The following is a 144,179-nucleotide window of genomic DNA, read 5'->3' on the forward strand; positions in this document are numbered from 1 at the left end:
TGTGTGGAGTTACAGGGATAGTGTGACTGGGAGAAGGTCTGGGTGAGATACTTTGTTAGAGACTCATTGGGTCGAATGGCCCCTTCTGCAATGTTGGGATTCTATGGGTGGGATTTTCCATGATGTGGAGATGCTGGCGTTGGACTGGGGTGAACACAGTAAGAAGTCTCACAACACCAGGTTAAAGTCCAACAGGTTTATTTGGTAGCAAATACCATAAGCTTTCGGAGCGCTGCTCCTTCCTCAGATGGAGTGGAAATGTGCTCTCAAACAGTGCACAGAGACACAAAATCAAGTTACAGAATACTGATTAGAATGCGAATCCCTACAGCCAACCAGGTCTTAAAGGTACAGACAATATGGGTGGAGGGAGCATTAAGCACAGGTTAAAGAGATGTGTATTGTCTCCAGACAGAACATTTTCCAGCCATGGGATTTTCCAGCCATGCTCACCCCGAAACTGGAAAATCCCACCCGAGGTCAACGGAGCTTTCCATCCTTTCATCCCACAATCCAAAGATGTGCAGGTTACATGATTTGGTCATGCTAAATTGCCCCTTAGTGTCCAAAGATGTGCAGGTTAGGTGGATTGGCCATGCTAAATTGCCCCTTAGTGTCCAAAGATGTGCAGGTTAGGTGGATTGGTTATGCTAAATTGCCCCTTAGTGTCCAAAGATCTGCAGGTTAGGTGGATTGACAATGCTAAATTGCCCCTTAGTGTCCAAGGATGTGCAGGTTAGGAGGATTGGCCATGTTAAATTGGCCCTTAGTGTCCAAGGATGTGTAGGATTGGGGGATTAGCTTTGATAAATGTTTTGGATTACAGGGATAGGGTAGGGAGAGGGCCTGGGTAAGATACTCTGTCAGAGAGTCGGTGCAGACTCGATGGGCCAAACAGCTTCTTCTGTACTGTAGAGATTCTATGATAAGTAGAATATTAATAAACCAATCCTGTCCCATGGAACTCAGTTAATTAAATCAATAAACTAACCCTCTCTTCGTATCTCAATTAAATCAATAAATCAATCCCCATTTATTGCAACCTAATAAATCCAACAGATCAAGCACCTTTCTATTTGCCTCAACAGAACACTGATAGACCAATTCCTTCCATTTCACCCCAATTTAATCAAATACCAATAAACCTACACCCTTCCAATTCAGATTAATTAAATGGTGTATTCTAAATCAATTCATCCTGATGCACCCCAATTATTCTAAACATTAATAAGCGATTCCCTTCCCATTCATCATAATTTAATAGACTAATTCCCCTCCTGGTTCACTTCAATGGAATAGACTTAAGCTTGGAGGTTTTCCCGCATCTAATGACACATGAGACAGACAAAGCACACATACCTATGTCTGTAGCTAGTTAATGAAACAGCCCAGAACTAGACCTTTCCATTCACTCCAAAAGAACAGGATGCCAGTGTACCAATTTTCTTCCTGTTCACCCCAATTAAACAGATTTCCAATGGAACAGCGCGCCACCAATTCAGCTCAATAAAGTCGAATCTGAATAGGTGGCTCCCTTCCCATTAACCTCAACTAAATAGAATATCAAAGGTCAACTCCTTCCCACTAACCCTAATACAATAGCCTATCAAGAAACTAACCCACTCCAATTCATCTCGGTTGAATGGAATACGATTAGATCAATCTCTCTCCCTTGACCCCAGTTTAGTACAGGAGCAAAACCCCTTCCATTACAATTCACCTCAATTCAACAGAAAGGCAATAGACTAATTGCTTGATTTATTCCAATGAAATATAATATCAGTAAACCAAGCTGTTCCCACTTAACTCAATAGAATGGTAAACCAGAAAGATCCAACCATTCACTTTCTTGATCTGGCATCCCAATGGACCAAATCTCACCCTTGTTATTCTCATAATTTAGAAGTCTTCACCCCAGAATTATGCCCAGTTATAGAAAAAGAGTTGAACTCCAAAGAGAACAAAGATGTGTGGGTTAGGTGCATTGGCCATGATAAATTGCCTCTTATTGTTCCAGGATGTATAGGTTAGAAGGATTATTGGGTACATAAGTTAAAGTTAAAGTTTATTTATTAGTCACAGGTAGGCTTACATAACACTGAAATGAAGTTACTGTGAAAATCCCCTAGTCGGCACACTCTGGCGCCTGTTCGGGTACACTGAGGGAGAATTTAACATGGCCAATGCACCTAACCAGCACGTCTTTCGGATTGTGGGAGGAAACTGGAGCACCCGAAAAGTACGCAGACACGGGGAGAACCTGCAGACTCCACACAGACAGTGACCCAAACTGGGATTTGAACCTGGGTCTCGGTCGCTGTGAGGCAGCAGTGCTAACCACTGTGCCACTCTGCCACCCATGTGTCACCGTGCCACCGATATGTGGGATTATGGGGATAGGACCTGGTTGGGATTGTGGTCGGTGCACACTCGATGGGCTGAATGGCCTCCTTCTGCACTGTAGGGTTTCTATGATTCTAATATTCTATGATACTGAGCAGCATGCTACATGTTGTTAGAAATAAGGATTATCTACAATTAAGGAAAGGGTTTGAATCTGTGTATATGTATGTATGCATATATATATTGTATATATAATGAATGTTTTAAGATTTTTTCATTGGAAATTACATAAGGTTTCACGTTTGTGCGGGCTCAGGAGATAATTTTTCTTCAATAAGGTTGGTTAGTTTGAATAGAATGCCATTGCTGGAAGAGATACCAAGTGGTCTGTGAGTTTGTTAGACTTTTAATTCAGTCTTGCTTGCTGAGTATATTGACTGGAATTTTACTGTCCCGTCCGCCATGGGAATCGGAGCAGGCAAGGGGTGAACCATGAAAAGGTCCGTTGACCTCGGGCAGGATTTTCCAGTTTCAGGGCGAGTGAGGCTGGAAAAGCCCGCCCACCGGTCATATGTGGGAACATTAGACACAACTGCAGTGAGTAATTGGCCAGTCACCAGCCTGATCGGCCTTTTGGCAAAGATCAAGGCCGGAATTCTCCCGTCGTGCCCGCCACGGGAATTGTAGCGGGCGAGGGTCGCACCATGCAAAGGTCCATTGACCTCGGACAGAATGCTCTGGTTTTGAGGCGAGCGCGGTCGGAGAGTCCCATCCCAAGTGTCAAATCAGGCCCAAGATCAGGTTCAATGCCTTTTCTTGTCAGCTTGGATCTTGTTTGTCTCCCTTGGGGGACCATGAATTGGATGCAATTTGAATTTTGAATTGGTTTTGGGAGCAAGCAGGAGATGGATTAAGGGCTCGCCCCGTCTGCTCTGAGCGTTGGGTTAAAGAATGGACTAAAATTTTTTAAAAACAACAGCACTGAATGGCCATTGTGACTGCTTATTAGCAGGCCTCATGGCAGGTGGTAGTGAATTTCACACATTCACCACTCTCTGGGTGAAAAAATTTCTCCTCACCTCAGTCCTAAAAGTGGAAGCCAAGATGTGGAGATGCCGGCATTGGACTGAGGTGGGCACGGTAAGAAATTTCTTAACACCAGGTTAAGGTCCAACAGGGGGTTTATTTGGTATCACGAGCTTTTGGAGCACTGCTCCTTCATCAGGTGAGTCGCTGAGGAAGGAGCAGCATTTCGAAAGCTCGTGATACCAAATAAACCTGTTGGACTTTGACCTGGTGTTGTGAGACTTTTTACTTACCCCTTATCTTAGCTTCAATTTCACTTACCTGTCTTACCTGCGTTTTGAACGGTGGCTGCAGGGGCCACAAAGGGGTAGCTTCGTGGGCCTCAACTGGCCTGTAGGCCGTGGGGTTTGGACAAGCCTGTAATGTCATGACCTTTGTGGGTCAGGGGTCAGTGGCAGCGGCTTAGTTGCACTTACTCTTGTCTGTGTATCAGGTGGCTGTGTATCAGAGCTACACCAGAACACCTAACCCTGACTAACACTCCAGTGCAACACTTCCCTGCTCAGGTCACTGAAGTGGGGATGGAACATGTAAGTTTCTGAACCTGAGGTGAGAATCTTACCCACGACTGCCACCTACAGTACGCTACCACCGATTAGATAGGTGGCAGAGAGCTCAACATAGCTTGAACTGAGTTTGCGAAAGGAGTGGACTTAATGAGCTAATCGACTTTTTCTCCTTTCGTTTGAGTTCTTAGCCTCAGATGGTCATTTTAGCTTTCACCAGGTGTAAGATGTCTGGTACACCACAGTTTTAAGCTGGGCTTGCACCTTTGCTTTGGTCTGTGGATTATAAATACAATAATTCCCAGTTTTGAAATGTTCAGAGTGAAAATGAACCTCTGGAAAAATATGCTGCGGCCTTAACATTAGGAGCCTTTCATGAGTAACTTTCAATCTGCCGGGTGGCCAAAAAAAACAGGACATTTTCCTCAGAAAAAAAGCAGCACATTTATTTTTAGCAACTTTCGGAACCCTGAGTTTAAAGGCATAGGCCACATTAGCTCAAATTAAAGGTGTAGTCCTTTTTAGTTTCACGCACCATGCACTCGTAAGCACTGTCCACTTTAATTTGGTACACATTAAATTTAAAAGCAAAGTTCTCTTCGGATTTGAGTACACAGAGCTTAAAGACAAGGTCAATTTTACTTTTGGGTGAACTTAATCTGAGGATATGGTCTTCTTTAGATTTGTGCAAATTTGAATTTTAAATTGGAGGGCAAATCTCACTAGTTACCATACGTTAGCAATGTATCACAAGCATCAAGAAAGGAAGATTTCTGTCGCTATATAAAGTGCCTATATAAAGTGTGCTTTTTTGGGACCATTTCTGCTTGCACATATCCAGACTTGCTTCCCAGAGGATCACCAGATGTAGGGATTCCTGACCCTTTGCCCAGAGGCAGTGGGAATATAGGAGTTTAGCCACAGGGATGTTTTACTGCAATTGTGATGTGGAGATGCCGGCGTTGGACTGGGGTGAACACAGTAAGAGTTTGAACAACACCAGGTTAAAGTCCAACAGGTTTATTTGGTAGCAAATACCATTAGCTTTCGGAGCGCTGCTCCTTCGTCAGATGGAGTGGAAATGTGCTCTCAAACAGCGCACAGAGACACAAAATCAAGTTACAGAATACTGATTAGAATGCGAATCCCTACAGCCAGCCAAGTCTTAAAGATACAGACAATGTGGATGGAGGGAGCATTAAGCACAGGTTAAAGAGATGTGTATTGTCTCCAGACAGGACAGCCTGCAAGTCCAGGAGGCAAGCTGTGGGGGTTACTAATAATGTGACATAAATCCAACATCCCGGTTTAGGCCGTCCTCATGTGTGTGGAACTTGGCTATCAGTTTCTGCTTAGCGACCCACCACCCACATTGTCTGTATCTTTAAGACTTGGCTGGCTGTAGGGATTCACATTCTAATCAGTATTCTGTAACTTGATTTTGTGTCTCTGTGCACTGTTTGAGAGCACATTTCCACACCATCTGACGAAGGAGCAGCGCTCCGAAAGCTTATGGTATTTGCTACCAAATAAACCTGTTGGACTTTAACCTGGTGTTGTTAAAACTCTTACTGCAATTGTACAGGGCATTGGTGAGGCCTCACCTGGAGCATTGTGTGTAGTTTTGGTGTCCTTATTGAGGAAGGATGTCCTTGCTATAGAGGGAGTACAGCAAAGGTTTACCAGGCTGATTCCTGGGACGGCAGGTCTGTCATATGAGGAGAGACTAAGTCGATTAGGATTATATTCAGTGGAGTTTAGAAGAGTGAGAGGAGATCTCATAGAAACTTATAATAGCGTTAGACAGGGTAGATTCAGAAAGAATGCTCCCACTGGTGGGGGAGTCCAGAACTAGGGGTCATAGTTTGAGAATAAGGGGTAAACCTTTTAGGACTGAGGTGAGGAGAAATTTCTTCACCCAGAGGGTGATGAATGTGTGGAATTCACTATTACAGAAAGTAGTTGAGGCCAAAACATCTGATTTCAAGAAGAAATTAGATATAGCTGAAGGGATCAAGGGAAATGGGGAGTGGGGGGATCAGAATATTGAATTTGATGTTCAGCCATGATCAAAATGAATGGTGGAGCAAGCTCGAAGGGCCGAATGGCCTACTACTGCTATGTTCCTATGTTTTCTATGAATAGTCTTGGAAGCCATTATGTTGGAGAAGGAGGAACACCACGGGATGGAGGGTCATAAGACAATAAGATATAGGAGCAGACATAGGCCATTCAGCCCATCGAATCTACTCTGCCATTCAATCATGGCTGATATGTTTCTCAATTCCATTCTCCCGCCTCTTCCCCATAGTCCTTGATTCCTTTACCAGTCAAGAACCTATCTACCTCTGTCTTAAATACACTCAAAAACCAGTCCTCCACTGCAGCAAGGAGTCATCACCTTCAGAGCGAAGGGAGAAAGTAATACTCCCTCATCAGCTCCAATCAGGAACCTGAGGTTCCAATTCCCTCCCCTTTTGTTTCCCCCTGTCTGTCTCTAAAGGCAATCTTCTCCTTGAAGTTTCACTCCCAACATTTGAAATTGTTCTTTGTATCGGATCAGGATTGTTGTGTGTATGGAGGGTGATGGGTAGCTAGCTGGTCGCTTCACGCCAGGATTCCGAAGCTCTCTGGAGCTCAGTGAGTTTTCTGTGCTCTGACAGTGCCCAACCTCTCCAGAGGTTTCAGCTTCTCTCCAGCGTAGTCAACCTCTCCCCCATCAAAAAATGAATGGACGGCCTTCTCTTTTAAAGTATTGGGATTCTGTTTGCTACTAAGTTTCAGGTGCTGAACCTGAATTCCTGAGAGCTGGAATTAACATAGAAACTAGAAGCAGGTGGAGACCATTTGGCCCTTCGAGCCTGCTCCGCCATTCATTATGATCATGGCTGATCATCAAATTCAATATCCTGATCCCCCCCTTACTCCCATATCCTTTGATCCCTTTAGCGCCAAGAGCTATGTTTAATTTCTTCTTGCAATGAGACAATGTTTTGGCCTCAACGACATTCGATGGTCGTGAATTCCACACATTCACCTCCCTCTGGGTGAAGAAATATCTCCTCACCTCAGTTTTAAAAGGTTTATCCCTTATCCTTAAACTATGACCCCTAGTTCTGGACTCCCCCATCATCGAAAACATTCTTTCTGAATCTTTGACAAACGTCTGCTCTTTTCTCTCTTTACAGATGCTGCCAGACCTGCTGAGATTTTCCAGCATTTTCTCTTTTGCTTTCTGAATCTACCCTGTCTGACCCTGTTAGAATTTTATAGGTTTCTATGAGATACCCTCTTCTAAACTCCAATGAATATTAAAATGATTACATATCGTAGGGATATGGGGGTAGGGCCTGGGTGGGATTGTGGTCGGTGCAGACGCGATGGGCCGAATGGCCTCTTTCTGTACTGTAGGGATTCTATCATTCTATCATATTAAAATTAAAATGATTCTTGACATATTGGTTGACAGCAAAGCTTCATTCATTGGAGGTGGAGAATTAAAGCATAGTTGTTACGATCCTGTTACAAACCATTAGCGTTTATAGGAGAAATCAACAAAGCTCTGCCACAAGATTTCACATTTTTAAACAAAAACAAACATTATTGACTGTATAAAAAATACTAAACAAAGCAAGGGCTACTAACCTAATACTATAGATTAGAAAGACGCATGCTACAAACTCAGTTTTATTTTTTACTTCCCCCACTCCATCAAATAATTCCCAAATGTAACAATATCTTGAAGGTTCATTGACGAAATCTTGAAGGTTTGTTCATTTTCCATGAGACCAACCCAAAAGGTATGCCACAGCCCCCTGTAATTTACTTTCGTTCTTCTCAGTGCTCTAGCTACTCCTCAAGGTGCAATTGTGGGGATCCTCCTGTTAAATTTTTTGTGAAGTGATTAGCACTGCTGCCTCATAGCTCCAGGGACCCGGGCTCTGGCTTTAGGTGACTGTGTGCAGTTTGCACATTCTCCTCGTGTCTGCGTGGGTTTCCTCCGGGTGCTCCGGTTTCCTCCCATGGTCCAAAAATGTGCAGGTTAGATGGATTGGCCATGAGAAGGGCTATGGGGATTGGGCGATGGAGAGGGCCTGGGTAAGATACACCATCAGGGAGTTTGTGCAGACTTGATGGGCTGAATGGCCTCTTCTGTACTGTACGAATTCTATGATTGTTTGATTCTCCATTTTTTCTTTGCAGACATCATGACGACGGACTCTTCAGGTCCTTGTCCTGACTTTGGATGTACATTGACTGATTTTTTTCCAGTCCATTCCCACAGCTTTGCTATGACTCCTGGCAAGCTAAATATTTGAGCTGGCCACTTTCTGCCACAAGGCTCTGTGAGGACCACTGTAGTTGTCTTCCCTTGGCTTTAAACTAGGCAAATTTCCCAGTTGTTTTTCCCCTCAAAAAATCCTCTGCTGTTGAACCCCCGTCTGCATTCTGTGTGACGAGGGATAAAGATAGTATTTTGCCTGACCAACATTTCCTTCGCCTCTCCCCCCCTAGTGTGTTTCAGTCCACACTTTGACCAAAGCTCCAAATGGCCTTTGCCTGTTTCCAAACTGAACCGCATGCTTCTGTCAACAAACACACACTGATAAATTAACAAAAGCATGTTCTAACCAAAGCTCCACCCTGAATTATTCATTTTTGTCATGTGACCACACAGCCTGTTCCCAAGCAGAAATACAAATTAACTACCTTTTGAATTCCAATGTTTTTGTGGTTCTGAGAAGTTATATGTATAATTTATAATCCTGAAAACAGTACAATGCATCCTGGGATTACTGGCACCATTATAAAGCCAAGATCAAGCTCCCTGCTGTTCATTATCTTACCTTTTTAGCTCTGATCTCTTCAGTCAACAAGGCCCCCAAACTTTTGACTGTTAAACACCCATAGAATCCCCACGGGCCATTTGGCCCATCGAGTGCACTGACTGTCTGAAAGAGAATCTTATCGAGGCAAACCCTCCTGCCCTATCCCCGTAACCCCCATACATTTACTATGGCCAATCCACCTAACCTGCACATCTTGGTTCACTAAGGGGCAATTTATCACGGCCAATCCCCCGAAACCTGCACTTCTTTGGAGTGTGGAAGAAAACCAGAGGAAATCCACGCTGACACGGGGAGAACGTGCAGACTCCACACAGACAGATACCCGAGGCCGGAATCAAACCCAGGTCCTGGCGCTGTGAGGCAGCAGTGCTAACCACTGTGCCACCATGCCGCCCCAGGTTTGTTTACCATTTAATTTACATTGATAGGGGCTCGAACCTCTGACTCCCTCCCTCAACTTAACTTGACTAATGGGATTAGTCAAGTTATTTATTAGTGTCACAAGTAGGCTTACATTAACACTGCAATGAAGTTACTGTGAAAATCCCCAAGTCGCCACACTCCAGCGCCTGTTCAGGCACACTGAGGAAGAATTTAGCATGGCCAATGCACCTAACCAGCACGTCTTTCGGACTGTGGGAGGAAACCGGAGCACCCGGAGGAAACCATGCAGAGACGGGGAGAACATACAAACTCCGCATAGACAGTGATCCAAGCCGGGAATCAAACCCAGGTCCCTGGTGCTGTGAGGCAGCAGTGCGAACCACTGTGCCACCGTGCCGAGTGAACCAGGTGGGTTCTTCCGACAATCGACAATGGTTTCATGGTCATCAGTAGATTCTTAATTCCAGATATTTTTCATTGAATTCAAATTCCACTATCTGCCGTGGTGGGATTTGAACCCGGGTCCCCAAAACATTAGTTGAGTTTCTGGATTAATATTGCCACCAGAACTGAAAGCAAGTTATCAGCATAACTGAACAGCCGGGGAGCTTTTCCTCTAGCATAGAGAACCCAGAGAGGTGACTGGATAGAGTTCTTTAAAATTACAAAGGTGTTTGGTAGGGCATCCATTAGAGAGAAGGCATTCTAGAACAAAGAACAAAGAAAATTACAGCACAGGAACAGGCCCTTCGGCCCTCCAAGCCTGCACCAACCATGCAGCCCATCTGAACTAAAACCCCCTACCCTTCCGGGGACCATATCCCTCTACTCCCATCCTATTCATGTATTTGTCAAGACCCCCCTTCCACTTGTAGGGAAATCCAAAATGTGGGTGGTTTTTAATCGAAACAGCTGAAGAGCTGGCGAAAGCCTTGGGTCAACTCATTTAAAATAGGCCCGATAAATTAAGTGCCACTTTCCTGGAATGGAGGGTCTTGGGGCAGACATGACCCATGTCTGTGAGTCAATTAGACTTGTGACTGTGCCTTTAAGAAATGTATTCAGTCATGTTTCTCCGCAGGATGCTTCAAGCAGGTCCGAGCATTTATTTGTGCCAATAATAATTATCATCATGTTTATTTTTAATCTGGACTAATGCAGTGTTCTGTGGTTTTTAGTGTCCTCTGGGATTGCTGAGTGGAGCTTGATGGAGGATGATTGATAGGTCAGATGATATGCCGGGGGACACAGAGCATTCCTAGTTTTTAGATTTGCTTCAGTTGCTGCTAGAAGCTGGTGGAAGCAGGCCATGCCTCTGTCTCTTTCTCCCTCTCTCTTTCCAATTGAATGGAACTTGACTTAGAAAAAACAAGCACTTAAACAACGGAAGTGACGCACCAACCTCTTACCGGCCGTGATGCCAACAAGGGTGCGCATATCAAGAGATGCCCTCCTCGCTCAGTCCTCTGGGCAATGTTGTGCAGCCGAGGAGGATTCTGCCAAGATCCCTGCCATCTTTAGCGCAGGCAGACACCCACGACATCTACGGCTTTGGCACCACAGATCCTGCATCCGCACGTGTGCGAGGGCGGCACGGTGGCACAGCGGCACGGTGGCACAGTGGTTAGCGCTGCTGCCTCACAGTCGGGTTTGATTCCCGGCTTGGGTCACTGTCGGTGTGGAGTTTGCACATTCTCCCCGTGTCTGCGTGGGTTTGCTCCGGGTGCTCCGGTTTCCCCTCACAAACCAAAGATGTGCGGATTTGGTTGATTGGCCATGATAAATTGTCCCTTAGTGTCAGGGGGATTAGCAAGGTAAATATGTGGGTTGTTAGGAATGGGTTAAGAGACCTTCCAAATAAGTCCTAATTTGATGTCAATTATTCAATAGAAGTCACTGATATATAAAGAGGGCCACAGGTGGCACTGTCTGTTGGTGGAGAATTGTGTGTGGAGTTGGATCAACGAAATAAAGATATTTTATGAAGAAGCAGAACTCGTGTCTCCTTTACAGCAACCGAGAGGCTCAAACATGGGGTTACATGGATAGGGCTTGGGTGGGATCGTTGTCAGTGCAGGCTCGCTGGGCCGAATGGCCTCCTTCTGCACTGTAGGGATTCTATGATTCTAAGTGAGCCCTCCTTGATAATGGCATTGTCAAACACAGCCAGTTCCAGATGGGTATCGATCTAACCAGAGCTTTGCACAGCAGGGGCAGAAGGACAAGGTGCAGGGCCGAAGAACCAAACTGGGCAAGAAGGGGTTAAAAGTGGTGGCAATGTTCAGTCCTTTTGTCCTGAAAGGAGAGGACTTGGCTGCATTCCTGCATCATGTGACCTCTTGGATTCTGTCAAAAGCCTCATTAACCAAGCTCCTATTGTAGATTTTCAGACATAAACCCTCGGCTTGTTGAGCCATGAGGCACTGAGGTTATGCTCATACCTGCTGGTTCCAGGCACAGTGTTGACGAACTCCAGGGAAGTGCAGTCAAGCTAAGAACAAGCCTTTCAGTGGGGTAAGGTGGGGGGAGAAATGGCTCTGACTGAACTCAATTCCAGTTTCCCCATACCCCACATTGTACACATTCGCGAAACACAAGGACCTTTCTACTTTGTAGTTGTATCTGAACTGTTCCTTTGATTCATGTGTACTGGAAAAGATATACTGATCCAGTCAGTCAACATATCACTAGCAATTCAATAGGATTAGTCATCCGGCTAGTGAACAAGCATGTTTGGTCATGGGGCGGCACAGTGGTTAGCACTGCTACCTCACATTCGATTCCCAGCTTGGGTCATGTCTGGAGTTTGCACATTCTCCCCATGTCTGCATGGGTTTCCTTTGGGTGCTCCTGTTACCTCCCACAGTCCAAAAGATGTGCTGGTTAGGTGCATTGTCCGTGCTAAATTCTCCCTCAATGCACCCTAACAAGCGCCGGACTGTGACCACTAAAGAATTTTCACAGTAACTTCATTGCAGTGTTAATGTAAGCCTACTTGTTTGATTTGATTTATTATTGTCACATGTATTGGGATACAATGAAAAGTATTGTTTTTTGCGCACTATACAGACAAAGCATGCCATTCATAGAGAAGGAAAGGAGAGAATGCAGAATATAGTTTTACAGTCATAGCTCGGGTGTAGAGAAAGATCAACTTAATGTGAGGTGGGTCCATTCAGAAGTCTGACAGCAGCAGGGAAGAAGCTGTTCTTGAGTCGGTTGGTACGTGATCTCAGATTTGTGTATCTTTACCTCGATGGAAGAAGGTGGAAGAGAGAATGTCCGGGGTGCGTGGGGTCCTTAATTATGCTGAAGGGCTGTAAGAAAAGGGATAACCAGCCGTGGATAACGAAGGAAACTAAGGAGAGTATTAAATTAAAGACCGATGCGTACACAGTGGCCAAAAATAGTGGAGAATCGGAAGATTGGGAAAACTTTAAGAAACAACAAAGAACGACTAAGAAGGCGATAGAGAAAGGAAAGATAGGTTATGAAGCTATGCTAGCTCTAAATATAAAAAATGATAGTAAAAGTTTTTACAAATATATAAAAAGGAATAGAGTGGCAAGAGTGAATGTTGGACCCTTGGAGGATGAGAGGGGGGATTTAATAGTGGGAAATGAAGAAATGGCTGAAACTTTAAATAAATTTTTTGTGTCGGTCTTCACGGTGGAAGACACAAATAGTTTACCGAATATTAACGATAGAGGGTTGGTAGGAGGAGAGGTACTCAATACAATTAATGTTACCAGGGAGGCAGTGCTTGGACTGAAGGTGGACAAGTCCCCGGGCCTGGATGGAATGCATCCCAGGGTACTGAAAGAAATGTCAGAGGTAATAGCGGATGCGTTAGTGGTTATTTATCAAAATTCGTTGGATTCTGGGGTAGTGCCGGCGGATTGGAAAACGGCTAATGTTACGCCGCTGTTTAAAAAAGGAAATAGACAAAAGGCGGGTAACTACAGGCCGGTTAACTTAACGTCTGTAGTTGGGAAAATGCTGGAATCCATCATTAAAGAAGAAATAGCAGGCCATCTGGATAAGAATGGTTCGATTAAGCAGACGCAGCATGGATTCATGAGGGGAAAGTCGTGCTTGACGAACTTGTTGGATTTTTATGAAGATGTGACTAGTGCAGTTGACGGAGGGGAACCGGTGGATGCGGTGTTTTTGGATTTCCAAAAGACGTTTGATAAGGTGCCTCACAAAAGGTTGCTGAAGAAGATTGGATCACACGGAGTTGGGGGTAGGGTGTTAGCGTGGATTGGGGATTGGCTATCCGACAGGAAGAGAGAGTCGGAATAAATGGGTGCTTTTCTGGTTGGCAGATGGTAATTAGTGGCGTGCCGCAGGGATCGGTACTGGGGCCTCAACTATTTACAATTTATATACACGATCTGGAGGAGGGGACTGAGTGCACGGTAACAAAGTTTGCAGACGACACAAAGATAAGTGGAAAAGTGAATCGTGTGGAGGGCGTAGAAGGTCTGCAGAGAGATTTGGACAAGATGAGTGAGTGGGCGAGGATATGGCAGATGGAGTATAACGTTAACAAATGCGAGGTTATTCACTTTGGAAGAAATAATAGCAAATTGGATTATTATCTAAATGGAAAGAAATGACAACATGCTGCTGTGCAGAGGGACCTGGGGGTCCTTGTGCATGAGACGCAAAAACCCAGTCTGCAGGTGCAACAGGTGATCAAGAAGGCAAATGGGATGTTGGCCTATATCGTAAGGGGGATGGAATATAAAAGCAGAGATGTCTTGCTGCATCTGTACAGGGCATTGGTGAGGCCGCAGCTGGAATATCGTGTGCAGTATTGGTCCCCTTATTTGCGGAAGGATATATTGGCCTTGGAGGGAGTGCAGAGAAGGTTCACCAGGTTGATACCAGAGATGAGGGGTGTTGATTATGAGGAGAGACTGAGCAGATTGGGTTTGTATTCATTGGAATTTAGAAGGCTGAGGGGGGACCTTATAGAGACCTGTAAGATAATGAAGGGGCTGGATAGGGTAGAGATGGAGAGATTCTTTCCACTTAGAAAGGAAACTAGAACTAGAGGGCACAGCCTCAAAATAAAGGGGGGTCAGTTTAGGACAGAGTTGAGGAGGAACTTCTTCTCTCAGAGGGTGGTGAATCTCTGGAATTCTCTGCCCACTGAAGTGGTGGAGGCTACCTCGTTGAATATGTTTAAATCACGGATAGATGGATTCCTGATCGGTAAGGGAATTAGGGGTTATGGGGATCAGGCGGGTAAGTGGAACTGATCCACTTCAGATCATCCATGATCTGATTGAATGGCGGGGCAGGCTCGAGGGGCTAGATGGCCTACTCCTGCTCCTATTTCTTATGTTCTTATGTTCTTATGCTGGCTGCTTTTCCGAGGCAGCGGGAAGTGTAGACAGAGTCAATGGATGGGAGGCTGGTTTGCGTGATGGATTGGGCTTCATTCACGACCCTTTGTAGTTTCTTGCGGTCTTAGTCAGAGCAGGAGCCCATACCAAGCTGTGATACATCTGGAAAGGATGCTCTCTTAGGTGCATCTGTTAAAATTGGTGAGAGTTGTAGCGGACATGCCAAATTTTCTTCTCCTCCTGGGAAAGTAGAGACGTTCGTGGGCTTTCTTAACTACATTGTCAGTGTGGAGGGACCAGGACAGATTGCTGGTGATGTGTAGACAGCTAGAAACATGAAGTTCTCAACAATTTCCACTTCATCTCCATTGATGTAGACAGGGGCATGTCCTCCACAACACTTCAGTTCAAAGTTTATTTATTAGTGTCACAAGCAGGCTTGCATTAACACTGCAATGGAAATACTGGGAAAATCCCCCAGTCGCCACACTCCGGTGCCTATTTGGGTACACTGAGGGAGAATTTAGCATGGCCAATGCACCTAACCAGCACATTGTTCGGACTGTGAGAGGGGACTGGAGCACCCGGAGGAAACTCACGCAGACACAAGGAGAACATGCAGACTCTGTACAGACAGTGACTTAAGTGGGAATCGAACCCGGGTCCCTGGCGCTGTGAGGCAGCCAATGACTACCTCCTTTGTTTTACTGACATTCTGAATGCTCCAGTTCAGACTAAACCAGTGTGTTACACAAGTCTAACATAACATAGAAACATAGAAACCCTACAGTACAGAAAGAGGCCATTCGGCCCATCGAGTCTGCACCGACCACAATCCCACCCAGGCCCTACCCCCATATCTACCCACTAATCCCTCCAATCTACACATCTCAGGACACTAAGGGCAATTTTTAGCATGGCCAATCAACCTAACCCGCACATCTTTGGACTGTGGGAGGAATCCGGAGCACCCGGAGGAAACCCATGCAGACACGAGGAGAATGTGCAAACTCCACACAGACAGTGACCCAAGCCGGGAATCGAACCCAGGTCCCTGGAGCTGTGAAGCAGCAGTGCTAACCACTGTGCTACCGTGCCGCCCTTTGCTCTTGTTCTCTATGCCACTATTAATAGAGCCGAGGATATTATATGCTTTGACAAAGGGATTAGAAACGTTAGCTCTTTTCTCTCCTTACAGATGCTGCCAGACCTGCTGAGGTTTTCCAGCATTTTCTCTTTTGGTTTTATATACTTTGTTCGCTGTTCTCTCAATCTCTCCTGCCATCCTCAATGCCATAGCTTTGGTGGATAGCCATAGATATGGTTGAAGAAGACCATTTATGCTGCTTATGTGGAGTTGCTGCCTTGGTTACTAGAAGGAAAATTCTGCGGACTTTCAACCTCCAGCTGCACAAATGTACGTACCTGAAAAGTGCCTCCTCAGCAGAAGCATATGTCATGGATGTGCTCATTAACCCCTTGCTCTCCCTCCTCTTCTGCTGAAAACTTGGAGGTACTACCTCGAAAGGCACTGAAAACCCACGCAACGAACTTTTCACAAATCATGGTTAGACCCGGTGTATCGTGTCCCCAGTTCTGGGCATCACACCACAGGAAGCATATCAAAAGAGTGGCAGAGGAGTTTCAGGAGAGCCAGGGACCTCTGCTTTGGAGGGTCGGAGAACCTGGGGTTGCTCACCTGAGAGCGGAGAAGGTCAGGGGAGATTCAACTGAGGTGCTCAAAGTTATGAGGGGCTTTTGATATCGTGAACAAGATGAGGCTCCCACCACTGGCCGGAGGGTTGGTAACTGGAGGTCACATGTTCAAGATTAATGGCAAAAGCGCCAGAGGAACGATGAGGAGGAGCAATTGGGGCGGCACGGTGGCACAGTGGTTGGCACTGCTGCCTCACAGCACCCGGGATTCAGGTTCTATTCCCGGCTTGGGTCACTGTCTGTGCGGAGTCTGCACATTCTCCCCGTGTCTGCGTGGGTTTCCTCCAGGTGCTCTGGTTTCCTCCAAAGATGTGCGGGTTAGGTTGATTGGCCATGCTAAATTGCTCCTTAGCATCAGGGAGATTAGCAGGGTAAATATGTGGGGTTACGGGGATAGGGCCTGGGTGGGATTGTTTTCGGTGCAGACTCAATGGGCTGAATGGCCTCCTTCCGCACTGTAGGTATTCTAAATTCTTTTCTGTACCGGGTTGTTCTGATCTGGGATGCACTGCCTGAAAAGCTGGTGTAAGCTTTTTCCATTATAACTTTCAGATAAATATCCGAAAAGGAGAAACATAGAAAATAGAATCAGGAGTAGGCCATTCGAGCTTTCGAGCCTGCTCCACCATTCATTATTCTCATGGCTGATCATCCAACCAAGTTCTGCTTTCCCCCATATCCTTTGATCCTTTTAACCCCAAGAGCTATGTCAATTTTCTCCTTGGGAAACATATGTTTTGGCCTCCACTGCTTTCTGTGGTAAATTCCACAGGCTCACCACTCCCTGGGTGAAGAAATTTCTCCTCATCTCTGTTCTAAATTATCTATCCTGTATCATTTTACTGTGACCCCTCATTCTGGATGCCCCCGTCATTGGGAACACCCTTCCTGCATCTACCCTGACTAGTCCTGTTAGAATTTTATAGGTTTCTGTGAGATCCCCCCTAATGCATCTAAACTCCAGTGAATATAACCCTAATTGACTCAATCTCTCCTCGTACATCAGTCCCGCCATCCCAGGAATCATCCTGGTAAAGCTTCGCTGCACTCCCTCTATAGCAAGGACATCCTTCCTCAGATAAGGACACCAAAATACACACAATACTCCAGGTGTGGCCTCACCAACACCTTATACAATTGCAGTAAAACATCCCTATTCTGATACTTAAATCCTCTCACCATGAAGGCCAATGTACCATTTGCTTTCTTTACCACCTGCTGCACCTCACTTTCAGAGACTGGTGTACAAGGACACCCAGGTCCCGTTGGCACACTCCCCTCTCCCAATCGATACCCATTCAGATAATAATCTGCCTTCCCGATTTTGCTACCAAAGTGGATAACCTCATATTTATCCACATTATACTGCACCTGCCATGCACATGCCCACTCACTCAACTTGTTCAACTCACACCGAAGCATCTCTGTATCTTCCTCACAGTGTGGAGATGCCGGCGTTGGACTGGGGTGAACACAGTAAGAAGTTTAACAACACCAGGTTAACCTCACAGCTCATAGGACCATGGACATTCAGATGGCACTTTCAAAGAGCTGGCAAATTCATGATGGGCCAAATGGCCTCTTTCCGTCTGTAACAAGCTTTGATTCAAGCTTTCATCCAGATATGGGAGAACAATTCAATATAAGACCATAAGACATAGGAGCAGAATTAGGTCATTCGGCCCATTGAGTCTGCTCCGCCATTCAATCATGGATGATATTTTTCTCATCCCCATTCTCCTGCCTTTTCCCCATAACCCCTGATCCCCTTATCAATCAAGAACCTATCTACTTCTGTCTTAAAGATACCCAATGACCCGGCCTCCACAGCCTTCTGCGGCAAAGTATTCCACAGATTCACCACTCACTGGCTGAAGAAATTCCTCCTCATCTCTGTTTTAAAGGATCGTCCCTTTAGCCTGAGGTTGTGCCCTCTGGTTCTAGTTTTTCCTATTAGTGGAAACATCCTCTCCACGTCCACTCTATCCAGGCCTCGCAATATCCTGTAAGTTTCAATAAAATCCTCCCTCATCCTTCTAAACTCCAACGAGTACAGACCCAGAGTCCTCAACCGTTCCTCATACGACAAGCTCTTTATTCCAGGGATCATTCTTGTGAACCTCCTCTGGACCCTTTCCAAGACAGCACATCCTTCCTTAGATACAGGGCCCAAAACTGCTCACAATACTCCAAATGGGTGTGTGTTATGCATGTGTTAAGAGTTCTGACTATAATGTCAACAACTGTAATCCCTGTCCGACAGAAAGGTAGAGTCGCAGTAATGGACTGGTGCAGCCTAGTCCTTTCCAATCTCTCTGACAGAAATCACAAGAGGGATTACACTCTCTAATGAGTAGCTTTCACTGGGAGAGGTGGACCTGCAGAAATCCCAGATGAAAGTGAGCCAAGCAAAATGGGATTAGGTTTCAATTCGTACACTTCACTATTCTTGTACCAGGTGCTCCCTCAATCCTATCATGTAAAGCCAATTCACGGATCCGCTGATTTGAAAATAAAAGGGTGTAATAGAGAGTAGTTTGATATGGCTGTGTTAACCATTTGTTCAATAATAGCTGCACAAAGTAATCCCCAAGCCTCGGTGCGTCATTTTGTCTCTTTGTGCCGTGTTTTCTCTCTCTCTGGGTACACCTGTGTGCCATTCTTTCCACATGTCTGAACACAAACCACTCATTGAGCCCCTCCACTGTCTTTGGTTTGTTGTGTTGCTGGACTGACATCCAGGAGTGAAGGAGTGGAAATTTTCTCCAACTAGATATTTGGGCGGCACAGCGGAACATAGGAATTAGGAGCAAAAGTAGGCAATTCAGCTCTGCTCCGCCATTCAATCAGATCATGGCTGATCTCTCCCTGGTCTTTCTGCAGTTCTAGAGGGCCTTGGTGAGGCCACACCTTGAGTACAGTTTTGGTCTCCGAGTTTGAGGAAGGACATTCCTTGTTATTGAGTGAGTCCAGCGAAGGTACACCAGACTGATTCCTGGAATGGCAGGACTGACGTATGAAGAGAGACTGGATCGACTGGGCTTGTATTCACTGGAATTTAGAAGAATGAGAGGGGATCTCATAGAAACATATAAATTCCTGATGGGACTGGACAGGCTAGATGCAGGAAGAATGTTGCTGATGTTGGGGAAGTCCAGAACTAGGGGTCACAGTCTCAGAATAAGGGGTAAGCCATTCAGGACTGAGATGAGGAAGAACTTCTTCACTCAGAGAGTTGTGAACCTGTGGAATTCTCTACCACAGAAAGCTGTTGGGGCCAGTTTGGTAGATATGTTCAAGAGGGAGCTGGACGTGGCCCTTGCAACTAAAGGGATCAAGGGGTATGGAGAGAAAGTGGGAGTGGGATACTGAAAGTGCATGATCAGCCATGAACATATTGAATGGTGCAGGCTTGAAGGGCTGAATGGCCTACTCCTGCACCTATTTTCTATGATGCTATGTTTCAAATGCACCCCCCCCCCCCACCTGTTCCCCATATTCCCCTCATCCCTTTTTTAATTAGAAATGTGTCCATCTCCCTCTTGAAACTATTCAATGATTCAGACTCCACCACGCGATGGGGCAGCGAGTTCCACAAATTCACCACCCTCTGCGAGAAGAAGTTCCTCCTCATTTCAGTTTTAAATCTACCGCCTCACAACCTATACCTGTGACTGCTTGTTCGAGATTGCCCCGCACGAGGAAACATACATTTACTTTATCAATCCCTTTTAAAATTTTATAAACCTCGATCAGATCCCCTCTCATCCTCCTAAACTCCAGCGAGTACAAGTCCAAACTGTTTAATCTCTCCTCATACGTCAACGCCTTCATCCCCGGAATCAGTCTGAGGAACCTGCATTCGATGAAGTCATTCGCCAAACTTTTTGTCACCTCCCCTAACGTTCCCATAAATGACTTGGCACCAAATTAAATTTATTGAGATTCCTGCAAGGAGCCTTGGGACATTTTGGGCAGGATGTTACGGCCTCACTTGACCCGCATCCGGAAAATCCCACCCGAGGTGAATGGAGCTTCCCATTGTCCGCACCTCACCCGCTCCAATTCCCCTGGTGAGCGGGGCGGTAGAAATCCGGCGTTTGATACATTAAAGGCATAAATGTGGATATATGTAAATGTATGTAAATGCATGTAAATAAAGGTTCCTGCTACTGATGTTACCATGGTTGCATTATCTCACGACCACCGTGTTATATGCTTAGTTACCATGATGATCCTCCGAATTCCCAATCCCATTCCCGGTCTAATAGTTATCCAGCTCCGAACAATGCAGCATTAAATAGTTACAGCGGAAATCTATTCGATATCCACCATCCAGTATTACCCTACATTATAACAGTGGCTACAGTTCAAAATTACTCCTTTGGTTGTAAAAATGTGAAAGGCGATAAGCAAATGCTTTCTTTCTTTCTGTAGGGAAACAATTTGTTCCAGTCACAAGGCTTTTGGAAGCTAATGAGTTTTGTTTCTGTTCCGTTGTTTTATTTTCAGTCTCTGCGCTGAATTCTCCAACCTCACTCGTGGCTGGGATTCTCTGCAGTGAATGGTGATAGGGAGGCGGTGGCCTAGTGGTATTATCGCCAGACAATTAATCCAGAAACTCAGCTAATGTTCTGGGGACCTCGGTTCGAATCTTTGCCATGGCAGGTGGTGGAATTTGAATTCCATTTTTAAAAAATCTGGAATTAAGAATCTACTGATGACCATGAATCGATTGTTGGAAAAACCCATCTGGTTCACTAATGTCCTTCAGGGAAGGAAATCTGCCATCCTTACCTGGTCTGGCCTACATGTGACTCCAGAGCCACAGCAATGTGGTTGACTCTCAACTGCCCTCGGGCAACTAGAGAGGGGCAATAAATGTTGGCCCAACCAGCGATGCCCATGTCCCACAAATGAATAAGAAGATTTGGTTGAGTGCCAAATTCTCCATTCTCGCTGTCAGTGGCAGCGGGATGTGAACAGCCAGAGAATTCCAACCTTTGCATTTGCGTTATCCATTTCATAGAATCATAGAATCCCTACTATGCAGAAGGAGGTTATTTGGTCCATCAAGTCTGCACCGACCACAATCCCACCCAGGCCCTATTCCTGTAACCCATCATATTTATCCTGCTAATCCCCTGACACTAGGATCAATTTAGCATGGCTAATCAGCCTAACCCGCACATCTTTTGGACTGTGGGAGGAAACCGGAGCACCCAGAGGAAATCCATGCAGACATGGGAAGAATGTGCAAACTCCACACAGACAGTGACCCGAGGCTGGAATCGAACCTGGGTCCCTGGCTCTGTGAGGCAGCAGTGCTAACCGCTGTGCCACTGTGCCGCTAAGTTTCTCTTACTTATATAAAATCGTGTATCATTTTTTTACTTGATTTGATTTATTTTTGTTAAGTGTTAGTATATACTGAAAAGTATTGTTTCTTGCGCGCTACACAGACAAAGCATACTGTTCATAGAGAATGAAAGGAGAGAGTGCAGAATTTAGTGTTACAGTCATAGCTAGGGTACAGAGAAAGATCAAATTAATGCAAAAGTCAAAAGTCTGACAGCAGCAGGGAAGAAGCTGTTCTTGAGTCAGTTCGTACGTGACCTCAGACTTTTGTATCTTTTTCCCGACGGAAGAAGATGGAAGAGAGAATGTCCGGGGTGTGTGGGGTCCTTGATCATGCTGGCTGTTTTGCTGAGGCAGTGGGAAGTGTAGACAGAGTCACTGGATGTGAGGCTGGTTTGCATGATGGACTGGGCTTCATTCTCGACGTTTTGTAGCTTCTTGCAGTCTTGGGCAGAGCAGGAGCCATACCAAGCTGTGATACAACCAGAAATGCTTTCTATGGTGCATCTGTAAAAGTTGGTGAGAGTCGTAGCTGACATGCCAAATTTCCTTTGTCTTTTGAGAAAGTAGAAGCTTTGGTGGGCTTTCATAACTATAGTGTCAGCATGGGGGACCAGGACAGGTTGTTTCAACAATGTGGGTACAGTTCCCTGAGTCTCTCTGTATTATTTGGCACCCCATACCCAAAAATGAGACCATAAGACCATCAGACATAGGAGCAGAATTAGGCCACTCGGCCCATCGAGTCTGCTCTGCCATTCAATCATGGCTGATATTTTTCTCATTCCCATTCTCCTGCCTTTTCCCCATAACCCCCGATCTCCTTATTAATCAAGAACCTATCTATCTCTGTCTTAAAGACACTCAATGACCTGGCCTCCACAGCCTTCTGTGGCAATGAGTTCCACAGATTCACCACTCTCTGGCTGAAGAAATTCCTCTCGTCTCTGTTTTAAAGGATTGTCCCTTTAGCCTGAGGTTGTGCCCTCTGGTTCTAGATTTTCCAACTAATGGAAACATCCTCTCCACATCCACTCTATCCAGGCCTCGCTGTATCCTGTAAGTTTCAATAAGATCCCCCCTCATCCTTCTAAACTCCAACAAGTACAGACCCAGAGTCCTCAACCGTTCCTCATACGACAAGCTCTTCATTGATCAAATGACCCTTAACCCTACTGCGGATTGTCTCAATGCTCTCATTTTTCAAATAATAATTTCAGCCTGTGTTCTTGTGTTTATCACTCTGTCTTGACTTCCCACTTGCTGGTTAGATTGAATCCTATCTCAATTCCAGCACACACTTCAGCACATGGTATGTTTGATAACTCCTGAGTTTACACGTTGGGCAGGGACTGAATGTTGAAGGATGCAGATTTCAGATTGCAGCAGGAACATTGACTTTCATCAGCCGATTGGCAAATGAAATAGGGTGGGGGTGATGAAGATTAAGCAGTGAATTGATATAATCTTGAACGCACTGGCTGAAAGGGCAGCGGGAGCAGATTCAACAGTAACTTTCAAAGGAAAGTTGGTTATTCACTTGAAAGGAGACATTTGCAAGGCTATGATCTATTGGCTCACGCTTTCAAAGAGCTGGCACATGCTGGATGGGCCGAATGACCTTGCTCTGTCTTGTAAGGGTTTATGATTCATTGATTTGTGACAGCTAACTAAATCTCTGACTTTTCCACCTTTGGACAATCTCTTCAATTGGGACAGGACACACCCATTTTTTTCCCGTGGCGGAGAATTCTAGAACCAGGGGATGTAGATTCAAGATAAGTGGCAGTAGGTGCAGAGGGGACATGAGGAAGAACATTTTGCGCAGAGGGTGGTGGGTGCCTGGAATTCGCTGACGTGTTTGTGATGGAGGCAGAGACTCTAAACTCTGTTTAAAAGATAATTGGAGCTGCACCTCAGGTGCTGTAAGCTACAGGGCTATGGGTTGGATGAAGGAAGGCGGGGTTAGAAAGGACACCTGGGTGTCATTGGGCTAGCATGGACAGAATGGGCCGAATGGTCTCCTTCTGTGTTGTAACTTTTCTATGGTGGTGATGGAGTGTGGGACAGTAGATAGAAGACATGATTCTGTGAGTGTGATTATGTTGGGCTGTTGCTCGCCTGGAATGTGGGACAGTTTTCTCAGTTTTGTGATAATATCCCAGGCGTTAGTGAGGGGGATGTGATCGATTATAGTTTTCTGCATTAGAATCAATCCTTCCTTGATCTGGCTTTGGTTGAATGCATCGATTCTTCCTTACATTATCTCTTAGTTACGTAGTGTAACACTAGAACGGGTGCTTCCTTCGTCGTATGACTAAAAAAAGAACTTGCATGCACATAATGCCTTTCACACCCTGAGGACATCCCAAAGCACTTTACAGCCAATGAATTGCTTTTTGAGTGTAGTTATTGTAGGGAGTCGGTTAGCTCAGTTGGCTGGACGGCTGGTTAGTGATGCAGAGCGGCACCAACAGCATGGGTTCCTGTACCGGCTGAGGTTATTGATGAAGGCCCTGACTTCTCAACATCTCCCCCACTTCCAGCCCCCCCCCCCCGACACCTGGGGTATATTCAGAGCAGTTTTGAGAAAGGACACATCACTCAGAGGGTGGTGGGAATCTGGAATGCACCGCCTGGGAAGCAACACACATCTCTTTAACCTGTGCTTAATGCTCCCTCCACCCACATTGTCTGTATCTTTAAGACCTAGTTGGCTGTAGGGATTCGCATTCTAATCAGTATTCTGTAACTTGATTTTGTGTCTCTGTGCCCTGTTTGAGAGCACATTTCCACTCCATCTGACGAAGGAGCAGCGCTCCGAAAGCTAATGGTATTTGCTACCAAATAAACCTGTTGGACTTTAACCTGGTGTTGTTAAAACTCTTACAAGGTAGGGGAGGCCAGAAACCTCACAACCTTTAAAGGATCTGGATGAGCACTTGAAACATCGTAACATTCAAGGATATGGGGGCGGCACGGTGGTACACTGGTTAGCGCTGCTGCCTCACAGCGCCAGGGACCTGGGTTTGATTCCCAGCTTGAGTCACTGTCTGTGTGGAGTCTGCATGTTCTCCCCGTGTCTGCGTGGGTTTCCTCCACACTCCGAAAGACGTGCTGGTTAGGTGCATTGGCCGTACTAAATTCTCCCTCAGTGAACCCGAACAGGTGCCGGAGTGTGGCGACTGGGGGATTTTCACAGTCACTTCATTGCCGTGTTAATGTCAGCCTATTTGTGACATGAATAAAATAATAAACTTTAAGTGCTGGAAGAAAAGGTTAGTGCAACTTTAGTGGTAGTTATTGTCGGTGAAAACACGATGGGCTGAAGGGTCTTGTTTGAGCCATGTGGCTGTAAGGGTGTGATCTCACCTGCTGTTCACGCCACACTCTCGCAGCAGTGAGATCAGAGAATTTGGCGGTCAGCCAAATCTCCGTTCCCTACAGCAGGATGGGAATATCCGCCAGTGTGAACGGTGGTAAGATTCTGGCCTATGACTCTATTGGGAATGGACAACAAATGCTGGCTTACAGAACAGGACATTCTCTCTTCCACCTTCCTCCGGCAGGAAAAAGATACAAAAGTCTGAGGGTACCAACCGACTCAAGAACAGCTTCTTCCCTGCTGTGGTCAGACTTTTGAATGGACTTACTTGCATTAAGTTGATCTTTCTCTGCACCCTAGCAATGACTGTCACACTACATTCTGTACTCTCTCGTTTCCTTCTCTATGAACGGTATGTTTTGTCTGTATAGCGCAAGAAACAATACTTTTCACTGTATGTTAATACATGTGACAATAATAAATCAAATCAAAGCAAAAGGCAGACCTCCATCTCAACTTGCTCAGAATCGGAGATCAAGCCTGAATTGGTAGAAGCGGTGATAGAGACAAGCCAGTGAGGTGTGTGGAGTGTAAAACCACACCCCTGAGAGGGTTGGCACTGAGAGCTGACACAAGTGGCACTGGCACTATACTAGCATGAAGTGACACTTTGCATGTTGCACGCAGTTCAGTGCGGGGTGCAGTGGGAACCACAGTTACTGCAGTGAGACACTCATGTGCTGAATGGGGCAGTGCATGTAACTGTCCCTGGACGCAGTGTGCAGCAGTCGGAATTGAATTCTCTGTTCCCCTGACTGCTTGTTTCTCTCTCTCTCTGGGTTGCATTCTCTGCTCCCCTCTCTGCTTGTTTCTCTCTCTCTCTCTCTCTGTCTCTCCAACCCCCCTTGCTGCAGTAGGACACACTGGTATCAGAAGGCGAGAAGGGAGTCCCGAAGTTTTCCCTCCTGCATCAACGCTCCCACTACCCAGCCCAGATGAAAGGAACGGCAGTGCTAGCGGTCCTGTTGACCAGCCTGGCACTGACACCTCCCGCCACGGGAGAAGCAGACACAGCGCCCGGAAAAGGGACCCTCAACTGGGATCTGAAAGGTAAGGGAAGTTCTGAAGTTCTGTGCTGAGGGAGGGGATTTGCATTTGATTGAAACTCGCCCCAGTTATTCACGAGGCGCTCCTATTCTGAGAAGCTTGTAGCAAATAGCAGGACTAGTTTTCTTCTAATCAAAACTTCAGATAAAAGTTTGCAGGTGGCAAAAAAAAACTTTCATCTGACCTCCTTATCAGCAGAATGCCTTCAATCTTTGTTGACCATCTTGTGCACAATGTTGACTAACTTTAGAAGCTGATCTTGTAAAGGGGTCAAGTTGTATCCAGAAGTTGCCGAAGATTTGTCTTTTATTAAACGTTGTTTGCCACGGAGAAGTTAAATATTTCTGCTGGTGCCCCAGTGTCAGAGTTGGACCTTTGAGACACATTCAATTGTTGCCATGGAGATGGCCAGCCCGGGCCCCAGCATTTGCATTTTTACACTTTTATCATTTTCTCTTTGCAGAGTTGGCACCAAAAGAGGCTTTCGCCATCCTGGCCCACCATAACCGTGTCAGGAGCAAAGTTCAGCCCCCAGCGGCTAACATGCAGAAAATGGTGAGTGAGCCTTATTGTGTTCTGAGAGATTGGCAAACTCTCAGCTTAACCCCGACTTGTCGATCAATGGTATTTGCTGGGGTGCCTCAGGGCAGTGCCACCACCCAGCTCATCACAGCCCGGCACGGGAGGGGGAATGGCTACAAATAGTAGGGCATAACACTGAGGTGCGCAGAGTATTATAGAGGGGAGTGAGTGAGGTATACAGGGGCATTGGAGGGCAACCGGTGAGATACAGAGAATAATATATGGCTCAATGAGATATAGGGTATCAGGGACAGGCAGTGAGATATACAGTGTCAGGGACAGGCAGTGAGATATACAGTGTCAGGGACAGGCAGTGAGATATACAGTGTCAGGGACAGGCAGTGAGATATACAGTGTCAGGGACAGGCAGTGAGATATACAGTGTCAGGGACAGGCAGTGAGATATACAGGGTAACAGTGACGGGCAGTGAGATATACAATGTAATGGAGACAGACAGTGTGATATATAATGTAACAGGGACAGGCAGTGAGATATACAATGTAATGAGAACAGACAGTGAGATATACACTAATAAAACAGAAAAAGGCAGTGAGATATACACTGTAACAGGAATAGGCAATGAGATATGCAGCGAAAAAGAGACAGGCAGTGAGATTATACACTGTATCTGGGGCAGGCAGTGAGATATACATTGTAACAGGGACAGGCAGTGAGATATACAGTGTATCTAGGACAGGCAGTAAGATATACATTGTAACAGGGACAGGCAGTGAGATATACAGGGTAACAGTGACAGGCAGATGGATATACACTGTAACAGGGACAGGCAATGAGATATACAGGGTAACAGTGACAGGCAGTGAGATATACAGTGTATCTAGGACAGGCAGTAAGATATACATTGTAACAGGGACAGGCAGTGAGATATACAGGTTAGCAGGGACAGGCAGTGAGATATACAATGTAATGGGGACAGTGAGATATACAATGTAGTGGGAACAGGTAGTGAGATATACACTGTATCTGAGACAGGCAGTGAGTTATACAGTGTATCAGGGACAGGCAGTGAGTTATACAGTGTATCAGGGACAGGCAGAGAGATATACAGTGTAACAGGGACAGGCAGTGAGATAGTACAATGTAAGATAAACTGCCAGTGAATTTCATTGAGTGTTACAGGGTCACAGTTGAATAGGACAAACAGTCATTCTTTACCTGAACCTCTGAGATTTTGAATTGAATTCAATTAGTCATGGTAAGGGCGATGGTAGGCAAAGTGCAGCAACATCTTCCTGGGGGATTGGGCAGAGGAGTAATGCCTGATCATTGTTTATCCTGCATGCAGCATAAGCGAGAGTGAACTCTGTTATTCGTATAGCAATTGTTCATCATTTGGATGGTGGAAGGATTGATGGAGTTCAGTTCTTGTGACAGTAAAGACCCATTAAAGTCTATCCCCAGAATAATGGGGTCTCGCTCTAATTTACCTCTGAAACTCTGAATCTGACTGTAAGATTTGGTATGATACAGTGTTGGCAGGATCATTCTGTGGTCTGTTATCTGATTGGTTTAGTTTGCATTAGCTTCTTGAGGCTGTGATATTATTACATAATCATTTTCACCACAAGAGGCAGTAAACATGGGTCACCATCAAGATAATGGCGAGACTAATGGGTATTTACCTGCAAATTGTACAGCAACTTCAGGACATGTGCCATTCTGCTTTAGCTTCCTGGGAATGGGGTGGCACAGTAGTTAGCATTGCTGCCGTGGGCACAGTGGGCACGGTACCGTGGGCACGGTAGCACAGTGGTTAGCACTGCTGCTTCACAGCTCCAGGGTCCCGGGTTCGATTCCCGGCTCGGGTCACTGTCTGTGTGGAGTTTGCACATTCTCCTCGTGTCTGCGTGGGTTTCCTCCGGGTGCTCCGGTTTCCTCCCACAGTCCAAAGATGTGCAGGTTAGGTTGATTGGCCAGGTTAAAAATTGCCCCTTCGAGTCCTGAGATGCGTAGGTTAGAGGGATTAGTGGGTAAAATATGTGGGGGTAGGGCCTGGGTGGGATTGTGGTCGGTGCAGACTCAATGGGCCGAATGGCCTCCTTCTGCACTGTAGGGTTTCTATGTTTCTATGCCTCACAGTGCTAGGGACCCGTGTTCGATTCCAGCTTGGGTCACTGTCTGTGCGGAGTCTGCACGTTCTCTCCGTGTCTGTGTGGGTTTCCTCCAGTTGCTCCGGTTTCCTCCCACAGTCCAAAAGACATGCAAGTTAGGTGCATTCGCCATGCTAAAATTTTCCCTCAGTGTACCCGAATAGGCACCAGAGTGTGGCGACTCGGGGATTGCAGTGTTAATGTAAGCCTACTTGTGACACTAATAAATAATATTTTAAACAGCATCACACCATCTTGTTCCCCAATCAAATACATTGAATGGTGTGAACTCATACTGGGGTGATAGGCTAGATTCGCCACAGCAACTTAAACATTTCAATCCAGGTGTCCTTTTTTAGGGTTTGATAATTACTATCAAAGCAACCTCTCTGGCATTGAAAAATAACGATTCCATTCCTTTAGCTTTTAATTGTAATTTATTTAAAACTACTTTCTGTCTCTTTCATATCTCTCTCTCTCAATCCAATCTTTCTTCCCTCTCTATGTTTTGCTTTGTGTACCAGATTGGACATTAAAATCATTAGTCCAAATCATGCTTCCTGGTTCTGTGTCCCCCGTGCTGGTTGTGAGGGGGTCTCAGTTGCTTGCTCTGTCCACGGGGTCCCAGATGCTAAATAAAGGGTCTTTCCCTGTTTCTGACTCTCTTTTACTGCTATGTGAGCAAAAGTCTTTGATAGTAACATTTCCATTCACCTAAATACAGAAAAAATACCAAGCTGGCCTTATTGTTTCACCTGTTTTTAGTGTAACGAATCGCTCACTTAAAAATTGTCCTGAGCTCAATCCGTTCATCATCATCTTCAGAACATGATATTGCACCAAGAATTCACCTTCAGCTTTGAGACTTTTTTTTGGTGATGTTAAGTTTTTTTTAACCATAGAATCACTACAGTACAGAAGGAGACCATTTGGGCCATTGGGCCTGCACTGACAACAATCCCACCCAGGCCCTAATCCCCGTGAGCCCCCATATTTATCCCGCTAATCTCCCTGACATTAAGGGTTAGTTTACTCATGTCCAATCCACCTAATCCGCACATCTTTGGACTGTGGGAGGAAACCCACGCAGACACAGATAGAATGTGCAGACTCGAACAGTCAGCTGAGGCTGGAATTGAACCCCGGCCCCTGGCGCTGTGAGGCAGCAATGCTCACCACTGTGCCACTGTGCTGCCCACAACATTTAATGTTAGTAGAACCTGCCTCAAATAGATGCGACTTAGGGCCTGATTTTACCATTTTCATTCTAAGCGCTGAATCTGGGCGCAATTCAGATCTGACTTGGAAATCTGTTCTCAGGTGCCCCCATTAGCACTTAGCCTGAAAAAAAAATCATGTGGGCGGGGCTTAGCGCGCCCGGAATGATTGGAGCTCTGAACTGCACATGCGCAGTTCGAAAAACAACTTGAAAAAGTGCGCCTGTGTCAGGTCGCTCATGGCTGCAGAAAGCGAAAAAAGCAGCCCAGGAGCGAAAAGCGGGAGCGATGGTCCCCACACACATCACTGTCCCCCTTATCCACCCACCCCTCCCCGCTACCCAGATCAATTGCGACCACCTGCCCCCTTCCCCCCCCACCGATCACCCGCAGAGTGGCAGCAGACCCCCCGTGTCCCCATCCCTCCCCCCCCACCAGAGATACATCTTACCCGCCTCCCTCCCCCCTCCACCCCCCAGAGAACGATCTGGCCTCACTCCCCCCCCCCACCCCCAGAGAACGATCTGGCCTCACTCTCCCGCCCCCCCCCCTCTCCCCCCGCCCCCCCCCCCCAGAGAATCATCTGGCCTCACTCTCCCCCCCAGAGAATGATCTGGCCTCACTCTCCCCCCCCCCGAGGTACATCTGACTCTCCTCCCTCCCCCCCAACCAGACAATGATTGGGCCTCCCTCCTCCCCCCCACCACCAGAGAATGATCTGACCAGTCTCCTGCCTCCCCACCCCCCCCCCACCACCCCCCCTCCCCACCCCGCCCCCCACCACCCCCCCTCCCCACCCCGCCCCCCCACCCCCACCACCGATCTGAGTCAGAGAGCCATTGGAACCTCTGAACTCGCCTCTTCAGCAGCTGGAGTGCCCGATTCGGGCTTTTGTTCAGCATGTCCGTTTCGGCGTGATTCCGGATCGGCGAATGCGGTGGTAAAGGGGGAAGTGCTGATATAGTTGGGCGGGCAGTTCATTCATTCAATTGAATGAACTGGGCATGAATCAGATTGCGGCCATTCCCGGGCATTGGTAAAGTGGCAATCTGCGCGGATGCGGGCGTGGATCGCATTAATGGCCTCACACCTGACTTTACCATGTTTTCGTGCCTGAAAACGGGCGTGACGCAATGGTAAAATTGGGCCCTTAAATTCCTGAAGACTTGGGATCATTATTTTTAACCCTTTGGGTCTTCAGAGTTACCCAGTTGTTCCCAGATGCTCATCATCCTGTTGGAATTCTATTTCAAATCACATCCTTGCCATTTATTTTCTGTTGCTGTCTTCCTGCCTCATCCCTGCATCCCTGTCCACATGTTAGCCGATTGTGTGAAGGGCAGTGGTTCCCAATCTTTTATATGTCACGGCACACTTCTATACGAGAAACAGATTTTGGAGCACATCTCTTATTCTCTGTCTTCTTAAGGTTAAGTTTTATGTTTCTTTATTAGTGTCACAAGTTGGCTTACATTAACACTGCAATGAAGTTACTGTGAAAATCCCCGAGTCGCCACACTCCGGCGCCTGTTCGGGTACACTGAGGGAGAATTTAGCACGGCCAATGCACCTAACTGGCACGCCTTTCGGACTGTGGCAGGAAAGCGGAGCATCCAGAGGAAACCCACGCAGACACGGGGAGAACGTGCAGACTCCGCACAGACAGTGACCCAAGCCAGGAATCGAACCCAGGTCCCTGTGAGGCAGCGATGCTAACCACTGTGCCACCGTGCTGCCCACATGGGGAACTTACTGGAAACTTCATTTTTAACTTCTCCCTGACTTCTCTCCTGTTTTTTTTTAACTTCTTGCTGCCTTTCACGCTTCCCCCAAGATTTTTGCAACCTTTTTGAGTTTTCACATGGCGGCCTTTGTCTTCAGCTCCAAGTCCCCTTGGTCGTGTGCATGGGGTCTGACCAACATAAAAAAACCTAAACCGTGAATGGGTGGCTCGTTCCCCCTCTTTGTTGGGGAGGCCCAAGATTCGGCGGGTCTTGGAGACACTGACCACGAGCTGAAGATGAAGATTGGTTTTAGTTTCATTACATGAATGAGGAGTGATGTTGAGTCTTTTCTCATGGCACACTTGGAGGATCTTTGAGGCATGCCGATGTGCCATGGCACACTGGTTGGGCACCACTGGTGTAGGATAAGGGCTTCTTCCTTGGATTAGGTCTACCTGGGCCTCGGTCGTGGCCTGTCCGAGTCAAAGATTATTCACCCCCGAGGGAGGTCCTATTTAGAATGAACCCTCCTTTAGCCAGATGGCCAATGGGCAGTGCCCTCCACATGCTTGCTAATGTACCAGCAAATGGTAACTGATACGACTGAGTCAGCTGTGATTCAGTGAAAGCAACCTTATTTTTGCAAAAAATATATTTTATTCATACAATACCTGAGAGAAACATTTCAAATCGCCAGAAAAGAAAAGTGCAATGATATTCCCATTTTCCACAGAATCAAGATGCACTCTGAGGTGTTTCAGTTTGAAAATGAGAACATTACAACCCTTCCAATATTTTTATAACAGGGAGTATAGTGCTGTTCAAATTATATGCATCAGTCGTATTGCATACTGCGTTGCTTCAACCTACTTACATTTACTATAGTCAGGATTAAGCTTACAGTCCAAAGGCTTTGACCCGGTTACTCGCCCCTCTGTCTACTTTGGCAGAAAGGCCTTACACCGTGACCTTGCCCCATTGTGCCTTGGCACCGGCTGCCCCAGGCTTGAGTGCATCCCTCAGCACATAGTCCTGGACCTTGGAATGTGCCAGTCTGCAACACTCGGTCAAGGTCAATTCTTCCCACTGGAAGATCAATAAGTTTCAGGCAGGCCAAAGAGCATCTTTCACTGAGTTAATGATCCTCCAGTTTGTCTTGATGCGCATCCCAGAGAACAGCCCAACTAGCCACAGAGCCCTGCGCCACGGACCTTCTCGGGATGAATCTCAACAAATACCAGTGCATCGCTCTCCAGATCATCTCCTGGGGTGACATGGTGGCACAGTGGTTAGCACTGCTGCCTCATAGCACCAATGACCTGGGCCCAATTCCAGCTTGGGTCACTGTCTGTGTGGAGTTTGCACATTCTCCCCGTGTCTGCGTGGGTTTCCTCCGGGTGCTCCGGTTTACCCCCATGGTCTAAAGATGTGCTAGTTAGATGGATTGGCCATGCTAAACTGCCCCTTAGTGACAGGGGGATTAATACCAGGAGTGGAGTATCCAGGGGTCGATGTAATGAAAGGAGAAACCAAACCAGCACCAAATCTGTGAGGTTACGGGGATAGGGTCTGGGTGGGATTATTGTCGGTGCAGGCTCGATGGGCCAAATGGTCTCCTTCTGCACTGTGGGGATTCTATGATTCTATGATTCTTTGCATGGACACATTCCACAAGGAGATGTGCGCTCTCCCCCCCGCCCCGGCCATTAGCCACTTTCAAGGCAGCCTGCAGTGGAAAGAAGACATCCCAGATACAAGCTGACAAGAACAGACATTACATCTGATCCTGAGCTGGATCCTACACTTGATCTTAGCCAAAAGGCAGACAAGACTCACGCCAATAAGTCATGGGTTCAAATCCCACTCTACAGACTTGAGTGCATGGTCCAAGCTGGCACTGAGGGTGCACTGTATGGAATCATAGAAACCTACAGTGCAGGAGATCATTTGGCCCATCGAGTCGACACTGACCACAATCCCACCCAGCCCCTATCCCCATAACCCCATGCACTTACCCTAGCTAGTCCCCCTGACACTGAGGGACGATTTAGCATGGCCAATCCACCTAACCTGCACATCTTTGGACTCAGGTGAGGTATAGTCTGAGGTATTGCCTTTCAGATGAGGGTTAGACATGAGGTGGATATAAAAGTGTCCACACTGCTACTTCAAAGATGGGCAGGACGTTTTGTCAGGATCCTGGCAACTTTACATCCCTCAACCAACAGATCATTTATTGGCCATTACCCACCTGTGTGCGGGATCTTGCTGTGCACATATTGACTGCTGTTTTCTCTCCCTTGCTACAGTGACTGCTTTTACGAAACCCAGTCATGAAGTGTAAAGTGCTTTAGGACATCCTGAGGTTGTGAGAGGTGCTGTATAAATGTCGAGACTTTATTCTAAGGTTTAAGGTTTATTTATTAGTGTCACAAGTAGGCTTACATTAACACTGCAATGAAGTTATCATAGAATTCCTACAGTGCAGAAGGAGGCCGTTTGGCCCATCGAGCCTGCACCGACAACAATCCCACCCAGGCCCTATCCCCGTAACACTCCATATTCACCCTGCTAATCTGCCTGACAATAAGGGGCAATTTATTATGGCCAATAAACCTAACCCACGCATCTTTGGAGTGTGGGAGGAAACCGGAGCACCCGGGGGAAACCCACGCAGACATGGGAAGACTGTGCAAACTCCACACAGACAGTGACCCAAGCCGGGAATTGAACCCGGGTCCCTGGCGCTGTGAGGCAGCAGTGCTAACCACTGTGCCACCGTAACATCCAGGATTCTGCTTTGGTTCTGATCTGATTTCTCCTTTCATTCCCACGACCCCTGCATACTCCCCTCCCACTCCTGGTGCCGTGGTGGTCTGACTGACCCCAAAATGGCAAAGATGTGTGGTAACGGGGCAATAAATAATTGTGCAGGAATAAGGAAAGGGCTTTGACCTTGGCTGGGTGGGAGGGAGATTGGGGGGGGGGGAGGGGAGGGATGCTGGGGGGATGGTGGGAGAGGAATTCCAATAGATAAGAATGATTTTATTCAGCATGTTGGTCTGTGATTAGTGGGGGGAGAGGGGGAGGGAATCACCGTGGTAACCAGTGTTCCAAAACATGCAGACTATAAATGAGCAAACCCTCAGCTATAACCTAGATCATGATTCAGAAAAATTCTCTCCACCAAAAAGAGAAGCGGAGGATTAATTGGCCTTGTATTCAGTAACACGATCTCCAACAGGAACCTGCTACTAATAAAGGGCCTACAAATATCTGAAGACGTTTACTTCACATCCTTTGTTGCTCGCTGCTGTGGTGACCCGGTAACAAAAAAAACACAAAAGAACACCCTTTCTCACCCCAAAGAGATCCTCGTCTGAAAAATATGTACGACTCGAGGGAGCCCCTGAGAATGGGGAAAGGTGTTCAGTATTGGATCAGGAGCATTAAAGAGAAAAAAGGAATCAGCCAGACTAATGATACCCAGTCAAAGAGCACTAATCTCTCAAATCTGGCACTCCCTGCTGACGCTCGGAGATTGTGTCCTAGTTCCCACCAAGATATATTTTCAACGACAGATTCACTGAAATGCAAACAGTGATAAACCATATTGAAGACAGATAAAAGTCGCAGGTCGGCACCCAGACTTCGGTAGGCTTGTTACTCATAGTCGACCATGATTATATACAGCGGGGCTTCAGTTATTGGACTAAAGGTTGTTTAAGTATAAGCTATTAGTGTCGCAAGTTGCTTGCATTAACACTGCAATGAAGTTACTATGAAAATCCCCTAGTCGCCACACTGCGGTGCCTGTTCGGATACACTGAGGGAGAATTTAGCATGGCCAATGCATCTAACCAGCACGTCTTTCGGAATGTGGGAGGAAACCGGAGCACCCGGAGGAAACCCACGCAGAGAACGTGCAAACACTGCACAGACAGTGACCCAAGCTGGGAATCGAATCCGGGTCCCTGGTGCTGTGAGGCAGCAGTGTTAACCACTGTGTCACCGTGCAGACTGCCAGCGGCAACAACAACTGCATTTAAATAGCACCAATAATGTTGTTTCGCAGCAGCATTGTGCGTTCACAAAACGGCACTGAACCAAACGAGGACATGTTGGGACAGGTGACCAAGACAATTGTCAGAGAACAGAGCAGTGTCTTGCGATCTCAGAGGCTTATCGGGCTGAAGGGGGTGACAGACATAAAGAGAATACATTGGTGACACCAACAAATGATTGGATCCGATATTTACTCAGGGCCGAGAGGGGTGTGGAGGTGTTTGGGTCTGCCCCACGTCCTGCCAGAACTAACAGGCAAATGGCTCTAAACACCCGACAGCCACACACAGATTGACAGACAGTCGGCTGGGAAATCAGCAAGGGAGCAGATGTTGGGTGGTTTGAGATTTGAATGGTGCAGGGGGAGGAGGGAGGTGGGGAGGGCATGGGAGTTTGGGACACCGTGGGTGGAACTTCACAGGGAGGGGTCAAAGGTTACAGGGGTGGTGTTCACACATGGGGGTAGGATATCACAAGCAATGGGACAGTTTGTGGAACGGGGCATCATGGGGTGGTCAGGCTTTGGGAGGGCTGTGAGATTACAGGATTTAGGACGTCAGAGGGCTTTGGAAAATCACTTTGCTTTTATTTATTAGTCACAAGTAGGCTTACATTAACACTGCATACAGTGTCATAACACGCAATAAAAACCCCTTCAGCCCATCAAGCCTGCACCGGCAATAACTACTATTAAAGTTGTGCTAATCCCATCTTCCAGCACTTAAAGTTTATTCATTAGTGCCACAGGTAGGCTTACATTAACACTCAATGAAGTTACTGTGAAAACCCCCTAGTCGCCACACTCCAGCGCCTATTCGGGTACACTGAGGGAGAATTTAGCATGGCCAATGCACCTAACTAGCACATCTTTCAGACTGTGGGAGGAAACCGGAGCACCCGGCGGAAACCCACGCAGACATGGGGAGAACGTGCAAACTCCACACAGACAGTGACCCAAGCCGGGAATCGAACTGAGACAGCAGTGCTAACCACTGTGCCATGGTGGGGAACAAGGCAGGAGGTTTGGTACACTGTGCAGGTTTGGACATCTCGGGAGAGTGGGACATCCGGGGACCGGGACCTTGTGGCCAATGGGACAACGTGGGATTGGTGTTGGATATCAGGGGTGAAATATGGACATTGTGGGGTGTGTTTTAGACATTGTAAGGGTGGGGAATGGCAGATCACGAGGTCCAAATGCCTGCATGTTAGTGGGCTCCTGGTCCACAAGCAGTGCTGTAAAGGCACTTCCCTCATTGATCAGGACTTCTCGCTTCCTTTTACCTGCCGAGATTCCCAAACCCCATGAAACATGCCACCCATGGATTAGTATAAACAAACACTGCTAAAATAGAGGCATGTCTCCTTAAGAATTTTCGCCAGCAACTCGTAGTGCTTGCCTCTCCCCACCGCTTCTGCGGCTCCGTCACAAAGGGAGAATTTTAACATTTTTATTTCCCCATCCATGTCCACCCCACCAATCTTGAAGAGGCTAAAATTTCCCCTGTGGTCTCTGTCATTGGAATGTTCTGACGCAAAGGGGTTGTGAAACTAAGAGGGGTGAAGCGAAGTGAATGAGAGAGCGAATATTCACCACTGCTGGAAGGATGATGTGTGGAGGTGGTTACTATCAATGAGCTGTTGTGATATGGGGAGAGAAAGGCAGGGTACAGGATAGTAAGATATGGGGTTGAGAAAGCCAGGGAGCTGGTGATCTGGTTTTCAAATATCCACCCATTTTGAACGCCATCTAAATTTCCAGTTGCACGTGTCAAAATCTACTATCGTATTAAATAAGACACTGGCGACCTAACTTAGAAATCTCTGCGATTTGTTTGTGTAATGTCTCCAGTCATCTATCTGTCCATATAGGATGGACACTCAGGGCAGGACTTTATGGCCTTGTTCGGGCGAGATCGGGCGCCCAAGGCCAATGGAGATTTCTGTTCTGCAAACCTTGCCCGCCCCGGAATCAGGGTGGGCGAGGCAGTAAAATTCTGGCCTCAGTATTATTGGGGGTGTATCATTTAGAGAGCTTTATAGTAGAATCTTTGCTCATTCATTTATGGGATGTGGGCGTCGCTGGCAAGATCATTATTTATCTCCAATCCCTAATTGCCCTTGAAAAGATAATGGTGAGACACCTTCATGAACCTCTGCTGTCCAGTCCATCGTTTTAGGTGCACCCACTGTGCTGTAAGGAAGGGTGTTCCAAGACTTTTATTGGCAGCGACAGAGAAGGAACTATATAATTCCAAGTCAAGGTGGTGTGTGGCTTGAAGGGGAACCTTGCAGGTGGTGTTCCCGTGTATCTTCTGCCTTTGTCATTGCAGGTGGTAGAAGTTGGGGGTTTGGAAGGTGCTGTCGAAGGAACCTTGGTGAGTTGCTGCAGTGCATCTAACAGATGGTACACACTGCTGCCACTGTGCATCGGTGGTGGAGAGAGCGATTGTTTAAGGTAGTGGATATGGTGCCAGTCAAGTGAGCTGCTTTGCCCTGGATGGTGTGGAACCTCTTGAGTGTTGTTGGAGCTGCACTGGTCTGGGGTGATGGGTTGAAATCCCACCTCAGCAACTGATTAATTTACGCATTTGGGATTGTTAAAATTATTTATAGAGTGTGGGCTTCACTGGCTGGACAGCTTTTATTGCCCATCCCTAGTTGTCCTTGAACTGAGTGGCTTGCTGGGCATTTTCAGGGGACAGTTAAGTGTCAACCACATTGCTTTGGGTTTGGAGTCACATGTAGGTCAGACCAGGTAAGGACGGCAGATTTCCTTCCCTAAAGGACATCAGTAAACCAGATGGGTTTTTCCGACAATCAACAATGGTTTCATGGTCATCAGTAGATTCTTAATTCCAGATTTTTTTTTATTGAATTCAGATTCCACCCTCTGCTGTGGCGGGATTCGAACCCAGATCCACAGAACATTGGTTGAATGATTATAGTGTGGCGATAATACCACTAGGCCATCACCTCCCCTAATTGTGATGATGTGCATGCCTGCATTCCGTATGTGCTGAGTGGACCTCTGTAAGGGCTAAGGACTTCTCTTGAGAGAAATCTTTGTATCCTCACTGGCTACAGGGGAGGTCCCAAAGGATTGGAGAATAGCCAATGTTGTTCCTTTGTTTAAGAAGGGTCGCAAGAATAATCCAGGTAATTACAAGTCAGTGAGCCTGACTTCAGTAGTAGGGAAATTATTGGAGAGGATTCTTCGAGACAGGATTTACTCCCACTTGGAAATAAGTGGACGTATTAGTGAGAGGCAACATGGTTTTGTGAAGGGGAGGTTGTGTCTCACGAACTTAATCGAGTTTTTCAAGGAAGTGACGAAGATGATTGATGAGGGTAGGGCAGTGGATGTTGTCTACATGGACTTCAGTAAGGATTTGACAAGGTCCCTCATGGCAGACTAGTGCAGAAGGTGAAGTCGCATGAGATCAGAGGTGAGCTGGCAAGGTGGATGCAAAACTGGCTCAGTCATAGAAGACAGAGGGTAGCAGTGGAAGGATGCATTTCTGAATGGAGGGCTATGACAAGTGGCGTTCCTCAGGCATCAGTGCTGGAACCTTTGCTGTTTGTAATATATATAAATGATTTGGAGGAAAATGTAACTGGTTTGATTAGTAAGTTTGCGGATGACACAAAGGTTGGTGGATTTGCGGATGGCGATGCGGACCATCAGAGGATACAGCAGGATATAGACCGGTTGGAGACTTGGGCGGAGAGATGGCAGATGGAATTTAATCTGGACAAATATGAGGTAATGCATTTTGGAAGGTCTAATACAGATAGGAAATATACAGTAAATGGCAGAACCCTTAAGAGTATTGATAGACAGAGGGATCTGGGTGAACAGGTTCACAGGTCACTGAAAGTGGCAATGCAGGTGGAGAAGGTAGTCAAGAAGGCATACGGCATGCTTGCCTTCATCGGCTGGGGCATTGAGTTTAAAAATTGGCAAGTCATGTTGCAGCTTTATAGAGCCTTAGTTCGGCCACACTTGGAATATAGTGTTCAATTCTGGTCGCCACACTACCAGAAGGTTGTGGAGGCTTTGGAGAGGGTACAGAAAAGATTTACCAGGATGTTGCCTGGTATGGAGGGCATTAGCTATGAGGAGAGGTTGGGAAACTTGGTTTGTTCTCACTGGAACGATGGAGGTTGAGGGGCGACCTGATAGAAGTCTACAAGATTATGAGAGGCAGGGACAGAATGGATAGTCAGAAGTTTTTTCCCAGAGCGGAAGAGTCAATTATTAGGGGGCACAGGTTTAAGGTGCGAGGGGCAAGGTTTAAAGGAGATGTACCAGGCAGATTTTTTACAAGAGGGTGGTGGGTGCCTGGAACTCATTGCCGGGGGAGGTAGTGGAAGCGGATATGGTAGTGACTTTTAAGGGACGCCTTGACAAATATATGAATAGGATGAGAATAGAGGGATATGGTCCCCAGAAGGGTAGGGGGTTTAGTTAAGTCGGGCAGCATGCTCGGTGCAGGCTTGGAGGGCCGAAGGGCCTGTTCCTGTGCTGTAATTTTCTTTGTTCTTTGTTAAATGCTGGCCAGCCTGTGATGCCCATGTCCCATGAATGAATAATAAGAAAAAAGAAATGAGGAGAATGACCAGGTAATTCATTGCAATGATGTTTCTCAGGGGATAAATATTGGCCAGAATACAGCCCACAGGGTATTGCCCCTTTACAAAGGGGAAAGGTTAACTTCCTATTGTTTCCAAGCAACGGTTGGGGCTTCTATAGTTTCACCAAACACCAATGAAGTCAGTGGGTCACACCCACCTCTGCTATCAGCCTCATAGGCAATCCTTGCTGAGCAGTAGATAATAACGCTGCTGCTTTCGGGTAAACTGAGTCAAATGTTAATGGCCGCTCAGGGAAGAGAGAGGGAGAAGGCCGCTGGAGCTGTTCTACTTTCCTGCCTGAAACATGGGAAAGGGTAAAAGGCATTTTGAGACTTGGGATGAGAACACCAGCAGAGGGACACTAGCTTTACTTAGGCACTCACTCATGACGCGGTGGCACAGTGGTTCGCACTGCTGCCTCATAGCGCCAGAGAGCCGGGTTCAATTCCGGCCTTGGGTCACTCTCTGTGTGGAGTCTGCATGTTCTCCCCGTGTCTGCGTGGGTTTCCTCCAGGTGCACTAGTTTCCTCCCACTCCAAACGAGCACGGGTTAGATTGATTGTCCATGCTAAACTGACCCTTAATGTTAGGGGGACTAGCAAGGTAGATATGTGGGGTTATGGGGATAGGGCCTGGGTGGGATTGTGGTCGGTGCAGACTCGATGGGCCAAGTGGCCTCCTTCTGCACCGTAGGGATTCTATGATCCTGTAGGTAGCAATCTCACCTCAGAAGGTTGTAGCTTCAAGTCCCACTCCACATCCTTAAGCACCTAATACAGGCCACATGCTTCCATGCAGCTCTGAGGGAGTGCTGCACTGTCAAAATTGCCATCTTGTGAGTGAGATGTTAAACTGGTGCCACCACCTGTCCTCTGAGATCCACAGTAAAGATCGCACTGCACAACACTGGGGAGATCACCCTGGTGTCCTGGCCAATATTTATCCCCTGGACAACATCATTGCAATGAATTACCTGGTCATTCTCCTCATTGCTTTTTAATTATTATTCATTCATGGGACATGGGTGTCGCTGGCTGGCCAGCATTTATTGCCCATCCCTAGTTGCCCGAGGGCATTTGAGAGTCAACTACATTGCTGTGGCTCTGGAGTCACATGTAAGCCAGACCGGGTAAGGACGACAGATTTCCTTCCCTAAAGGACATGAGTGAACCAGATGGGTTTTTCCAACAATCGACAATAGTTTCACAGTCATCAGTAGATTCTTAATTCCAGACATTTTTTATTGAATTCAAATTCCACCACCTGCCGTGACGGGATTCGAACCCGGGTCCCCCGAACATTAGCTGTGTTTCTGGATTAATAGTCTAGCAATAAAACCACTAGACCATTGCCCTCCTTGCCTGAACTTGCCGTGTCAAAAACAAGGGCAGAAATTTTAATGCTCCAGTGATTTCTCTCTCTTTATTGTCTTCAGGAATGGCTAATGAATGAAAAACCTTCACTCTGATCCAGGGCTTTGTTGTATGACCTTAGGTGCTGTTATTCGCTGTCGATTATACACGCTGGGGCTTGTAACGTGCATTTTGCTCGGGGCATAGTTCCAGTTCCCTGATGTTACTGTTTGAAGTGCCTCACCCAGACTGAGCTTTACTCGGGCATCTGACCTTGAATCTTTGTCTTATGTTTACAGTGTTTTATATTGTTGCTGCCAGGCTTAGAACTACCAGTCATTGTTTGTGAATAAGAAGGGGGGCGAGGGCTGAACCTCGTAAGCAGCGACTGGAAGGCAGTGGGTACTGCAACCAGGGCTATTTGGGTGAGTGTGATTATCCAAGGAATGACATGTTGTTGAAGCATTTTTGGCTTCAATTTGCTTTTGGGAAGTGGGAAAAACTGGCAAGGCTGGGATTTGTTTCATGGAGTCATAGGCCGGAATTTTACCGCCTCGCCCAGAATCGGGGCAGGCAAGGCTCGCAGAATGGAACTCTCTGTTGGCCTCGAGTAAGATTTTACGAGCCTCGCCCGAATGAGGTCGTAAAATCCAGCTCATAGAGTCATAGAGGTTTACAGCATGGAAACAGGCCCTTCGGCCCAACTTGTCCATGCCGCCCTTTTTTTTAACCACTAAGCTAGTCCCAATTGCCCGCATTTGGCCCATATCCCTCTATACCCATCTTACTCATGTAACTGTCTAGATGCTTTTTAAAAGACAAAATTGTACCCGCCTCTACTACTACCTCTGGCAGCTCCTTCCAGACACTCACCACTCTCTGTGTGAAGGAAATTGCCCCTCTGGACCCTTTTGTATCTCTCCCCTCTCACCTTAAACCGATGCTCTCTAATTTTAGACTCCGCTACCTTTGGGAAAAGATATTGACTATCTAGGTGATCTATGCCCCTCCTTATTTTATAGACCTCTATAAGATCACCCCTAAGTCTCCTACACTCCAGGGAAAAGAGTCTAGTCTATCCAGCCTCTCCTTATAACTCAAACCGTCAAATCTCGGTAGCATCCTAGTAAATCTTTTCTGCACTCTTATCTAGTTTAATAATATCCTTTCTATAATAGGATGACCGGAACTGTACACATTATTCCAAGTGTGGCCTTATTAATGTCTTGTACAACTTCAACAAGATGTCCCAACTCTGTGTCTGACCAATGAAACCAAGCATGCCAAATGCCTTCTTCACCACGTTATCCATTTATGTGACATGGGCGTCGCTGGCTGGCCAGCATTTATTGCCCATCCCTAGTTGCCCTTGTTCAGAGGGCAGTTGAGAGTCAACCACATTGCTGTTCCTCTGGAGTCACATGTAGGCCAGACCGGGGAAGGATGGTAGATTTCCTTCCCTAAAGGACATTAGTGAACCAGATGGGTTTTTCTGACAATCGACAATGGTTTCATGGTCATTAGTAGATTCTTAATTCCAGATCTTTTTTTTATTGAATTCAAATTCCACCATCTGCCGTGGCGCGATTCGAACCAGAACATTAGCTGAGTTTCTGGATTAAGACTCAAGCGACAATAATACCATTAGGCGTCGCCTCCCCTCCCCTCCCCTCAGCCCCCTGGAACTGCTCTATTACTCACTTGGATCACGGTCTATCTGTACCTCCATTCCATTTACCCATTTTTGCTTCATATCCCTGATACACTTACCCAACATTAGTCTAACAACTCAGGAAGCCAACTGTAAATGAATGACATTTATTCATCAAGGCAAAAGTTAAGCCACAACCCTGTGGTACATGTACATGAGTCCCATCCGGGACGATAGATCACCGGTCCTGCTCTGGGGTCCGCCTTATCAAGGACTCAGGATACAAGTTGCACCTAGTTGAGTGGCACAGTTCTGCTGCCTCACAGCGCCAGGGATCCGGGTTCGATTCCCAGCTTGGGTCACTGTCTGTGCGGAGTCTGTACGTTCTCCCCGTGTCTGCGTGGATTTCATCTGGATGCTCCAGTTTCCTCCCACAATCTGAAAGACATTCTGGTTAGGTGGATTGGCCATAATAAATTCTCCCTCAGTGTACCCAAACAGATGCCAGAGTGTGGAGACTGGGGGATTTTCACTGTGACTTCATTGCAGTGTTAATGTAAGCCTACTTGTGACATTAATAAATAAACTTTAAACATTAGGCAATTGCCTATTACCAGGGAGCCTCGTATTCCACGAGTCCCACAGAGAGGTCAATTGGAGAGGTCAGTGGGCGGCACAGTGGTGAGCACTGCTCTCACAGTGCCAGGGACCCAGGTTCACTTCTGTCCTTGGGTGACTGTCAGTGTGGAGTTTGCACATTCTCCCCGTGTCTGCGTGGGTTTCCTCCAGATGCTCCGGTTTCCTCCCACACTCCAAAGATGTGCAGGTTAGGTTGATTGGTCATGCTAAATTGCCCCTTAGTGTCGGGGGACTATCTAGGGTAAATGCACGAGGTTACGGCGATAGGGTCTGGATGGGACTGTTGCCGGTGAAGGCTTGATGGGCCGAATGGCCTCCTTCTGCATTGTAGGGATTTTATCATTCTATGATTAAGGATTCCCATATGAGTACTGGGGACTATCACAATTACATCCATTATAATTAATCAGATGGCGTGCGCTCAGAGAAAGACGTGAGGTTACTTCTCTGAAAGGCATTGGGAACCTTTTGGTTTTTCACAACAATCTGGAATTTTGTTTTAATGGTCAATTTTCTCCCCACGCTGTCAGCTCAGCAAGTACCAGACTTAGATAATTCAATGTCACAATTCACCATGGTGCGACTGCAGCTCATGACCTGAGAGTTGCTCGCTGGTCAGGTACATTGGCCATGCTAAATTCTCCCTCAGTATATCCGAACAGGCGCCGGAGTGTGGCGACTAGGGGATTTTCACAGTAACTTCATTGCAGTGTTAATGTAAGCCTACTTGTGACACTAATAAATAAACTTTAAAACTTTACGTATCACAGCTGATAGTATTGCTGTAAAAATATATTTTGTCAAAGCTTTTCAACTTGCACTCATCAGGACAACCCCAAGAATACCAATGTTAGGAGAAACAGCAACTTTATACTCCATGAGGAGAAAGTGCTGATTGGTTGGCACATGGTCTCTAATTGCTGAAGGTGTTGCCATGGAGAATGTACCAGTTGATGGTGACTGAGAATTAACTGCCGGGAATTGCTTGAAATTTAAACCAAGCAGCTTGACTCTGATTGGTCAAAGCATTGCCTTTTGGAATGCATCAGCCAATAGCTATCACCTATTTTGTTAATAGAAAGGACATGTACACATGCTGCATCTCTTTCAGCAAAACAAAATAAGTGATAGTAATTCGCTGGTTCATTCCACGGGGCAATGCCTTGAGGACATTTTAATGTACTAAAGGTGCTACGTCAATGCAAGTTTTTCTTGTGCTGGGATTGGATATAATTTCCGCAAATGGGATGGTTCGTTGGGGGGAGGGGGTTTCAATGAGCTGATTCGAGGCACAGCCAATAGGAATGCGTTTTGGGTGCTGTTACAACTGCTTCCATGAGCGATGGGGTTGGAGGTGAATGTGACCACTGTGTGGACAATACTGGTTAGGTACATTGGCCATGCTAAATTCTCTCTCTGTGTACCGAACAGGCGCAGGAGTGGGCAACTAGGGGATTTTCACAATAACTTCATTGCAGTGTTAATGTAAGCCTACTTGTAACTCTAACGAATAAACTTTAAAATATAAACACTGCCCTGGGCGATGGGGTTTGCAGGTGATTATAACCAGTCCTTAGGAGTTACTTTCTTTAATAATGTTAAGTCTTTCAGACACTTTGTCCTTTGATACCCTTTAAACGAGCCTCGAAGTCTAGCCAGCTTTTGAACTGGCATCTTGAGGCAGCCTGTAAATATTTTATTTTAAAAAACCCTCTTTGTTTTTGTGATAGCAACTCGCAGGGAGGACAAGGGTAAAAGCTTCCTTCTCCAATCTGACCGATCATTTTTTTTGAGACCTTGATGTAAAAGGTACTTCAGGATTCAGGGTCTGACTCCGCGACACTGTTACTGTGATAGGGTAACACCTATGTTGTTTTAGGCCGAGATGTAAGCGAAGGAACACAGCTCCCTTCGCAGCTTGCCAGCAAGGTCAAATAGTGAGGGAAAGTAGCACTAAACAGCAGTGACACTGAACTTGCAGTGTGAGAGCCTGTACATTGCAAGAGGGCCGAGAGAGGGAGAGTGAGCTGATGGAGGGAGAACCGAGGGAGGAAGAGCCAAGGGAGGGAGAGACGAGGGAGGGAGAGGTGAGGGAGGGAGAGGCGAGGGAGGGAGAGGCGCGGGAGGGAGAGACGAGGGAGGGAGAGACGAGGGAGGGAGAGGTGAGGGAGGGAGAGGCGAGGGAGGGAGAGGCGAGGGAGGGAGAGGTGAGGGAGGGACAGACGAGGGAGGGAGAGGCGAGGGAGGGACAGACGAGGGAGGGAGAGGTGAGGGAGGGAGAGGCGAGGGAGGGAGAGGCGAGGGAGGGAGAGGCGAGGGAGGGAGAGGCGCGGGAGGGAGAGGTGAGGGAGGGAGAGGCGAGGGAGGGAGAGGCGAGGGAGGGAGAGGTGAGGGAGGGACAGACGAGGGAGGGAGAGGCGAGGGAGGGAGAGGTGAGGGAGGGAGAGGCGAGGGAGGGAGAGGCGAGGGAGGGAGAGGTGAGGGAGGGACAGACGAGGGAGGGAGAGGCGAGGGAGGGACAGACGAGGGAGGGAGAGGTGAGGGAGGGAGAGGCGAGGGAGGGAGAGGCGAGGGAGGGAGAGGCGAGGGAGGGAGAGGCGAGGGAGGGAGAGGCGAGGGAGGGAGAGGTGAGGGAGGGAGAGGCGAGGGAGGGAGAGGCGAGGTAGCAAGAACCGAGGGAGGGAGAGGCGAGGGAGGGAGAGGCGAGGGAGCAAGAACTGAGGGAGGGAGAGACGAGCAAGGGAGAGACAAGGGAGGGAGAGCCGAGGTAGGGAGAGGCGAGCAAGGGAGAGGCGAGGGAGGGAGAGGCGAGGGAGAGAAAACAGCCGAATGAGGTAGGCAGAGCTGAGGGAGGGAGAGCTGGGTGGTGGGAGGGTGGCAGGGTGAGCTGATTTGATTTATTGTTGTCACGTGTATTAGTATACAGTGAAAAGTATTGTTTCTTGCGCTATAAAGACAAAGGATACCATTCATAGAGTACATAGAGGAGAAGGAAAGGAGAGAGTGCAGAATGTAGTGTTACAGTCATTGCTAGGGTGCAGAGAAAGATCAACTTAATGCAAGGTAGGTCCATTCAAAAGTCTGACAGCAGCAGGGAAGAAGCTGTTCTTGTGTACAGTTCTGGTCGCCGTATTATAGGAAAGATGTGGAAGTGTTGGAAAGGGTGCAGAGGAGATTTACCAGGATGTTGCCTGGTATGGTGGGAAAATCGTTTGAGGAAAGGCTGAGGGGCTTGAGGTTGTTTTCGTTAGAGAGAAGAAGGTTAAGAGGTGACTTAACAGAGGCATACAAGATGATCAGAGGATTAGATAGGGTGGATAGTGAGAGCCTTTTTCCTCGGATGGTGTTGGCTAGCACGAGGGGACATAGCTTTAAATTGAGGGGTGAGAGATATAGGACAGATGTTAGAGGTAGGTTCTTTACTCAGAGAGTAGTAAGGGCGTGGAATGCCCTGCCTGCAACAGTGGTGGACTCGTCAACGTTGAGAGCGTTCAAGTGGTTATTGGATAAACATATGGATGATATTGGAATAGTGTAGATTAGAGGGGCTTTAGATTGGTACCACTGGTCGGCGCAACATCGAGGGCCGAAGGGCCTGTACTGCGCTGTAATGTTCTATGTTCTATGTTCTTGAGTCGGTTGGTACGTGACCTCAGACTTTTGTAACTTTTTACTGACGGAAGAAGGTGGGAGAGAGAATGTCTGGGGTGCGTGGGGTCCTTAATTATGCTGACTGCTTTTCCGAGACAGCGGGAAGTGTAGACAGAGTCAATAGATGGGAGGCTGGTTTGCGTGATGGATTGGACTACATTCGTGACCTTTTGTAGTTCCTTGCAGTCTTGGGCAGAGCAGGAGCCATACCAAGCTGTGATACATCCGGAAAGAATGCTTTCTATGTTGCATCTGTAAAAGGTGAGGGTGGAGGGAGAGCTTAGTGAGGGAGGCAGAACCGAGGCAGAGCTGGGGATGGGAGATTGTGCTGAGGGAGGGACTTAGTGTCAAGGGAGGGGGATAGTGTTGAGGGAGGGAGATAGTGTTGAGGGAGATAGTGTCGAGGGGGATAGTGTCGAGGGAGGGGGATAATGTCGAGGGAGGGGGATAGTGTCGAGGGAGGGGGATAGTGTTGAGGGAGGGGGATAGTGTCGAGGGAGGGGGATAGTGTCGAGGGAGGGAGATAGTGTCGAGGGAGGGGGATAATGTCGAGGGAGGGGGATAATGTCGAGGGAGGGAGGAGCAACCAGTGGGATTGTCCTCAGTGACAGTGGGTTGGATTGTGAGCGGTTGAATGGGGGCTTGATTGTAACACAGAGATATTCGATGGAGGCTGGGGTGTTTGGACGTGGGAGGAACCACAAGGTTAATGTGGGGAGTCAGGGCAGCACAAGTTGTGTTTTCTCACGTTGGACCAGTCTTGGATTGGAAGTTCCAGTACATCAGGCAGCAGCAGAGAAAGAGCTCCATCCCTCACTGAGCGTACACCGGAAAGGAAGAGTTGTGTTTATATTTGTCTTTCACAAAGTCAGGAGCTCCCAAATTGCTTTACAATCAATTAAATACTTTTCATGTGTAGCCACTCTTATAATATTAGGTACGCAGCAGCCAATTCGAGAACAGCAAGATCCCACAAATGGCAGTGTGATCACGGCCAGGTATAATGTTGGTGGATGGATAAATATGGCGCAGAAGGAGACATTGTACAGAAGGGTGGCACGGTGGCACAGTGGTTAGCACTGCTTCCTCACAGTGCCAGGGACCTGGTTTCGATTCTGGCCTCGGGTCACTCTCTGTGTGGAGTCTGCACGTTCTCCCCTTGTCTGTGTGGGTTTCCTCCGGGTGCTCTGGTTTCCTCCTACAGTCCAAAGATGTGCTGGGGGTGTTGCCCGGGATTGGGTGTCAGACCTGAACCAGATGGTGAAAAGAACCGCACAGCCCGACAATGTCAAACCTTCGCATGAATCGGGGAATACCTCACATCAGAGTTTCATTCTGCCTCACGTGCTTGTGGGAGATGGGGAGCTGTGTGTTTGTACTGCACCCTTACACCAGCTGTCCCTGTCACTGTAACTCTGAGCTTTTAATATCCGTATGGTACTATATCCGTAATCCCTCTGATCACATGGAGGGACATTCCCTTGGAACACCAGTGAAAAATGTTGTTTTAATTTTGTTTCTCCTCAAGCTCGGAAACTTTGGCCCAATGAATGACATTTACTGGGAATATTTGTAGTGATTTTTATCACCAGACAGTTTAATTGGGTGAACAGATTCCTTTTCTATTCACTGTTTTGCGATGTCCTTTCAGCTGCCAGGTAACCAAAACTACAGGCCTCCCCGTGTATTTATAACCTGGCTGGATTGCTTCTGCAACAGCCTTGAACCAGCTGTTGTCTCCTCTCATATCAGAAGATGTTGGCAGGAGGAGTTAGGAAATGATATATTAACCCCCTCTGCTAATCTGCCTGACCGCGGTCCTCAAAGGGTTAAGAGTTTGGGACTGGGTTATGGTCCTCAGTGCTTTTTATTTTGTGGATCGCGTCTATCTTCAAACAGGTGGTTTTCTCGGCCTACAAAAACAGTTCCACAGTTCAACACTATCCAGATAAACAATGAACATCTGTCTCCCTCCCAGCTGTTATCTTCTCACACACCAACCGTGGGAACTCCTCCCAACAATCCCACTCTTTGGCAGCCTGTGATCGGGATCTGTGACTCTGAGCTTGGTCCACCATAACGCTAACAAACTATCCTTGTTCCCTTTCTACACTGAGTGTAACAGTGGCCCGCTGGCACAGTGGTTAGCACTGCTGCCTCACAGCGCCAGGGACCCGGGTTCGATTCCCGACTGTCTGTGTGGAGTTTGCACATTCACCCCGTGTCTGTGTGGGTTTCCTCCGGGTGCTCCAGTTTTCTCCCACACTCCAAAAATGTGCAGGTTAGGGTGGATTGGCCATGCTAAATTGCCCTTTAGTGTTTAATGATGTGCAGGTTAGGTGGATTGGCCATGCTAAATTGTCCCTTAGTGTCCCAAGATATGTGGGTTAGAGGGATTGGCCATGGGAAATGTGCTGGATTACAGGGATAGGGCGGGGATTTGGGCCTGGGTAAGTTGCTGTTGCGGAGAGTCAGTGCAGACCCGATCGGCTGAATGGCCTCCCTCTGCACTGTAGGGATTCTACGGGTTTCTCCTATCTCTATCATTGTAACCCTGTTGTTCTTCCTTGGGCGGCACGGTAGCACAGTGGTTAGCACTGCTGCTTCACAGCTCCAGGGACCTGGGTTCGATTCCCGGCTTGGGTCACTGTCTGTGTGGAGTTTGCACATTCTCCTCGTGTCTGCGTGGGTTTCCTCCGGGAGCTCCAGTTTCCTCCCACAATCCAAAGATGTGCGGGTTAGGTTGATTGGCTATGCTAAAATTGCCCCTTAGTGTCCTGGGATGCATAGATTAGAGGGATTAGTGGGTAAAATATATGGGGGTAGGGCCTGGGTGGGATTGTGGTCGGTGGAGACTCGATGGGCCGAATGGCCTCTTTCTGTACAGTAGGGTTTCTATGATTTCAATGCTTTTCCACTTTCCCCTTAAATGCATTGGCACCCATAGTATCGTAGAATCCCTACAGTGCAATAAGAGGCCATTTGGCCCATCGAGCCTGAACTGACAACAATCCCAACCAGGCCCTATCCCCGTAACCCCACATATTTACTCTTGTCCTCCTGACACTAAGGGGCAATTTAGCATGACCAATCCACCTAACCCGCACATCTTTGGAGTGTGGGAGGAAACCGGAGCACCTGGAGGAAACCCACGCAGACACGGGGAGAACATGCAAACTTCACCCAGACAGTGAGCCGAGGCTGGAATTGAACCCAGCTGCCCAGCTCTGTGAGGCAGCAGTGCTAACCACCTGGCCACCTATTCACTTCAACCCCTCGCTGTGGGAGTGAGTTCCACATTCTCATCACACTTTGGCTAAAGGGGTTCCTTCTGAATTCACAATCTGATTTCTTGGTGACCATCTTAAATTGACAGGCCCGAGTTATGCTCTTCCCCACCAGAGAAAACATTGTCTCTCTATCCACTCGATCAAAACCTTTTAGAATTTTAATGACCTCTGTTAGCTCACTCTCATTATTCAGATGGTGTATCACTTTGCAGGTTGAAAACCGATGCTGGATAATTCACTTTTCCAACAGAGATGATTTCCATGAAGAGATAGGCACACAGAGGCTAATCAGCTTGTGGTATCGAAGTTCAACACGTCCAATAAAAACTGTTCTAGATACCAACTGTTTTGTCAGTTCAGCTTTTCACCTGAATCTCCGCACTCTGTGCATTGCAGAGGTAAGAAGTCTTACAACACCAGGTTAAACCTTCTTTAACCTGGTGTTGTTAGACTTCTTACTGTGTTTACCCCAGTCCAATGCCGGCATCTCCACATCATTGCAGAGGTCCCAGTCGTGAATCTCACTAAAAGCCCAGGGGAGGCGGGGCCTATTTGCACCGGAGTCTGACAGTTCCGGAACTCTGCGCATGCGCAGTGATCCTGATCTATCAGTCTCCCCATTTGCTGGCCAGCCCGAGACCCCGGGAGGCAGGCCTCCCCCACCCCCGGCAGACCCCCCCCCCCCGCCCCCCCCACCTCCCGCCCGCCGGCCCGCTCTAATCATTGCCCTTCCTCCATCCCAGACCGATCCCAATGCAGATTGGCAGCAGGCCCCCCACCCCCACTGATCACCCCTTGGCCCCGTCCACAATAGGCCCCGCCCCCTTGGCCCAGCCTGATGCCCGGGGGGCAGTGCCAAGATGCCCCCCAGGCATGGGCACTTTGCCCCCTGGGCAGTACCAGGGGGCACAGGCTGGCACTGCCAGGGTGCCCATGCCCAGGGGGCACTCCCCCCCACCGCCCGACCCCCTGGGGCGCCCCGATTGCTGACTCTGCACAGACAGTGACCCAAGCCAGGAATCGAACCCGGGTCCCTGGCACTAACCATTGTGCCACCCTGTGTAAAGTGGCAAGATTAGGTGTAAGGTGTAATGGAGTCAGGACTAATTGTGACTGCCAGGGCGGCACAGTGGCACAGTGGTTAGCACTGCTGCCTCACAACGCCAGGGATCCGGGTTCAATTCCCGGCTTGGGTCACTGTGTGGAGTTTGCACGTTCTCCCGGTGTCTGCGTGGGTTTCCTCCGGGTGCTCCCGTTTCCTCCCACAGTCCAAAGATGTGCGGGTTGGGTGGATTCGCCATGTTAAATTGCCCCTGAATGTCAGGGGGACTAGCTAGGGTAACTGCATGGGGTTATGGGGATGGGACGTGGGCGGAATTGTGGTCGGTGGAGACTTGATGGGCCGAATGGCCTCCTTCTGTCGGATTCCATGATTCTTAGTTGTTATGCATGGACTAGTACTGGATCTCCCCTGGCACCTACAGCGATCCGTGCAAATCCATCCAGCAACCTGGCAAGCAACGCAGAGACCAAAAGGGAACACAAGGTTCCGGTCATCACATGTTGTGTTGGCACCAGTTCTGTTGTACTTGTAGGGCCTGAGGAATGCAAAAGTTCTTTAGGCCAAGTGACTCCTTCTTTGCAAGAGAGAAGCCCTGCAGAAAGGTCTAATAGGAAGATAAGCGTAGAGATGTCCCTTCTCACAAAGTCTGGCCGTAATCTAGTAACGAACCCCATTGGCGGGCACTGATCACTTGGGGAAGGGATGGAAATAATATCAGTCAATGATGCAGGATCAAGGAAAGATATATGTAAAGAGGAAAGGCCTTTGAGACAATCAAGCCTGCTTGTCTTCCCATCTTCCTTGAGATAGGCAACAACTGGAGACAAGCTTTGGAGAAATGTCAACAGCTGCTCCAGAAAAAGGTACAGGAAGGACCGGTGTGTGTTAAGTTTTGCTTTATTTAACAAAGACATGGGACATGAACCTTTGTTGCAATAGCCCCAGAAATGCAACAGAAATCCTGGCTCGAGTAGAGGGGGCGACCGCAGTGTGGGAACAAAACCAAGGAAATACTCGGGGATGCTGTTCAATTATAATTCTTTGGCTGCGTGGTGTCTCTCGCAGCTGCCTTGGGATTGAGAGACACTGAGAAGCGGGAGCCAAGAGTATAATTAAAAAGACCAACATTGAAGATAAGAGGGAAGGACCTCAACAAATTGCAAGGGCTTTGCTCAGAAGCAACTCAGTTGAGGGTGGGGCGGCACGGTGGTCCAGTGGTTAGCACTGCTGCCTCACAGCCCCAGGGACCCGGGTTTGATTCTCGGCTTGGGTCACTGTCTGTGTGGAGTTTGCATGTTCTGCCCGTATCTGTGTGGGTTTCCTCCAGATGCTCTCCCACAGTCCGGAAGACGTGCTGGTTAGGTGCATTGGCCGTGCTAAATTCTCCCTCAGTGTACCCGAACAGGCACCGGAGTGTGGCGACTAGGAGATTTTCATAGTAACTTCATTACAGTGTTAATGTAAGCCTACTTGTGACACTAATAAATTAACTTTAAACTTAAACAGACGGGGTCAGTGATCTCATCCACCACCCATTAACGCCCCACTGAGCATTAAGTATTTGCGGGGCTGCTGGGATTGGTGGAACTGCAGGTCCCATTGACTCTTCAGGTGACGTTGGTCCAAAGCCACATGTTCTCCCAAGCAATCGATACTCGCCACAAATCATGGGCGGAATTCTCCCCAAAAAATGTCGACTTGGCGGGAAAACTGGAGTAATTCACGCTGGTTTTTTCAGTGGGAGTTCAGAGAAGAATCTCCCACACTCCGTGCAGAGGTCACCAGCGCGAATATCGTTAAAAACCAGGGAGCGGGACCTATCCCCGCTGGAGAGGCTGGAATCAGCGTGCTGAGTGGGCGACTGTGCATGTGCCGATCTGTCAGTGCTGAGATTGGTGCATGTGCAGTGGCCCCACACTGATGGCCTCCCGTGACGCCAGCTCTCCCCCCCACCCCCCAAGCCCGATCGTCGGCCCCCCGACCATCCCCGGGCCCAGTCCCGACCACCCCGACCCAACCTCCAGCCCTCCCCACACCGATTCCCTCCCCCGACAGTAACCCCCCCCCCACACAGTCCCTCCCCCCACCCCCCCTGCAATGCTGATCCCCTTCCCCCACTGTGCCAACCCCACCCCACCAGCAGGCTGACCCACCCAACTGAGCGCCCACACCCAGCCCGCCCCGATCGCTGGCCTCCCTTCTTCCCCCACTGATCCCTGTGCAGACTGGCAGCAGGACCCCCCCCCCCCCACCCTCACTGATTGCCCCCTAGGCCCTGCCCCATCAGGCCCCTCCCAACATGGCCCACCCCCAATTGGCGTCACCCCCTTGGCACTGCCCAATGCTGGTTGGGCAGTGCCAAGCTGCCCCCTGGGCATGGGCACTTTGTCCCTTGGGCAGTACGAGGGGGCACAGGCTGGCACTGCCAGGGTGCCAAAGGCCAGGGGGCACCAACTCTCCCCGCCACCCGACCCTCTGGAGGGGCCCCAATTGCCCCCCCCCTTCACTGCAGCGGGATTGGAACGTTAGTTCCCCGAAAGTGGGGAGCTATAGTCATCCCTCCTGGAGTGAACCACTCTGGTGGGGAGGGAGATACCAGCGGGCCCGGAAAATTCAGTCCCGGGGCTGCTAATTTAATTTAAGATGTGGAGTTGCCGGCGTTGGACTGGGGTAGACACAGTAAGAACTGTAAGACTCACCTGATAAAGGAGCAGCGCTCCGAAAGCTCATGCTACCAAATTTAACCTGGTGTTGTGAGACTACTTACTGAATTTAATTTAAATGAGATTAAAATGACCATGTTAATGGTCTTTGCGCCTCCCACTGATTTCCAGCACGGGGAACCCCGCGGATTTGCCAATGCGACAGTCTCCCAGTCCAATGCGCTAATTTATTTTAGCAGGAGGGGGAGGGGGTCGGCACAGCCGGATGGGAGAATCGCAGCCCGTGTCTCAAATTACATACATGCTGCATCCCTTCATATTATTTTCTGAATTAAATCTATCCAATTTGCATTTGAATGAACTTGTACCACAAGTCAGCTTACATTAACACTGCAATGAAGTTACTGTAAAAATCCCCTAGTCGCCACACTCCTGTTCGGGTACACTGAGAGAGAATTGAGCATGGCCAATGCACCTAACCAGCACGTCTTTGGACTGTGGGAAGAAACCGGAGCACCCGGAGGAAACCCACGCAGACACGTGGAGAAAGTGCAAACTCCGCACAGACAGTGACCCGAGCCGGGAATCGAGCCCGGGACCCTGGCGCTGTGAGGCAGCAGTGCCAAACACTGTGCCACCGTGCAATCTGTTTTGAATTTATCTTCATCTCTTGAAGAGCAGGTTGCATCATGGTCTATATCAGTGGCTTCCGACAGTGTGTTGTGGTGCGCCAGTGTGCCGTGAAGAACCCCCACCACCCCGCCCCCCTCCCCCCCCCTCTCCGCCCCACCCAGTGTGCAGTGAGAAAAGATTCCAGATGATTCACAATTCAGATAACTAAACAAAAACTGAACTTCATCTTCAGCTCTCCGATTGTCATCTCCAAGACCTGCCGAACCTTGGGCCTCCCGCACATGCGCCAGCTGGGAAAGAGCCACCCGTGCGCGGTTTAGATTTTTTACGCTGGTCAGGCCCATGCACGTGACCAACGGGACTGGGAGCTAAAGGCAAAAGCCCCATGCGTCCCCACACAAAAAGCAACAACTTCAAAAGGGTGCAAAAATCCTGGGAGGAGCGAGAGAGACAGGGAGAATCACAGAATCACAGAATACTACAGTGCAGAACAGACCCTTCGGCCCATTGAGTTCGCACCGTTACCTGAAAGGCCCTGACCTGTCCAACTGATCCCACTTGCCAGCACGTGGCCCATAGCCCTGTATGTTATGGTGCGCCAAGCGCTCATCCACCACCCTCCCAGGCAGCGCATTCCAGACCATCACCATCCTCTGAGCAAAAACGTTGTTCCCCACATCCCCCTTATGTTAAAGAAAAAACAGGAGAGAGGGTAGGGAGAAATTAGAAACAAAAGTACCGCTATGGGAAGTAGACAGAATATAAGAGGGCTGTCTCAAAATATTTTTCAAGTATAGAAACATAAAAAGTTGGGAGCCACTGGTCCACAAAATCTAGTCTCTTTAGGGCTCATTAAGAAAGCAGGCAGGAAGTTGATCCGAAGCGTAAATACTGACAGGAGTGAAACTCAGGATAAGCAGAATATAAGAGGTGGCACGGTGGCACAGTGGTTAGCATTGCTGCCTCACAGCGCCAGGGACCCGGATACGCTTCCTGGCTTGAGTCACTGTCTGTGTGGAGTTTGCACATTCTTCCCGTGTCTGCGTGGGTTTCCTCTGTGTGCTCCGGTTTCCTCCCACAGTCCAAAGATATGCAGGCTAGTTGGATTGGCCATGCTAAATTGACCCTTAGTGTTGGGAGCTTAGCAGGGTAAATATGTGGTGTTACGGAAGTAGGGCCTGGGTGGGATTGTGATCGGTGCAGATGGGCCGAATGGCCTCCTTCTGTACTGTAGGATTCTATGATTCAAACCGCTTCCCGGATCATTCAGTTTGTAACAGCCAGGGAAGGTTCTGGAATCTTATCTGACATGAAGGTGTTTGATGATTGCTCTGTAACCACAGATGTGCAGGAGAAAGACTTGCTGGTGACTCGTGACTAATCGAATGATGTTTGCTCAGTCAAAGGCAAGTGTTTACTCTGGATGAAAGGGGGAACAAATCAATCTGACAGAGAATTTGCTTTCATCAAGTCCATGTTGTGTGTAGGATCGTACACGGACTGGAGTGTGTTGCGTGTAGGATAACAAAAGTGCTGAATGTGTTTTCCATGGGGTAACACACACATTGTACATGGGATAACACATGGACAGTACAGTGCACAGAATGTACAGTATGTAGCTGTGGTGAACCATCGTTGGTTCCCACTGGATAGTGCTGAGCCAGGGGCTGGCCAGTACTACAAGGATGTACATATGTTACTGTTGAGTTGTGCTATTGTTGCTGTTGGGGTTAGGGTGGGGTTGTTACACCTTTGTACTGTAGTGTTGTGGCACATCCCAGTCGGGCTCCGCCTCCTGGGAGAGGTATAAGAGTCCCTGCTCTGGCCGGGACCCCTTCAGTCTGGGATAGTGTACATAATTACTGGCTGCTTCATTACAGTAAATAAAAGCCTTTCATTTACCGAGCATCAGGCCTCGTGTTTGAGTAGCGCATCAATTTTATTTACTGTCGTTAAACTCTCGTGGAAGAAAAGAAAAAGGAGAGGGTATGGAGCAAATCCTGAAGCCGGAACGCCTTACACTAGATCCACGTGCGGTGGGCGCTTCTAACACCTTCGACCACTGGCTGAAGTGTTTCGAAGACTACCTAGCAGCCTCCGCAGCGATCACCACAGATGATGACAGACTCCGGGTCCTCCATGCGAGGGTAAGCGACACTGTCTACCTCGCGATCCGTGCAGCCACTAATTATCCTAAGGCCCTCGAGCTTCTAAAGAAGCGCTATACCAAACCACCTAACAAGATACACGCTCGTTACCTCCTAGCCACTCGACGACGGCAGTCTGGCGAAACGATGGAGGACTATGCCAATGAGCTCCTACAGCTAGCCAGGGGCTGTGACTGCAAAGCTGTGTCGGCTGAGCAGAGCATGTACGACCTCGCCCGAGATGCGTTTGTGGCATTCGACCTAAACTGTTGGAGAAGGGTAACCTTAATCTTACCCAGGCCATCGAGTTAGCAGAGATGCTCGAGTCGGCTTCCAAGAGCTTAGTTTTATATCCGGAGGACCACGTGGAGACAACGTGGCAGGAGCAAATCCCTCCTCGTCCCTCGGGTTCGAAATGCTGTGTAATGGCGTGCTCCCATTCGGGCCAGACGACGGCTGCAGCCCCGGGCGGCCCGCGGTGCTACTTCTGTGGAGGAGCGAAGCATACCCGGCAAAAGTGTCCCGCTAAAGCTGTATTGTGCACCGCATGCGGTAAAAAAGGGCATTATTCAAAAGTGTGCCGATCCAAACCCAGGAACGGCAGTGCGGCCTGCGATTCTTCAGAGCTTGGGTCTTCATCGTCGAAGTCGTCGCGGGGTTCGTCCACGTGCGAGACCAGGACGACGCCATTACGGTCGACGGAGTCGGAGGAGTATGACCACCAGGGGTCGCTGAGTTTGGCGCCCTCACCCACGTGCGATTCATGGGGGCAGCCATGTTGGTCGACACTGACCACGAACGACCAGCAGGGGTCCTCCTCATCGATTTCGGCTGCCTGCAGTGGCGCTCATGAACCAACGGTGGCGTCGATCATCCTGGATCAGGCCAAGCCTCATAGACTCGACAGATCTATGATGAATATCCAGGTAAATAACCACGCGATTTATTGTCTGTTTGACAGCGGGAGCACTGAGAGCTTTATCCACCCAGACACTGTGAAGCGGTGTGGACTCCAGATTCAACCTGCCAAACAGACAATCTCTATGGCATCAAGGTCCCGGTCTGTTGCCGTGCTAGGGAGTTGCGTGGTAACCTTGAAAGTACAAGGCACAGTTTACGAGCGCTTCAAGCTCCTTGTGTTGCTGTATCTTTGCGCGCCAATACTTCTCGGACTAAACTTCATGGTCCACTTGAGGAGTGTAATCCTACAGTACGGTGGGCCACTCCCTTCATTGGCGGTGGGAAAACAGCAGCAGCCTCCAAATTGCCCAATGTGCCCCGCCTGCAGCCTCTCGATGCTGAAGATCACCACACCCTCCTTGTTCCAGAATCTTGTGCCAGGCTGCAAGCCCATCGCGACTAAAAGTAGGCGTTACAGCACTGAGGATCGGATCTTCATAGAATCATAGAATCATAGAATCCCTACAGTGCAGAAGGAGGCCATTCGGCCCATCGAGTCTGCACCGACCACAATCCCACCCAGGCCCTACCCCCACATATTTTACCCGCTAATCCCTCTAACCTACGCATTTTAGGATTCGAAGGGGCAATTTTTTTTAACCTGGCCAATCAACCTAACCGCACATCTTTGGACTGTGGGAGGAAACCGGAGCACCCGGAGGAAACCCACGCAGACACGGGGAGAACGTGCAAACTCCACACAGACAGTGACCCGAGCTGGGAATCGAACCCGGGACCCTGGAGCTGTGAAGCAGCAGTGCTAACCACTGTGCCACCGTGCCGCCGTCCAAAGATGTGCGGGTTAGGTTGATTGGCCAGGTTAAAAATTGCCCCTTAGAGTCCTGAGATGCGTAGGTTGGAGGGATTAGCGGGTAAATATGTGGGGGTAGGGCCTGGGTGGGATTGTGGTCGGTGCAGACTCGATGGGCCGAATGGCCTCCTTCTGCACTGTAGGGTTTCTATGATTCTATGATTCTATGTATCATTTTCTCAGGGTTCCCTTTGGTGTCACCAATGGGGTCTCGGTCTTCCAGCGTGCTATGGACCGAATGGTGGACCAGAACGGGCTGCGGGCTACCTTCCCGTACCTGGATAACGTCACCATCTGCGGCCATGACCAGCAGGACCACGACACAAACCTCCTGAACTTCTTACGCACTGCATCTCGCCTGAACTTGACCTACAACAGGGAGAAGTGTGTGTTTCGTACGCGCCGTTTAGCCATCCTAGGATACGTGGTGGAAAACGGGGTCATTGGCCCTGATCCAGACCGTATGCGCCCCCTTTCTGAACTTCACTTACCTACTAGTGCAAAAGCACTGAGAAGATGCTTAGGCTTCTTCTCTTATTATGCGCAGTGGGTTCCCAACTACGCGGACAAAGCCCGTCCGCTCATTAAGTCCACGACTTTTACCTTAACGCCAGAGGCCCGATTGGCCTTCGATAAATTGAAAGCCGACATCGCGAAAGCTACGATGCACGCTGTAGACGAGTCCATCCCCTTTCAGGTGGAAAGCGATGCATCTGATTTCGTCCTGGCCGCCACACTTAACCAGGCGGGCAGGCCCGTCGCATTTTTTTCCCGCACCCTCCAAGGCCCCGAAATTCGGCATTCAGCGGTGGAAAAGGAGGCCCAGGCCATTGTGGAGGCCGTCAGGCACTGGCGCCATTACTTGGCGGGAAAACGGTTAACCCTGATCACGGACCAGCGGTCCGTGGCGTTCATGTTTAACAACACGCAGAGGGGCAAGATCAAGAATGACAAGATCTTGCGGTGGAGAATTGAACTCTCCACCTATAACTACGATATCATGTATCGTCCAGGGAAGCTCAATGAGCCCTCGGATGCCCTCTCGCGTGGAACATGCGCTAGTATACAGGAGGACCGTTTGCACGCCCTCCATAATGACCTGTGCCATCCTGGGGTCACTCGGCTCTACCACTTTGTAAAAGCCCGCAACCTGCCTTATTCGGTGGAGGACGTCAGGTCGGTAACAAGGAGCTGCCGGGTTTGCGCGGAATGCAAACCGCACTTTTACCGACCTGACCGGGCACATTTAGTCAAGGCCACTCGTCCCTTCGAGAGACTGAGTGTTGATTTTAAGGGCCCCCTTCCCTCAACAGATCGGAATGTGTACTTCCTCAATATCATTGATGAGTACTCTCGGTTCCCTTTTGTTGTTCCCTGCTCTGATACATCCGCTGCCACGGTGATCAAGGCATTCCGTGATCTTTTTACCCTGTTCGGGTACCCCAGCTACATTCATAGCGACAGGGGCTCGTCGTTCATGAGCGATGACTTGAGGCAATTCCTGCTCTCATACGGGATTGCCTCTAGTAGGACCACGAGTTACAACCCTAGGGGTAATGGACAGGTGGAATGCGAGAATGCTACAGTCTGGAAGGCTGTCTTACTGGCGTTGAAGTCAAAAGGTCTTCCAGTCTCCCGTTGGCAAGAGGTGCTCCCTGATGCGCTCCATTCTATTCGCTCCCTCCTGTGTACGGCAACCATTGCTACTCCCCACGAGAGGATGTTCTCATTCCCTCGGAAGTCTTCCTCGGGGACCTCATTACCGTCTTGGTTGACGTATTCAGGACCCGTCCTCCTGCGGCGACATGTAAGGGCCCGCAAGTCCGACCCGTTGGTCGAACAGGTCCATCTCCTCCACGCCAACCCTCAGTATGCCTATGTGGCATACCCTGACGGGCGAGAGGACACGGTCTCGATCCAAGACCTGGCGCCAGCAGGGGACGTAGCAACCCCTGTCGCTCCCATACCCCCAGTAACAAACCCTTTATCTCTTATTTCTTCCCCGGACACGGCGCGGGCAGCATCGGGACCATTGCTTAACCATGTTACTCCCATGTACAGCTTGCCTGAGCCCAGAAGATGGTCGCCACCGCAGGGCGTGTCAGGATCCCCTGGACTACCGTCACCTCAGGGTCAACCGGCCTGTGAGTCCGTGGAAGAACAGCTGGATGCCGTTTTGGGGAGAACGCCACCGCAAGTGCCTACTCCGGTGTCACCGCCGGTATTGAGGAGGTCACAACGACGGTGCGGTCCCCCTGACCGTCTGAACTTATAGAATGCTGACACTGTATTCTGTCTTTTTGTACCCCGCCGGCCTTTGTTTTCAAAGGAGGGGTGAATGTGGTGAACCATCGTTGGTTCCCACTGGATAGTGCTGAGCCAGGGGCTGGCCAGGACTACAAGGATGTACATATGTTACTGTTGGATTGTGCTATTGTTGCTGTTGGGTTAGGGTGGGGTTGTTACACCTTTGTACTGTAGTGTTGTGGCACATCCCAGTCGGGCTCCACCTCCTGGGAGAGGTATAAGAGTCCCTGCTCTGGCCGGGACCCCTTCAGTCTGGGATAGTGTATATAAGTTCTGGTAGCTTCGTTAACAGTAAATAAAAGCCTTTCATTTACTGAGCTTCAAGCCTCGTGTCTGAATAGCGCATCAGTAACGCAGGCAATGATACATAGGTAGAAATGTACAAGGGATTGAAGGGATGTACACGCATAACACATGGGCTATGAGGTGTTGTAAATTAAACAAAACACGAGCTCTGAGTGTCATGCATGTAGCGTAAAATAAGCTTAGAATCTTTGACTGTGTACAGTTAGTGAGTAAATCCCACCCTGAATAAACAGTGACTATACAGTTACACGGTGAGAAACCATTACGCTGTTCATAAAACAGAAAATCTATACGATTGTGCACACATATCGGCCCAGATTTTCAGAATACCATTTACAGGAAGACCAGAGGGTTAACAGGGGCGTAATGACTTCAGCCAGGCCATTGAGGTTGGCCTATTGGAGTATGAACTCCAATTATGAACTCCCTTATTAAGGATCTAATTGATGGGCCAATCAGGGAGTCTTTGCCTTGTACTTGTGATCCTCTGGCACCCCCAGAGATAGACGGCTGACTGATAGCACTCTGTGTACTGCTGTTAGAGTTTGTAAATAAAGGGAATTGGTGAAGGAACTTCTGCCTCCGCAGACTTATTACAGGGGGACACGGAAGCTGAATGTGAGTTTGTTAATCCCAGGAAATGATAAGAACTCAAAGGGGAACAAAGCTTGGAGAGCCATGAGTCTTTCATTCACTGGTGGGAACCAATCAAGGTGAACATCAAGAGGCTCTTCATCCTCAAAGATGTTGGAGAAGGCGAGAGAGGAACAAAAGGCAATGTCCCGACTCCAGAAAGATGCGCAGAATCTGCTCGGGCTGCTGTCAATGTCAAAGAGGATCTCCAACAGGTGAAGATTTGCCAACAGGTCTCGCTCTTTGCTGTTTAAGAGAAGGTGGGGGAGGGGGGACGGGGGGGGGGGGGGGGGGGGGGAGGGGAGAGGAGAGGGGTGGGGTGGGGTGGGGGATTGGTTTCCAGAATCATTTTCTGGTCCAGAATCCTCGGTTTGGAACAGGATGCGACATGTTCACATTTCCTCTTCCAAAGGTTACAAAGATGTGGAGATGCCGGCGTTGGACTGGGGTGGGCACTGCAAGAAGTCTCATAACACCAGGTTAAAATTCAACAGGTTTATTTGGAATCACGAGCTTTCGGAGCGCTGCTCCTTTATCAGGCGAGTGGAGAGGTAGGTTTCACGGCATATATAGACACAGACACAATTGCAAGATAATTGTGTCTCTATCTATATATGCCCTGTTTGTGAAACCTACCTCTCCACTCACCTGATGAAGCAGCAGCGCTCCGAAAGATCCTGATTCCAAATAAAACTGTTGGACTTTAACCTGATGTTGTGGGAAAGGTCACAAAGAGAGAGCTCTGCAATCAGCTATCTGAAGAGAGAGGCTGGCTCAGAAACAACACCATGGTCTGACATATAGAGAGAGGGTCAGCAAATCCTTTGATACCAGATTAAATTGCCTAAAGCACTGTCGCTCCGTCCCTCCTGTCCTCCATCACGGAGGTTTTAGAATCATAGAATCCCCACAGTACAGAAGGAGGCCATTCGGCCTGTCAAGTCTGCACCGACCACGATCCCACCCAGGCCCTATTCCCATAATCCCACACATTCACCCTGCTAATCCCCCTGACACTAGGGTCAATTTAACACGGCCAATCAACCTAACCCACACATCTTTGGACTGTGGGAGGAAACTGGAGCACCCGGAGGAAACCCACGCAGACACGGGGAGAATGTGCAAACTCCACGCAGACAGTCATCCAAGGCCAGAATTGAACCCGGGTCCCTGGCGCTGTGGGGCACAGTGCTAACCACTGTGACACCGTGCCACCCAAACAGAGTAGGCAGGGAGAAACTGGTGCTAACCACGATGCCACCATGCCAGTACGCAGGAGAGTCTGGTCAAACCATTAACTCTGGACTGAGCTACGGCTGCCAAGTCCTTCGATGAGAGTAAACCTCCCGGAAGCGACGGTTTACTGGCTGAGTTTTATTTGGCTCTTTGGAATTGGATCCAGACCTGCTGGAAGTGTGCGAGAGTGTGCTTCCGACTGGGAGCATGTCAGAATCCACCAGGAAAGGCCTCATCTACAAATGGAAGGGGGAAAGGGAGGAAATTAAAAGTTGGCGACCCATCTCGAAGTTGATGGTGGACTATAAAATTCTGTCAATGTTTGAGAGAAAAAATTCCGACTCATCTCCATCTTAAATGTTAAACTGTGCCCCTCAGTCCCAGATTTCCCCACAAGGGGAAACAAGGGAGGGAGTGGAATTCCCCTTGGGGAAGTGAAGGTTGAGAGGGGATTGGATAGAGACGTCCAAAATCGAGAGAGAAGGAGAATCATAGAATCCCGACAGAGCAGAAGGAGGTTATTCGGCCCATCGAGACTGCACTGACCACAATCCCACCCAGGCCCTATCCCCATAACCCCACATATTTACCCCGCTAATCCCCCTGACACTAAGAGATAATTGAACATGGCCAATCAACTTGACCTGCACATCTTTAGGGATGTGAGAGGAAACTGGACCACCTGGAGGAAACCCACGCAAACACGGGGAGAACGTGCCAACTCCACATAGACAGTGACCTGAGGCTGGAGTTGAACCCGGGTCCCTGGCGCTGTGAGGCAGCAGTGCTAACCGCTGTAACACCGTGCCGCCCAGACAGAGTAGGCAGGGGGAAACTGGTCTCATTGATCGAAGAGGACACTGATATAAGGAGATTGGCAAAGGGAAAGGGAGAGAACATGAGGAGTATCTTCTTTCTGCAGTGAGAAAGTATGGTTTTCAACGGGGAATTGAATAGTTTTCTGATTGGAAAGAAAGAGGAGTGCGACTAGTTGAGTGGCTCCTACAGAGAGTCAGCAAAGCCATGATTGGCCAGAGAGCCGTCTCTGTGGTTACCATGCTATGATTCTAGGCCCTGCCTACAAATTGGTTTATGGGAGGTGGATCAGGCCTGAGTCTGTGCCCAGGAGCTTGATTGGGCATTTAAACATTACATTGAGGGTTGGGATCTGACTAATAGCTTTATCCAGGATGGTTGGGTTTCTCAGACCTCGGGAAACCTGACTGCTGAGGACAGGAGGGGACAGTGTTAGGAAAAGGGTAAGTGTCTTTACAGCACTGCTTGTGGGCCTGGAGAAGCAGGAGTGCTTTCCCCTGGTCTCCCAAGCGGCCATCTTCTGTCTTCGGGGAGTGCGTGACTCAGTCAGGATTCTTCAGTCTGACTGGTTGAAGAGCTGCGCTGTTGCTTACCCTGCGAGGCAAGGAGGATAAGAGAGCGTTTACACTGTTCAGTCAACTCACCGTGGCTTCCACCTCACCCCCCTCCCCCACAATCCCTACCCCCCCCCCCTGCCCCCGCAGAGGTCACCACCTTGAGAAAGATCCCTAAATACCACAAGTTGCGACTCAAATGTCCTTAAGGAGTCGATGCAATTAAGGTGAGCACTGAGCTACCAAATCCAGGCCAAGAATTCAGGAACTAACAGAGCGACTGGGAATGATTTAAAAGCGGTTTTCACACAACAATATTGAAACTCAGCAACTTAACAGGAATACGGCATGCTTGCCTTCATTGGTCGGGGCATTGAGTATAAAAATTAGCAGCTCATGTTGCAGCTGTACAGAAGCTTAGTTAGGCCTCATTTGGAATATTATGTACAATTCTGGTCGCCACATTGTCAGAAGGATGTGGAGGCTTTGGAGAGGGTACAGAAGAGGTTTACCAGGATGTTGCCTGGTCTGGAGGGTATTTGCTATGAAAAGAGGTTGAATAAACTCGGTTTGTTCTCACTGCAACGATGGAGGTTGAGGGGTGGCCTGATAGAGATTTACAAGATTATGAGTGGCCTGGACAGAGTGGATAGTCAGATGCTGTTTCCTTGGGTAGAAAAGTCAAGTACTAGGGGACATGGGTTTAAGGTGCGTGGGGAAAGGTTTAGAGGAGATATGCGAGATAAGTTTTTTACACAGAGGGTGGTGAATGTCTGGAATGCGCTGCCCGGGGAGGTGGTGGGAGCAGGTACAATAGCGGCATTTAAGGGGCAACTAGACAAATACATGAATAGGACGGGAATGGAAGGATACGGACTCTGTAAGTGCATACGGTTTTAGTTCAGTCGGGCATCATGGTCGGCGCAGGCTTGAAGGGCCGAAGGGCCTGTTCCTGTGCTGTACTGTTCTTTGATCTTTGAAGGTCTTAAGCACTCACAGCCCAACTTCCCTGAGGCACTGGTATTACCATACTCTGACAGGAGAGGAAAAGCTTGCATTTATATAGCACCTTTCCCAACCTTGGGATGTCCCGAAGCTCTTCATGTTCATTGAAATACTTTTGAAGTGTAGTCAATATTGTAATGCAGGAAGCATGGGAGCCAATTTACGCACAGCAAGATCCCACAAACAGTAATGTGATAATGAACAGAGAATCTGTTTCAGTGATGTTGGTTGCGGGATAATTATTGGCCCAGGACAACAGGACAGAACTCTACTGACCTTTGACACTGTGCAGTTCAGTGCGATTATCTGACAAGACAGAGCAGTCCTCAATCTCGTCTGGAAGGGGGAAGCCATGGTGAGTTTACTGAACAGTGTAAACGTTCTCTTATCCTCCTTGCCTGTTGTCACCCCCCCTCCCCCACACCCCCTGCAGGAATGGAGTGAGAAGCTCGCCCGACTGGCAGAGCTGAGGGCCGGAGGCTGCCACACGAAACACTGGGACCACTGGGCTCGGAGAGAAGAGGAGGAGGAGATCGGCTGGAATTACCACTCCTCACCAGCCAGGACGATGTCCCTCTCTGACATCATTGACCTATGGTTCCGGGAGGCTCAGAACTATCACTACCACACTGGTCAGTGCAAATACAACGCTTCCTGCCACCATTATACTCAGGTTGGTGCCCACAGACTGAGCGAAGCACCTCATCTTACAGCAGAATACAAGATTGCCCGTCCCTAATGCCCACCTTATGTTAATTGGCCAATTTTTGAAACCTATGTGTCTTTTCACACTGACTGGTAAATGCAATGTCACCTTAACTTGTCCTGTGCTGTCTCTGCTCTGATGTACCACTATGTCCTGTTCTGTGCTTTCCAATATCCTGTTTGGCCTCATGACTCACCCTGTGTCCTGCCCAGTGCTATATCTTGTCCTATGCTCTAGAGCCAGTTGGTGAAAGGTAGAACTCAAAACAACATGCACTTTTACAAAGAACAAAGAAAATTACAGCACAGGAACGGGCCCTTGGGCCCTCCAAGCCTGCACCAACCATGCTGCCCATCTGAACTAAAACCCCCTACCTTTCCAGGGACCATATCCCTCTATTCCCATCCTATTCATGTATTTGTCAAGACACCCTTAAAAGTCACTACTGTATCCGCTTCCACTATCTCCCCCGGCAACGAGTTCCAGGTACCCACCATCCTCTGTGTAAAAACCTAGCCTCGTACATCTCCTTTAAACCTTGCCCCTCGCATCTTAAACTTATGCCCCCTAGTAATTGACTCTTCCACCCTGGGAAAAAGTTTCTGACTATCCACTCTGTCCATGCCTCTCATAATCGTGTAGACTTCTATCAGGTCGCCCCTCAACCTCTGTCGTTCCAGTGAGAACAAAGCAAGTTTCTCCAACTTCTCCTCATAGCTAATGCCCTCCATACCAGGCAACATCCTGGTAAATATTTTCTGTACCCTCTCCAAAGCCTCCACATCCTTTTGGTAGTGTGGTGACCAGAATTGAACACTACATTCCAAGTGTGGCCTAACTAAGGTTCTATAAAGCTGTAACATGACTTGCCAATTTTTAAACTCAATGCCCCGGCCAATGAAGGCAAGCATGCCGTATGCATTCTTGACTATCTTCTCCACCTGCGTTGCCATTTTCAGTGACCTGTGTACCTGTACACCCAGATCCCTCTGCCTATCAATACTCTTAAGTATACTCAATTTTCCATTTATTTACGGAGTACACATTGAAAGCGTACACCTCCGAATGTAACACCCGCAATTTTAATGTGCGTCCACGTCACGGAGAACCTCTCATGGTCCCTCAACTCCTCCTCCCTAGTGAAGAAGGCTCAGTGATGCTATACTTCCTGAGGAGGCTAAAGAGAGCCAACCTGTCCTCCCCCAGCTTCTCTCAAACTTCTACCGGTGTGCAATAGAGAGTATGTTGTCGAACTGTGTTACGGTGTGCTACGGCTCCATTTCTGACCAGAAAGCTCTGCAGTGGGTAGTCAAAACTGCCCAATACATCATTGGCACCCAGTTACCAGCCATCTAGGACAGTTATCCCAAACGCTATTTGCGGAGATCTCTCAGCATCACCAGAGATTGCACCCATCCCAGCCACAGACTGTTTCTCCTCCCCCTCATGCCATCTGGGAGGCGCGACAGATGCATTTGAACCTGTACGACCAGTCTTAGGAACAGCTTCTCCCCTAGCGCTGTTGCCCAGCTGAACCCATCCTCTAACATATTCCCGGGCGATGGGCATTGTGCCATATGCATGCATACACTAAATGACTATTGGCACTATTTTATAATGACTGCTTGTATTTGCTTTTCTCTTTATATCTGGGGAGCCTGCAAGCTCACTTTTCATTGTATAATGCACAAATACAAATACAATGACAATAAAGTTGAATTGAGTCAAATTGAATTGAAAAAGTAAAGTAAAAAAATAAAGTTTATTTACTAGTCACAAATAAGGCTTACATTAACACTGCAATGAAGTTACCGTGAAATTCCTCTAGTCACCACAGTCTGGCACTTATTCGGGTCAATCCACCTAACCCACACATCTTTGGACTGTGGGAGGAAACCGGAGCACCCAGAGGAAACCCACGCAGATACGAAGAGAATGTGCAAACTCCACACAGACAGTGACCCAAGCCGGGAAACAAACCTGGGCCCCTGGTGCTGTGAAGCAGCAGTGCTAACCACTGTGCTACCGTGCCGCCCCAATATTTATAGGGACTCAAGTGAATCCCCAGGTAATGCCCACTACCTGCATAAACACAACCAATATACAACTAACATCCTGCCTGTGCTCTTCACTATAAAGAGTCCCTATAAATAGACACACATTAAAATTGTGGGTGTTACGTTAGGAGGTGCATGCTTGCAATATGCACTTCCGCAATTAAATAGAAAATTGTATGTTGTTTTCAGTTCTATCTTGTGCTATTCTCTGTCAAATGTTCTGCCCTGTGCCCTACCCTATGCCTTTTGCCCTGCCTCGCGCTCTTTGCCCTGTGCCCTGCCCCCAAGGGTCACCCAATCCCAACTACAGCTGGCCATCTAGGGTTTTTTTCCCCCATATTGGCCCTGGGGTTTTTCACTCTGGGTTTTCGCCTCTCCCTGGAGATCACATGGTCTGGAATGGGGGGGTGGGGGTGAGTTAATAGGTTGTAATGAACAAAGCATCGTAGCTGTGAGGGACAGCTCGGTGGATAGGATTTTGGTATGTAGATAGGCTGGAAAATTGGGCGGGGATCCTGGATTCAGGATTCAATCCTGGACCGGGGAGCGGCGCGGGCTTGGAGGGCCGAAGGGCCTGTTCCTGTGCTGTATTGTTCTTTGTTCTTTGTTCTTTGTCCAGCGGGTGAAAGAAAAGTTAAAGGAGGAGATGGAGAGGGTCCTGATGTCTTTGTGTTTATTTTACAGCTTGTTTGGGCTACCTCCAGCAAGGTTGGATGTGGGAGGCACACTTGTTTTCAGAATGGAGAGTGGATGGATGTGGTCGTCTGTGCCTATTCCCCAGGGTAAGACATTGTTGATGATGCGGTTGCCAACTCCAGTTTGGGGAGGCGATGGCTGAGTGGTATTATCACTAGACTATTAATCCAGAAACTCACCTAATGTTCTGGGGACCCGGATTCAAATCCCGCCATGGCAGACGGTGGAATTTGAATTCAATAAAAAATATCTGGAATTAAGAATCTACTGATGACCATGAAACCATTGTCGATCGTCGAAAAAAACCATCTGGTTCACGAATGTCCTTTAGGGAAGGAAATCTGCCGTCCTTACCCGGTCTGGCTTACATGTGACTCCAGAGCCACAACAATGTGGTTGACTCTCAACTGCCCTCCAAGGGCAACTAGGGAAAGGCAATAAATGCTGGCCCAGCCAGCGACATCCACGTCCCACGAATGAATAAAAACAAACTCACATGACCTTCTCCCTCCATTGGCCGGATTTGCCACTGAAATGTCATCTTCATGATGCCCAATCTCATCATGCCTTATTGGAAAGTGGAGTGGATTCTTCATTACCCAATCAGATCATTCCTTTCTGTCAGTCAAACACCCCCAATTCTTTTATAATTAATAGACAAAAATTTCAAAGGTTTCAATGAAAACTACGACAATGTGCAGTTTATTATTCCTGCTCTTCCTTTTTGTTGGATATCCAGTTCACTTTTTAATCTTTGTTTTAAATGTGAGATGTCAAAGGTGTCAGCTGTGGCCCAGTGGTAGCACTCTGACCTCTGACCCCTGCGCAAGAAGATCAAATCCCCTCACCGAATATACTTGAGCACAGAACCTCGAAAAGAAGAAGGGAAAGGCAAAATACTGCAGATGCTGGAATCTGAAATATACACAGTAAATGCTGGAAAAAGTCAGCAGGTCTGACGGCTTTGGTCAGATCTGATAGAGGTATCTGCCCCACAGAGCCAACGTTTCGAGTCTGAATGACCCTTCGTCAGAAAAGAAGATGGAAGCTCATCACAAGTGCCGCCCCCCGGTGGTGTGACCAAGTTGGTACATGTGCAACAATCCTTCCGGCCTGCACCAGCACACTACCCAATTGAGTGAGCCTACCAAACCTGGTAGGTGGATGTATCAGACCATAAGGACACAAAATTGGCTTCTGCCAAGAGTATTTCTCTCAGTTCATACCTGACATTGCATCTCAGAGAGCACTGAACAGAGGCACAACACAGAGTGGGTAACATTGAAGTTCTGCATACTGAGGCGAACTGCATTGGTACACTGACCTTTCACCTTTGGCGATAAGGGGTCAGGTTGACCCCAGACTGATGGGATAATGTTCTCCGCTCACCGGTAGCATTAATCCTGTTTGCTGTAATGGGACTTGTGTCATCACTATATAGAAAAGCCCAGCGAAACACTGCTTTGCCAGTACAGCCCCAGGCATTGCTGCAGTTTCCAGTTTAAGTTTAGCATTTGATTTGACTTTTAATTTGATTTATTATTGTCACATATATTAGTATACAGTGAAAAGTATTTCTTGCGCGCTATGCAGACAAACCATACCATACATAGGGAAGGAAAGGACAGAGTGCAGAATGTAATGTTCCAGTCATAGCTAGGGTGTAGAGAAAGATCAACTTAATGCAAGGTAAGTCCATTCAAAAGCCTGACAGCAGCAGGGAAGAAGCTGTTCTTGTGTTGGTTGGTACGTGACCTCAGACTTTCGTATCTTTTTCCCGATGGATGAAGGTGGAAGAGAGAATGTCCGGGGTGCGTGGAGTCCTTGACTATGCTGGCTGCTTTTCCGAGGCAGTGAGAAGTGTAGACAGAGTCAATGGATGGGAGGTTGGTTTGCGTGATATATTGGGCTACATTCATGACCCTTTGTAGTTCTTTGCAGTCCTGGACAGAGCAGGAGCCATACCAAGCTGTGAGACAACCGAAAAGAATGCTTTCTATGGTGCATCTGTAAACGTTGGTGAGATTGCTGAGCTTGGTGCACCAGTCTGGACTCCATTGGGTTGTGTCTCACACATCATTGTTTGTGTTTCAGAGGAAACTGGGAAATCAATGGAAGAACAATCATTCCTTATAAGGAAGGGCCTTCATGCTCCCTCTGTACCTCCCAGATGTCAGGCTGTTTTAAATCCTGGGACCACCATGGCGGACTGTGCGGTGAGTAGCTGCACCTGACACAATTTTCCTGTCATGTACCACACCACCGGGACTCTGCATAATAATCCTCTGGTGTTACACATTTCACTGTCCGAGGCTCTGTGTTAACAATCACAGCCTGGGATAAACGCTTTCATTCCGAACCTGTCGCCAATACAGACTGTATTGGTTCACTGTATCCTCGTGGCTAATTGAGCTATATCTTCAGAACTCAACATCTGAGCCAAAGTGTTCCCGGTAGTGTTTGGTGCCACGGTGGCACAGTGGTTAGAACTGCTGCCCCACAGCGCCAGGACACGGGTTCAATTCTGGCCTCGGGGTCTAAAGTTTATTTATTAGTCACAAGTAGGCTTACATTAACACTGCAATGAAGTTACTGTTCAAATCCCCTAGTCGCCACACTCCGGCGCCTGTTCGGGTACACTGAGGGAGAATTAAGCACGGCCAATGCACCCAACCAGCAGGTGTGGAGTTTACACGTTCTCCCCCATGTCTGCGTGGGTTTCCTTCGGGTACTCCGGTTTCCTCCCACATTCCAAAAATGTGCAGGTTAGCTGGATTGGCCATGCTAAATTGCCCCTTCGTGTCAGGGGGTCCAGCAGGGTAAATACCTGGGGTTACAAGGATAGTTCCTAGGTCTGATAGTTGTTAGTGAGCCTCGATGGGCCAAATGGCCTCCTTCTGCACTGTAAGTGTTCTATGGATAGTATTCTGATCCTTTAAGTCAGGCCCCTGTGTGTTCAAGTCTACTCTAGAAACTTGAACGGGCTTCCAATCCCAGTTCAGCACTGAGGGAGTGCTGCACTGTTGGAAGTGTTGTTCTTCGAATGAGACAGTAAACAAAGACCCATAGAATCATAGAAGAAATCATAGAAACCCTACAGTGCAGAAGGAGGCCATTCGGCCCATCGAGTCTGCACCGACCACAATCCCACCCAGGCCCTACCCCCACATATTTTTACCCGCTAATCCCTCTAACCTACACATCCCAGGACTCTAAGGGGCAATTTTTAACCTGGCCAATCAACCTAACCCGCACATCTTTGGACTGTGGGAGGAAAACGGAGCAGCCGGAGGAAACCCACGCAGACACGAGGAGAATGTGCAAACTCCACACAGACAGTGACCCGAGCCGGGAATCGAACCCGGGACCCTGGAGCTGTGAAGCAGCAGTGCTAACCACTGTGCTACCGTGCCGCCCTGTCGTGCTATTCAAGTGGATGCAAGAGATCCCATGCTATTATGTTGAAGAAGGGCAGGGGACCTCTCCCCAGCGTCCTGGCTAATATTTATCCCGAAGCCAGCATCGCTAAAACAGATGGTCTGGTTGTGTTAGATGTTTCTATTCGTGGGATCCTGCTGTATGCTTTGTAAATTCAAATCTTTTCTTCCAGAGGTGCCCAGGAACCCGTGTCGGATGAGCTGCAGTAACAGAGGTCAGCTGAACCTGAGCTTGTGTCGGTGTGAATGTTTACCAGGATTCACTGGGAGATACTGCCAAGGTACGCACGAGGAAGCAGGAAGTGGGACCCATTCACCCCCTTGGACCTTGGAGCTTCCGAGTGCTTTTTCCTGCTCTGTCATAACAGGAAGAGTTGTGGTTATCGCGACCTCGGGACATCCCAATGCACAGGGCAACTGAGTAATTACAGAGCGTCATCACTTCTGTGATGTAGGAAACACTGCGGGCAGTTTGTAAGGTCCATCAGCAATGAGTTATGAACCACATCATCTGATATTTTTTTTAATTCATTCGTGGGACATGGGCGTCGCTGGCTGGCCAGCATTTATTGCCCATCCCTAGTTGCCCTTGAGAAGGTGGTGGTGAGCTGCTTTCTTGAATCTCTGCAGTCCATGTTCTGTGGGTTGACCCACAATGCCGTTAGGGAGGGAATTCCAGGATTTTGACCCAGCGACTGTGAAGGAACGGCGATATATTTCCAAGTGGTTGGGATATAAATATTGACCAGGATAGCAGGGAGACCTCCCTTGCTCTTCCTCAACTGCTGCTGTGCAAACTTTGATATCTACCTGGTAGGTCAGGTCTTGCCTCAGTTTAACGGCTCATTCGAAAATGCAGTACCTCCGTGTTGCAACACTTACCCTGTGAATACCAGCAAGATCTTGGAGGCGATTTTACCAGCTCATCATGCTGGCCGAGCGGGGTGAGGGCCTCGATAGGGAGGAGTGCAATGTGCGCATGGGGGGATGGGGTGGGGCAGGGGTGGGGTGAGTGACAACCTCCCTATGCACTATATGAGTACACAGTGCTCTAGGAGATTAAGGCACATGTGCATTAGAGCCCTCTAACAGTCTTCAGCCGGCTTCCCGATGTGAATAGACTCCGCCCACTCTCCCTACTGGCGAGAATCACAGTTTGCCTCATTTGTTTTTCTAAGTGCCATAAGATTGTGTCCGGGAGCTCGCTTAAGAATTGGATGCAATATCTCTCTTTTTCACACTCGCTCGGCACTTAGAATGTTTTTGGTAAGCTCGCACCCTCTTGTGTTTTTTCCCCTCTTTCTGGCGTAGGAATTGAACCTACAACCTTTGGACCCTGAGGCACGAGTTCTACTCGGTGAGCCATAATGGGGATGAGTAGTTTACTGATTCGGGTTTTGAATAATAAGATTGAATGGGGAGGAGTTTGGTCTGTTGGAATCTAATGGATAATATCTCGGCTGCTGTGGCCTATTGGGGATGGATTGGCCCATTGAGATGTCTTGCACGGTCTCTGATTGTGATGAACCTTCTTTCCTGTCCCAGTCAGGTGCAGTATGCAGTGCATTCACGGCAAGTACAGGGAAGAAGAATGCTCCTGCGTGTGTGATGTGGGGTTTGGAGGTGCTGTCTGTGGAGGTATCTAAAATCAAGCATAGGATCATGGCTGTGGTGAGGTGTAATGTCTGTCGTTCTCTGCTTGGATCGAGTATGCCTCCATTATGGGGACATTTCGTTTTAAATTAAGGAAACATCCCCAGTCATAAGAACATAAGAACTAGGAGCAGGAGTAGGCCATCTGGCCCCTCGAGCCTGCTCCGCCATTCAATAAGATCATGGCTGATCTTTTTGTGGACTCAGCTCCACTTACCCGCCCGCTCACCATAACCCTTAATTCCTTTACTGTTCAAAAATTTATCTATCCTTGCCTTAAAAACATTCAATGAGGTAGCCTCAACTGCTTCACTGGGCAGGGAATTCCACAGATTCACAACTCTTTGTGTGAAGAAGTTCCTCCTCAACTCAGTCCTAAATCTGCTCCCCTTATTTTGAGGCTATGCCCCCTAGTTCTAGTTTCACGCACCAGTGGAAACAACTTCCCTGCTTCTATCTTATCTATTCCCTTCAGAATCTTGTATGTTTCCATAAGATCTCCCCTCATTCTTCTGTATTCCAATGAGTATAGCCCCAGTCTGCTCAGTCTCTCCTCATAAGCCAACCCTCTCAACTCCAGAATCAACCTAGTGAATCTCCTCTGCACCCCCTCCAGTGCCAGTATATCCTTTCTCAGTTCAATTCAGAAGAGAATTTTATAAAGTATCCTAGTCTTTCGGGAAGCACAGTGGCACAGCAGTTAGCGCTGTTGCCTCACAGCGTTAGGGAGCCAGGTTCAATTCAGGCCTCAGGTCACTGTCTGTGTGGAGTTTGCACATTCTCCCCATGTCTGCGTGGGTTTCCGGGTGCTCCGGTTTCTCTCACAGTCCAAAGGTGTGCAGATAAGATTGATTGGCCATGCTAAAAGGGCGGCACGGTAGCACAGTGGTTAGCACTGCTGCTTCACAGCTCCAGGGACCTGGGTTCGATTCCCGGCTCGGGTCACTGTCTGTGTGGAGTTTGCACATTCTCCCCGTGTCTGCGTGGGTTTCCTCCGGGTGCTCTGGTTTCTTCCCACAGTCCAAAGATGTGCGGGATAGGTTGATTGGCCATGCTAAAAAATTGCCCCTTAGTGTCCTGGGATGCGTGGATTAGCGGGTAAAATACGTAGGGATATGGGGGAAGGGCCTGGGTGGGACTGTGGTCGGTGCAGACTCGATGGGCCGAATGGCCTCTTTCTGTACTGTAGGGTTTCTATGATTTCTATGATTAAATTGTCCCGTGGTGTCAGGGTGATAAGCAGGGTAAATACGTGGGGTTACGGGGATAGGGCCTGGATAGGATTGTTATCGGTGCAGGTTCGATGGGCCAAATGGCCTCCTTCTGCATTATAGGAATTCTATGATTCCTTTGGCTAAGATCGAGTGTCAGATCCAGCCCAAGATGGGACGCAATGCCTTTTCTTGTCAGCTTGGATCTTGTATGTCTCTCTTGTGGAGACCACAGCCAGAATTTTACCACCTTGACCGCCCCAGAATCGGTACGGGCGAGGCTCGCAAAACAGCGTTCCCTGTTGACCTCGATCGGGATCTTACGAGCCTCAGGCATGCGAGGCGGTAAAATTCTGGCACATGAATTGGATTCAAATTGAATTGGAATTGGGTTTTGGAGCAAGGAAGGAGATGGGTTAAGGGTTCCCCTGTCCACTCTGCGCATTGGCTTTGTAACTCTGGGAAAGGAATAATGTCTTGAAAGAGAATGGCAACAGGTTCACATTGTGGCCCAGGCTGACCGTTTGGAACTGGAAGAGATAAAGAGAATTGCAAAGTTCACCTGGCCAAGCAGAGGGCCCTAGGAAAACCAAAGCCTGCGAATCTTGCATCTTCTCAGCTGACTGCCTTCCCTGCAGTAAGTGTTTCAGAGTCTGTCACGCCAGAGCGGGGCTCCTGAAACTCACCAGGTGATGTATAACACAGAGGGCGCGATTTTCCAGCCGCGCTCGCCCCAAGACTGGGAAATCCCATCTGAGGTCAGCAGATCTTTGCATGGTCCATGTCCCGCCCACTACAATTCCTGTGGCAGGCGAGACAGGAAAATCCCACCCGAGTCATCGAGCGCGATCTTACCGGCCGTTCACGCCACGCTCCCGCTGCAGCGAGGTCGGAGAATTTGACAACCAGCCAAATCTCCATTCACTGCAGCGGGATGGGAAAATCCCACCGGCGTGAACAGTGGTAACGTTCCAGCTGCAGGGTTTTACAACACGAAAAGAGGTCCATCGGCACATTGTGTCTGTGCTGGCCATCAAGCACCTATCTATTCTAATCCCATTTCCCTTGGTCCGTAACCTTGTACACGACGGTGTTTCAAGAGCTCATCTAAATGTTTTGCGCCTCTACCACCCTTCCAGGCAGTGGGTTCCAGATTCCCAGCATCCTCTGAGTGAAAAGGTTTTTCCTCAAATCCCCTCTAAATCTCCTGCCCCTTGCCTTAACTCTGTGTCCCCCTGGTTACTGACCCCTGATGCGCAATTAATTCACTCAGGAGGCTGGATCGTACCCGGGAAATAAAGGCTTTTATTAGTAACAAGAATGGAGCATACTGCTTAACAATACAATCCCAGACTAAAGGGTCACTAGGCAGTGCAGTGACCTTTACACTCCTATAGGTAGGCGGAGCCAACCGGAGTGTACCACAGAACAATACCAACAGGTGGAACACCCCAACCCTAACCCCAACAGTAACAAGAGTAACATATGTACAAGTACCCATAGTGATAACCATCTATGGTTCACCACAACCCCTCGACAAAGGGGGAAAGTTCCTTCCTATCTATCCTCTCTAGGTCCCCCATAATTTTGTCCACCTCAATCAGGTCTCCCTTCAGCCTTCTCTGCTCTGTCGATCATCGTCATCTCATGCGGCAGAAGGCTGCTAAAGTAAATAACATTGGGTTCAAAGTAAGGATTCGGGGTTAGGAATCGGGGTTAAGGTTAGGTTTAGAAATTAGGGACCGGAATTTTCCAGTCCCGCCCATTGCGGAAAATTTGACAGTCAGTCAAAGATCCGTTGACCTTGGGCACGGCACATGAAGTCACAGGGTTAGGGCCTGGTTGTTGTTGGCGCAGACACGATGGGCCGAATGGTCTCTTTCTGAATTGTAGGGATTCTATGATTCTTTGGGATATATGATCGTGCCTGATCCAGCTGTTTGAAAGAATTATCCAAACTAGGCCTGCCCTATCCCAGTTGCCCTTTAAAAATTTTCCTTTTAGTTCCTAATTCCTGCATGTCTTTTCCTTCCCAGAAAAGATGGAGTTTCCGTTCCATACCTGTGATATCCGGATTGATGGGGATTGTTTTATGGTCTCTCCGGAAGCAGACACATACTATGGAGCAAAGAACAAATGTCAGGTAACAGAAAAACAAAACAGACATGCCACCCCTCGCTGCTTCTCTCATCTACCCTTGTGATGGGACACAAGAGTGGGGAGAGTGTAGAGAGAGCCTAACCACTGTATCTAACCCCATGCTGTACCTGTCTTGGGAGTGTTTGATGGGGACAGTGTAGAAGGAGCTTTACTCTGTATCTAACCCTGTGCTGTACCTGTCCTGGGAGTGTTTGAATGGGACAGTGTAGAGGGAGCCTAACCACTGTATCTAACCCCGTGCTGTACCTGTCTTGGGAGTGTTTGATGGAGACAGTGTAGAGGAAGCCTCAACACTATATCTAACCCCTTGCTGTACATGCCCTGGGAGTGTTTGATGGGGACAGTGTCGAGGGAGCTTTACTCTGTATCTAACCCTGTGCGGTACCTGTCCTGGGAGTGTCTAATGGGAACAGTGTAGAGGGAGCTTTACTCTGTATCTAACCCTATACGGTACCTGTCCTGTGAGTGTCTAATGGGGATACTGTAGAGGGAGCTTTACTCTGTGTCTAATCCCTTGCTGTGCTTGTCCTGGGAGTGTTTGATGGGGACAATGTAGAGGGACCTTTACTCTGTATTGAACCTGAGAGTGTTTGATGGAGACAGTGTAGAGGAAGCCTCAACACTGTATCTAACCCCTTGCTGTACATGCTCTGGGAGTGTTTGATGGGCACAGTGTAGAGGGAGCTTTACTCTGTGTCTAACTTGTCCTGGGAATGTTTCTTGGGACAATGCAGTGCAGGCACCGACTCAATGGCTGTGTAACCTCCTGCGACACTAATGATTTGAAGATTAGATTATTTTGTGCTTGTGGTGAACCATTGTTGGTTCCCACCAGGTAGTGCTGAGCCAGGGTCTGGCCAGTACTATGAGTCTGTATATATGTTACTGTTGGGGTTAGGGTTGGGCTGTTCTACATGTTACTGTTGGGGTTAGGGTTGGGCTGTTCTACCTGTAATATAGTTCTTATGGTACACCCCAGTCGGGCTCCGCCTCCTGGGAGAGGTATAAAGGTCACTGTTCTGTCTGGGACCCTTTAGTCTGGGATCGTGTATTATATATGGTAGCTCTATTGTTGTAGTCAATAAAAGCCTTTATTTCCCCGAGTACCTCTAGCCTCGTGAGTTATATCGCGCATCAGTGCTCCTATGAGTTATTTTGTGATTCTGTGAGATTGATTCTCGATCTAACCTGTTCTACATCAAGTGGGGTGCCTGATGGTAAAATATGGCACAAATGCCTCCTTCTGGTAAACTTGGAACTAAATCCATCCCTGTTCTCACTTTCCAGGAGCGAGGTGGGATTTTGGCACAAGTTAAAAACCAAAAGGTGCAGGATATTCTAGCCTTTTATCTCACTCAGTTAGAGAATACAAATGAGGTCACAGACCCAGACTTCGAAACACGCAACTTCTGGATTGGTGAGTTTATCCACATCACTTAATGCCCCTAAAGATTTTGGGCGGGATTTTCTGGACGCAATGACACCGAAACCGGAAAATCCCGCCCGAGGTCAATGGACCTTTCTATGGTCAGCATCGGTACAGATACAGTCAGTAACACAGGGTGCTGGGAGAGAGGGGTTACTGAGTGATAGTGTGAGGGAGCTGGATTAACATCAGTAGAGATACAGTCAGTAACACGGTGCTGGGGGAGAGGGGTTACTGAGTGACAGTGTGAGGGAGCTGGATTAACATCAGTAGAGATACAGTCAGTAACACGGTGCTGGGGGAGAGGGGTTACTGAGTGACAGTGTGAGGGAGCTGGATTAACATCAGTAGAGATACAGTCAGTAACACGGTGCTGGGGGAGAGGGGTTACTGAGTGACAGTGTGAGGGAGCTGGATTAACATCAGTAGAGATACAGTCAGTAACACAGGGTGCTGGGGGAGAGGGGTTACTGAGTGACAGTGTGAGGGAGCTGGATTAACATCAGTAGAGATACAGTCAGTAACACAGGGTGCTGGGAGAGAGGGGTTACTGAGTGATAGTGTGAGGGAGCTGGATTAACATCAGTAGAGATACAGTCAGTAACACGGTGCTGGGGGAGAGGGGTTACTGAGTGACAGTGTGAGGGAGCTGGATTAACATCAGTAGAGATACAGTCAGTAACACGGTGCTGGGGGAGAGGGGTTACTGAGTGACAGTGTGAGGGAGCTGGATTAACATCAGTAGAGATACAGTCAGTAACACAGGGTGCTGGGGGAGAGGGGTTACTGAGTGACAGTGTGAGGGAGCTGGATTAACATCAGTAGAGATACAGTCAGTAACACGGTGCTGGGAGAGAGGGGTTACTGAGTGACAGTGTGAGGGAGCTGGATTAACATCAGTAGAGATACAGTCAGTAACACAGGGTGCTGGGGGGAGAGGGGTTACTGAGTGGCAGTGTGGGGGAGCTGGATTAACATCAGTAGAGATACAGTCAGTAACACAGGGTGCTGGGGGAGAGGGATTACTGAGTGACAGTGCGAGTGAGCTGGATTAACATCAGTAGAGATACAGTCAGTAACACAGGGTGCTGGGGGAGAGGGGTTACTGAGTGACAGTGTGAGGGAGCTGGATTAACATCAGTACAGATACAGTCAGTAACACAGGGTGCTGGGGGAGAGGGATTACTGAGTGACAGTGTGAGGGAGCTGGATTAACATCAGTAGAGATACAGTCAGTAACACAGGGTGCTGGGGGAGAGGGGTTACTGAGTGACAGTGTGTGGGAGCTGGATTAACATCAGTAGAGATACAGTCAGTAACACAGGGTGCTGGGGGGGAGAGGGGTTACTGAGTGACAGTGTGAGGGAGCTGGATTAACATCAGTAGAGATACAATCAGTAACACAGGGTGCTGGGGGAGAGGGGTTACTGAGTGATAGTGTGAGGGAGCTGGATTAACATCAGTAGAGATACAGTCAGTAACATGGTGCTGGGAGAGAGGGGTTACTGAGTGATAGTGTGGGGGAGCTGGATTAACATCAGTACAGATACAGTCAGTAACATGGTGCTGGGAGAGAGGGGTTACTGAGTGATAGTGTGGGGGAGCTGGATTAACATCAGTAGAGATACAGTCAGTAACACAGGGTGCTGGGGGGAGAGGGGTTACTGAGTGACAGTGTGAGGGAGCTGGATTAACATCAGTAGAGATACAGTCAGTAACACAGGGTGCTGGGAGAGAGGGGTTACTGAGTGACAGTGTGAGGGAGCTGGATTAACATCAGTAGAGATACAGTCAGTAACACAGGGTGCTGGGGGAGAGGGGTCACTGAGTGACAGTGTGAGGGAGCTGGATTAACATCAGTAGAGATACAGTCAGTAACATGGTGCTGGGAGAGAGGGGTTACTGAGTGGCAGTGTGAGGGAGCTGGATTAACATCAGTACAGATACAGTCAGTAACATGGTGCTGGGAGAGAGGGGTTATTGAGTGGCAGTGTGAGGGAGCTGGATTAACATCAGTACAGATACAGTCAGTAACATGGTGCTGGGAGAGAGGGGTTACTGAGTTGCAGTGTGGGGGAGCTGGATTAACATCAGTACAGATACAGTCAGTAACATGGTGCTGGGGGAGAGGGGTTATTGAGTGGCAGTGTGAGGGAGCTGGATTAACATCAGTAGAGATACAGTCAGTAACATGGTGCTGGGAGAGAGGGGTTATTGAGTGGCAGTGTGAGGGAGCTGGATTAACATCAGTAGAGATACAGTCAGTAACATGGTGCTGGGAGAGAGGGGTTATTGAGTGGCAGTGTGAGGGAGCTGGATTAACATCAGTAGAGATACAGTCAGTAACACAGGGTGCTGGGGGAGAGGGGTTATTGAGTGGCAGTGTGAGGGAGCTGGATTAACATCAGTACAGATACAGTCAGTAACATGGTGCTGGGGGAGAGGGGTTATTGAGTGGCAGTGTGAGGGAGCTGGATTAACATCAGTAGAGATACAGTCAGTAACATGGTGCTGGGAGAGAGGGGTTATTGAGTGGCAGTGTGAGGGAGCTGGATTAACATCAGTAGAGATACAGTCAGTAACACAGGGTGCTGGGGGAGAGGGGTTACTAAGTGACAGTGTGAGGGAGCTGGATTAACATCAGTAGAGATACAGTCAGTAACACAGGGTTCTGTGGGGAGAGGGGTTACCAAGGTACAGTGTGAGCGAGCTGGAATAACATCTGTAGAGATACAGTCAGTAATACAGGGTGCTGGGGGAGAGGGGTTACTGAGTGACAGTGTGAGGGAGCTGGATTAACATCAGTAGAGATACAGTCAGTAACACAGGGTGCTGGGGGGAGAGGGGTTACTGAGTGACAGTGTGAGGGAGCTGGATTAACATCAGTAGAGATACAGTCAGTAACACAGAGAATGTTTACCAGTGGAGTTAGGGCAGTTTTTGATCCATTTGTTTGAAGTTAATTGGCTCTTCATTTCTGCTTCCAGGTTTGACGTATAAAACATCGAGGGATTCTTTCCGTTGGGACTCTGGGGAACTTCCCACTTTTTCCAGCTTTGCCTTTGGGCAGCCGGATAACCAGGGGTAAGTCAAGGAGATAGCCTCACCAGCATGGGCCAGATACCCTCCCTGTTCACACCAATAATTCAAGGATTGTGAGTGAAGAACTGTGATAGTGGAAGGACATAGCTGTGTAACATTGACACGGAACATTAACGGGTAGAACAGCTACACAGACCATGGGAAATATCCCCCTATCCCAGTGAGACTGAACCCTCTGGTATTGGTGCTACAGTGGATATTACAGTATTTACAGCAATGGGATGGGGGCATGTACTCGGTGCATTTCTCTGCAGTTTATCATCAGCACACTCATGGGACTGTCTTTTGTGTTTAACAGCTTTGGAAATTGTGTTGAGCTACAACTCTCGAGTGCATTCAATTGGAATGACCAACGCTGCAAGACTCGGAACAGATACATCTGCCAGTTCAGTGAGTGCCGCCTCTTACTACTGAAGTCGGCCAGGTACGAGTGCGGTAAACTGAGAATTGGCTGCTGGGCAGCAATGACCTACCGAGAGCCCAGCACACTTAAGGCACCTCACCCTGCCCCCGTCCTGTTCAAAGCCATGTCCAGCACCCATTGTGCAGTGTCCTCCAAATGTTGGGCGGCACGGTGGCGCAGTGGTTAGCATTGCTGCCTCACAGAGCCAGGGACCCAGGTTTGATTCCCGGCTTGAGTTACTGTCTATGAGGAGTTTGCACAGTCTCCCCGTGTCTGCGTGGGTTTCCTCTGGGTGCTCTGGTTTCCACCCACAATCTAACGATGTGCGGATTAGCCATGCTAAATTGCCCCTTAGTGTCAGGGGGACTAGCTAGGGTAAATGCATGGGGTTATGGGGATAGGGCATGGGTGGGATTGTTGTTGGTGCAGACTCGATGGGCCAAATGGCCTCCTTCTGCACTGTAGGGATTCTATGATTCTATGATTCGCCCTGAAGTGCCTCAGTAATGTCAGTGTTGGGTATAATGGAATTCTGCACTCATTCACTTACTGAAGTGTGTCACTAGCCCAGTTCCAGCCAGGGCTGAATGGGAGACACTCTCATCTCTCAGTTGATGAGTTTGAGTCCCACTTTGGTGACTGGAACATCAGAACCAGGCGCAGGAGTAGGCCACTCAGCCCCTCGAGCCTGCTCCTCTATTCAGTAAGATCATAGTAAGAAGTCTCACAACACCAGGTTTAAAGTCCAACAGGACTTTAACCTGGTGTTGTGAGACTTCTTACTGTGCCCACCCCAGTCCAACGCCAACATCGCAACATCATCAATGAGACCATGGCTGATCTTTTCGTGGACTCAGCTCCACGGACCTATAATTCAGCCTGGCATCCCAGCGTCAGTGCTGTTGGAACACTGTCAAGGCGGCACGGTGGTACACTGGTTAGCACTGCTGCCTCACAGCGCCAGGGACCCGGGTTCATTTCCAGCCTCGGGTGACTGTTTGGGGTCTGCACATTCTCCCCGTGTCTGCATGGATTAGCTCCGGATGCTCTGGCTTCCTCCCACACTCGAAAGATGTGCAGGTTCTGTACAGTAGGGATTCTAGTAGGTTTGGTGAATTGGCAATGTTAAATCGACCCTTGGTGTCCCAAGATGTTTAAATTTTAAAGTTTATTTCTTAGTCACAAGTAAGGTTTGCATTAACACTGCAATGAAGTTACCGTGAAACTCCCCTAGTCGCCACACTCCAGTGCCTATTCGGGTCAATGCACCTAACCAGTACATCTTTCAGACTGTGGGAGGAAACCGGAGCACCCAGAGGAAACCCATGCAGACACGGGGAGAATGTGCAGTCTCCACACAGACAGCGACCCAAGCCGGGAATCGAACCCGGGTCCCTGGCATTGTGAGGCAGCAGTGCTAACCACTGTGCCACCGTGCCGCCCATATGTTAGGGGGGGATTAGCCATAGGAAATGTGTGGGGTTGTGGGGATAAGACAATGGAGAGGGCCTAAGTAAGATACTCTTTTGCAGAGTTGGTGCAGGCCCAATGGGCTAAGTGGCCTTTTCTGCACTGTGGGGAATCTGTGATTCCAGCAACCATCGAGACTTTGAACCGAGGCTGCAACTGCCCCCTCAAGTGTTTGTGGCACCCACTCTACTTCAGACAGAAGGAGATGTGGCCTGTTGGTCGCGATTACAGCCAGACTTATGTGAGGTGGAAAGGGAATGAATTGAACAGGCAATGAATATAATGAGGTGATCCTTTCTCCTTCCAGGTGAGAAGCACGTAGCACGGTGGGCGTGACCAGAGGGGTCAATCCTGTTTCCTCGGGGAGAGTTGAAGACAGCTTTGCTTTGTAACTGAACTGAACTAACCACTGCAATAGTTTAGGATCTGGGATCGGAGGCGCTGAATCACGGTGATGCGCAGGTTCTGTCCTGTGGCCTATCAGCGCTGGTCTGGCCATCCTGAGTGTAGATAACCTAGTGAGTCCTGGGATTATAACCCTGCGTTATAGCGGGGGGGCCCCAAATTCAGTACAAGGGACAAGAGAAGGAAGAATTATTCTCAAGGCCCTGGCGTTCTGATGATCGCAGGAACGGGTTTGGTTCAAAGGTTAACGTGCGTGTAGTCTTGTCCTCAGTGCACCCAAAGTGGAGCATGTCAGAGGTCATGGAAGTGCTCGCTCTCAGAACACCTCGATGCTGAATGCTGGGTTGGGGAGGGGGGGGGTCGGTATTTTGTAATTCCCTGTATGATGAGCTCCTGGTCCGCATGGGGAGCACTTGTCCAAAGCCTTCTTCCTGAGGGAGCTGCAATAAAAGCAATAAATGTGCCAACTTGGCAGATGGCTACATTGTGAGTACGACTGGTTTGGAGTCACCAAACTACAGTCCTCATCACTTATATTTGGTGCGAACACATTGGATGGTTTGGAAGGACAATGCTACTCTCATAGAACAAGATTGCAGCAAACCACTATGGAATAAGCTAAACAAACCTGTAAGCAGTATAATTAGCTGTATAAAAAGGTCAAATAAAATGTTACCAAAATAATTAAAGTTTATTTATTAGTGTCACAAGTAGGCTTACATTAACACTGCAATGAAGTTACTGTGAAAATCCCCTAGTCCCCACACTCTGGTGCCTGTTCAGGTACACTGAGGGAGAATTTAGCACGGTCAATGCACCTAACCAGCTTTCAGACTGTGGGAGGAAACCGGAGTACCCGGAGGAAACTCACACAGGCACTGGGAGAAGGTGCAGACTACGCACAAACTGACCCAAGCCAGGAATCAAACCCAGATCCCTGATATTGTGAGGCAGCAGCGATAACCATTGTGCCACCAAGTGTTAGTTCAGCATTAAAGATAACTTGGCGTTCACACCACTACACTCCTAGATGTCTCCGCAAAAGAACTCGAATGATGCAGTGTCTCTCCCTGGCAGTATGGAGTCCCTCTTTTCCAAAAGCCTCCCAGCGTTAAGAACAGTAAAGAATGTCTCAGACTAACAACCTCATCACATTTCCTTGGGACAATCTCAATCTACTTGCCAATACTTCCAAGTCCTTTCTTCCCTCTCTCTCTGTCCAGAATTGTGCTTTATTGTCTCTTGAACCACTTTACAACATCCAATTAATGTCCTCAACATGAAAACGCTAAAGTTCACTTCTGCTTGCTTGCTTTTGCTTTCCTATACGTTTTATGATTTTTTCTCCAAAATCCATGTCGGCCATCTCAAAGTATTAATAATTCCTCACCAATTCCTCACCCTGTTACCCCTGTGCTCACTGACCTACATTATCTCCACAATGTCTAAAACAAAGGGATATCTGTTCCTTGGTGCTCCTATTTCTAGTTTATCGCAGGAGTGCAGGTGTAATTAGATATTTTTGGTGACAGATTATATGCTTGACTGCATTGGAAAATTACCACCTTTTTTTATTCATTCATGGGACATGGGTGTCACTGGCTGGCCAGCATTTATTGCCCATCCCTAGTTGCCCTTGAGAAGGTGGTGGTGAGCTGCCTTCTTGAATCGCTGCAGTCCATGTTCTGTGGGTTGTCCCACAATGCCGTTAGGGAGGGAATTCCAAGACTTTGACCCAGTGACTGCGAAGGAACGGCGGTATATTTCCAAGTCAGAATGGTGAGTGGCTTGGAGGGGAACTTGCAGGTGGTGGTGCTCCCATGTATCTGCTGCCCTTGTCCTTCTAGATGGAAGTGGTCGTGGGTTTGGAAGGTGCTGTCTAAGGAACTTTGATGGATTGCTGCAGTGTATCTTGTAGATAGCACACACTGCTGCTACTGAGCGTCGGTGGTGGAGGGATTGAATGTTTGTGGATGTGGTGCCAATCAAGCAGGCTGCTTTGCCCTGGATGGTGTTGAGCTTCTTGAGTGTTGTTGGAGCTGCACCCATCCAGGCAAGTGGGGAGTATTCCATCACACTCCTGACTTGTGCCTTGTAGATGGTGGACAGGCTTTGGGGAGTCAGGAGGTGAGTTACTTGCCACAGTATTCCTAGCCTCTGACTTGCTCTTGTAGCCACTGTGTTTCTGTGGTGAGTCCAGTTGAGTTTCTGGTCAATGCTAACCGCAAGGATGTTGACAGTGGGGGATTCAGTGATGTTAACATTTTGAATGGCAAGCGGCGGTGATCCAAGTGTCTTTTATTGGTGATGGTCATTCCCTGGCATTTGTGTGGTGCATATTAGTTTGCTGCATATTATTTTGAAATGAGAGTTGTCTTCCTTTGCTCTCGAACTCCCTGTTTGTTTCCTGGGTATCGATCTGATTGGTGGCAAGCTCCTCATCTGATGGAGGGTAAGATCACATGGCAGATGGAATACAATGTGGAAAAGTGTGAGGTTACGCACTTTGGTAGGAAGAATAGAGGTGTAGACTGTTTTCTAAATGGGGAAAGACTTCGGAAACCTGAAGCACAAAGGGACTTGGGAGTCCTGGTTCAGGACTCTCTTAAGGTTAATGTGCAGGTTCAGTTGGCAGTTAGGAAGGCAAATTCAATGTTAGCATTAATTTCTAGAGGGCTAGAATACAAGAGCAGGGCTGTACTTCTGAGGCTATATAAGGTTCTTGTCAGGTCCCATTTGGAACATTGTGAGCAGTTTTGGGCCCCATATCTAAGGAAGGATATGCTGGCCTTGGAGGGGGTCCAGCGGAGGTTCACAAGAATGATCCCAGGAATGAAGGGTTTGTCATATGAGGAGCGATTGAGGAGCCTGGGTCTATACTCGATCGAGTTTAGAAGGATGAGGAGGGGATCTAATTGAAACTTACAGAATACTGAGAGACCTGGATAGAGTGGACATGGAGAGGATGTTTCCACTAGTGAGAGAGACTAGAACTCGAGGGCACCACTTCAGAGTGAAGGGACGCTCCTTTAAAACTGAGATGAGGAGGAACATCTTCAGCCAGAGAGTGGTGAATCTGTGGAACTCTGCCACAGAAGGTTGTGGAGGCCAGGTCATTGAGTGTCTTTAAGACAGAGATAGATAGATTCTTGATCAATAAGGGGATCGGGGTTATGGGGAAAAGGCAGGAGAATGGGGATGAGAAAAATATCAGCCATGATTGAATGGCAGAGCAGACTCGATGCTAAATTGACCCTGGTGTCAGGGGATTAGCAGGATAAACATGGAGGGTGATGAGGATAGGGCCTGGGTAGGATTGTGTGGTTGAATCAGACTCAATGGGCCAAATGGCCTCCTTTACTGTAGGAATTCTGTGATTCTATGATATAATATTTTCGATCCATCCACTGTTATAGCCTCTCAGTTGTGCCATTCTTCTTGTCAATCTTTTTCTGTTACACTTTCTGAAGTGCTTCAGTATCATTTTGACAATATCGAGGTCAGACTGTCTAAGTACTGTCCAAGTGGCATGTCAGCAAGCTTCCATTTAAATTGATAAAAACAGACAAGTCTTGCACAGAGTAAGGGAAGCAAGGAGTGTGAGGAGGAACGGATACCAATGGGAGTTTCATTCCAGTGGGAATTAGGGGCAATGGGAGTAAAATGGTGCTGCCTTCTATACCCTTGTTCAACCTCCAGGAGCTGCTGAGTTCTTTGTTGGGCCGGATTCTCCGACTTCGCCTGCAACTGGGATTCTCCAGTCCTGCTGCAGTGAATGGAGATTTCGCCAAGCATCACATTCCTGCGGGCAGCGATGGCGGGCCGTGATCGGCCGGAAAATTCCGGCCTTCGTCTCCAACCTAGAGGACTGGCTTTTACTGTAACTGTGTAAATTAATAAGGAATTAAATAAATGAGGTTATATGGATATGGCAGGGATGGTGGCGTGCGACATGTGGGAATCTGTGAAATGCAATGTAGTCCCAAATAACCGTCCCCACAGGAAGTGTTTGCAGCTCAGAGTTTGTGCACTGGCGTCTGAGCTCCAGACATTGCAGAGTGTCAGGGAAGGGGGAGAGTTGTAGGGATATGGTGGTAGGGCCTGGGTGGGAATGTGGTCGGTGCAGACTCGATGGGCCGAATGGCCTCTTTCTGTACTGTAGGGTTTCTATGATTTCTATGAGTTATCTCGACACTTTGTTCCAGGAATTTTCCCGTTTTGCCCACCATGGGAATTGTCACGGGTGAGGGGCAGACCATGGATAGGTCTGTTGACCTCGGGTGGGATTTTCCACTTTCAGGGTGAGCGCTGAGGGAGAATTTAGCACGGCCAATGCACCTAACCAGTCTTTTGGACTGCGAGAGGAAACCGGAGCACTTGGAGGAAACCCACGCAGACACGGTCACCTCAGCACCTCACTGTACCGCAAGCCCACGGATAACCTCATGATGCTCCACTTCTCCAGCTTCCACCCTAAACACGTTAAAGAAGCCATCCCCTACGGACAAGCCCTCCGAATACACAGGATCTGCTCAGGTGAGGAGGATCGCAACAGACACCTACAGGTGCTGAAAGACACCCTCGTAAGAACAGGATATGGTGCTCGACTCATCGATCGACGGTCCCGACGCGCCACAGCGAAAAACCGCACCGACCTCTTCAGAAGACAAACACAGGACACGGCAGACAGAGTACCCTTCATTGTCCAGTACTTCTCCGGAGCGGAGAAGATACGACATCTTCTTTGGAGTCTTCAACATGTCATCGATGAAGACGAACATCTCGCCAAGGCCATCCCCACACCCCCACTTCTTGCCTTCAAACAACTGCACAACCTCAAACAGACCATTGTTCGCAGCAAACTACCCAGCCTTCAGGAGAACAGTGACCACGACACCACACAACCCTGCCACAGCAACCTCTGCAAGACATGCCGGATCATCGACACGGATGCTACCATCACACCTGAGAACACCATCCTCCAGGTACATGGTACATACGCTTGGCGGCACGGTAGCACAGTGGTTAGCACTGCTGCTTCACAGCTCCAGGGACCTGGGTTCGATTCCCGGCTTGGGTCACTGTCTGTGTGGAGTTTGCACATTCTCCTCGTGTCCGCGTGGGTTTCCTCCGGGTGCTCCGGTTTCCTCCCACAGTCCAAAGATGTGCAGGTTAGGTTGATTGGCTATGCTAAAATTGCCCCTTAGTGTCCTGGGATGCGTAGATTAGAGGGATTAGTGGGTAAAATATGTAGGGATATGGGGGTTGGGCCTGGGTGGGATTGTGGTCGGTGCAGACTCGATGGGCCGAATGGCCTCTTTCTGTACTGTAGGGTTTCTATGATTCTATGATTTCTTGCGACTCGGCCAACGTTGTCTACCTGATACGCTGCAGGAAAGGATGTCCCGAGGCATGGTACATACATTGGTGAGACCATGCAGATGCTACGATAACGGATGAACAGACACCGTGCCATTGTCCGTTCAGCCGTCAGCAGGAGCTTTCCATTCCTGACGATGAACACTTCAGCGTTCACGGGCATTCAGCCTCCGATCTTCGAGTAAGTATTTTCCAAGGTGGCCTCCAAGACACACGACAACGCAGAATCACCGAGCAGAAACTGATAGCCAAGTTCCAAACGCATGAGGATGGCCTCAATTGGGATCTTGGATTCATGTCACACTATGTGTAACCCCCATCATTTGACCTGGGCTTGCAAAATCTCACTAACTGTCCTGGCTTGAGACAATTCACACCTCTTTAACCTGTCATTATCCCGTTCTCCACTCGCACTGTCTGTCCCTGTAAAGACTTGATTATCTGTTAAGACTCGCATTCCAATCATTATCTTGTGATTGAGTTTGTGTCTATATATGCCCTGTTTGTGAACCCAACTCTCCACTCACCTGATGAAGGAGCAGCACTCCAAAAGCTCATGATGCCGAAATAAAGCTGTTGGACTTTAACCTGGTGTTGTGAGACTACTTATATTTAAATAATGAACTATCTTGCATTTCTGTCTTGTCCTCAGAATATGCCAAAACACTTGACAGCCAATGAATCATTTTTGAAGTGTAGTCACTCTTATAATGGTGGTGGGGGGGTGGAGGGAGGGGGGTGAGGAACATAGTGGCCAATTTACACAGGAGGCACCCACCACCACTCTGATGACGACCAAGTTTTTTTGGTTGTTTGATTGGGAGATAAATTTTGGCCAGGACACCGGGAGTAACAAGCAAGTAACATCTGCAATTCTCCAGCCCTCTGACACCACCCCTGTGTCTGAGGTGAGTTGGTTCCTGGGGATTAGAGGAATAGTGCCATGGGATCTTTTAACATGGCACCTCTGACAGTGCAGCACTCCCTCAATGCTGCACTGGGATTGACGGCCTGGATTGTGTGCTGAACTCCCTGGCGTGGGACTCGAATCTGTGACCTTTCAACCCCAAATAAGAGACTGGCATTTAGCAAGGCCCGAGGCCTAGGCCTATTTGGTTTGAGCGACAGCGGAGCAGAAATTACACTTACACGTCACATTTTATTAACATTTTAACAAAAAAAAATCCATAAATAGCCACAGACGTATCCCGCTCGGTGTCTGTTTCCGTTTTTAAAAACCCGCGAATTTGACCCCACAGCCTGACAGTTAGTTCAGTCCCGTGATTGGTCCCTTTTGTTGACCAAAACATGGGGAGGGCAAGTCTGATCACATGCTCCGTTCCGCCGCTGCAACTCCGCTCCGTTGATGGTGGCACTCCGTGTCACTTCTTCTGAGAGACCGTCATTTTCCGAAGGCCCTTTATTCGAATCAGCAGCTCGTTAATAAAATCCTGGACCGGGGCGGGTGGAAAAAGAAAAGTTTTTACTCTCAGAGTTTTCCCTTCTCAATGGGGAATGTTGATGTTTGTACATACTGCAGCAAAGCACATTGAAAAGTACAGGTAAAGTTTATTTATTTGTGTCACAAGTAGGCTGACATTAACACAGCAATGAAGTTACTGTGAAAATCCCCTAGTCACCACACTCCGGCGCCTGTTTGGGTTACACTGAAGGAGAATTTAGCATGGCCAATGCACCTAACCCACACATCTTTGGACTGTGGGAGGAAACCGGAGCACCCGGAGGAAACCCAAGCAAACACGGGGAGAATGTGCAAACTCCACACAGACAGTGACCCAAGGTGGGAATCGAACCCGGGTCCCTGGCGCTGTGAGGCAGCAGTGCTAACCACTGTGCTAAGTGTTAGAGGTGATAGATATGATTTCAATACACTGCGCTCTGTAAATTTGAGCCCCTCTGCTGCCTGGACCCCACCATGGGAGAAATATTCCCATCCCGCCCACCACGGGAATCGTGGAGCAGCACAATGGCACAGTGGTTAGCACTGCTGCCTCACAGCCCCAGGGACCTGGGTTCAATTCCCGGCTTGGGTCACTGTCTGTGCAGAGTCTGCACGTTCTCCCCGTGTCTGCATGGGTTTCCTCCGGGTGCTCCGGTTTCCTCCCACAGTTCAAAGATGTGCGGGTTATGTGCATTGGCCATGCTAAGTTGCTCCTAGTGTCCTGGGATGTGTAGGTTAGAGGGATTAGCGGGGTAAATGTGTGGGCTTATGAGGATGAGGCCTGGGTTGGGATAGTTTTTGGTGCAGACTTGATGGGTTGAATGGCCTCCTTCTGCACTGTAGGGTTTCCATGGTTTCTATTTCTATTACACGGACCATGTAAATGTCTGTTGACCTCAAGCAGGATTTTCCAGCCTTGGGATGAGCAGGTCTGGAAAACCCCGCCCCATGTCCTGTTTACCCATCACCCCTGCACTCGCTGACCCTACATTGACTCCCACAAGCAACCCTCAATTGCAAAATTCTCACCCTCGTTTCCCTATCCTTCCTGTGCCCTGCCCATTCTCTGCAAACTCCCCACAAATTATTGCACTGTCTGCATTCCTGGCCTCTGGACCATCCCTCCCCTCCTCCATTGGCAGTCGTACATTCAGCTACCTCGTCCGTGAGCTCCAGAATTCCCTTCCTAAACCTCTCCTCCACTGCTTCACCCTTTCAGACCTTCTTTAAAGCCAATCTCATTGACCAAGCCTTTAGCCACCACTCCCCAATATCCTGTTTCTTTGGCACAGTCTGAACCTTTATCATGGTAGCACAGTGGTTAGCACTGCTGCCTCACAGCACCAGAGACTCAGGTTCGATTCCCAGCTTGAGTGGCTGTGCAAAGTTTGCACATTCTCCCCGAGTCTGCGCGGGTTTCCTCCGGGTGCTCCGGTTTCCTCCCACAGTCCAAAGCTGTGCGAGTTAGGTTGATTGGCCACGCTAAATTGACCCACACATCTTTGGACTGTGGGAGGAAACCGGGGCACCCAGAGGAAACCCACACAGACACGGGGAGAATGTGCAAACTCCACTGTGCAGGTTAGATTGATTAGCCATGCTAAATTGACCCGAGAGTCAGGGGAACTAGCAGGGTAAATATGTGAGGTTACGGGGATAGGGCCTGGGTGGGATTGTGGTCGGTGCAGACTCGATGGGCCAAATGGGCTCCTTCTGCACTTTAGAGATTCTATGGATTCTATGTTCTATGTGCTAACCACTGTGTCACTGTGTGATAGGTTAGCATTGATGACAAAAAGCCTGACCAAGGTAGTAGGTTTTAAGAAATGTTTTGGAGTAACTGAGAGAGGTGGTGAGGTTTAGGGAGGGAATTACAGAGCTTAAGAGTTTGGAAGCCCAGCTCCCAATAGTAAAGTGATTAGGATTGGAGAGTCCCAGGAGGCTGGAATTAGAGGAATATAGATGTCAGAAATGGTGAGAAATTGACATGCGACTCAACTGGGAGCCAGTGTAGGCCGGTGAAAACAGGGTGATGGGAGTTGGTGCGAGTTAGGATATGGGCAGCAAGTTTTGAATATTCTAGGGGCGGGGCAGAGGTCACCAGACGTAACAGTGAAGGAGCAGGTGAGGGTTTTTTAAGACATTATTCCTTTCTTAGAGTGACAAAGCAGATGCTGAGGGTGGATGGGGCAAGACATTAATCCATCACCTTGCTCCAAAAACCAAGTCAAATTCATATTGAATCCAATTCATCAAACCAAAAGAGAAAACGCTGGAAAATCTCAGCATGATTTTTTTATTCATTTGTGGGACAAGGATGTCGCTGGCTGGCCAGCATTTATTGCCCATCCCTAGTTGCCTGAGAGTAGTTGAGAGTCAACCATATTGCTGTGGTTCTGAACTGACTTGGGATGTTTCCTAACTTTAAAAATAAATGTGAGTTATAATTTATTTGTTTTTTGGGATGCAAGTAGGCTGACATTGACACTGCAATGAAGTTACTGTGAAAACCCCCCCCCGTCGCCACACTCCGGACCTGTTCGGGTACACTGAGGGAGAATTTAGCATGGCCAATGCACCCTAACCAGCACGTCATTCGGACTGTGGGAGGAAACCAGAGCACCCGGAGGACACCCACGCAGACACGGGGGAGAACGTGCAGACTCCACACAGGCAGTGACCCAAGCCAGGAATCGAACCCGGGGTCACTCTTAGGGGCTACGATTTACTGCCCAGCTCTGCTTGCCTTGAGAAGGTGCGTTTTACACTCGAGATACTCAGCCCTCCAATATCTTCCCCCTCGTCTAATAATGTCCCAGTGAGGCACTTTGGAGTGGTTTCCAGCCTTTAAGGTGCTGCATAAATGTGAGTTGTTGTTGTAAATGAAGGGAACTCACATGTTATCACATTATATGGGATTGAGTGGAGGCTGTACCAGTTGCAGCCCCTTCAGCCAGTATTAGCTGTGATCACATCCCATCTCTCTGTTCCCCTGTGAATCTTCCTGCATGTTCTTTAATGCGAGAACAAGATATTTGGCAGTTGGGGAACATCATAGAACCCCTACAGTGTGGAAGGGGGCAATTTGGCCCATTGAACCTATACTGACCACAATCCCACCCAGCCCCAATTCTTGGAATCCCACACATTTACCCTGCTAATCCCCCTGACACTCGGGGTCAATTTAGCACGGCCAATCAACCTAGCCCTCACATCTTTGGACTGTGGGAGGAAACCGGAGCACCCGGAGGAAACCCACGCAGACATGGGGAGAACATGCAGACTCCACACAGACAGTGACAGCTGGGAATCGAACCCGGGTCCCTGGCACTGTGAGGCAGCAGTGCCAACCACTGTGCCACCGTGCCGCCCATGTTGAGGGGTGCTATGGAAAAGCAGGTTGTTGTTATTCACATCCCAGCGGTGTGGTACAGGTGTGAACGAAGCCCAGTCCATCACGCAAACCAGCCTCCCATCCATTGACTCTGTCTACACTTCCCGCTGCCTCGGCAAAGCAGCCAGCATAATTAAGGACCCCACGCACCCCGGACATTCTCTCTTCCACCTTCTTCCTTCAGGGAAAAGACACAAAAGTCTGAGGTCACGTACCAACCGACTCAAGAACAGCTTCTTCCCTGCTGCTGTCAGACTTTGCACTAAGTTGATCTTTCTCCACACCCTAGCTATGACTGTAACACTGCATTCTGCAGTCTCTCCTTTCCTTCTCTATGAACGGTATGCTTTGTCTGGACAGCGTGCAAGAAGCAATACTTTTCACTGTATGTTAATACATGTGACAATAATAAATCAATTCAAGAAACAGGTTTCTGATGCAGAGTTAATCTGGCCAGACTCCAGCAGAGGGCGCTCTGGTATCAGCACTGCACAATCCCACATTCAGTAAGAAGTTTTACAACACCAGGTTAAAGTCCAACAGGTTTATTTGGTAGCAAATGTACTAGCTGTCGACACCGCAATCCCACATTTCCTTTGGAATTTTTGCAATTCCTCGGATTCCAGCCCGGAAGCCATCCTGACATGTGCAGTCTTTCAGAGGGAATGCTGAACCAAGGATCCGTCAGCTCCCTCAGACGAATAGACATGATGCAGTCATAGAATCATGGAATCTTACAGTGCAAAAGGAGGCCGTTCAGCCCATCGAGTCTGCACCGACCACAATCCCAACCAGACCCTATCCCCATAACCCCATGCATTTACCCTAGATAGTCCCCCTGAGCACGGCCAATCCACTGAACATGCACATCTCTGGACTGTGGGAGGAATGATGTGGAGATGCCGACGTTGGACTGGGGTGAACACCGTAAGAAGTCTCACAACACCAGGTTAAAGTCCAACAGGTTTATTTGGTAGCAAATACCATAAGCTTTCGGAGCACTGCTCCTTCGTCAGATGGAGTGGAAATGTGCTCTCAAGCAGTGCACAGAGACACAAAATCAAGTTACAGAACTTGATGACTTGTTACTTGTTACTTGTTACTGTTACAGAACTGTAACTTGATTTTGTGTCCATTGTCCGAGCTAATATTAATCCCTCAATAATACATCATTCACCCTGTCATCATTAAATCGTAGAATGGGGAATCCAGAACTCGGGGTCATAGTGTGAGGATTTGAAAACTGAGGTGAGGAGAAATTTCTTCACCCAGAGACTGGTGAATGGGCGGAATTCAATACCACCGAAAGTAGTTGAGGCCAAAACATTGTGTGATTGCAACAAGAAATTAGATAGAGCTGTTGGTGCTAAAGGGATCAAGGGAGGAAAGGGGTGGAGAACTTTGGCTTCAGCTTTCAGGGATCAGGTTCTCCCGCAAGCTTGTGAGAATAAAGCCTTACTGTATTTTGACTCAGACTAGTCTCAGGGGTATTTTTACCTACAACAGGGGAAATCAGGATATCGAATTTAATGACCAGCCATGATCAAAATAAAGGGCGGAGCAGAGTCAAAGGGACAAGTGGCCTCCTCCTGCTTCCAATTTCTACGTTTCTGTATGAAATGTCACTCGACTACTCAAGAAGGGAGGGAAGAGAAACCAGGGAATTACAGACCTGTTAGCCTCACATCTGTAGCCGGCAAAATGCTGGAATCAATTATAAAGGATGTGATGAGTATATAATCATGACCTAATTGGGCAGAGTCGGCATGGATTTACAAATGGGAAATCATATTTGACAAACTTGTCGCATTTTTTTGAGGATGTTACTCACAAAATTGATAAAAAAGAGTCAATGAACGTAATATATTTCGCTTTTGATAAAATCCCTCACAGGAGACTGATTAGCAACATAAAAGCACATGGGATAGGAAGCAATATACTGAAATGGATTAAGGATTGGCTAACTTCTTCAAAGAATTATTACACAGCACCTTCAAGGTGCAAAAACAACAAAAAATCCAGTCAACTGTGGCTGATAAAGGAAGGAAAGGATTGAAGAAGGTGAAAAGGATAGGTTTATAAAGTTGCCAGAGATAGATGTAAACCTGAGAATTGGGAGGTTTTTTAGAATCATACCATCGTAGAATCCTACACAGCAGAAGGAGGCCATTTGGCCCATTGAGTCTGCATCGACCACAATCCCACCCAGGCCCTATCCACACAACACATGCATTGACCCTAGATAGTCCCCCTGACACCAAGGGGCAATTTAGCACGGCCAATCCACCTAACCTGCACATCTTTGGACTGAAGGAGGAAACCGGAGCACCCGGAGGAAACCCACGGAGACACGGGGCAAATGTACAAACTCCACATAGACTGTGACCCAAGTCGGGAATCGAACCCGGGTCCCTGGTGCTGTGAGGCAGCAGTGCTAACCACTGTGCCACCGTGCCATAGAATACATCAAAGGAAGGCCAAGACATTGATAAAGAAAGGGAGAACACAATATGAATACAATCTCGCGGAGAACGTAAACATGACTGGAGAAGCTTCTCTCGGTATGTCAGTAGGAAGTGATTGGCTAAGACAAATGTGGGTCCATTACAGGCAGAGACAGGAGAATTTATAATGAAGAATGGAGAAATAATGGAGAAGCTAAATTATTACTTTGTATCTGTTTTCACTGAGGAAGATCCAGGAAATCCTCCAGACGTAGAGATCTAATCGATTGTGAAGAATGAGGAGTTGAAAGAAATGAGTACAAATGAGAAGGTTGTACTGGAGAAATTAATGGAACTGAAAGTTGATAATTCCCGGGACCTGATATTTTGCATCCCAGAGAATTGGAAGAGGTTGCTATAGAGATAGAGGATGCATTTGTGATCATCTTCCAAAGTTCTATAGACTTTGGAATGATTCCCGGAGATTGGAAGGGTGTAAATGTCACCCCATTATTTAAGATGGGAGGCAGAGAGAAAACAGGGAATTACAGACTTGTTAGTCTCACATCAGTAGCCGGGAAAATGCTGGAATCAATTACAAAGGATGTGATAGGGATATAATCATGATCTAATTGGGCATAGGCAGCATGGATTTACAAATGGGAAATCATGTTTGACAAACTTGTTGCATTTTTTTGAGGATGTCACTCGCAAAATTGATAAAGGAGAGTCAATGAACGTAATATATTTTGCTTTTGATAAAGTCCCTCACAGGAGATTGATTCGCAAAATAAAAGCACATGGGATAGGAGGCAATATACTGAAATGGATTAAGGATTGGCTAAGAGGCAGCAGAGAATAGGAATAAACAGGGCATTCACATGTTGTCAGGCTGTGGCTAGTGATGTACCACAAGGATCAGTTCTTGGGCCCCAGCTGTTCTCAATATATATCAATGGTCTGGCAGTGGGGACCAAATGTAATGTTTCCGAGTGTGTGGATGATACAAAGCTGGCAGGAATGTGTGTTGTGAAGATGTGAAGCGGCTACAGGACAGTTTGGACAGACTTAGTGAGTGGGAAAGAACATGGCAGATGGAATATAATGTGGAGAAATGTGACGTAATCCAGTTTGGTTGAAAGGACAGATGTGCAATGCATTTACTGAATGGTAAGAAATTAGAGAGTGTAGCTGTTCAAAGGGACCGGGATGTCCTTATCCATAAATCACTGAAGGCTAACTAATGTGCAGGTGCAGCAAGCTATTTGGAAAGTTAATGGAATGTTATTTGAACAGGGTTTGAGTACAGGAGTAGTGAAGTATTGTTTCAATATATAGCGCCTTGGTTAAACCACATCTGGAGCACTGTGTGCAGTTTTGGTCCCCTTACCTCAGGAAGGATATCATTGCTGTACAGGGAGCGGAGCAAAGGTTCAGCAGACTTGTTCCGGGGATGGCATGTGCAACTGTCTTATGAAGAGAGATTGGACAAACTGGTAAAATGCTGGAAAAATTCAGCAGATCTGGCAACATCTGTGGAGAGAAGAAACAGAGTTAAAATTTTGAGTTTCCAGGACTCTTCTACAGAGCAAGCAGTTTTTCATTTTCCCGCATTTCCATTTTTCTTTCAGATTTCCAGCTTCCGCAGTATTTTACTTTAATTTAAATATGTGACTATTTTCCAATCGAGGCCACAAGTTCAGTGAAGAAGTGAACGCCAAAAATATCACAGCGTTGGTGAGGCCACACCTGGAGTACTGTGTGCAGTGTTGGTGTCCTTATCTGAGAATTGATGTCCTTACTATAGAGGGAGTACAGTGAAGATTTACCAGGGTGATTCCTGGCATGGCAGGACTGTCATATGAGGAGAGATTAAATTGGATACAATTATATTCACTCGACTTTCGAAGTAAGTGTCGATACAGTACCTTTAAGAAATATATTTATATCATTTTTCTTGTGAAGGGTATGTTTAAAGTTCAGCTCTGTTTACATGGTGTCCCTTTGTCTACAGCAGGCAGCTCACATGCTGAGAATGCAAGGCTCATGATTGATCTGAGATAATAGGGTGTTCTAATCTGAGTTAATGTATTTTTGTTGATTTTTGATTTTCCCCTGGGTTTCAGAGTCAGGTTTTCATTGGGTTGATTGACAGGAGGCGGAATCATGTGCTCATGAGAGGAGCTAAGCTTACCAGAGATCTCACAGAAGCTTATAAAATTCGAACAGGATTAGACAGGGTAGATTCAGAAAGAATGTTCTCGATGGTGGGGGAGTCCAGAACTAGGGGTCATAGTTTGAGGATAAGGGGTAAACAAACCTTTTAGGACTGAGGTCAGGAGAAAGGTCTTTGACCAGAGAGTGGTGAATGTGTGGAATTCATTATCACAGACAGTAGTTGAGGCCAAAACATTGTGTCATTTCAGAAAGAATTTAGAGCTCTTGGGGCTAAAGGGATCAAGGGATATGGGGGAAAGGGGTGATCGGGATATTGAATTTGATGATCAGCCATGATCATAAAGAATGGTGGAGCAGGCTCGTAGGGCAGAATGGCCTACTGCTGCTTCCAGTTTCTGTGTTTCTATGACCCTCATGAGTAAAATACAAATAACTCTAATTTCTTTCGTATTTAATCTGTTTTGTTGTCCTTTACCTTTTTGGTAGTTATCTGTCGGTGCTTTCCTTTTGGCAAGTGGAAAGCTTGCAACTTGGGGTATAAACTGGTGTTGAATCACATCTGACTATTTTTTGTACACCTCCTTCTGATGTTCTGTCTTTTTACCCATTGCCCAGTTTAAATTGAAATCTTATTATATTGAAGACAGCCTTAACTAAATCCCGAGTTTTAGCAGCTGTTTCACATTTCTCTCTTTTTGATAGGCAGCATTTATTAAATGCTGATGCACCATTATGCTGTTTCACTAAATCTGATTTGTTATTTGATTGTTCAGTCTAATTAATATGGCTTTCTCCCCAGTTGTTTGTTCTGGGGCATGTCTTTGCAGAATATTGTCCTGAAACAGTGTGCAAGGGTTGAGGAAAGGCTGGAGAAGGACAATAAGTCATAATACTGATTGGAAAGCCAGCGCAGCCAAAATGGGCCGAATGGCCTCTTCCTGCACCATAACAATTGTGTGATTGATTTTGTCAACACGCTCAAGAAATGGGCTATCTTTTGGACACAGTGTCATGTACTGATCCGAATTTGTGTGGAAATCTCTCTTTGAAACCACAATTTAATCTGCCTGTTTAGTCTCGGCAAGGCAACATTCTGCCAACTCATGTGTGTTCTCCTGAGTGCTTAATTACCACTGGTTTTAAATCCTTTTCCATTTAATTTTATCCAGAAGGTTTCCAATATCTTTCTTATCCCCCGTTACTTTTCTTTGTGGAATTCATTTCATCATTAATGCAACCCCACCACTGTGCTGGGGATCTTGTGGCACAGTGGTCCTTGCCTCGACCTCAGGACCAGAAGCTCCAGGTTTAAGTCCAACTCCAGGACTTGTTGGTCACGGAAGGATCATAACGCGATCAACAGGCTGGTAAAGTTTAAAATTGATTGATGTCACAAGTAAGCTCACAAAGACCGAGATCAGAAGTACCCACTTTACACTGACGGAACACCAGACTGAATTGGATATTGATGGTGCCTTCAACCCATTTCAAAAGGTAAAGTTCCAAAGTTGATTTATTTGTGTCACAAGTAGCCTTACATTAACACTGCAATGAAGTTACTGTGAAAATCCCCCAGCCGCCACACTCCGGCGCCTGTTCGGGTACACTGAGGGAGAATTTAGCATGGCCAATGCACCTAACCAGCACGTCTTTCAGACTGTGGGAGGAAACCAGAGCACCCAGAGGAGACCCATACAGACATGGAGAGAACATGTCTCCACACAGACAGTGACCCAAGCCGGGAATCAAACCCAGGTCCCTGGTGCTGTGAGGCAGCAGTGCGAACCACTGTGCCACCGTGCCACCACAAATCCACTTGGGAACCCTTACAACAGTGCGCCACTCTGGGAAAAGTGTGTGTGAAGATGTGCTTAAATATAAAACTTGCCTCTGTTCCCCTTTAGACCTTTAAACCTGGTACGTTCAGTTCCCGGTTCTGACAGCCTTGCAACGATATCGTATAACTCTCCAAGTTGAATCTATGTCTGCACTTCATTCACTTTGCTCCATGTGTGGTCCATTCGTGCTGGAAGTGGCTCAACTCCTGCTTCAGCCGGGTTCCTCGGAGAGTTTATTAAATGAGGCGTTTACCTCTCAAAATGAAACTCAGCCTCTTTAATGAGGGCAAGCAGGCAATTCCCATTGTCTGTGAGCCCTTTAAATGATCCTTGGAGTTTCCTGCATATTTCAACTTCTTTATCAAGGTGTGTGTGTGTGTGTGTGCCTTACACTAAAACAAGAGCTAAACCAGCTTGTAGCTTGAGACCAAATGTCACACATTAAAGAGCCTCAGAGGCTCTTTAATGTGTGAAGTTGTCTGGGGAAAATCAACTTCAATTTTCTCCTGTTTTCTACATCTGTCGCGGGTAAAACCCTCAGATAGTCTCCTGACCTGATCTCTTTTGATCAGAGCTGGTCCGGACTGAGTTGGTCCGGGTTGGGTGGGTGCCGGGGGAAGGGGGGCACGGGGTGGTGTTTACTTGTTGGTGAAGCTGAGGCTGCCTCAGAACTCAACATTTTGCCACTCGTGTTTCAGACAAAAGAGACGAACAGTGAACTAAACAAAATCAAATAAAACCACGGGACAAATTAACCGAATGAGGAGCAGGAGTAAGACCACTCGGCCCCTCGAGCCTGTTCCGCCATTCAATAAGATCCCTTAAAGGGATACTGCAGAAAAGAAGCAGCATGTCAAAGGGGAAGTGGTTGTTTGTACCCGTGCCACTTAAGTGGAGAAACTACCGGAGCCACCCAGCAATATGTAACACCAACATTGAAGAAATAAAGACACAAACAACAGAGATGTGATTTAAAATGTAGTTATCTTTTATTTCAGTTTAATTTATTTTAGTGCACATATTATTATTACTGAGTGACTTTTGTACTTGACGATCTAAAGTTGCAGCAAGAACTGGATCTGAAGAATGGGCGTTTGCTCATTCCCAAAAACGGCTCAATGCAGAAACGTCAAATAAAAAAGTAGTTTGGAACCAGATTGACCTGATTGGTGGGACCCCCCACCCACAACCCCACCCCCGTTAAGTAATGCTGGCACCTGGGGGAGGCAAAAAACCGGAGCAAAAAACCTGAGAGGCCCAATTGCAGGAAAAACTCCGGGAAATTCCTCCCCGACCCCCCGAAGGGCAATCAAGCAAAGCTCCAGGAGACCATGGCTGCCCCATGGTACATTACAAGCGATCTCGAGTTAACCCCCATCCCAACCTTCGCCCCGAGGAATTAAAACCCAACATGTGTGTGAAGCAACACCATGTTAACAAGAGGATCTGCAATCTAAAGGGACAAATTACTGACGACTTTATTTGATAATGTTAACCCCTATGCTTCTAAGCCTGCGTGCTATGTTTAACATTAATAGGAGCAGGAGTAGACCCTTTTGAAACATTATGAATTAAGATGGGTCTTACTTTAACGAATAACTAACTATTTTCCTGCTCTGCTCTCCCCCGAGAACCCTTAATCGACACCCCTTGGGAAACAAAATTGTATCTAAATTTATCCTTCAACATATTCAATGTCTTATCTCTCTGGGGTGTAGAATTCCAAACACTAACCACTCTCTGAAAAATAAACCCAACATATGCGAGAATTTACTCTGCTCTGATTTACTTTACACCTGACGTAGTTTTAAAATATGGCACCTAATTAATCCCTGGCACAATATTCAGAAATTCTAGACCCTCTCTTTCTTAATTTAGCAACCTGTGCCTCAGAAATCTCTATTTAAATAAATATGGGATATGAATGTGGTGTGGATAGATTAATAATTATATTATGAATACGATTAGAGATTTAATCTTTCTTGTTAGACTTCGTCTTCAGGCATCCAGGGCCAAGGTGAAGAATAAAAGAAAAGGCAACGCAACAATTAAATACATATGTGATGTACTGCATTGGTTTGAGGGGGTCTCCTAGTTCAGGTCCTATCGAGTTGGTTGGAACACGCTGGTCTCCTGAAACAAATCAAAAAGATGTGCTTTACTAACTGTACAATTAATTACACTCAATCGAATCCGGAATTACAAACGCAAGATGCCTTACAGCAAGCAATCAATTTAACTTGGATGTAAACCTATCCCGCTCTGCGCCTGCACTAGCCGGCAGCAGATTATCGAGTGACGCACGTGTTGCTGACGCCTGACGGCAGCCACATTCTTCCCTCACCGTGCTGAGATGGACAGTGGGGGTGGGCCTCCCTCTGAGGGCAGCCTGGTCCATGTAGTCATGTAGAGACTCCCCCTGCGCTGCCACCGCGCCTGCCACCCGCTCGGAGCCAGTGCAGCTGTTGGCTGCCGGTAGACGCAATGCCACCGAGGCCAATCCCAGGCACGGCGAGCAACCACCCTAAGGTGCCCCACGGACCAAGCCCACGCCAGGATCCCACCCTTGGGTACGGAGCTAGCAGGGTTCGGGCACTCCCGGCCAGGGAGCAGCGAACAAGTGATCGGAAAAGGTCCCCCTCTGTCACACCTTGGCCCCTTTTCTCTCTTTAAACAACACTGACATAAAGGCCCAGTCATGCCGACGCCTTCCTTCCCCCTTTTCTTCGTCCACCTGGCATGACGCTTGCACTACGGGTCAAGGGGTGCAAGAAGCCGGCTCCCAGGCTTTTTGCTCCTCCTCTACCCGCTACCAAGGGTCAGGAAACATTCCAAGCATGACCATCTACCCTCATCCCTCCCCCCACAAGACAAAGATGGGGCGGTGTCACCGCCTCCACGTGGCACTTCCCCATCCTCGCCATCCCTCTACATTTTCATCACAGCAACACCAGGCACCGTTGGGAGAAACCTTGTGCCTGGTGTTCCTGCAATGAAAATAAGCAGCTGGGGTATGACAGAGGGGGGCCCTGTTTGACTGCTGGCCAGCCGCTCTCTGCTCGAAAATGCCTGAACCCAGTTGCCTCTGTAGCCCACAGGTAGAACCCTACCGATAGGCTTGCTGGGTGGGCACCCTAAGGGCAGGAACGCTCAGTGCCAACCATGCCTGGGATGGCGTCGACCCTAGATCTCACCAGCGCACAAGAGCTCCAGCAGCGCCAAATGCAAGTCAGGCAAACAGGCGCGATGACAGCGCTTGGGGGGTCCCCATTTGACACGTGGCTGGGATGCCAACGGAGGGAGGCTTACTGCCACTGCTCTGCCCGCACGATGTTGTAAGGATGGGGTTGCCCAATGTTGTGGAGCACTTAAATATGTGCAGGCTGGTATTTGATATGTAACAGTGGGATTGAAATTGGGTGCAGTGTCTTGTGTTGAAGGATACAAACCTGGACCAAATTCTCTTTTGTCTCAGCTAGAACATTGGAGATAAAGCAATTCAACAAAGGCATTTTTAACAGGTTAAACAAATAAAGATAATCTGTCTCTAAAGTGTCAAGGCAATTGGCATTGGAACAAAAGGTAACAAAGTGGTTTGGATGTGCAATTTCCTGCCTGATGGAGGGTGGATTGAGATCAGTGGCGTAGCGAGAGGGGGAGCAGGGAGAGCGACCGCTCCCCCTGAGCACATTCTTCAAAAGTGGCGCCTTTTCAACGTTTGCAGCGCCGCCACTGTTGGGAGTGACATTTTTACACAGGAAGCTGCCATTGGAAACACTGAGCTGCGGATTGACAGCCGGGCGGGACGGGATTCCCGCTGCCAAAACCTTTCCCCATCCGGAACTCTGCCGCTGCCTCAGGACCCGGACGTGGGGACTGAAGCCACAGGCCGGACATTTGCTGCTGCTCCGCCCGGTGTCTGATGGACCCATGGGAATCCCTGCCCTCTTTACCGGCCTATTGTCCAATCAGAGCCGCTGTCCAGTGAGCGACAGTTCATTAAACTAATCAGCAATTGAGACATCTGTCATCCAATTGCCGCTCTGCATTGACTGAGTGACAGCTTCTTTATCCAATCCGTAAGCTCCATCCGTCTGAAATGAGCGAGAACAATGACAATGACGGTGGCAATTCAGACCAATCGTAGAGCGATGTGCTCAGCGCAACACCCACCCACAATGTGATTGACATCTGCTGCAGCCAATTGCCGTGTGCTGCTGTAACACAGTCACCAATCGCAATGCGGAGCTGTTCGACTCCCGTAGCCATGATGTGGAGATGCCGGCGTTGGACTGGGGTAAACACAGTAAGGAGTCTAACAAAACCAGGTTAAAGTCCAACAGGTTTATTTGGGAGCAAACGCCACTAGCTTTCGGAGCTCTGCTCCTTTGTCAGGTGAGTGGGAGATCTGCTCATAAAACCATCACTCCCAGCCCTGCGTCATTGCATCAAACAATTCGATCTGGATGAAACCAATGGATGCGTCGTGGGCCGTGGCGCCTTTTTTAGGTGCTCGCTCCCCCTAACTTTAGAACCTGGCTAGGCCCCTGATCGAGATGAGGATGCAAAAGATAATTTGAAATTACTTGAGAAAAATATGGCAAGAAAATGGTGATTTATTTTGAGCTGAATTGTTCGAACAATGTTCAGAGTGAAATATTAACACTCACAAAGTTCACACTCACAACACGCACACTGTCCACACTCACACACTGTTCACACTCACACAATGTTCACACTGAAATATTAACACTCACAAAGTTCACATTCACAACACGCATACTGTCCACACTCACACACTGTTCACACTCACACAATGTTCACACTGAAATATTCACACTCACAAAGTTCACATTCACAACACGCATACTGTCCACACTCACACACTGTTCACACTCACATTTTTTGCATACACACTGTTCACACGCATACTGTTCACACTCAATTAAATGAATAACACGTGGAATAATAGTGAAATTTTAATCGGATGTGGCTGGCTTGATGTGTCACCAACAATGTTCACACTCACACTGTCCACACTCACACTGCTCACACACACACACTCGCTCAACTATGGGTGGAATTTAATGGCCTCCCCGAGCTGAGTGCCTAATCCTAACTCTAATCCTAACACGGCCTCTTCCCCGTGAACCTGAGCCCGCCGCTCTTCCTGTTTTCCTTGGTTGACGCTGTGTCCGTTGTCATCCCGCCAGGGTCCTCGAGTGCATTTATTTGAGTTGAAAGGGTGGGGCCCTACGACCTCCCCTCCCCCACCCAAATTAGATTTCATGGAGAGAATGCCCCGCGGGATTGGCTTTCCCACCATGACAACAATGAGGCTCATAAATGGACAACTACTGTCCACGTATTGACCTCATTCTCATCCTCTCTGCTGGCACCAACCCAGCAGCAAGCAGGTCAGAGGATCACTAGGCAAAGGAGCACACGAAGCAAACGCATACGGGCCGGGTTACTTGTGGACTCCCGGGGGGTTCCTCTTTCAATTGAGGAACCCAGGATCAGGAGAGGAAGGGGGGAGGCTCTCAGAGAGCCTGCCCCTCTCCCCGCTTGATGCTGACGCTCCACGGCTTTGCGACCCCAGCCTAGACACCCCCATTCCTGCCATCATCCACCCCAGGCCCGGGATCTTCACTAAGATGCCAGGCCTCAGGCGGGTGATCGACACATTGGTAGTGGATGCCACCTCCCTCCCTGATTGTTATTGCCTGCTCAACAGAGAAGCCAAAGCACTCTGAGCTTTCAGCAAAATGCAGGACCCTCTGCCCCCGGGGCCCATGATCCCGAGGAGAGGTCCCGCCCATGTGGAACTTAACACTGTGGGTCCTTCTGAAACATGAGGTGACATGAATACCTTCGCTGGGCCCCTATCGCTACAATGTTCACACTGATTTTGTTCATTCTCTCCACATTCACTCACACAATGTTCACCCAATGTTCATTCACACAGTGGACACACATCAATTATCATTACAACAATTTCCACTCACTCTGGGATGTTCATACCGAGAATGTTCAACGTATTGTGTGAGAATGTACACCGGCGGTCAAGATAGGATGTAATAATGTATACTGGGAGGACACCGGGCTATGTTAAAATGTAAACCGGGCTATGTGACAATGTACACCGGGTTGTGTGACAATGTAAACTGGTTTGTGTGACAATGTATACCAGGTTGTGTGAAGAGGCAGACAGTGCAGACCACAGTGGTGTGTGACAATGGCAATGTACATTCAACAGTGTGAAATTGTGCTCTGAGCAGTTACACAAAGTTACTTTGCTGTGTATCAACGTTCTAATGTCTATGTGTCAATGTTCAAATGTCTGTGTCAATGTTAAGATGTCTGTGTGTCAATGTCCCAATGTCCATGTGTCAATGATAAATATCCATGTGTCAGTGGTCTAATGTCCAGATGTCAATGTTTACATGTCAGTGTGTCAATGTTCAAATGGCTATGTGTCAATTTTTAAATGTCTATGTGTAAATGTTGAAATGTCTATGTGTCAATGTTCTAATGTCCATGTGTCAATGTTCAAATGTCAGTGTGAGAATGTTCAAATGTCTATGTGTCAATATTCTAATGCCCATGTGTCAATGTTCAAATGTCCATGTGTCAATGTTCCAGTGTCTATGTGTCAATGTTCTAATGTCTATGTGTCAATGTTCAAATGTCAGTGTGTCAATGTTCAAATGGCTATGTGTCAATGTTCCAATATCTATGTGTCAGTGTTCAAATGTATATGTGTCAATGTTCCAATATCTATGTGTCAGTGTTCTAATGTCAGTGTGTCAATGTTCAAATGTCATGTGTCAATGTTCCAATATCTATGTGTCAGTGTTCAAATGTATATGTGTCAATGTTCCAATATCTATGTGTCAGTGTTCTAATGTCAATGTGTCAATGTTCAAACGTCAGTGGGTCAATGTTCAAATGGCTATGTGTCAATGTTTAAATGTCTATGTGTCAATGTTCTAGTGTCTATGTGTCAATGTTCAAATGTCAGTGGGTCAATGTTCAAATGGCTATGTGTCAATGATCAAATGTCTATGTGTCAATGTTCTAATGTCTATGTGTCAATGTTCCAATATCTATGTGTCAGTGTTCAAATGAATATGTGTCAATGTTCCAATATCTATGTGTCCGTGTTCTAATGTCAATGTGTCAATGTTCAAATGTCAGTGGGTCAATGTTCAAATGGCTATGTGTCAATGATCAAATGGCTGTGTGTGAATGTTTTAATGTCTATGTGTCAATGTTCCAATATCTATGTGTCAGTGTTCTAATGTCAATGTGTCAATGTTCAAATGTCAGTGTGTCAATGTTCAAATGGCTATGTCTCAATGTTTAAATGTCTATGTGTCAATGTTCAAATGTCAGTGTGAGAATGTTCAAATGTCTATGTGTCAATATTCTAATGTCCATGTGTCAATGTTCAAATGGCTATGTGTCAATGTTCCAGTGTCTATGTGTCAATGTTCTAATGTCTATGTGTCAATGTTCAAATGTCAGTGTGTCAATGTTCAAATGGCTATGTGTCAATGATCAAATGTCTATGTGTCAATGTTCTAATGTCTTTGTGTCAATGTTCCAATGTCTATGTGTCAATGTTCCAATGTCTATGTGTCAATGTTCAAATGTATATGTGTCAATGTTCCAATATCTATGTGTCAGTGTTCTAATGTCAATGTGTCAATGTTCAAATGTCAGTGTGTCAATGTTCAAATGGCTATGTGTCAATGTTTAAATGTCTATGTGTCAATGTGCCAATATCTGTGTGTCAGTGTTCTAATGTCAATGTGTCAATGTTCTAATGTCTATGTGTCAATGTTCCAATGTCTATGTGTCAATGTTCAAATGTCTATGTGTCAATGTTCCAATATGTATGTGTCAGTGTTCAAATGTATATGTGTCAATGTTCCAATATCTATGTGTCAGTGTTCTAATGTCAATGTGTCAATGTTCAAATGTCAGTGTGTCAATGCTCAAATGGCTATGTGTCAATGTTCTAATGTCTATGTGTCAATGTTCAAATTTCTATGTGTTAATGTTCAAATGTCTGTGTGTCAATGTTCCAATGTCTATGTGTCAGTGTTCTAATGTTTATGTGTCAATGTTCTAATGTCTTTGTGTCAATGTTCCAATGTCTATGTGTCAATGTTCAAATGTCTGTGTGTCAATGTTCCAATATCTATGTGTCAGTGTTCAAATGTATATGTGTCAATGTTCCAATATCTATGTGTCAGTGTTCTAATGTCAATGTGTCAATGTTCAAATGTCAGTGGGTCAATGTTCAAATGGCTATGTGTCAATGATCAAATGTCTATGTGTCAATGTTCTAATGTCTATGTGTCAATGTTCCAATATCTATGTGTCAGTGTTCAAATGTATATGTGTCAATGTTCCAATATCTATGTGTCAGTGTTCTAATGTCAATGTGTCAATGTTCAAATGTCAGTGGGTCAATGTTCAAATGGCTATGTGTCAATGATCAAATGGCTATGTGTCAATGTTCTAATGTCTATGTGTCAATGTTCCAATATCTATGTGTCAGTGTTCTAATGTCAATGTGTCAATGTTCAAATGTCAGTGTGTCAATGTTCAAATGGCTATGTGTCAATGTTTAAATGTCTATGTGTCAATGGTCTAGTGTCTATGTGTCAATGTTCAAATGTCAGTGTGAGAATGTTCAAATGTCTATGTGTCAATATTCTAATGTCCATGTGTCAATGTTCAAATGTCAGTGTGTCAATGTTCCAGTGTCTATGTGTCAATGTTCTAATGTCTATGTGTCAATGTTCAAATGGCTATGTGTCAATGTTCTAATGTCTATGTGTCAATGTTCAAATGGCTATGTGTCAATGTTCTAACGTCTATGTGTCAATGTTCCAATGTCTATGTGTCAATGTTCAAATGTCTATGTGTCAATGTTCCAATATCTATGTGTCAGTGTTCAAATGTATATGTGTCAATGTACCAATATCTATGTGTCAGTGTTCTAATGTCAATGTGTCAATGTTCAAATGTCAGTGTGTCAATGTTCAAATGGCTATGTGTCAATGTTCGAATGTCTATGTGTCAATGTTCCAATGTCTATGTGTCAATGTTCAAATGTCTATGTGTCAATGTTCCAATATGTATGTGTCAGTGTTCAAATGTATATGTGTCAATGTTCCAATATCTATGTGTCAGTGTTCTAATGTCAATGTGTCAATGTTCAAATGTCAGTGTGTCAATGTTCAAATGGCTATGTGTCAATGTTCGAATGTCTATGTGTTAATGTTCAAATGTCTGTGTGTCAATGTTCCAATGTCTATGTGTCAGTGTTCTAATGTTTATGTGTCAATGTTTAATTATCTACGAGTTAATGTTCAAATGTCTTTGTGTCAATGTTCTAATTTCTATGTGTCAATGTTTAACTGTCAGTGTGTCAATGTTCCAATGTCCATGTGTCAATGTTTAAATATCTATGAATCAATGTTCAGATGTCTATGTGTCAAAGTTCAAATGTCTTTGTGTCAATGATTAAATGTCAACGTGTCAATGTTCTTCTGTCTGTGTCAATGTTAAGATGTTTGTGTGTCAATGTTCCAATGTCCATGTGTCAATGATAAATATCTATGTGTCAGTGTTCTAATGTCCATATGTCAATGTTTACATGTCAGTGTGTCAATGTTCTAATGTTTATGTGTCAATGTTCCAATGTCTATGTGTCAATGTTTAAATGTCTATGTGTCAATGTTCAAATGGCTATGTGTCAATGTTCTAATGTCTATGTGTCAATGTTCTAATGTCTATTTGTCAATGTTCTTCTGTCTGTGTCAATGTTCTAATGTCTATGTGTCAATGTTCCAATGTCTATGTGTCAATGTTCAAATGGCTATGTGTCAATGTTCTAATGTCCATGTGTCAATGTTCAAATGTCTATTTGTCAATATTCTACTGTCTGTGTGTCAATATTCTACTGTCTATGTGTCAATGTTCCAATGTCTATGTGTCACTGTTTAAATGTCTATGTGTCAATGTTTAAATATCTATGAGTCAATGTTCTACTGTCTATGTGTCAAAGTTCAAATGTCTTTGTGTCAACGTTAAGATGTCTGTGTGTCAATGTTCCAATGTCCATGTGTCAATGATAAATATCTATGTGTCAGTTTTCTAAAGTCCATTTGTCAATGTTTACATGTCAGTGTGTCAATGTTCAAATGTCAGTGTGTCAATGTTCAAATGTCTATGTGTCAATGTTCAAATATCTATGAGTCAATGTTCAGATGTCTATGTGTCAAAGTTCAAATGTCTTTGTGTCAATGTTCAAATATCTATGTGTCAATATTTAAATGTTCTATGCGTCAATGTTCAAATGTTCATGTGTCAATATTTAAATGTCTATGTGTCAATGTTCTAATGAGTGTTGGATGCATGTGTGTGTTGCATGCATGTGTGTGTTGGGTATGTTGGATGCATATGTGTGTTGGATATATGTGAGTGTTGCATGCATGTGTGTGTTGGGTGCATGTCAATGTGTGTTGGATGCATGTGTTTGTTGGGTGAGTGTCAACATGTGTTGGATGCATGTGTGTGTTGGATATATGTGTGTGTTGCATGCATGTGTGTTGCATGCATGCATGTGTGTGTTGGGTATGTTGGATGCATGTGTGAGTTGGATATATGTGTGTGTTGCATGCATGTGTGTGTTGGGTGCATGTCAATGTGTGTTGGATGCATGTGTTTGTTGGGTGTGTGTCAACGTGTATTGGATGCATGTGTGTGTTGGATATATGTGTGTGTTGCATGCATGTGTGTGCTGGGTGCATGACAATGTGTGTTGGATGCATGTGTTTGTTGTGTGAGTGTCAACGTGTGTTGGCTGCATGTGTGTGTTGGATATATGTGTGTGTTGCATGCATGTGTGTGTTGGGTGCATGTCAATGTGTGTTGGATGCATGTGTTTGTTGGGTGAGTGTCAACGTGTGTTGGATGCATGTGTGTGTTGGATATATGTGTGTGCTGCATGCATGTGTGTGTTGGCTATGTTGGATTCATGTGTATGTTGGATATATGTGTGTGTTGTATGCATTTGTGTGTTGGGTGCATGTCAAAGTGTGTTGGATGCATGTGTTTGTTGGGTGTGTGTCAATGTGTGTTGGTTACATGTGTGCGTTGAGTGTGTGTCAATGTGTGTTGGATACATGTGTGTGTTGTACGCATTCATGTGTTGGATGCATGTCAAAGTATGTTGGATGCATGTGTTTGTTGGGTGTGTGTCAATGTGTGTTGGATGCATGTGTGTGTTGGGTGTGTTGGAGGCAGGTGTGCGTTGGGTGTGTTGGATGCATTTGTGTGTTGGGTGTCTGTCAATGTGTGTTGGATACATGTGTGTGTTGTATGCATTTGTGTGTTGGGTGTGTGTCAATGTGTGTCGGATGCATGTGTGTGTTGAGTGTGTTGGATGCATATGTGTGTTGGATGCATTTGTAAATTGCATGCATGTGTGTGTTCTGTATGTTGAATGCATGTGTGTGTTGGATATATGTGAGTGTTGCATGCATGTGTGTGTTGGGTGCATGTCAATGTGTGTTGGATGCATGTGTTTGTTCGGTGAGTGTCAACATGTGTTCGATGCATGTGTGTGTTGGATATATGTGTGTGTTGCATGCATGTGTGTGTTGCATGCATGCATGTGTGTGTTGGGTATGTTGGATGCATGTGTGAGTTGGATATATGTGTGTGTTGGATGCATGTGTTTGTTGGGTGTGTGTCAACGTGTATTGGATGCATGTGTGTGTTGGATATATATGTGTGTTGCATGCATGTGTGTGCTGGATGCATGACAATGTGTGTTGAATGCATGTGTTTGTTGGGTGAGTGTCAACGTGTGTTGGATGCATGTGTGTGTTGGATATATGTGTGTGTTGCATGCATGTCTGTGTTGGGTGCATGTCAATGTGTGTTGGATGCATGTGTTTGTTGGGTGAGTGTCAACGTGTGTTGGATGCATGTGTGTGTTGGATATATGTGTGTGCTGCATGCATGTGTGTGTTGGGTATGTTGGATTCATGTGTATGTTGGATATATGTGTGTGTTGTATGCATTTGTGTGTTGGGTGCATGTCAAAGTGTGTTGGATGCATGTGTTTGTTGGGTGTGTGTCAATGTGTGTTGGTTACATGTGTGCGTTGAGTGTGTGTCAATGTGTGTTGGATACATGTGTGTGTTGTACGCATTCGTGTGTTGGATGCATGTCAAAGTATGTTGGATGCATGTGTTTGTTGGGTGTGTGTCAATGTGTGTTGGATGCATGTGTGTGTTGGGTGTGTTGGAGGCAGGTGTGCGTTGGGTGTGTTGGATGCATTTGTGTGTTGGGTATCTGTCAATGTGTGTTGGATACATGTGTGTGTTGTATGCATTTGTGTGTTGGGTGTGTGTCAATGTGTGTCGGATGCATGTGTTTGTTGAGTGTGTTGGATGCATATGTGTGTTGGATGCATTTGTAAATTGCATGCATGTGTGTGTTGTGTATGTTGAATGCATGTGTGTGTTGGATATATGTGTGTGTTGTATGCATGTGTTTGTTGGGTGTGTGTCAATGTGTGTTGGTGACATGTGTGCGTTGGGTGTGTTGTATGCATTTGTGTGTTGGATGTGTGTCAATGTGTGTTGGAAGCAGGTGTTTGTTGGGTACGTTGGATGCATGTGTGTGTTGGATATATGTGTGTCTGTTGTGTGCATTTGTGTGTTGGGTGTGTGTCAACGCTGTTGGATGCATGTGTGTATTGCGTGTGTGTCAATGTGTGTTGGATGCATGTGTGTGTTGGATGTGTCAATGTGTGTTGCATGTATGTGTGTGTTGGATGTGTGTCAACGTGTTTTAGTGTGTGACAATGTGTGTTGAGTGTGTGGCAGTGTGGTTGATGCATGTCAATATGTGTTGAGCGTGTGGTAATGTGTTCTGAGTGTGTGGCAATGTGTGTTGGGTATGTGTGTTGTGTGTATGACAATGTACACGGGCATGTGACAATTTACAGGGGCGTGTGCAACAATGTACTCGAGGTTATTTCTTACCAACATATATTACTCTATTTTCCGCCAATCAGATGAACACGGGTTATTAAAGCCAAACTTCTATAAGTTCTGAATAAATATTAAATTGAGCAAAGCAGGTTAAATATTTGCTACTGCTGTGCGAATCATAACTATATAATTACAGTATACTGCTAAATTAAATACTAAAAGAATACATAGCTTTGTATTGGCCGCTTGGTTGTTCCTTTGGTTGGCTCCAGAGACCTCATTTTACATCTTTTCTTTGGGGCCCCTAAGGTAACAACCAACAAGATTGGACAATAAAACAGTGGAATCACTAAAGCTGAAATAACTGCACACCTTCATACGTTCCCCACGATTATCCCCCCTCCCCCACCCCCCCGAGCACACAAACAGAACTCATTAAAACCTAACTTTTAAAAATAGTGATTTAAAAAAATTCAGTTCTTCAGTTGACGAGCAAAAGTCAAGAAAAATTTGCCAGTGATGTGAAGATTCCTAATGAGGAAAAATGTTCTTTTAAAGATCTTCATAACATTGGCAAATATTTTTTAGTTTTGCTGTCAACTGTAGAATGTTGAGAACTACTGACTTGTAAAAAACTATTTTCAAAAGTTGGGTTTTTAAAAATAAACGTTTGTCAAAATTGAACATGAAAAGAAAATTAAGACTTAACTTTTTAACCACTGCTCGGTTTCTTTTCCTCGCTTGGCTCCATGGAGACTTTGTTACAAGCTTTTCTTTGGAAGCCTCAATTAACAAACAAGAGGTTGGATTGGTAAAATAATGAAGCACTGAGGTTGAAAAGACTGAATATTTAAAGACTGAAGGAGGTTTAAGGGAGAGAAGAGAGGGAGCATGTTAACCCAAACTCACCATCGAGACATCAGGCTGTGCGACAGTGCTGCACTTTATCTCTCACTGGGTGTGACCGCATCACAATCAGTGATGTCAAATACATCAGAGTGGTTGCTTAATTTGGTCATCGCATCACTGAACCCAGCTCGACCAATGGGAGACTTTGCTGACAGCTCCTTTTTAGTTTTTTATTTTTGTGCAGCAACTGTAGAATGTTAAGAACTACTCACATCCGCCAATTTTGCAGATGATACAAAGCTGGTGGGAATGTGTGTTGTGAGGAAGATGTAAAACGGCTACAGGGCAATTTGGACAGACTTAGTGAGTGGGAAGGAATATGGCAGATGGAATATAATGTGGTGAAATGTGAGGTTATCCATTTAGGTAGAAAGAACAGATGTGCAGAGTATTTACTAAATGGTAATAAATTAGAAAGGGCAGATGTACAAAGGGACCTGACCTTGTCCATGAGCTACTGAAGGCTAACATGCAGATGCAGCAAGCTATTAGGAAAATTAATGGAATGTTAGCCATTATCGCAACTGAATTTGAGTACAGGATTAGTGAAGTATTACTTGAAGTGGGTGATCATTTATGATTGCATTGAATGGTGGAGCAGGCTCGATGGGCTGAATGGCCTGCTCCTGCTCCGATGTTCCTATGAATGTGGCAGCAGTATTTTCCAGTGACCCTAGGTGGTTTGGGCTGGGCCAATGGGTAAAAGTCCTCCTTTCTCTTCTGTTTCTCCTGTCTATATGGGGTTGTGCATTTTCAATATATAAAGAACAACGACAGAGTTTACAGCACTGATACATTGCTTCAAGGTGCAAAACCCCAGAAAAGCCAGTCCTACAGGCTGACAAAAGAAGGTAAGGATTGTATAAGATTAAAAGGAAAGGTTTATAAAGTTGCCAGAAATAGTTGCAAAAATACAGCAAAGGAAGGCGAAGACCCTGATAAAGAAAGGGAGAACAGAATATGAACGTAATCTAGGAAAATACATATACACGGACTGTAAAAGCATCTTTAGGTTTGTAAAAAGGAAATGTTTGGCTAAAACAAATGTGGGTCCATTACACTCAGGTAAAGGCAAAATACTGCGAATGCTGGAATCCCAAATAAAAATAGAAAATGCTGGAAAATCTCAGCAGGTCTGGCAGCGACTGTGGAGAGAGAATGGAGCCAACATTTCAAAACATTGACTCTATTCTCTCTCCACAGACGCAGTCAGACCTGCTGAGATCTTCCAGCATTTGCTGTTTTTGGGTCCATTACTGGCAGAACCAGGAAAATTCATAATGGGGAATAAAGAAATGGCAGAGAAACTAAATGATTACTTTGTATCTGTTTTCACTGAGGAAGATCCAGGAAATCTCCCAGATTTAGACATCCAAAGGATTTTGGAAAATGAGGAGTTGAAGGAAGTTTCTTGAAGTAAGAAGGTTGTCTTGGAGAAATTAATGGGACTGAAAGTTGATAATTCCCCGTGACCTGATATTATGCATCCCAGAGAATTGAAAGAGGTTGCTATTGAGATAGTGGGTGCATTTGTGATCATCTTCCAAAATTCTACAGATAGTGGAATGATTCCTGGAGATTGGAAGGGGGAAATGTCACCCCACTATTTAAGGAGAGAGGGAGAGAGAAAACAGGGAACTACAGACCTGTTAGCCTTATGTCAGTAACAGGGAAAATGCTGGAAGCCAATATAAAGAATGTGATAAATGTGTAACTGTGATCCAATTGGGGATCGTCAGCATGTATTTATAATTGGGAAATCATTTTTGATGAATTTGTGGGATGTTTTTGAGGATGTTACTATCAGATTTGATAAAGGAGAGTCGACGGAAGTAATATATTTGGTTTTGGATAAAATCTCCCACAGGAGAATGATTAGCAACATAAAAGCACATAGGATTGGGAGGCAATATACTGAAATGGATTAAGGATTGGTTAACAGGCAGCAGAGAATAGGAATAAAGGGGACATTCGTGCGTTGGCTAGTGTTGAAGGGCGATTAAGGAAACTGGATCTGTATTCTCTTGAGTTTCGAAGAATGAGAAGTGATGTCATTGCAACCTATAAAATACTTGAATGAATAGATGGGCTAGATGCAGGTGAGATGTTTCCCCAGTTTGGAGACTTTCCAACTCGAGGGGCCTAATTTTAAAATAAGTAGGAAGCCACTTAGGACAGAGATGAGGAGATTTCTTTTCGAACCAAGAACAAAGAACAAAGAAAATTACAGCACAAGAACAAACTCTTCAGCCCTCCAGGCCTGCACCATGCTGCCCGACTGAACTAAAGCCCCTCTACTTCCAGGGACCAAATCCCTCTGTTCCCATCCTATTCATGTATATCTCAAGATGCCACCTAAAAGTCACTATCGTATCTGCTTCCACTATCCTCCCCCGGCAGTGATTTCCAGGCACCTACCACCCTCTGTGTAAAAAACGTGCCTCATACATCTCCTTTAAGCCTTGCCCCACATACCATAAACCAATGCCCCTGAGTAATTGACTCTTCTACTCTGGGAAAAAGCTTCTGACTATCCACTCTGTCCATGCTCCTCATAATCTTGTAGACTTCTATCTGGTCACCCCTCAACCTCCATTGTTCCAGTGAGAACAAACCAAGTTTCTCCAACCTCTCCTCATAACTAATGCTCTCCATACCAGGCAACATCCTGGGAAATCTTTTCTGTACCCTCTCCAAAGCCTCCACATCCTTCTGGTAGCGTGGCGACCAGAATTGAACACTATATTCCAAGTGTGGCCGAACTAAGGTTCTATCAAGTTGCAACATGACTTGCCAATTTTTAAACTCAATGCCTCAGCCGATGAAGGCAAGCATGCCGTATGCCTTCTTGACTACCTTCTCCACCTGTATTGCCACTTTCAGTGACCTGTGTACCTGTACACCCAGATCCCTCTGCCTATCAATACTCGGAAGGGTTCTGCCATTTACTGTATATTTCCTATCTGTATTAGACCTTTCAAAATGCATTACCTCATATTTGTCCGGATTAAACTCCATCTGCCATTTCTCCGCCCAAGACTCCAACCGATCTATATCCTGCTGTATCCTCTGATGGTCCTCACCGCTCTCCGCAAATCCACCAACCTTTGTGTCATTTGCTAACTTACTAATCGAACCAGTTACATTTTCCTCCAAATCATTTATATATATTACAAACAGCAAAGATCCCAGCACTGATCCCTGCGGGACGCCACTTGTCACAGCCTCCATTCAGAAACGCACCATTCCACTGCTACTCTCTGTCTTCTATGACCGAGCCAGTTCTGTATCCACCTTGCCAGCTCACCTCTGACCCCGTGGTCACTGTTCTCCTGAACACGAACATCTCGCCAAGGCCATCACCACACCCCCACTTCTTGCCTTCAAACAACCGCACAACCTCAAACAGACCATTGTCCGCAGCAAACTACCCAGCCTTCAGGAGAACAGTGACCACGACACCACACAACCCTGCCACAGCAACCTCTGCAAGACGTGCCGGATGATCGACACGGATGCCATCATCTCACGCGATAACACCATCCACCAGGTACACGGTTCATATTCTTGCAACTCGGCCAACGTTGTCTACCTGTTACGCTGCAGGAAAGGATGTCCTGAAGCATGGTACATTGGGGAAACCATGCAGACGCTACGACAACAGATGAATGAACACCGCTCGACAATCACCAGGCAAGACTGTTCTTTTCCTGTTGGAGAGCTCTTCAGCGGTCACGGGCATTCAGCCTCTGATCTCCGGGTAAGTGTTCTCCAAGGCGGCCTTCACCACACACGACAGCACAGAGTCGCTCAGCAGAGACTGATAGCCAGCTTCCGCACACATGTGGACGGCCTCAACCAGGATATTGGGTTCATGTCACACTATCTGTAACCCACACAACCTGCCTGGATGTGCAAAATCTCACTAGCTGTCCTGTCTGGAGACAATACACATCTCTTTAACCTTTAACCTCCACTCACATTGTCTCTACCTTTAAGACTTGATTAGCTGTAAAGACTCGCATTCCAACCATTATTCATGTAAATTGAGTTTGTGTCTTTTTGTCCTGTTTGTGATCAGAACTCCCATCTTAGCGCCCGCTTCAAACCCCAACCTGAGCGTGGGAGATTTCTCCTCTTAACGTCCAGTTTAGGGTCGGGCACCTTGAGTCAAGCACTCCCTTGTCCTATTGCCTTGGCACAGACAGCGGTTTCGTTTACACTCCTGGGTTAGTTACACCAATTAGTTCCGCATGCGGTTCTTATCTTTATATTAGTCTTAATTCCTTATTCCCGTTATCAAATAGCCCAAAACCTGTTATCTTTACCTCTGGTCCTCTATTTCTATTAAAGTTACTTCCCTTCTTCCACGCGGTCGTCCTGACCTATACCTCTTTAGTGCAGAATTCTGTTTCAATTTTAAAAACTTAGGCAAGATTATACAGTTCTACAAGACAACAATATTTAAACCGAACAAACCCTAACCCTTAAAGGTACCTCACTTTGAACGGAGACTTGTACTCGCCCTTGACTGCTCTGGATTTTTATCAGATTCGTTTAAATTTGATCCCGGCTTCCAGACCGTGGCCACCAGTCAGAAGTCAGATATCAAATCCTGAGCTGACTACGCCATTTGTTGTAGGGAAAAATCCCTTGTACCAGTGCATTCAAGGAGGTCAAGTCGCAAGGCAAGGTTCAAAGCGTTTTTCTTTATTGTACAATGACTGGGATCCCAGGGAGACCCCCGTGGCCAGCTTAGAAACAGTGGCTTGGCCACGTTGATCTCAACAGTTACACATTTGCTCTGGATATTTATAGGAATCCAAATTCGAGCGGGAACATTTGCTCATACATTTTTACAATACCTAAAAAGTGGCCTATCTGGTCAGGAAGTTCCCTGGTAGACTTTGTCAATTTGCATCTGTATAGTGTGTGTCCGTGTTAATGGGACTGCCTGTTCTTGCCCCGGTGTTTTAATGTGTTTCCCATTATCCTCTCGATGTGTCCCCTTATCTAAATCGACCTCTGATGTTTTGTGTCTGTATTCTATGCTTGCGAGATTAGGTGTTAATGTCATTTTGTCCTGCTGTGTGTAGGGGGATTTAATCTAATCTTTTATTCTTTTTATCCTGGTTTATTAAGTTTCTTTGCCTGCCTTGGCCATTTTATTCCCATAATATTTTATTTCGAGTACAGTTATGCCATATATCCCACTGCCAGGTCTTGACTCTCAGATATCCCGATCTTCTGGCCAAGGGCCGGTTTAAAATGCAGCTTCGTGCTGTTGCTGGGCAGAATAAGGATCTTCCATCAAACTTGAATTAAAGGTTTCTCAGCTGTGCAGAGGGGGATTTAAACGAATGTCCATTCGGGTGTTCCCCTCTGCATTGTGGGCACGTTATGAATGGTGCCAATCAGTCCAATAAATGAATATGTTTAATGAGGTGAATATTGATGAGATAATAAAAATATGGCTTTGGAAAATGGCCTACTTCAGTCCCTCCTCTCGTCCAGGGGGTCCCATTCATGGCTGACCCCCCATGGACGATCTTCAGAGGTACAGTGACTTGTACAGATGTCGTCCTTGCCGTTGTTCCTCTTCCTCTGTGGTTTGGTTAAATTCTTGCAGCTGAATACTGGCAGTGGGTAGCATTCTTGATGCAATATTTGCACATATCACCTTAATACAGGTTAGGCCCAGGCAGAGTGTGAACAGGATGGCTACTACTAAAATTAATCCCTTCATAATGTATGCTCCCCAAACTGTGTTAAACAGCCACCCTAACCACCCATCAGTCCCTGTAAATTCCTGTTTATAGCTATCCAATTGCTTTTGTATCCCGGACATGGCTGCTGTTATGTTTAATGTCTCGTCGTGTACATAGGTGATGCATTTTCCTTTGATGATGGTGCATACCCCTCCTTGTCTGGCTAGCTGATAGTCTACTGCATATCTTGTTTGCTGTGTGTATAGTCTGAGTTCTGCGAGTTCTTGGTCAATTGCACCCAGTGCTTGTAGGGTGCTGTTTCCTAAGATGGTAAGTCCACATATGAAGAAATTCCTATTACTGGCACTGATCACCCCTGCGGCGCCCCCTAGGGATAGTGTTCCCAGAAATCCATACCCCAAAGAAGATCCTAATGTGACAGGGGCCTGCCAGTCGGCGCAGAATTCTGCGCTGATGGCCCTGGTCACTATGCGTTTCTGGACATGCCCTTCGCTTGGGCACGGAACCGTGAGAGGTCTGATTGTCCCTACGGAAAAGAACCTTGGAGGCCTGCCTGTGGCCATCATGTATACATTTTTGAATAAAAACACATAACCTTCCTTAACCCGATAACATGCATTACCCCGGGGTCGTTTGACCACATGGTCCCATGTTGTGGAACCTTCCCTCCCCCGGGACTGTCCACTTGGTTGTACCCCTTGGTGAGAGTCAAATGGGTATGTCCCCGAGGCTGAGCTTACTTGAGTGCCGTTGCACTTGCCACACATAAGCTGCCGACCCGCGGTGACTGCAATGCATTTTTGTTGCTTACAGTCACAAGTGAAGTGTCCTTCCCGGACCTGGCACTCCTGGAGAGCACAATGTGCCTCAGCGCACGAATCATTTTTAGGGACAAAGGCATGCACGCACCCCCATCCCTCTCCCTTAAAACATTGTGGGTGGTTCCCATGTGTCTCCTCCCATTGGGGTCCCATCCACCTTAGAATTCCCGGCTCAGCGAGCTCTACACCCCTTCCTTGTATCCCTTGTTTAAAGTACCCATTGCAGGGTGCCCCCGTTGTGTCAATAGTGAATAACTCTTGTGGGAGCCACCCCGGTGTTGCGATGAATAGGGAGTTTACTGATCGCGCTGAAGGGTAACAAGCGGTCCTATTCCCATAGATCCGGAGATGTGTTTTCAGGAATAGGTTTTCTTCCATGATTGGTGGTTCTGCTCCCCTAACCCCCATGTGTTGGAGCGTATTTACAATGGTCGTGGTTATTATCAAATATGTCCCTATTCCCATATCGTTTTTTACAACAGTATTTTTACAGTTATAGTAGAGACAGAAAATAAACAGGTAATTAAATTAACAGTAGTTTGTTCCGACGGCTTGATAGTAGATCTGGTCCTGGTTCCTGTGGAATTTGAACGAACGAAAACGGTATCTTGAGTTCATTTGTCTTCATACAGCTTTAATTGGGTCCAATGTTTCCAGGTCCCCTGTCCCCTTATATCTATACAGGCACAGGTATCTCCGCTAATAATGACTTCGTAAGGTCCGTGCCATCTTGGGGCAAATCCTGCTTTTGCAGGAAGCACTTCTGTTAAGACCCGGCTCCCGGCTTTTGGGACCTCTGGTAATATTTCTGAGTCTTCCTCTGTATCGACCTGTGCCTGTATCGACCTGTACCACTGCCCCTTGCGCTTCTCTCTTGATAGGGTATTGTCGGTGGGGCTTGTGTTCCGGTCCTGGGGCTTTTATCAGTTCTCTGTCGGTTAGTCCGGTATCTAATTTCGTCTGAGCCCAGGCTTCGGGAATGGAAGTGCAGATGGCTCTGAACACTTCTTTTTCCTGATCCCAATCTCGGGCCACAATGGAGGCTACCCCAACAGTCCCCAGGTGGCTAGCTAATGTCCCTATTCCGGTCTTCCAACCGTCAGGTTGTGGCCAAATTAGTTTCCCTTTCCCACAATCTATCAGCACCTGGTATTCCCTCATTAAATCGTTCCCCATGATTGTGCCCTCATTATTCTGGCATACGTAAAATTGCATTGGAATATACTTGTGGTTGATTTCTACTCGTGTGGTTTCGCTAAGATAGGCGGGTATTCTCTCTCCCCCTACCCCGGTTATGTGTATTCTTTTGTTGGTCAGTGGCAGGGGTAGGTTTGTAATTGATATGGCTGCTCCCGTATCTACTAACATGTGGCATTCCCTACACCCTACCAAGGCTTCTACATATATTCTCTCCCCCTCTTTCCTGTATTGGATGGGAGCTACGGGTTGTGAGATTTCGACCAGTGTTGGTCGATGAGTGGGGTGGATGGACACCGGCTTCTGTCGGGATTCACTGTCTTCTGTGGGCGTGGCTACACTAATCCTCTCTTGTCTCCCATCTCCCTGGTTTGGGATCTCTTCTAGTCACCCGAGTGGATTCCAGGAATGTGGTGCCCCCGGGGTTGGTCTATAGTTGTCTTGGGGTCTCCCATGTTTCCCCCAACACGTTGCCTCGGTGTGCCCTGCCCTGTGGCAGTGGTCACAGCGGGGCCCGCCATTCTCGGGTTTCCCTTTGAATGGTGCTCCCCTGCAGAATCTAGCCATATGCCCTGGCTGGCCACACGTGTAGCAGCTGAGCCCGGTTCTCCCCTTATCTCCGTTATGGGGGGTTCCAGTTCTCTCTCGTCTGAGCTTTGTCTGGGAAACCTTCCCTTCTTTTATCCCGCTAGCCCACTCGACTAGCTCGTCATAGTCTTGGGATGCTATCACCCCCATCTTAAGGATTTCTTGGTGTACCTCTGATAGCCCGTCCTTGAATGCCTGGATAAAAGCCCTGTCTCTCCTATCCACATTTTCCTGTCCTGAACACTCCCTATATACCAGGAATAATCTCTCTCCAAATTCCGATGCACTTGTTTAGTATTTGTGATCCTGCTCCAATTAGTGGGGGAGTCCCCTAAGACCCGTTGGATTTCGGTCTTAAATAATGTGAAGGGTGCCTGCTGGTCGTCTATCTCAGCCGTTGTAGGAACGGCATTTGTCCACCTTCCTCCATTATAGTCCTGTGCTGCTTGGGTCGCTGGCCCTCCTGCCACCAACCTCCATTTATCCGCTGGACAGGCTGCCCTGACCAGCTGGTGTATGTCCCTTAAATGTAACTGGTGTCCTACCCAGAGTGAATCCAATTCGCCCCAAAATCCCAGGTTTGCGCTTCTGGGTTTTAACTTCCCCAGGGATGCCATAATCTGCTGCCTTTCCCCTGGGGTAAAAGGCTTATAGGTTGCTTTTGGTTGTGCTCACGTCCCTCCTCTGGTGACTGGCGCGAGATTATAATTTTTTGCGTCTCCTTCTGATGCTGGAGTGGTTGTATGTTTCTGCACTGACTCGTATGAGCGCCGAGGGTCCGTTTCCCCTGATCTCTGCGTAATCTCCGCAGTGTGGCTTCTGTGTTCTACTTCCCTCACTCTCTCCTGCAATACCTTAATTTGTTCTGTCTCTTTGTGTCTCTCCTCCATTGAGGCATTTACCTTCTCAATTAGTCCAGCTAACTGGGTCACTAACATTACTCCCATTACTTTTGTTTTGTCCCGTTTAACTCCGTCTACCCACTTTCTCTGATCTTCGAAAGTTTGTGATGCGTTCCACCCGTTCCGTTTCATCTTTGCAACAATCGCTTCTCTGGCTAACAGATACTTAAAAATGAGAGCTACTGCAGTTTCTCCCTCAATAGCGTGGTCTGCCATTTTTCTGTCTAGCAACCCCCGTATGCTGGTTCCAACAGTAAAAGTGCCCCAACTCTCTCTCTCTTATCTCCTGTCACTGATACTGCTCCAGCACCGTCTGTATTGCTGTATGGTCTCGTAGTGGGGTCCCAATGGGTCTCTGCCCCTGTGCTCCCCCAACTATTCCTGACACCTACGCTTGGTCTATTTTGTGTTGTCTTATTGGGATGTGTGCTGGTCTTTAGTGGGTTTGTCGGCCCCTGTCCCCAGCCCCTTTAAGTACAACGCCTCCCGCTTGGCCACCACCTCCACTAGCAAGGTTGATCCGTTACCCCAAAAAGGGAGTTTCAGCTCCCTGGTACCCTGCTATGGACTGTGGTGTTCCCTACAGACGAACAAGGTTATCAAACTCCGCCCGGGTCCCGAGTGGATTCTCCGTCGCTGTGTCTCTTGGTCAGGATGGATCGGGTCCCCTCTTCCTCAACACTTACACATATGTATCTGTTATCAAAGCCCCTGTTATAATTAGTAACTGTATCGACTCTGAGGTTGTTCGTCCCTTCAGAGTCTGTGTTGTTACCCGATTTACACTGTCCGTGCCTTGCACCCTGAGTGCCTGCGCCTCTTAGCGCCCGCTTCAAAACCCAACCTTAGCGTGGGAGATTTCTCCTCTTAACGTCCAGTTTAGGGTCGGGCACCTTGAGTCAAGCACTCCCTTGTCCTATTGCCTTGGCACAGACAGCGATTTCGTTGACACTCCTGGGTTAGTTACACCAATTAGTTCTGCATGCGGTTCTTATCTTTATATTAGTCTTAATTCCTTATTCCCGTTATCAAATAGCCCAAAACCTGTTATCTTTACCTCTGGTCCTCTATTTCTATTAAAGTTACTTACCTTCTTCCACGCGGTCGTCCTGACCTATACCTCTTTAGTGCAGAATTCTGTTTCAATTTTAAAAACTTAGGCAAGATTATACAGTTCTACAAGACAACAATATTTAAACCGGACAAACCCTAACCCTAAAAGGTTCCTCACTTTGAACGGAGACTTGTACTCGCCCTTGACTGCTCTGGATTTTTATCAGATTCGTTTAAATTTGATCCCGGCTTCCAGACCGTGGCCACCAGTCAGAAGTCAGATATCAAATCCTGAGCTGACTACGCCATTTGTTGTAGGGAAAAATCCCTTGTACCAGTGCATTCAAGGAGGTCGAGTCGCAAGGCAAGGTTCAAAGCGTTTTTCTTTATTGTACAATGACTGGGATCCCAGGGAGACCCCCGTGGCCAGCTTAGAAACAGTGGCTTGGCCACGTTGATCTCAACAGTTACACATTTGCTCTGGATATTTATAGGAATCCAAATTCGAGCGGGAACATTTGCTCATACATTTTTACAATACCTAAAAAGTGGCCTATCTGGTCAGGAAGTTCCCTGGTAGAGTTTGTCAATTTGCATCTGTATGGTGTGTGTCCGTGTTAATGGGACTGCCTGTTCTTGCCCCGGTGTTTTAATGTGTTTCCCATTATCCTCTCGATGTGTCCCCTAATCTAAATCAACCTCTGATATTTTGTGTCTGTATTCTATGCTTGCGAGATTAGGTGTTAATGTCATTTTGTCCTGCTGTGTGTAGGGGGATTTAATCTAATCTTTTATTCTTATTATCCTGGTTTATTAAGTTTCTTTGCCTGCCTTGGCCATTTTATTCCCATAATATTTTATTTCGAGTACAGTTATGCCATATATCCCACTGCCAGGTCTTGACTCTCAGATATCCCGATCTTCTGGCCAAGGGCCGGTTTAAAATGCAGCTTCGTGCTGTTGCTGGGCAGAATAAGGATCTTTTGTCAGCTTTGAAATTAAAGGTCTCTCAGCTGTGCAGAGCTTCGTGCTGTTGCTGGGCAGAATAAGGATCTTCCATCAAACTTGAATTAAAGGTTTCTCAGCTGTGCAGAGGGGGATTTAAACGAATGTCCATTCGGGTGTTCCCCTCTGCATTGTGGGCATGTTATGAATGGTGCCAATCAGTCCAATAAATGAATATGTTTAATGAGGTGAATATTGATGAGATAATAAAAATATGGCTTTGGAAAATGGCCTACTTCACCATACTTATCCTTTATCCTTACAGGAATGTGCCAGTCCTGAATCCCTATCAACTTCCACTTGAAAGCCTCCACAATGCCAGATATTAATTTGCCCTCAAACATCCGCCCCCAATCTACATTCTTCAATTCCTGCCTAATATTGTTGTAATTAGCCTTCCCCCAATTTAGCACCTTCACTTGAGGATTACACTTATCTTTATCCATCAGTACCTTAAAGCTGACTGAATTGTGGTTCTTGTTCCCGAACTGCTCCCCAACTGAAACGTCCACCACCTGGCCAGGCTCATTCCCCAATACCAGACCCAATATTGCCCCTTCCCGAGTTGGACTGTCTACATACTATTTCAAGAAGTCCTCCTGGTTGCTCCTTACCAACCCTGCGCCATCACGCCCCGAGCACTAAGTGAGTCCCAGTCAATATAGAAATTTGAGTCAGCCAGGAGTTAAACCTAGAATCTTCTGATCCGTAGTTAGACGCGTTATCCATTGTGCCACTGGCCCACTTACTCAGAGGTTCATGAATCTTTAGAATTTGCTACCTCTGAGGGCTTTGGAAGCTCAGTTATTGAGTGTTTTTAAATTTGGAATGATAGATTTCTAAATGCCAATGCAATAACGAGTTACGGGGATGGTGTGGGGAACAGGTCATTGAAGTGGGTGATCAGTCATGATCGTATTAAATGTTGGAGCAGGCTCGATGGCCTGTTCCTGCTCCTATGTTCCTATGAATGTGGGAGCAGTGTTTTCTCGTCACCCTGGGTGGATTGGGCCTCTGGGTAAAAGTCCTCCTTTCTCTTCTGTTTCTCCTGTCTATATGGAGTTGCAATGCCTGGCCTCACACCTCATGCAGGGCAAGAGTAATGCCTATGAACAAGCACTCCCTATCCCTGGGTGACATCTAGATAAAGAATCCAATCAGTTAGAATAACACAGCACTTAACGTTTTCAGCTGAACTTTGGAGTGAATTTCTGGGACAATGTGCATTGGCAATGGATAGTCTTCAAAGAACAATGACACAGCTTACAGCACTGATACGGTGCTTCAAGGTGCAAAACCCCAAAAAAGCCAGACAACCATGGCTGACAAAGTAAAGTAAAGTTTATTTATTAGTCACAACGAAGGTTTATGCTAACAGTGTAATGGGGTTACTGTGAAAATCCCCGAGTCGCCATACTCCGGCGCCTGTTCGGGTAGACTGAGGGAGAATTTAGTTTGGCTAACGACCCTAACCAGCACATCTTTCAGACTGTGGGAGGAAACTGGAGCACTCAGAGGAAACCCACGCAGCAGACATAGGGAGAATATGCAGTCTCAGCACAGACAGTGACCCAAGCCGGGAATCGAACCCGGGTCCCTGGCGCTGTGAGGCTGTCGTGCTAAATACTAAAGGAAGGTAACAATTGTATGAGATTAAAAGGAAAGTTTTATAAAGGTTTATAAAGAACTCGGGGTCATAGTATGAGGATTTTAGAACTGAGGTGAGGAGAAATTTCTTCACCCAGAGACTGGTGAATGGGCGGAATTCAATACCACCGAAAGTAGTTGAGGCCAAAACATTGTGTGATTTCAACAAGAAATTAGATAGAGCTGTTGGTGCTCAAGGGATCAAGGGAGGAAAGGGGTGGAGAACTTTGGCTTCAGCTTTCAGGGGTCAGGTTCTCCCGCAAGCTTGTGAGAATAAAGCCTTACTGTATTTTGACTTAGACTCGTCTCAGCGGTATTTTTGCAGGGGTACAACAGGGGGAATCAGGATATCGAATTTAATGATCAGCCATGATCAAAATAAAGGGCGGAGCACAGTCGAAGGGCCGAACGGCCTCCTCCTGCTTCCAATTTCTACGTTTCGATATGAAATGTCACTCCACTACTCAAGAAGGGAGGGAAGAGAAACCAGGGAATTACAGACCTGTTAGCCTCACATCTGCAGCCGGCAAAATGCTGGAATCAATTAGAAAGGATGTGATGAGTATATAATCATGATCTAATTGGGCAGAGTCAGCATGGATTTACAAATGGGAAATCATATTTGACAAACTTGTTGCATTTGTTTGAGGATGTTACTCACAAAATTGATAAAAAAGAGTCAATGAACGTAATATATTTCGCTTTTGATCAAGTCCCTCACAGGAGATTGATTAGCAACATAAAAGCACATGGGATAGGAAGCAATATACTGAAATGGATTAAGGATTGGCTAACTTCTTCAAAGAATTATTACACAGCACCTTCAAGGTGCAAAAACAACAAAAAATCCAGTCAACTGTGGCTGATAAAGGAAGGTAAGGATTGAAGAAGGTTAAAAGGATAGGTTTATAAAGTTGCCAGAGATAGATGTAAACCTGAGAATTGGGAGGTTTTTTAGAATCATACCATCGTAGAATCCTACACAGCAGAAGGAGGCCATTTGGCCCATTGTGTCTGCATCGACCACAATCCCACCCAGGCCCTATCCACACAACACATGCATTGACCCTAGATAGTCCCCCTGACACCAAGGGGCAATTTAGCACGGCCAATCCACCTAACCTGCACACCTTTGGACTGAAGGAGGAAACCGGAGCACCCGGAGGAAACCCACGGAGACACGGGGCAAATGTACCAACTCCACATAGACAGTGACCCAAGTCGGGAATCGAACCTGGGTCCCTGGTGCTGTGAGGCCGCAGTGCTAACCACTGTGCCACCGTGCCATAGAATACATCAAAGGAAGGCCAAGACATTGATAAAGAAAGGGAGAACACAATATGAATACAATCTCGCGGAGAACGTAAACATGACTGGAGAAGCTTCTCTCGGTATGTCAGTAGGAAGTGATTGGCTAAGACAAATGTGGGTCCATTACAGGCAGAGACAGGAGAATTTATAATGAAGAATGGAGAAATAATGGAGAAGCTAAATTATTACTTTGTATCTGTTTTCACTGAGGAAGATCCAGGAAATCCTCCAGACGTAGAGATCTAATCGATTGTGAAGAATGAGGAGTTGAAAGAAATGAGTACAAATGAGAAGGTTGTACTGGAGAAATTAATGGAACTGAAAGTTGATAATTCCCGGGACCTGATATTTTGCATCCCAGAGAATTGGAAGAGGTTGCTATAGAGATAGAGGATGCATTTGTGATCATCTTCCAAAGTTCTATAGACTTTGGAATGATTCCCGGAGATTGGAAGGGAGTAAATGTCACCCCATTATTTAAGATGGGAGGCAGAGAGAAAACAGGGAATTACAGACCTGTTAGTCTCACATCAGTCGCCGGGAAAATGCTGGAATCAATTACAAAGGATGTGATAGGGATATAATCATGATCTAATTGGGCACAGGCAGCATGGATTTACAAATGGGAAATCATGTTTGACAAACTTGTTGCATTTTTTTGAGGATGTCACTCGCAAAATTGCTAAAGGAGAGTTAATGAACGTAATATATTTTGCTTTTGATAAAGTCCCTCACAGGAGATTGATTCGCAAAATAAAAGCACATGGGATAGGAGGCAATATACTGAAATGGATTAAGGATTGGCTAAGAGGCAGCAGAGAATAGGAATAAACAGGGCATTCACATGTTGTCAGGCTGTGGCTAGTGATGTACCACAAGGATCAGTTCTTGGGTCCCAGCGGTTCACAATACATATCAATGGTCTGGCAGTGGGGACCAAATGTAATATTTCCGAGTGTGTGGATGATACAAAGCTGGTCGGAATGTGTGTTGTGAGGAAGATGTAAAGTGGCTCCAGGACAGTTTGGACAGACTTAGTGAGTGGGAAAGAACATGGCAGATGGAATATAATGTGGAGAAATGTGACGTAATCCAGTTTGGTTGAAAGGACAGATGTGCAATGCATTTACTAAATGGTAAGAAATTAGGGAGTGCAACTGTACAAAGGGACCGGGATGTCCTTATCCATAAATCACTGAAGGCTAACTAATGTGCAGGTGCAGCATGCTATTCGGAAAGTTCATGGAATGTGATTTGAACAGGGTTTGAGTACAGGAGTAGTGAAGTATTGTTTCAATATATAGCGCCTTGGTTAAACCACATCTGGAGCACTGTGTGCAGTTTTGGTCCCCTTACCTCAGGAAGGATATCATTGCTGTACAGGGAGCGGAGCAAAGGTTCAGCAGACCTGTTCCGGGGATGGCATGTGCAACTGTCTTATGAAGAGAGATTGGACAAACTGGCAAAATGCTGGAAAAATTCAGCAGATCTGGCAACATCTGTGGAGAGAAGAAACAGAGTTAAAATTTTGAGTTTCCAGGACTCTTCTACAGAGCAAGCAGTTTTTCATTTTCCCGCATTTCCATTTTTCTTTCAGATTTCCAGCTTCCGCAGTATTTTACTTTAATTTAAATATGTGACTATTTTCCAATCGAGGCCACAAGTTCAGTGAAGAAGTGAACGCCAAAAATATCACAGCGTTGGTGAGGCCACACCTGGAGTACTGTGTGCAGTGTTGGTGTCCTTATCTGAGAATTGATGTCCTTACTATAGAGGGAGTACAGTGAAGATTTACCAGGGTGATTCCTGGCATGGCAGGACTGTCATATGAGGAGAGATTAAATTGGATACAATTATATTCACTAAACTTTCGAAGTAAGTGTCGAGACAGTACCTTTAAGAAATATATTTATATCATTTTTCTTGTGAGGGGTATGTTTAAAATTCAGCTCTGTTTACATGGTGTCCCTTTGTCCACAGCAGGCAGCTCACATGCTGAGAATGCAAGGCTCATGATTGATCTGAGATAATAGGGTGTTCTAATCTGAGTTAATGTATTTTTGTTTATTTTTGACTTTCCCCTGGGTTTCAGAGTCAGGTTTTCATTGGGTTGATTGACAGGAGACGGAGTCATGTGCTATTGAGAGGAGCTAAGCTTACCAGAGATCTCACAGAAGCTTATAAAATTCTAACAAGATTAGACAGGGTAGATTCAGAAAGAATGTTCCCGATGGTGGGGGAGTCCAGAACTAGGGGTCATAGTTTGAGGATAAGGGGTAAACAAACCTTTTAGGACTGAGGTCAGGAGAAAGGTCTTTGACCAGAGAGTGGTGAATGTGTGGAATTCATTATCACAGACAGTAGTTGAGGCCAAAACATTGTGTCATTTCAGAAAGAATTTAGAGCTCTTGGGGCTCAAGGGATCAAGGGATATGTGGGAAAGGGGTGATCGGGATATTGAATTTGATGATCAGCCATGATCATAAAGAATGGTGGAGCAGGCTCATAGGGCAGAATGGCCTACTCATGCTTCCAGTTTCTGTGTTTCTATGACCCTCATGAGTAAAATACAAATAACTCTAATTTCTTTCGCATTTAATCTGTTTTGTTGTCCTTCACCTCTTTGGTAGTTATCTATCGGTGCTTTCCTTTTGGCAAGTGGAAAGCTTGCAACTTGGGGGTATAAACTGGTGTTGAATCACATCTGACTATTTTTTGTACACCTCCTTCTGATGTTCTGTCTTTTTACCCATTGCCCAGTTTAAATTGAAATCTTATTATATCGAAGACAGCCTTAACTAAATCCCGAGTTTTAGCAGCTGTTTCACATTTCTCTCTTTTTGATAGGCAGCATTTATTAAATGCTGATGCACCATTATGCTGTTTCACTAAATCCGATTTGTTATTTGATTGTTCAGTCTAATTAATATGGCTTTCTCCCCAGTTGTTTGTTCTGGGGCATGTCTTTGCAGAATATTGTCCTGAAACAGTGTACAAGGGTTGAGGAAAGGCTGGAGAAGGACAATAAGTCATAATGCTGATTTGGAAAGCCAGTGCAGCCAAAATGGGCCGAATGGCCTCTTCCTGCACCATAACAATTGTGTGATTGATTTTGTCAACACGCTCAAGAAATGGGCTATCTTTTGGACACAGTGTCATGTACTGATCCGAATTTGTGTGGAAATCTCTCTTTGAAACCACAATTTAATCTGCCTGTTTAGTCCCGGCAAGGCAACATTCTGCCAACTCATGTGTGTTCTCCTGGGTGCTTAATTACCACTGGTTTTAAATCCTTTTCCATTTAATTTTATCCAGAAGGTTTCCAATATCTTTCTTATCCCCCGTTACTTTTCTTTGTGGAATTCATTTAATCATTAATGCAACCCCACCACTGTGCTGGGGATCTTGTGGCACAGTGGTCCTTGCCTCGACCTCAGGACCAGAAGCTCCAGGTTTAAGTCCAACTCCAGGACTTGTTGGCCACGGAAGGATCATAACGCAATCAACAGGCTGGTAAAGTTTAAAATTTATTAGTGTCACAAGTAAGCTCACAAAGACCGAGATCAGAAGTACCCACTTTACACTGACGGAGCACCAGACTGAATTGGATATTGATGGTGCCTTCAACCCATTTCAAAAGGTAAAGTTCCAAAGTTTATTTATTTGTGTCACAAGGAGCCTTACATTAACACTGCAATGAAGTTACTGTGAAAATCCCCCAGTCACCACACTCCGGCGCCTGCTCGGATACACTGAGGGAGAATTTAGCATGGCCAATGCACCTAACCAGCATGTCTTTTGGACTGTGGGAGGAAACCAGAGCACCCAGAGGAGACCCATACAGACATGGAGAGAACATGTCTCCACACAGACAGTGACCCAAGCCGGGAATCAAACCCAGGTCCCTGGTGCTGTGAGGCAGCAGTGCGAACCACTGTGCCACCGTGCTGCCACAAATCCACTTGGGAACCCTTACAACAGTGCGCCACTCGGGGAAAAGTGTGTGTGAAGATGTGCTTAAAAATAAAACGTGCCTCTGTTCCCCTTTAGACCTTTAAACCTGGTACGTTCAGTTCCCGGTTCTGACAGCCTTGCAACGATATCGTATAACTCTCCAAGTTGAATCTATGTCTGCACTTCATTCACTTTGCTCCATGTGTGGTCCATTCGTGCTGGAAGTGGCTCAACTCCTGCTTCAGCCGGGCTCCTCGGAGAGTTTATTAAATGAGGCGTTTACCTCTCAAAATGAAACTCAGCCTCTTTAATGAGGGCAAGCAGGCAATTCCCATTGTCTGTGAGCCATTTAAATGATCCTTGTAGTTTCCTGCATATTTCAACTTCTTTATCAAGGTGTGTGCGTGTGCCTGTCTGTGTGCCTTACACTAAAACAAGAGCTAAACCAGCTTGTAGCTTGAGACCAAACGTGGTAACCTCAGAGGCTCTTTAATGTGTGAAGTTGTCTGGGGAAAATCAACTCCAATTTTCTTCTGTTTTCTACATCTCTCGCGGGTAAAACCCTCAGATAGTCTCCTGACCTGATCTCTTTTGATCAGAGCTGGTCCGGACTGAGTTGGTCCGGGTTGGGTGGGTGCCGGGGGGAAGTGGGGCACGGGGTGGTGTTTACTTGTCGGAGAAGCTGAGGCTGCCTCAGAACTCAACATTTTGCCACTCGTATTTCAGACAAAAGAGACGAACAGTGAACTAAACAAAATCATATAAAACCACGGGACAAATTAACCGAATGAGGAGCAGGAGTAAGACCACTCGGCCCCTCGAGCCTGTTCCGCCATTCAATAAGATCCCTTAAAGGGATACTGCAGAAAAGAAGCAGCATGTCAAAGGGGAAGTGGTTGTTTGTACCCGTGCCACTTAAGTGGAGAAACTACCGGAGCCACCCAGCAATATGTAACACCAACATTGAAGAAATAAAGACACAAACAACAGAGATGTGATTTAAAATGTAGTTATCTTTTATTTCAGTTTAATTTATTTTAGTGCACATATTATTATTACTGAGTGACTTTTGTACTTGACGTTCTAAAGTTGCAGCAAGAACTGGATCTGAAGAATGGGCGTTTGCTCATTCCCAAAAATGGCTCAATGCAGAAACGTCAAAGAAAAAAGTAGTTTGGAACCAGATTGACCTGATTGGTGGGACCCCCCCACCCACAACCCCACCCCCGTTAAGTAATGCTGGCACCTGGGGAAGGCAAAAAACCGGAGCAAAAAACCTGAGAGGCCCAATTGCAGGAAAAACTCCGGGAAATTCCTCCCCGACCCCCCGAAGGGCAATCAAGCAAAGCTCCAGGAGACCATGGCTGCCCCATGGTACATTACAAGCGATCTCGAGTTAACCCCCATCCCAACCTTCGCCCCGAGGAATTAAAACCCAACATGTGTGTGAAGCAACAACATGTTAACAAGAGGATCTGCAATCTAAAGGGACAAATTACTGACGACTTTATTTGACAATGTTAACCCCTATGCTTCTAAGCCTGCGTGCTATGTTTAACATTAATAGGAGCAGGAGTAGACCCTTTTGCAACATTATGAATTAAGATGGGTCTCACTTTAACTAATAACTAACTATTTTCCTGCTCTGCTCTCCCCCGAGAACCCTTAATCGACACCCCTTGGGAAACAAAATTCTACCTAAATTTATCCTTCAACATATTCAATGTCTTATCTCTCTGGGGTGTAGAATTCCAAACACTAACCACTCTCTAAGAAATAAATCCAACATATGCGAGAATGTACTCTGCTCTGATTTACTTTACACCTGACGTAGTTTTTAAATATGGCACCTAATTAATCCCTGGCACAATATTCAGAAATTCTAGACCCTCTCTTTCTTAATTTAGCAACCTGTGCCTCAGAAATCTCTATTTAAATAAATATGGGATATGAACGTGGTGTGGATAGATTAATAATTATATTATGAATACGATTAGAGATTTAATTTTTCTGTTAGACTTCGTCTTCAGGCATCCAGGGCCAAGGTGAAGAATAAAAGAAAAGGCAACGCAACAATTAAATACATATGTGATGTACTGCATTGGTTTGAGGGGGTCTCCTAGTTCAGGTCCTATCGAGTTGGTTGGAACACGCTGGTCTCCTGAAACAAATCAAAAAGATGTGCTTTACTAACTGTACAATTAATTACACTCAATCGAATCCGGAATTGCAAACGCAAGATGCCTTACAGCAAGCAATCAATTTAACTTGGATGTAAACCTATCCCGCTCTGCGCCTGCACTAGCCGGCAGCAGATTATCGAGTGACGCACGTGTTGCTGACGCCTGACGGCAGCCACATTCTTCCCTCACCGTGCTGAGATGGACAGTGGGGGTGGGCCTCCCTCTGAGGGCAGCCTGGTCCATGTAGTCATGTAGAGACTCCCCCTGCGCTGCCACCGCGCCTGCCACCCGCTCGGAGCCAGTGCAGCTGTTGGCTGCCGGTGGACGCAATGCCACCGAGGCCAATACCAGGCACGGCGAGCAACCACCCTAAGGTGCCCCACGGACCAAGCCCACGCCAGGATCCCACCCGTGGGTACGGAGCTAGCAGGGTTCGGGCACTCCCGGCCAGGGAGCGGCGAACAGGTGATCGGAAAAGGTCCCCCTCTGTCACACCTTGGCCCCTTTTCTCTCTTTAAACAACACTGACATAAAGGCCCAGCCATGCCGACGCCTTCCTTCCCCCTTTTCTTCGTCCACCTGGCATGACGCTTGCACTGCGGGTCAAGGGGTGCAAGAAGCCGGCTCCCAGGCTTTTTGCTCCTCCTCTACCCGCTACCAAGGGTCAGGAAACATTCCAAGCATGACCATCTACCCTCATCCCTCCCCCCACAAGACAAAGATGGGGCGGTGTCACCGCCTCCACGTGGCACTTCCCCATCCTCGCCATCCCTCTACATTTTCATCACAGCAACACCAGGCACCGTTGGGAGAAACCTTGTGCCTGGTGTTCCTGCAATGAAAATAAGGCAGCTGGGGTATGACACAGGGGGGCCTTGTTTGACTGCTGGCCAGCCGCTCTCTGCTCGAAAATGCCTGAACCCAGTTGCCTCTGTAGCCCACAGGTAGAACCCTACCGATAGGCTTGCTGGGTGGGCACCCTAAGGGCAGGAACGCTCAGTGCCAACCATGCCTGGGATGGCGTCGACCCTAGATCTCACCAGCGCACAAGAGCTCCAGCAGCGCCAAATGCAAGTCAGGCAAACAGGCGCGATGACAGCGCTTGGGGGGTCCCCATGTGACACGTGGCTGGGGCGCCAACGGAGGGAGGCTTACTGCCACTGCTCTGCCAGCACGATGTTGTCAGGATGGGGTTGCCCAATGTTGTGGAGCACTTAAATATGTGCAGGCTGTTATTTGATATGTAACAGTGGGATTGAAATTGGGTGCAGTGTCTTGTGTTGAAGGATACAAACCTGGACCAAATTCTCTTTTGTCTCAGCTAGAACATTGGAGATAAAACAATTCAACAAAGGCATTTTTAACAGGTTAAACAAATAAAGATAATCTGTCTCTAAAGTGTCAAGGCAATTGGCATTGGAACAAAAGGTAACAAAGTGGTTTGGATGTGCAATTTCCTGCCTGATGGAGGGTGGATTGAGATCAGTGGCGTAGCTAGAGGGGGAGCAGGGAGAGCGACCGCTCCCCCTGAGCACATTCTTCAAAAGTGGCGCCTTTTCAACGTTTGCAGCGCCGCCACTGTTGGGAGTGACATTTTTACACAGCAAGCTGCCATTGGAAACACTGAGCTGCGGATTGACAGCCGGGCGGGACGGGATTCCCGCTGCCAAAACCTTTCCCCATCCGGAACTCTGCCGCTGCCTCAGGACCCGGACGTGGGGACTGAAGCCACTGGCCGGACATTTGCTGCTGCTCCGCCCGGTGTCTGATGGACCCATGGGAATCCCTGCCCTCTTTACCGGCCTATTGTCCAATCAGAGCCGCGTCCTGTGACCGACAGTTCATTAAACTAATCAGCAATTGAGACATCTGTCATCCAATTGCCGCTCTGCATTGACTGAGTGACAGCTTCTTTATCCAATCCGTAAGCTCCATCCGTCTGAAATGAGCGAGAACAATGACAATGACGGTGGCAATTCAGACCAATCGTAGAGCGATGTGCTCAGCGCAACACCCACCCACAATGTGATTGACATCTGCTGCAGCCAATTGCCGTGTGCTGCTGTAACACAGTCACCAATCGCAATGCGGAGCTGTTCGACTCCCGTAGCCATGATGTGGAGATGCCGGCGTTGGACTGGGGTAAACACAGTAAGGAGTCTAACAAAACCAGGTTAAAGTCCAACAGGTTTATTTGGGAGCAAATGCCACTAGCTTTCGGAGCTCTGCTCCTTTGTCAGGTGAGTGGGAGATCTGCTCATAAAACCATCACTCCCAGCCCTGCGTCATTGCATCAAACAATTCGATCTGGATGAAACCAATGGATGCGTCGTGGGCCGTGGCGCCTTTTTTTGTGCTCGCTCCCCCTAACTTTAGAACCTGGCTACGCCCCTGATCGAGATGAGGATGCAAAAGCTAATTTGAAATTACTTGAGAAAAATATGGCAAGAAAATGGTGATTTATTATGAGCTGAATTGTTCGAACAATGTTCACAGTGAAATATTAACACTCACAAAGTTCACACTCACAACACGCACACTGTCCACACTCACACACTGTTCACACTCACACAATGTTCACACTGAAATATTCACACTCACAAAGTTCACATTCACAACACGCATACTGTCCACACTCACACACTGTTCACACTCACACACTGTTCACACTCACATTTTTTGCATACACACTGTTCACACGCATACTGTTCACACTCAATTAAATGAATAACACGTGGAATAATAGTGAAATTTTAATCGGATGTGGCTGGCTTGATGTGTCACCAACAATGTTCACACTCACACTGTCCACACTTACACTGCTCACACACACACACTCGCTCAACTATGGGTGGAATTTTATGGCCTCCCCGAGCTGAGTGCCTAATCCTAACTCTAATCCTAACACGGCCTCTTCCCCGTGAACCTGAGCCCGCCGCTCTTCCTGTTTTCCTTGGTTGACGCTGTGTCCGTTGTCATCCCGCCAGGGTCCTCGAGTGCATTTATTTGAGTTGAAAGGGTGGGGCCCTACGACCTCCCCTCCCCCACCCAAATTAGATTTCATGGAGAGAATGCCCCGCGGGATTGGCTTTCCCACCATGACAACAATGAGGCTCATAAATGGACAACTACTGTCCACGTATTGACCTCATTCTCATCCTCTCTGCTGGCACCAACCCAGCAGCAAGCAGGTCAGAGGATCACTAGGCAAAGGAGCACACCAAGCAAACGCATACGGGCCGGGTTACTTGTGGACTCCCGGGGGGTTCCTCTTTCAATTGAGGAACCCAGGATCAGGAGAGGAAGGGGGGAGGCTCTCAGAGAGCCCGCCCCTCTCCCCGCTTGATGCTGACGCTCCACGGCTTTGCGACCCCAGCCTAGATACCCACATTCCTGCCATCATCCACCCCAGGCCCGGGATCTTCACTAAGATGCCAGGCCTCAGGCGGGTGATCGACACATTGGTAGTGGATGCCACCTCCCTCCCTGATTGTTATTGCCTGCTCAACAGAGAAGCCAAAGCACTCTGAGCTTTCAGCAAAATGCAGGACCCTCTGCCCCCGGGGCCCATGATCCCGAGGAGAGGTCCCGCCCATGTGGAACTTAACACTGTGGGTCCTTCTGAAACATGAGGTGACATGAATACCTTCGCTGGGCCCCTATCGCTACAATGTTCACACTGATTTTGTTCATTCTCTCCACATTCACTCACACAATGTTCACCCAATGTTCATTCACACAGTGGACACACATCAATTATCATTACAACAATTTCCACTCACTCTGGGATGTTCATACCGAGAATGTTCAACGTATTGTGTGAGAATGTACACCGCCGGTCAAGATGGGATGTAATAATGTATACTGGGAGGACACCGGGCTATGATAAAATGTAAACCGGGCTATGTGACAATGGACACCGGGTTGTGTGACAATGTAAACTGGTTTGTGTGACAATGTATACCAGGTTGTGTGAAGAGGCAGACAGTGCAGACCACAGTGGTGTCTGACAATGGCAATGTACATTCAACTGTGTGAAATTGTGCTCTGAGCAGTTACACAAAGTTACTTTGCTGTGTATCAACGTTCTAATGTCTATGTGTCAATGTTCAAATGTCTGTGTCAATGTTAAGATGTCTGTGTGTCAATGTCCCAATGTCCATGTGTCAATGAGAAATATCCATGTGTCAGTGTTCTAATGTCCAGATGTCAATGTTTACATGTCAGTGTGTCAATGTTCAAATGGCTATGTGTCAATTTTTAAATGTCTATGTGTAAATGTTGAAATGTCTATGTGTCAATGTTCTAATGTCCATGTGTCAATGTTCAAATGTCAGTGTGAGAATGTTCAAATGTCTATGTGTCAATATTCTAATGTCCATGTGTCAATGTTCAAATGTCCATGTGTCAATGTTCCAGTGTCTATGTGTCAATGTTCTAATGTCTATGTGTCAATGTTCAAATGTCAGTGTGTCAATGTTCAAATGGCTATGTGTCAATGTTCCAATATCTATGTGTCAGTGTTCAAATGTATGTGTCAATGTTCCAATATCTATGTGTCAGTGTTCTAATGTCAGTGTGTCAATGTTCAAATGTCTATGTGTCAACGTTCCAATATCTATGTGTCAGTGTTCAAATGTATATGTGTCAATGTTCCAATATCTATGTGTCAGTGTTCTAATGTCAATGTGTCAATGTTCAAACGTCAGTGGGTCAATGTTCAAATGGCTATGTGTCAATGTTTAAATGTCTATGTGTCAATGTTCTAGTGTCTATGTGTCAATGTTCAAATGTCAGTGGGTCAATGTTCAAATGGCTATGTGTCAATGATCAAATGTCTATGTGTCAATGTTCTAATGTCTATGTGTCAATGTTCCAATATCTATGTGTCAGTGTTCAAATGTATATGTGTCAATGTTCCAATATTTATGTGTCCGTGTTCTAATGTCAATGTGTCAATGTTCAAATGTCAGTGGGTCAATGTTCAAATGGCTATGTGTCAATGATCAAATGGCTGTGTGTCAATGTTCTAATGTCTATGTGTCAATGTTCCAATATCTATGTGTCAGTGTTCTAATGTCAATGTGTCAATGTTCAAATGTCAGTGTGTCAATGTTCAAATGGCTATGTGTCAATGTTTAAATGTCTATGTGTCAATGTTCTAGTGTCTATGTGTCAATGTTCAAATGTCAGTGTGAGAATGTTCAAATGTCTATGTGTCAATATTCTAATGTCCATGTGTCAATGTTCAAATGGCTATGTGTCAATGTTCCAGTGTCTATGTGTCAATGTTCTAATGTCTATGTGTCAATGTTCAAATGTCAGTGTGTCAATGTTCAAATGGCTATGTGTCAATGATCAAATGTCTATGTGTCAATGTTCTAATGTCTTTGTGTCAATGTTCCAATGTCCATGTGTCAATGTTCCAATGTCTATGTGTCAATGTTCAAATGTAGATGTGTCAATGTTCCAATATCTATGTGTCAGTGTTCTAATGTCAATGTGTCAATGTTCAAATGTCAGTGTGTCAATGTTCAAATGGCTATGTGTCAATGTTTAAATGTCTATGTGTCAATGTTCCAATATCTATGTGTCAGTGTTCTAATGTCAATGTGTCAATGTTCTAATGTCTATGTGTCAATGTTCCAATGTCTATGTGTCAATGTTCAAATGTCTATGTGTCAATGTTCCAATATGTATGTGTCAGTGTTCAAATGTATATGTGTCAATGTTCCAATATCTATGTGTCAGTGTTCTAATGTCAATGTGTCAATGTTCAAATGTCAGTGTGTCAATGTTCAAATGGCTATGTGTCAATGTTCTAATGTCTATGTGTCAATGTTCAAATGTCTATGTGTTAATGTTCAAATGTCAGTGTGTCAATGTTCAAATGGCTATGTGTCAATGTTCTAATGTCTATGTGTCAATGTTCAAATGGCTATGTGTCAATGTTCTAATGTCTATGTGTCAATGTTCAAATGGCTATGTGTCAATGTTCTAATGTCTATGTGTCAATGTTCCAATGTCTATGTGTCAATGTTCAAATGTCTATGTGTCAATGTTCCAATATCTATGTGTCAGTGTTCAAATGTATATGTGTCAATGTTCCAATATCTATGTGTCAGTGTTCTAATGTCAATGTGTCAATGTTCAAATGTCAGTGTGTCAATGTTCAAATGGCTATGTGTCAATGTTCTAATGTCTATGTGTCAATGTTCAAATGTCTATGTGTTAATGTTCAAATGTCTGTGTGTCAATGTTCCAATGTCTATGTGTCAGTGTTCTAATGTTTATGTGTCAATGTTTAAATATCTACGAGTTAATGTTCAAATGTCTTTGTGTCAATGTTCTAATTTCTATGTGTCAATGTTTAAATGTCAGTGTGTCAATGTTCCAATGTCCATGTGTCAATGTTTAAATATCTATGAATCAATGTTCAGATGTCTATGTGTCAAAGTTCAAATGTCTTTGTGTCAATGATTAAATGTCTACGTGTCAATGTTCTTCTGTCTGTGTCAATGTTAAGATGTTTGTGTGTCAATGTTCCAATGTCCATGTGTCAATGATAAATATCTATGTGTCAGTGTTCTAATGTCCATATGTCAATGTTTACATGTCAGTGTGTCAATGTTCTAATGTTTATGTGTCAATGTTCCAATGTCTATGTGTCAATGTTTAAATGTCTATGTGTCAATGTTCAAATGGCTCTGTGTCAATGTTCTAATGTCTATGTGTCAATGTTCTAATGTCTATTTGTCAATGTTCTTCTGTCTGTGTCAATGTTCTAATGTCTATGTGTCAATGTTCCAATGTCTATGTGTCAATGTTCAAATGGCTATGTGTCAATGTTCTAATGTCCATGTGTCAATGTTCAAATGTCTATTTGTCAATGTTCTACTGTCTGTGTGTCAATATTCTACTGTCTATGTGTCAATGTTCCAATGTCTATGTGTCACTGTTTAAATGTCTATGTGTCAATGTTTAAATATCTATGAGTCAATGTTCTACTGTCTATGTGTCAAAGTTCAAATGTCTTTGTGTCAACGTTAAGATGTCTGTGTGTCAATGTTCCAATGTCCATGTGTCAATGATAAATATCTATGTGTCAGTTTTCTAAAGTCCATTTGTCAATGTTTACATGTCAGTGTGTCAATGTTCAAATGTCAGTGTGTCAATGTTCAAATGTCTATGTGTCAATGTTCAAATATCTATGAGTCAATGTTCAGATGTCTATGTGTCAAAGTTCAAATGTCTTTGTGTCAATGTTCAAATGTCTTGTGTCAATGTTTAAATGTCAGTGTGTCAGTGTTCAAATATCTATGTGTCAATATTTAAATGTTCTATGCGTCAATGTTCAAATGTTCATGTGTCAATATTTAAATGTCTATGTGTCAATGTTCTAATGAGTGTTGGATGCATGTGTGTGTTGCATGCATGTGTGTGTTGGGTATGTTGGATGCATGTGTGTGTTGGATATATGTGAGTGTTGCATGCATGTGTGTGTTGGGTGCATGTCAATGTGTGTTGGATGCATGTGTTTGTTGGGTGAGTGTCAACATGTGTTGGATGCATGTGTGTGTTGGATATATGTGTGTGTTGCATGCATGCATGTGTGTGTTGGGTATGTTGGATGCATGTGTGAGTTGGATATATGTGTGTGTTGCATGCATGTGTGTGTTGGGTGCATGTCAATGTGTGTTGGATGCATGTGTTTGTTGGGTGTGTGTCAACGTGTATTGGATGCATGTGTGTGTTGGATATATGTGTGTGTTGCATGCATGTGTGTGCTGGGTGCATGACAATGTGTGTTGGCTGCATGTGTTTGTTGGGTGAGTGTCAACGTGTGTTGGCTGCATGTGTGTGTTGGATATATGTGTGTGTTGCATGCATGTGTGTGTTGGGTGCATGTCAATGTGTGTTGGATGCATGTGTTTGTTGGGTGAGTGTCAACGTGTGTTGGATGCATGTGTGTGTTGGATATATGTGTGTGCTGCATGCATGTGTGTGTTGGCTATGTTGGATTCATGTGTATGTTGGATATATGTGTGTGTTGTATGCATTTGTGTGTTGGGTGCATGTCAAAGTGTGTTGGATGCATGTGTTTGTTGGGTGTGTGTCAATGTGTGTTGGTTACATGTGTGCGTTGAGTGTGTGTCAATGTGTGTTGGATACATGTGTGTGTTGTACGCATTCGTGTGTTGGATGCATGTCAAAGTATGTTGGATGCATGTGTTTGTTGGGTGTGTGTCAATGTGTGTTGGATGCATGTGTGTGTTGGGTGTGTTGGAGGCAGGTGTGCGTTGGGTGTGTTGGATGCATTTGTGTGTTGGGTGTCTGTCAATGT

At 46.9% G+C, this 144,179-nt stretch overlaps 1 protein-coding gene across 2 annotated transcripts; it reads left to right on the top strand.

The window, feature by feature from the left end:
- The first annotated feature begins 25,544 nt into the window (after positions 1-25,544).
- On the top strand, positions 25,545-85,502 carry LOC144506969 (C-type lectin domain family 18 member A-like). 2 transcript variants are annotated; one of them, XM_078233440.1, is made up of 12 exons: positions 25,545-26,035; positions 26,496-26,587; positions 66,521-66,760; positions 69,535-69,632; positions 71,641-71,762; positions 73,157-73,264; positions 74,529-74,621; positions 77,884-77,990; positions 79,295-79,424; positions 82,421-82,517; positions 82,834-82,925; positions 84,716-85,502. In XM_078233440.1, the coding sequence occupies exons 1-12, from the start codon at positions 25,921-25,923 to the stop codon at positions 84,742-84,744; spliced, it is 1,323 nt and encodes a 440-aa protein (XP_078089566.1). In that variant the 5' UTR covers positions 25,545-25,920; the 3' UTR covers positions 84,745-85,502. The 2 variants fall into 2 exon arrangements, with proteins under 2 accessions (XP_078089566.1, XP_078089567.1); XM_078233441.1 differs by lacking the exon at positions 66,521-66,760.
- Positions 85,503-144,179: the final 58,677 nt, after the last annotated feature.

This window comes from Mustelus asterias, chromosome 18 (assembly GCF_964213995.1).
Source record: "Mustelus asterias chromosome 18, sMusAst1.hap1.1, whole genome shotgun sequence".
NCBI classification, from domain to species: Eukaryota; Metazoa; Chordata; class Chondrichthyes; order Carcharhiniformes; family Triakidae; genus Mustelus; species Mustelus asterias.

Bases quoted from the DNA above. Each gene is read 5' to 3' on its own strand.
- LOC144506969 (XM_078233440.1), top strand. From the start codon at position 25,921: ATGAAAGGAACGGCAGTGCTAGCGGTCCTGTTGACCAGCCTGGCACTG. The intron at 73,265-74,528 runs GTACGCACGAGG...TTCCTGTCCCAG, and splicing joins CACTGGGAGATACTGCCAAG to TCAGGTGCAGTATGCAGTGC. The intron at 82,926-84,715 runs GTGAGTGCCGCC...TTCTCCTTCCAG, and splicing joins CAGATACATCTGCCAGTTCA to GTGAGAAGCACGTAGCACGG.